The sequence below is a fragment of the Pithys albifrons genome, chromosome 1 (genome assembly GCF_047495875.1).
Source record: "Pithys albifrons albifrons isolate INPA30051 chromosome 1, PitAlb_v1, whole genome shotgun sequence".
Lineage (NCBI taxonomy): Eukaryota > Metazoa > Chordata > Aves > Passeriformes > Thamnophilidae > Pithys > Pithys albifrons.
In genome coordinates, this window is record NC_092458.1 from 43,680,510 (window position 1) to 43,824,688 (window position 144,179).

Here is a 144,179-nt window from a genome sequence, read left to right on the forward strand (position 1 = left end):
CGTCTTTCTCATAGAGATACCGCCATGCGCTAAGGTTAAAAGCATGAATGGTCAGACAACTTTATTGAGGGGGTAAACATCTTACATAGGGTTTTGAAGGGTACACGCGAACCGGGGAGGCTTTGGATAGGCTGAGGATCTTTGTTCACGCGGTGGAGGGGTTCTCCCATTGGCTGGGAGGCAGCTTGCATGCGGTGTTCACGTGGCGAGCATCAGACCCTGGCGCCAATGGGTCTGGTCCGCTTGCCTGCTCTGGGGTTGTTTACTACCTTGTTGGCTACCCCAAGGTCACCCTGACCTTGCCAGCCTCTCAGCTCCTGACGGGGGTCGAGCAATGCAGGGGCAGAGGCTAAACCTCTCCTTCACTTCAATGCCATCTATCTCTTGTTCTCCACAGGGGTTTGCCCTTTCTTCATCACCATGTTTTGTTTATTTTAACTTTGAAGTTTTTTCTTGTTCTGTTTTTCTTATCTGACACAACTAACTTCCTTGATACATCTCTGCATATATCCCAGCTTCAATATTGTTTTTTATGGGGTTTTGTGCATGTCATGTGCAACATATCATTTATTCTTTTTTACATCCGCATCATTTAGCCCTCATATCAGCTTTTACAATCACGGTGTCTTCAAATTCTTCTGTCTCCTAACTTGTCTTTGGATAGAGACAGAGTGATCATCCTCTTCCAGAAAAAGATTTTTAGCTCCAATGTGAAAGTATGACAGAGAGGTTGACATTTTGTTATTAACTTGCATGTTGTTCCCCATTCCAGGAGAAGGACCTTTCAGATGCAATCAAGACCTCAGAATATCAATGAAAAAATTCAGAATCCTGTGGAAGTAATTCAAAAGGAAATAAAGAGAGCTTGGATTGATAAAACAGAAAGGATTGTTAGCTTCAAGGAGGGAATATGAAAGTTGATAGTAGTCTAGATAAATTTACGGATGCAGCTAACCATTTTATTAAGCCTGAAGAATTTGTTTTAGTAGTTAAGCCAAAAAACAATCCTAAACAAACTAAACAAACCAAACAAAAACCCCAAAATAAATCACCAGAACAAAGCCCTCAACAACATAAATGCTTTAAATTTCAATTGTTACTACAAGATCTTATGAGCTCTTTTTCTTAAAATGATTGGAACTGATCACATTAATTTTTACTCACCTATAGAAAAAGGATTGGGTATGGATTACATTTTATCAAAATAGACTTAGATCAAAATAAATTTCAACCTGTTTATGCTTCCTAGATATGCAGGAAACAAAACATTTTTCTGGCCCTCACTAAAGTGACCCATACATTCATTCATATATATTAAATTGATACCTCTCTCATCCAAATTCACAATGGACTCCTTGTTAGATTAGAAAAAAAGTCTTGAATAAATCCAAGATAAGTCTTCATAAATATTAGAAATATTGTAAAGGGAAATTCTTTATCTTTTATCAGTATTATAGAATAACTGCAGAGTGAGTACATTTTGTGTCATAGGGAGAAGGATCACAACAGTATGAATGACTTGAATTACCTTGGGTATTTCCCTAGCTATAAAGCGATTTATTCCTTATTGCTGGAAGGTAATACTTGCACTGAAAAATGGGACACAATGCTTAATTGATTTTGATTTTTTTTTATGTACATAAAGGCTGCTTACATTTCTTAGAACTGAATGGCATAAGAATGCTGCAACACTGAAGTACACAGAGTGCTGTCACTTTTTGTTACTATGGGGGAAAGTATTGAAATAATTTTGCACATAATGAATGATCATGGGGATGTTCAAAAAGGCCGAGGGAAACAGAGATTTCAGTGAACATAATAGATGCATAGCTGTCGTCCCATATAGGGAAATTACATCCTCATATTGCAATTTTCAAAGTAATTTGAAAGACTTTTGATTATGAATCTGTAAATGTTATGTTCAAAGAATGTGTATCTCACTGTTCTTTCTCCCTAGAAACAGCCCCATTTCTGGAGACAGCAAGTTAAGCCACTTCTCTGATGGGGAAAATTAGGGAAGAAACCCAGATGGTAAAGAAATACAGGGATGCATATTTCTAATATTGGAAATACTGGATGAGGTGAACTCTGTGTCTTGTTTACCTTCACATTTACTTCACATTTGCCTGATTTGTGTTCCTAGTTTTTGCCGGACAGCTCCTCCCTCTGGAGGCCTCAGAAACTCCTATCTAGAAAGTCTAAAAGGACTAAGCATTAGTATTTATAATTAAGATTTTAAGTGCAGATATATTTGATCTCATCCTTTGTTACTGAATGCATCATGGATACACTCTGTGCAACAAGCAGAGTTAACAGATCCTCTGCCTCAAGAAGTGGGAACACTTTGGGTGCCCATTTTACCAAGAAAACTGTTCATTTAATTATCCAAGCTACAAAAGAGGAAAAAATCTAGTACAGTATCTGCTAAAAGGAGGGCAGAAGATCTTTGCTGTTTTCAAAATTAAAATGGCAAAATAAATATATATCAATATCTTTCCATATAGTATTGTCATTATGAAGGCTGCAAGAGGAACATTTTGAATTCTATAGCCTTAAAAGCTGCTATTTTTTCTAATACGGAACTGAATAACCATAATTAATAAGACTAAACCAGAAATATGTGATTGAATAACTACATTTTCTATCCCTAAACGAGTCGCAAATTAAAACAAAACCAGAGAAGTGCTCTAAATATATTTGGGTATCAAAAGAGATGGAGATTTATATACAAAGATATAATCCATTTAGCATTGCATTCTTTGGAAAGTATTTCTAAGTGTTATCTGATTTCCTGCTGATAGAAAAGAATATTTCACCATCTGTACTGTACATTTATTAATTTTTTTTACTCTTGTAAAAATTAAAAAGCACTGAGGTGTATGACCAGAGACTTTGCCATTGTCCTAGAAGTTTTTTAGTTTTACTGCTGGAAATTACCATAGGATACATAGATAGCTATAGCAATAAAATGGTAATAATAATAATAATGCCTGAGGAGCAATTTGATTGAATATATACAATGAAATACTCTTAGGATATTGCATTGAAATGCCTAGTCAGTAATATTCATGCTTGCACATATTTCCAATGTTGTTTGCATACTGACTGGTGAAGCTAAGAATGTATGTATTATAAACCAATACAGAGACAAAGCAAACAGGCAAGAATTGCTCTGTAACCTTCAGTCCAGGTAAGCACAGCATATGAGGAAAGAATGGTTTTCAAAGGTTATGGTGTTCTTGGCAAATGTAAGTGGGGAAATATTAAAATTCACCCATCAGACCACATTTTAAAAATTCTGATCAATCAATCATTGGGCTGAATGTGTTGTGAATGAAAAGTATTTTCTTTCTAATATACCTATTTAATGCTTGAATTGTAGAACCCAGAAACAATACATTTTTCAAAAAAAAAGTTGGTAAGATATTGTTAGTATGTTCACCTAGACAAAATATTCAGATTTACATAAGATTTACTTAACTTTTGTCCTCTTATCAAGGTTACAAAAACAATCTGAATACCTGGGAGGTGAGATTGTATATATTAATTTCAAAATACCTGTGACTAATGCTCACATGTGAAACTCAAAAGCGATGTACTTAAATCTGGAATTTGACCAATTTAAACCTTATTAGTACCAGTATTTCTACTGGTTCACTTTGAACATCAAACATGTTTCAAGAATTTTACAGTAGTTTAATGATGTGTTCAATCACAGATAATTTAATCCTATCATAGATTTAATTAAATGATATTCACTACTATTTTAATGTTAATGTTGTCATCACTAATTATGCCAAATAGTGCATTGAAGCAACATTTTGACTGTTGCCAGAGACAAAATAAAAGACTAAGTCTGTAACTTCATTCTCAGGAAGGCTGGATTCTTGCATCAGTGTGAGCAAAGACAATGGCAGTGTTCAGGCCATAGTAAAAGCATAACTTTGGCCTGAAGAAAGCACAGGCAGAAAAAAATTATTGCTGTAGCCATTTTATATTGCCCGATTTCTAAAGACAAAGAGTAGGATCGGATAGGACTGAATAGGATCGGACAAGATAGGATAGATACAGAAAGATGTTCTGTAGATGTCTGCACAGGGCTGTCAGACACCAGAGACTTGTACCTTCAGTAGCAGCCTTTGCAGGCTGCAGCATCTAAATTGATATTACACATGCAAGCTTATCAAAACATCACCAGAGTAAGGGTCTAGATAGCTCTTATGTTTGAATTCTTCAGTGTAGGTAGCTACCTAACATGATTGTTTGTCATATATGCAAGCTACATTAGGTATCCAGATGATCAGATTTAGGTGTCTTAGGTAAGGATGAATAGCTCCCAAAGCTCCTTTGACTAGGTTGAAGAAATCCAGGATTAACCATCTATTGCTTGTCTGTAGTATTCAAGACATCCCTAACAGAACCAGCATTGATGACACATTTAAAAAGGACGTACAAAACATTAGGAGCAGCAACTGATGTCTAGAGGTATATAATAACACTACATGTCTATGTTGATAAAGCTGAAACCTGTATAGATTTCCTCTGACTATGAGGAAGTTTAGATACCTATATCATGTACCAGTACCTATATTGCAGTCATATAAATTTAGGTGAGTTTTAAGATTAGGCAATTGCATCCTGAGAGGTTAATTTGGTGGCCTCTTCCTTTGGAGATGCACTGGAATCTAACATGATCATCTAACATGATCAACTCCAAGGTGTCAGTGGTTTTCCATTGTCAAGTATGAAAATGTTTGGGTAGCCTCGGGAATCTCATATAGCAATAGTTGTCTTTCAGTAAGCAAAGGAAGAAGCCAGCATTTCTCTTATTTTTCCACTCAGAGAAAAAGTCTGGCTCCAGTTACACCGCCTGCACCATTTCCATTAATTTTAAAGATGCTTAAGCATTAAAGATACATTAATGTCATGAAAGAAGACCCATCTTTTAAAAGTATGTGTTTAGTGCTGAAAAATGTAGAAAGCATTTTCAAGTGAACGCCCAATTTCCACTAATATCAATGGAAGTTACTACTGAGTTTGAAAATTTCAGTAGCCCTTATCTGCATCATTAGCAATCTAAAAAAAATACTCAAAATCTATTGAAAAGGTATTGTTCTAGAAAAAAAATCAAGGGATCAAACTCATTCTCAGTCAAATCACAAAGTAAACATATTGTTTTATAAAATGTAAATAGCTTAGGTTAGAATCTGATTAAAAATTTTGTAAATGCTGTAGTTTTCCTTTTTTTTTTAATCTGAGATACAGGGAAAAATGTCTAGAGTGTGTTAGATGAATTATTAGATGATATAAATGCCTAAGAAATAGGCAACCTTCAGAAAAACCTTTCCCTGCTTTCCACCCATCCATTCATTCTTATGAAGATGTGTTTAGTGTAATTGCTAAACTCAACCAGCTCTGGATGAAACCCTATATCCCAAGTTAAAGATGAAGAGACATTTTTTAATCTCTGAACTGTGTATAGATCCATAGTGGAAGCCCAAGACTCCATACAGCCCTAAATGTAATATCACGCATGTGATGTCCATACAAGTCAGGAGTATAACATTTATAAAGGGCAAATATTGCACTCAAATACTGGAACTCAAAAACTGGAACAATTTGTATTTTCTTGCTTGACTATAATGTTAGATGTGTACATTATTTATTAATGGAGGATGGATTTTTCTTTTTATTAAATGCAACTGTTACTTTAACAAACAGATATGAGATCCCCAAGCTCTTGATGTGCAGGGAATTTTGTCCATGCATGCCATGCCAATGGATTGTCAGTAATGGAAAGTGACGGAGTGTGGAGGGGAAGTGGCTTTGCTGAAATATCCTTACTTTCGTGGTAATCTACCAGATACAAATGGTTGTCTCAAAGGACTGCACCTTGCTGTAATTGCTACATTTTGTCTGAAACTATAAAACATTGTTCTCCTCACCAAAGCTGTTGAGAATAATGTCTAATATTTTCACATTAGAAGAAAAAAATATATTTAAATTTAGAATTCAGTAATAGAGAAATTATGCTTTGAATGAATAATATAATAGTGTTGGAGTATATTTTCAAATCTTTGATATTCTCCCAATGGATGAACTAGCTGTAAGTTACCTACTGTTGTAGCCAGATTGCTGTAAGATAACAGGGATAGGAAAGCAAACAAACCAAAGAAATCCCACAAGAACTCTGTCCACTCTATTTCATTCTGTACCATAATGATATTACAGTAACATATTGTTTTTACTTCTGAGCTGTGCACCTGAGCAATCTAGGTTTTGATGACCACCTTTCAGCTGCAGCTTCACTGGGACATGTTGAATACCTGACAATTTTTTCCATAGCCCAGTCTTGATGCTAGGGGTGAGATTCACCTCCCTTGATTTCAAATACATGAACGTCAAATATCTGTTTTTCTCTACAGTCACTGAAGACAGATAACTCTAGAAAGTGAGTAATCTGCTAAACTTTTTTGTCTTTGTATTAATTACCTTCTGGAGCTGTGTTTCTCCTTTATACCAGTTAGTGTTTATATAACTAGTTGGTTAAATTTTACAGATATTAATTTCAATCTCAGAGTCTACTGACTGTACATGAAAGCTCCTTTCATTAATGTATTTCAAAGCATAATTCCCAAATAATTGTCTTTTTTCATAAATCTACTACTTCCTGATGCTTATTGTTTAATATTTAAGGTATATTTAGTAAAACATAATTATCTTTCACAGAGGTATGAAATACTTTGCAGCCAGATAACTAAAAAGTCCTATATCTAATACATACTATGCAGACTCAAAAGTGTGAAAGGCCACAACAAAGAAGGTGGATGGCAACATCCTCACTGCTAGAGCAGGAAGGTTCATTATCACAACCAAGTTGTCTTCAAGAGGATACAAATAACAGCATATCAGACAAAGACATTCATGGTTGAATCTCTGAATATTCTGAAGTAGAATAAATTACACCTTTGGTTATGTAAGGGTGCTAGCAGGCTCAAAACAAGACTATTTGCATATAAAAAGTTACATGGAAACTAGCAGATAAAAGATTCAACAGAGGAGTACATTTGTTATAAGCTGAAAGTCAAATTTGTACTATAGTAAAAACAAAAGCAATAATAAACCAAAATTTACTGTATAACCACGCAAATTGTTGATGGGTAGACTTGCTACAGGTAATGTATGTCTGACTGCAGAATTGAAAGCAGCTAAAGCAAGCAAGAGAGTTCCAAAATACCAGGTGTCCAAAGTACATTGGTTTTTTTAACCCTTAAAACAACATTAGAATTCAGTAAGCAAATCTGTTCTAGTCACCTTATCTCTTTTTACAATATTAACAAGAGATGAATACTTAAACAGACAAGTCAGGGATAAAATGTGCTAGAGTTCTTCCAATATAATTTAATTAGTGAATGCACATAAGGAAACTTAATATTCATGGAAGAACAATAAAATGTTCTGAACTTCATACATGATTCTCTGTGTTCCATTCTTGTTGATCTGACCTTTTCTGAGTGTCTCCAACTTTGTATCTTTCATAGGCTTGGTTCTAGGATTATCTCTCTCTATTCTAGACAGCTCCAAACCAGACCCACCACAGGACACAGACATACTACTAGGGAAAATGTATTTGCAAAAAGGAAAAAGGGGCACTGCAGTTGTGAGAGACAGGAGTGAAAGGAAAAAAACCCAAAACCTGTGAGAAACAACCATTAAAACACTGAGGTCAGAGAAAGAAGAGGGGGAGGAGAGTGTTCCAAGAACCAGAGCAAAGATTCACCAGCAGCCCATGAAGACGATGGTGAAGCAGGTTGTCTCTCTGTAGACCATGGAGCTCCACCCCAGAGCAGATATACACCCTGCAGCCTATGATGGACCCCACATAGGAATGGGTCTTAAAGGATCTGTGGCCAATAGAAATGAGACCAAGCTGGAGCAGTTCTTGAAGGACAGCAGCCTGTGTAAAGCATTCACACAGGAGCAGGAATAAAGTGTGAGGAGGAGGAAGTGGCAGAAGGAAACTGTTATGGACTTACGATGACCCCCATTCCACCTTTGCTGCTCAAGGCAGGGCTGAGGAGGGACAGAGGGGAGAAGTGGGTAGTGTTGGGAAGATAGTAGATTTTTTAAATTTTGTTTTAGTGTTTCTCACTATCTGAATCTATTTTAAATAACAATAAATTAAATTTAGTTTCCCCAAGTTAAGTCTGCTTTGCAAGGGATGGTAAAAGCTGTTGCAATTTAGCCCCAGACATCAACCAAGCCCTACACATCTGCTGGATAACTCTGCCACCAGCAGAATGGGGGAGACAATTCAAAGCGTAAGAGCAAAAAACCTCATTGGTTGAGATAAGGCAAAAGCTGTGCACACAGGCAAAGCAAAACAAGGAATTAATTCACTGCTTCCCATGGGCAGGCAGATGTTCAGCCATCTGCAGGAGAGCAGGGCTCCCTCACATGTAGCAGATAGTTGAGAAGACAAACACCATCACTCAAAACGGCCCCCTCTTTCTCCTTTATATACTTTATATACTGAGCATGATGTCATATGGTCTGGAATATCCTTTGGTCAGTTGGGGTCATCTGTCTGAGCTGTATTTCCTCCCAGCCTCCGATGCACCCCCAAATTCCTTGCCAGCATGGCAGTATGAGAAGCAGAAAAGGCCTTGGCTCTGTGTAAGCGCCGGTCAGCAATTACAAAGACATCTCTATATTATCATCCCTATATTCAGCATAAATCCAAAACACAGTCCCATACTAGTCACTGTGAAGAAAATGAACTCTACCATGGCCAATTCATTGGTGAATTCCCTGTCAGCTTCACAATAGTGAGCTCATTATCTGATTGGATATAATTCTGTGGTGTTTTTCTTTCTATTTTCCATTTTAAGGGATTGAACTGGTTTTGACCTCCAGATCTAAAAAGTACTTCAACTATTGATGCTAAATGGGTGAAGGATTATGCACTCAGACCTAGTATGAGACACTTCCTTGCTCATTTTACTGCTTTCAATGTTTTGACTTCCCAATGTTGTACAGCCAACCTGAGCAAGCAGCTCTTGCTTTTGAATACAGAAAATGCCCAGAACTTTAGTTAGGTTGAAGAGATGTTCCTCCTGGAACCGATTCTTTCCTGTATCTTGCTATCTCTCATAACTCTTTGGGCAGCCCTGTGGTAGACCAGATTAAGTGTTCAGCACAATACCTACTCCAGTCAAAGCAACTATTCAGTCAAAACTAACTTATTTGTAAGAATACAAAGAGTAAGGAAAATACTGCTCAGTGTGGATATCAATTAACAAGGAAGCATTTTGCTAGGCAAGACCAAGACAATGAGGAAAGTTTCGTATTTTAATTATTCAATATATAATCACATCTCTTTGTTAAGTATCTGTTCTCAGGAAGTGATAAGGAACTTTCCTGAGTCATTATCTGAAAGAAGCAGCCTTTTAAAATCATCACCAGCAGTCCATATAGTTGAAAAGTAGTTCTACAGGATATTTTCTCCAGAGGCATTTCCAGATTAAGAGATTACCAAAGGCAGCATGTGCTTTTGCCGTCCTGGGGTACAAGTGAAAAGTGTGACTGAGCCTACGGAACAGGTAACCTTACCCCTGTTCTTTAGCTGCCTTTTCTTTCCTCCCTTGCTTCCAGTTGGGAAGTCTGTCCCTGAGACCTGTGGTTGCTCCAGCACTCACTGAGGTCATCTAGAAGAAACTGGGTTTTCTTTTGAGGTGATGTAAGTGCAGGGAAGACTAAGCAAACAGACTAACTTTTTACTTGGAGAGATGGATCAGTTCAGCAAGGTGTTCAATAAAATGCCAGAACTGACACAAGGGAAAATACCCAGCCATGAGTAGTGAAGGAAGGTGTGGGAAAGAGGAATGAAGTGGTCTCAGCTCTATTTTCTAACTGTACTTCAGCTTCTATTTCTCTTCTCAACAACAGGTATAAAGGTAGTGAGCTTTATGATTCCCCTAAAGAAAACTAATGGTCTGAGAATGATAGAGTTTGGCTCCGTTTACTTGCAATAAATCTTTAGGAGTTACAGGACTACATGGTTTTTTATGCCAACGGCATTTGAAGCCAGCCTTCCTAGTCATTAAATCAGTTGTGTTGTTTCAAAAAATAAATGGCTGAAGCCACCTTGAGGCTAGTTTGGGGGAATTCACATCCCTGGTAATCTGTGTAGAACCCCTTTTCTCTGTCATACTGTTTTGTGCTCATATGCCTAAATTGTGCCTAGTTTTTCACTATATATGAGAGCTGTCTTACTTAACTTTTAGATGTATGTGTCTACTACAGCCGACCTAATTCTGTTTTGCAACATCAGTTAAAGAAAAAGTAATTTTTAAGGCAGTTTCACATAACTAATCTAAACTATACCAGTGAAGGTCTCTTTCACATTACTGCCCACAGTGGAAACACACTGACAAATTTAGATGTAGTTTTTCTAGATACCAGTCTCCCTTTGTTCTGTAGAGAGAGGGTAAGCTCTAAAGCAAGTGGTGTGATGCAATCACACACAAGCAATTACTGTGGTGCAAGCTGTGATGATCTGTAAAGTGAAACCCTTGCAAGGCTACATGGCCCAAGAGAGGTGTTAAAGTGCATGAAGTGACTTCATACTACTAGACTTCTGATCTCTACAACTATTCCTAAGTGTTTGGAAAGCATTGACAGCATGGTTATCTCCAGTATTACTTAGAACCTTTTTCCCTCAAGCAATTGATTTTTTTCTGGTCGTCTGTGTGGCTGCACATGATATGTTTTGTTATATACAATAAGTTTCTAACTATAGACCTTCTTCATGTAAACAAATTTTTGTTGGTGATATATGGTACCAAGCAAATGAAAAACAACAAGTAAATCCAAGCTCAAAATAAAAGGTGGTCACTTGTAGAAAAAAAAAAGAGCTATAAATTGAATGGCAATTTTCAGGTCCTTCTGTATGAAATTTGAGGGTTGAACAATCACTAACCATATCAAGATTAACAAGGACAAGTACCATATTCTGCACCTGAGATGGAGCAAACTTGGGTGTTCTTACAGCCTGGGGAACAAGAGGCTGAAGAGCAACATCACAGAAATCGACCTGGGGGTCCTGGTCAATGGCAAGTTGAATATGAGTCAGCAGTGCCCTGGCAGCCAGGAAGGCCAACCATGTCCTGGGGGGCACCAGGCAAAGCATCGCCAGCCGGTCAAGGGATGGGATTGTCTCACTCTGCTCTTCACAGTGGCAGTTTCACCTTGAATATTGTGTGCAGTTTTGGGCACTGCAAGATAAGAAAGAAATTAAGCTCTTAGAGGAGGGCAGAAAAGATGGCAAAGGGCCTTGAGGGGTAGCTGTATGAGAAGTGGCTGAGGTCACTTAGTCTGTTCAGCCTGGAGAAGAGGAGACTGAGGGAAGACCTCAGTGCAGTTACAACTGCCTTGTGAGGGGAAGAGGAGGAGCAGGCACTGATCTCTTCTCTGGTGAGCAATGACAGCATTCAAGAAAATGGCATGAAGCTGGGTCAGGGGAGGTTTAGGGTGGATATTAGGAAAAGGTTCTTTACCCAGAGCGTAGTTGAGCACTGGAAGAGGCTCTGCAGGGAAGTGGTCACAGCACCAAGCCTGCCAGACTTCAAGAAGCATTTGGACAATACTCTCAGGCACATGTTGTGATTCTTGGGGTTGTCCTATGCAAGGCAGGAGTTCTGACTTTGATGATGCTAGTGTGTTCCTTCCAGATGTATCAGACATAGTCTATTCTCTTCAAAAGGCATAGGATACTGATATCTTTTATTATCTTGTACTAATTCTGGGTCACTTTGGAAGGATGAGCCCTAGAGTTTACCTGAGTTCTTGGTGAGCCTTCAAGTATATGTTTATGCACCAATCACACAGTAGTGATACAACAATCTGAACTGAAGCATTGGGTGTTACAGATGAGATAGGACAGAATTTGGCTGTCAAACCAAAGTCATCTTGTGCCATCTGAACGGTGCTTGTCTTCCAGTGGCCATTCAATAAAATATCTGTGTTCTTAATATTCTTTATCCTTTCTGTCAGCATCATGCAGAATATCTTGCTATGACTAAAATGCCTGCAGAACCAGAGAAACTGGATGCCGTGACCAGAATGTTTTCAAGGATTACATCCACTGCCCAGACATGATGGAACAATTCCATTATCAGCATTGGTTCCCAATGGAGAAATTATTTCAGATAGCAATCTTCTGTCATTCACTACAGCATTTCAAAGCAAATTTTTTGAGAAAATCAGCAACACAGAAGGACCTATAAGAATAAAACTGTTTACACACCACTAGAAGGGATCAAGGTCAGCCTACCACAGTCACCTGTGGATGTGACAACCTAATAGTGTTCATATAATATCACAATAGAATTATGTGATAATAGTTCGATAATTATTATCCCAATAATTCTATTGTGATATTCTTTGGACACTGTTAGATTGTCACCCCTAGAGATGACTGGCTGTCAGATGCCCACCCAGCTGCTCTCATGATCCCTTCCTCAATAGGACAAAGTACTCTCAAATTACCACCACAGGCACAACAGACTGGGGGGAAAATTCCTTTCAATTATGTCAAATTTAAAATAGAGTTTGATGATGAGAAACAGAGACAAAATCTAAACCACCTTCCACCCATTGCTTGTGGCACAAAGGAATAGGGAATGGGAGCTGTGGTCAGTCCATAATAGCTCTTCTCTGCTACACCTTTCTCTTCATACTTACCTGCTGCTACTACATGGCCTCTCCATAACTGCAACTTCCTTCAGGAATATCCACCTGCTCCAGTGTGGGGTCCTCCATGTGCTGGAGTGTAGATACCCACTCCACCATGGTCTCCTCTGAGGGCTGGCTGTCTCCTCTGGGGATTCCCTTCTTTGCTACCAAGAGAACCTCCTCCTCCTCCTCCTCTCATTTTGGTGAGGGGCTGTTTCTCACACTTTTTTTCCTCTCTCTTCTCTTGATCAGTTTTTTCCCCTTTCTTAAAACTTTTTTTCCTGAGGTGCCACCTGCTTGGCTACAGGGCTCAGCCATGCACCCTGCAGCCCCCAATGCCAGTACATGAGCATCTGCACGCAGTGCAGAGATGTTATCCTTCTTGTCAATTGATTTGTCAATTAAAGACTTTATATTCTAAGCTAGTTATATCTGTCCTATCATCAAATTAATGACTTTTCTGATTCTGAATATTTATTTTTAAATGAGGATTGCATTGGAAGAACTGAAGCTAAGCTCAGGGATTTTGAGGGAGTATATAACGAAGACAACAGTCTTGTTATCTTGTATCACATTGTATGTTATATATAGTGGAAAGTGCATAAATAGATGAGGCATAAATTATACAGGCTTCTTCGTGTATTCATCATGCAGTATATGCTCATAACAGGTCTAAATTATATATGAAAAATTGTAAAATGACTCTGAATAGGCTCTTGCATGTATATGATTGAAAGGGAAGACTAGTGCACAAACCCATACCCCCTTCAGCTGCATATATATGAAGCTGACAATGTCAAAGCGGGCTGCTAGTAACCCAGCTGAACAAAACCTCACTCCATAACTCAGTCTCTGTACTGCACTGTGGATACACTGCATAAGCTCCCTCCTCACTGCAAGTATCCAGTGAGCTATGCAGACTTCCGCCAGGCACTGCCAGAGAACTCCAACAGTTGGCAATGGCTGGATATTTCATTCCATTCAAATTACTGCTTTTCCCCATACAAACTGAAATGAACAGCAATATCTCTTGCTGTCTGTCCCACATATACGCTATTCAAGAGCTAATGAGCATATTCAGATCGTCATTTCCATGGTACTACAAACAAAATTCCATGCTATGGAACTAATAGGAACAAAGTGATCAGCTTTTAAGGGATAAGGTTGCCTTGAGAAGTGTGAAAAATTATCATATGTTTCTTAGAAGTACTTTAAGTTTTACAGGACCTGTGTGGAGCCACTTGAAAATGGAGTTGGAGAGTTTGACTACAAAATGGATTGAAAATAATGGAGATTAGATTGCCCATGGGAAGATCATTTCCAAAGGAACACATTGTAAGGTTGTGAAACATGAAGTACATGTTAACGTGCGTAAAATGTATTTGTTCATTTTACAGCTACTAGTTTCAATATGTGAACTATAACTGATATCTCAGTTGAGAGCACGTAACATTTACTTTTGTAAGTTACAAAAAATACCTATTCTTCTATGAGAGAAATGGCAGCTGGAGACATCCATTGCTAGAAATCTTCAGATCCTAATAGAAACTGATTTGCTAGAAGCTATTTTTTTTTTTGAAAGCTAGGGAATTTGGGATCAAAATAAACAGGTTGTGTAGCATTGGTTTTTTGCATGGCATGTTGCATAACATAATGCTTGAGACCTTGAAGCATGAAACAGGGTACCAAATAACAAACAGATACCAACATGGAACTAGAAGATTGAAAGTTTGGAAAGAATTGATAACAAAGTATTGCATATCCCCCATTACTTCCAGCACCTTTCTAGAAGGCCAAATGAATTTGGATTATTTATTAATGTGGTTTCTGCAGCAGCCTTAAGGACAGCTGTGTTGGCATATGAGAAATGAGCAGTCACATGCTGGTAGGGGACCTGGAAAGTTCTGCTGGAGTCACAGGACAGGTTGACTTCATTATATACAAAGGCAGAGAATTCTGAAACTGCGGACCAAGCCACAGTTCTTCAGCTCTGAGGTAAAGGGATAGCCCTGTGGAAAGTTAACTCATGCTTCATGTAAGTTATGGCAAGTCTGTTCCTGAGAGAGGTCTAAGAAAGTGCTCCACTGGAATCATTAAAACTGTGATAATTTGCCTGAAAACTTGTCCCAAGGATTCATAATCACCTCAGCTTGTTCTCGCCTCACTATTTTGTCTTTTTGTCGATATTTCCTTTCTTATTTTCAGATACTCCAGTGTATTATGGATCTAATGAGCAATCTGGGTGATAGCCAGAGACATTTAAGCAGAACACAGTAAGGGGAAAGAATTCCACATGATCCTAAGGAAGGAGCAACAGTTTTAAGGCTGGCTAAAGCCAGAAAACAGAAAAAAAATAAGATTTGTTTTCATGTGATCTGTGTTAGGGATAAATACATTCTTATATACTCAAAGATGATTTAGATATTCAACATTAAGTAGCTTGGTTTCATGCTACAAAGAGTGCATTCCTTCTTGCTGAAAATATCCCTGGAAATATTTTTGAATGTATATGTCACATCAGGTTGCATGGTGCTGTTTGAAGGTGAACCTCTCATCCTGTGACCTCACATCACTTCCCATGCAGTGCAGCTCACAAAAGTCTAATAGCAAAAAATATACTTCTCTTCACAGAATAAGGGAAGCAGGTCAAGAAGGTGGTGGGGGGAAGGGTGTAAGTAACTCAAATTGCTCTATGGATTTAGGCACTGATTGTCCAAGGCTGTAACCTGCTTGCTTGATGATTGCTTTTCAGGGATTTTATACCAGTGGATAAACTCATTGGGGAGAACACTGGTATGACAGTGTCAGATTTGCTGCCTTTTATCATGTTCCTTTCCAATTTCAGAAAGTGAGTTGGGGAGTGTAGGCAAGATAAACCAATAAAAGTAGCACAACCTAAATTTTTCACTATGCTTCCATGTACTGGGGGTACAGGGTTCCCTGATGCCAAACATGCATTTTAATGCTGTAAAAGACAGCTAACATTTCTCTCTTTTGCAAACAACTCTTATGAACACTCTATGGATCAGAAGAAATTACACTTACCTTGTAGCTTTAGGCCATTGCTTTAAGTCCAAGTTGACATTTGCAGCTCATTGAGTCCCTGGTTGACAGACATCCACCACACAAAAACCACTGTACATAACCTCGCAAACTAGGCAGTCATTGAATTACAGGGGTCTAAAAAGAATGCTGACACAGAATAAATTACCCAGAGCAACAGGGAAGGGTGTGAGAATGTGGTGGGTCAGAGGCGAAAGAGGGACAGAAAACTGAAAATTCTTATTTGGTCACCAGCTTATACTTTTGCCCTAAATTAATCCCTTTTGTCAAGCTTCTAAGGCACCAAAGAAAATTAGGAGAGAAACAGCTGCTGTTTCACAGTTTTTAAGGAAGGTCCGTTCATAAGACAGTATTGGTAAATGTGTTTAGAGAATGTAATAGGATCATCATTGGGAAATTTTTCACACACTTGTTAAATTGGAAGGAGTCTACTGCTACAGAAATTTGAACACTTTTTTGTTTACACAATGAAGTAAAAGAGAGCAGCACAGGGTGAAATAGATTCTTTGCAATGAAAAATAAAACATGACCATATTTATTCCTCCTTATGAAGTGAAAACACATGGAATCAGAGGCAGAATTGCTATACAGATATCCCATTATAGATGCAGACTCACTTATATACAGTATTGTTTCTCTTCTGAAAACTGGAGCACATTCAAATATTTAACATGCCCCACACAACGCTGCAGGGTAAGGAATCTAAGCTCCAAAGCTTATCTCTTCCATACAAAACTTGTGCAATTGTCAGTCATCTGTACATATTAACAAGTAGAACATATAAAAGTTTGGTGAGATCTAAGGATTTAAAATGCACTGCAATAGTTTTCCAGTACAGTTCACATCCAGATGCTTTTTGTTCTGAATTTTCATGTGAAATCCTAGGATACCCTGAGTTGGAAGGTCCACACTAGGATCATCAAAGTCCAGCTCCTGGCCCTGCTCAGGATGACCCTAAGAATCACACTGTGTGCCTGAGAGCATTGTCCAAACGTTTCTCAGACTCTGGTAGGCTTGGTGCTGTGACCACTTCCCTGGGGAGTCTGTCACAGTGCTCAACAAGAAGACCCTGGATGAAAAGCTTCATGCAATTCCAGTGAGTTCCATTAGTGGTCATCAAAGAGGAGATCAGTGCCTGCTTCTCTGCTTCCCCTTTTGAGGAAGTTGTAGTCTATTCTGAGGTCTCTTCTCCAGGCTGAACAAGCCAAGTGACCTCAGCCACTCCTCATATGGCTTCTTCACCCTTCACCATCTTCACAGGTTTTCTTTGTACACTCTCTAATAACTTTATATTTTTTTTGTATTGTGGTACCTCAAACTGGACACAGCAGCAGTTTTCCAGATAAGAGCTCTTACACATAGTTCTATAATCTTATTATCATCTCTGACTTTGGTAGTGATACTTATATGAGTAAGAATATTTGATCTTCAGATAGGTTTGTGGAAATGAGTCCTTAAATTGTTTTTGAACTTGCATCTGTCCATTTATGTGGGGGAAAAAAAAACAACCAAGGAAAAAAAAAAGAAAGCATGAGACTCAGAAAGAATTTGAGTCCTCCATAGGGAGACCTAGAGAGGCATGGGACTAGTTGCAGTCCATATGCTTCACGGACAGTGAAGTAGGAAGCATAGAGGCAAGATTTATAGGAAGAGGACATGCCATTTATTAAGAGATAATTTTCAGAAGTTAAAAAAAATGGACAAACAAACAAACTAGACTATTTATTCCATACTTGCTCAGGAACAAAAATGTACAGCTGACACTTAAGCTTGACGGGGATGGTTAAGTAGAAGTTAGATTAGCTAAAAAGCCTCAGAATTTTGAAACTAGGAGTAAGGGAATTTCTAAGCAAAAATATCACCCAAAACATGGCGGTCAAAAACCCCTTCACAGTAACCAAGAGAGGGAAAATTTCTAGCTTTAAATTTGTATCAGAGAGAAACTGGGATAACTAGTCCATAACAACCTGAAATTGAGGCAGTCTTGATTTACGGGACAGGAAGAGAGTAGTAGGTAATGGGGTAACAAATGCAATCATTCTGAAATTCATTTTTTCATTGTCTTCCTCACAGTATGTTCAAAAAGTGCTAGACCTTGCTTGATCTCAAGAATACCTTTTAGTCTCCTAATAACAAGGGAATCAATTAAGAAAAACAGAAAAGGAGTGGTCCCCAATGGATTTTCTCATTCTCTTCTTGGGTCACACTCAGATTTATGCAAGGCAAGAAGTGATATGAAAGAAGGAGAAGGAAATTCACTTCTTTTTCACAAAATTCCTTAGATGCTGAATTTATAATCAATAAACTCAAATGACATAGCATGGGTTCCTACTGACATCCTGAAAACCTCACACTAAATAAATGAACAGTTGCTTGCACTTACCAAAGGATTATCTCATTTACATTTTCAAAAGGGATTATAGTGCCTTTAAAGAACAAGCATCTTTTGGGCTAATTAATTTTCTCAGACTAACTTGCAATATATGGTGAGCACTTGATTAAATATTAATATGGGGTATGGGGGTCACACTTTTTGCGGGTTTTAGTGTATTGTCAGTGGGTTCAAAATGTATGTGCATGAATGTTTGGGGGGTTTTTCGTACATGTGTATATTTATGTGTTGTGAGAGAAGAGAGAAAATGAAGAGAATTAACAGACATTTGCATTATCTGTCTTCTGGGGAATACAGGAAAGTTTGAGATAAGTCAGCAGAACACCATACATTTAATCTCCATTGGTAGCATGATATGGTTTTAGAATCCAGGAATTTCTGAACATGATGCATAGATATATGTATAGATATGGGATATTTGGTGTAAGATTTTCATATAAGCATTCAAAAAACATTGGGCTGAAGAGTGTGGTACCTTAGATAAAGGAAAAATCCCACACTACCCCCTAGTGATCAAAGTTTGGTGACCTCCAAATAACAGAAAACAAAGTAAGTGGACTTTAGATCACAAGAACAAAAAAATGCCCAGGAGCGATGCAAGTCACTCCTGGTGTTCTTTACTTAGGATCCTTTTCATGATAGAAGAATAAAGCAATGGCTGTCGAAAGGCTGCAACTTCCAATTCCTTGGTCTGAAGCCTCAGTCTTAGTAACCAAATAAATATAAAAATGTATATATTCAGAAGGATAAAAAAACAAAACCTCAGGGGAGATATTTCAAGTGTTAGGATTTTTAAAAATAAAATAAAATAGAAGGTTTTATTGCCTTATAGTTGTGAAAAGATGTTGGGGTTTTTTCAGTTTTGTGAGCTATTTGATTGTTCAGATGTACAGATTTAACAGATACTATATATATATTATTTCTTAGTTTTATATGATCTTGAAATTAGACAAACCAAAATCCAGGACTATATGTATATATATGGTAAAACTGAAACTAATTAAGCACTGGTTTCTACATGAGAGACTAGACTATGAATCTTAAAAGAAAAGGGAATCACCAACAATAATTTCAGTACAACTTAGTAGACATTTTTGTCATGTTTCACTGAAGTAAATAAGAAAGGATAAGCAGGGTCAGGGCATATTTTAAACTCAAACAACGGAGCAACTCATATGTTGAGAAGTAACTAAACAAGGGTGGGGTGGGGTTTTTTTTTCTAATAAAGATGTCCCAAGATAAAACCGAAAATGTGTTCATTTCATCCTGAGATTTTTTTCTATGAGTGAGAAAGCAGTCAGTTCTATGGGATTCTCTAAGGAGTGAGAAATCACAAAGTTATTTAGAGAAACTCTAAGAGGTTCTGGTTTTGCTGACGTAGATTTTATGTCCTATCCACAGGCAGGTAAACTGCATTGGGTTCTCTCTCTTCCATATTACCTAAAATCAAATGCCTACAAAATTAAGATCTCTCAATACCATTTGCAGAAGGATTATTATATATCCTCACCAGACATCAATATGGTTGTTATTGCTTCTTTACACTCTAAATTTTGCATCAAGTTTATTAGCACAGCATCTCAGAACCTCTCAAGTTAGTGCATGAAGTCCCAAATTTAAGACTGTATTCCTCCCTCTTTTCCAGAGGACACCCCTTAAAATCATCTTTTTTATTCTTTATTTTCCTTTAGCAAGTTCTGTTGAGTGTGCATCCTCTTTTCTTCTGTTGCGATTATGGGAAGGTTTCATCCTTTCAGCTAGCAACTTCATAATATGTAGGAAAGGGAGATATTGAAAGACCTGACAGCTCTTAGATTAAAATCATCAGGGTCATGGGACACTAAATCTGGTATTCCATTTCATGATAGGACACTGATGTAAGACAGGCCTTGAAGGAAGCAGTCAATATTATGATGAAAAACACTGAGAGGAAAATAATGCTAATAGGAGGGGCAGAGGGGAAGTGAAATAAAATCGGGCATTAAGGATTTCTTCAAGAAGATGCACTTTTCATTGAGACCGAAAAATATTGTGTTACCATGAGAGCAATAGCTGAGACAAGCAGAAAAATCAAAATAATAAGAAAGATTGGAGGCATGAGAAGCAAAATCCACAGCATTCAAAAGGAGAAAAGGCTAAATGAAAATAAAATGCAAGGTTGTGCCACAGGTTGCACCACCTTGGCGCACTCTCAGACACATAAAAAATTCCAAAATCATTGCCTGTGTAAATACAGTTTAAAAAAAGAGTCAAATATAAATCTGAGGAAAAAAATCAAAGACCTTTGAAGAAAAGAAACATCTATTATAGCTCCCCCCCCATCTGAAGGCCTCTCCAGAGGTGCATCCTTACATACACTAAGTGCTACCCTTAATATTTGTTAATTAATATGAATTAATATGAAAGAAAATGAAAAATTCATGCTGGCCCTGTACCTGTATTCCAAAGATGAATATTTCATCCTATTTCTAGCATTATTAGTGGGGGAGAGTAGAGGACTGATCCTTGGCCCCAAGGCCAAATGGCGCAGACTAGATCACATCCAAAATGCTTAGGGCTGCCCCTGTCTAAAGAAGATGTGTTGGAAAAAATTAGCTGAAGCAGTCCTCAAAGGAGCTGGGAAATAAGTTGAAAATTAATCATATGGGCATTCAGGATTGTAGTGCTTGACTCCTCTGACTTATATTTATCTGTGTAGACATGTCTAGAAGTTCTGCAATAAGATAGAAAAGATGACAATAATTTTACCCAAGACAAAACAATTTAAAATGGGGAGGTATTTTTTTTCAATGCACTGACTGCATATTTGTACAGGCAATTTAAGATAGAGACTGTAAGAGTTTATGCATTTAAGTTTTGTGATAAACACAAATAGTTGATAGTTTCCTACTGCTGAGGCAGATCTTTTTTGGTTATTAAATTCTTTTTCAATCCCTCATGAAACTGACACAGCATCATAAAGTCTAAGGAATTCATACTTGTCATGCTCACAGGTACAACTCTAAGAATAAACAAGTAGTATACACATTTTAATAATTAATCCCTTTCCTGCTCACTTCCCTAGAGATTGATTTGTATCTGTTCCTATCTCCTTATATCTATATTTATTTTGTTTCTTACACACATGTTTAAATTTAATCTGATTGTGTCCTTAGGCCTGTTGTTGATAATTAAACCCACGTATTTTATTCCCTACAGCATGCATTGCAAACTCTGTCTCTAAAAATGAATCTAAAGCTTCCCCTTGATCTCAGTAAAATTATGATTTGGTTTCCCTTCTGATTAATTTTATATTGGGTGTACTTTTAGATTTTTCAGCTGGGGTAAATATGCATTCCTATCTTTAAGTCTAAAGCAGTTTTCCTGATTGATGTCAAGTGAGTATTTGACCCATAGTTCAAACCTGTTAGCAAAGATGGAAAGAGTAATCAAATGTCCGTTTTGTCTGGACCTGTTTGGTTTTTTTTTTTGGTTTTTTTTTTGGTTTTTTTTTTTTTTAGTATCTTGCTGAAACAACCAGAGATTTAAGTTTTCCAGAAAAAAAGTGCAGTGGAAGGGGGGAGCTGACCAGCAAATTCAGGTGTCTATTCAAATACATTGTACTAAAGAAAATATTTCACTACTATTAGAATTTCATACATTGTCCTAAACTTTAAAAATTGCAGGCTCAAAGGTCTTCTTAATGACAATATAAAAACAGACTGTAAACCCTATTTGCCCATTTCACAGACATGAAGACACAGAAACTGTTCAAATGAACAATGCTTCCAAAACACCAAGGAATTGCTGGTATTGGGCTTTCATTTTTAAATACAATTATAATTTCAGTTTTCTCCAGGTAATGCCATGTTAACCCATCATGACAGAAAAGACTGACTATTTAAACCATAGTCTTTGAATCTGAACGTATTTCTACATAGCAGATAAATGCCCAGGGAAGATTTCCAGACAAGCACAAAAATTATTTTAAATAAATACACCATTGAGCATGTCAGCTTGGCAGACACTTCTGAGAGGGCATAGGAACCAGAAATATATATTCTTCTTATTTCACTGGCTGTATTAAGTGAAAAACTCTTTTCCTATATATCTTTTTTTCCAGTACAATTAGATCTTCACAGAAAAACTACAATTTTAGCATGTATAAAGCTGTGTATATGGGTCAGTAAACAACATTTCAGGTTTACAATACAGGACATTGAACAGCTTCACTGAATAGCATCACTAAATGAAAATATTTTTATTTTTTTTTCTTTCCTCTTCCTGTACTCTGTGGCTCTGTTTTCTGATATGCTGTGCAAACGTGTATCACACTCATTGAGTCTGGACCTTCACCTTGCCATTTTTTGATCATGTGAATAGAATCTGACAGATTCTTTAGGTTGCCCTCTTCTACCTTTTTCTTCAGCTCATTATTCAATAGAATGTGAAAAAAGTCCATTAGAAACTTTGAGAAAGGTATGTAAAATAGGCCACTGCAGAAGACACCGCAATGAGGGGACCGTGGCTTCATGCAAATTCTCGGCAGTTTAACCATACACTTTGGTTGTAGACTTCTCTGTGTTTCAACATGAGTGCCTGCTCTATAACCAAAGAACACCCTGTGGCTGCCTTTGTCACCCCCTCTGGTACATACTGCTTGTAAGAGCTCATTGCTATGGAGATGTGTCAGAGTGTTAACACTATCAGTGAACCTTGATGTACCATGCAGAAAGTTCGGTATTGTGTGGGTAGAAGATTAGCTTTGCTTGCTTGAGAAAATCCTAGAAAAATGAGAACAAAAGTGATGTTGAACATCACCAGGGAGGTATTTTCCACCACCTGCCTTGATCAGCATAAAGGGGCTCATCTGGTGCTACATCACCCAGGGTTCCCAGTATCGGAAAGGATGTAAAATTGTGATTACCTTTTCTGTTACTGTTACAAAAAAATTAACCAGCTTTGAGTATCTGTGCCTTTCTTATGGCACAGATCCTAAAGGATCCGAAAGTAACCAGAATCTCCTTGGTGCAAATCAGTATTGAAGAATTAAAGGCAAGTGAGCCTCATACTGCAAAGAATACTATTCAGAAACATGTAGGCCTTTGTTTGAGTATTCTCCCTCAAATGTGAGTGCCCCTGAAGTCTTCATGTCATTGTCATTATTTGCTTCCTTTTGTGATTCTTTTAGCTGTTCCAAACAGTATTTTACGCTGGACATTTGTTGACTGATGAGATTATTGACCAAGTTGTAACTAGTGAGAAAAAATGCTCCCAAAGAGTCATACTAGTACTAAATACCAGAAATTCTGGACTTTGTGTTCCATCCATGGGTGTCATTCAGCACAATGCCACTGGAGCAAAAGATGTTATGTTACACTGATTTTCACAGATGTGCAAACTACGTAGTGGGGTTTTTTAATTATATTTAAGTGAAAAAGGACTGAATTTCAACAAGTTTAAAACATAATTAAACATAAGTGACTAAGGCCTTACTGCTTTTTTACCACTCTATGAGTAGCGGTAAATTCTACTGTCCTCTCCTCATGCATTAAACTTGTAATTCCATAGATGTAGTGCAATTCTGACAATAAAATTTCAGCAAGTATTTTAGAGGTTCAGATACATGAAAATTCATGAGTTTAAATTCAGAAGAGACTGGTGACTAAGCAGCCATTAGCCTTTTCTTTTAAAAATTATGCAGCGGCTTAGCATATTTCCTTACCCATGGTTTTGCAGTGTCTGTGTCACAGAAATCTTTAGAAAAGATTTCACATTGATTTCATGATCTTCTTGAAGATCATGAATAAACAAGTTTATACCACCTCAGCAATAAACACTATGGCTGGTTTTGAAGGCGATCATGAATATGAACATAGAGCTACCCTGTCTGCTCCATCTGGAGAGAAACAGTAGAGCTTTCCATTAAAGATGAAATTAATAGAAGGATTTCAGAAGGTAAAACAGGAACTAACTTACTTCTCAGCACTGAGCTGCAACACACAAATAGTAATTTAAAGATTAAGAGCAATGTTAGATAATGCATCACTACAAAATGATACATTAAGGTTGCTACAATTGTATATCCTCATCTTAAAGGCATTGGAGACAGAAAGAACAATTCTGAAATAAGTTTCTGACTGCCACCATCTCCCTGCTCCCTGTGCCTGCTGTACTGTAGGCAACGTGGTGTGTGGTCAGAGGAACGATGGTGAATGTAGCCAATGGTGAATGTAGACAACGATAGCTCAGGAAGGATGCAGTCCTCATACTCAGCACAATGATTAGGATTTAGGTCAGGCCTGGTCCTGGAAAGAAACCCCAGGGACAGCCTAGTTTTGAGGAGTTTTAATGCCATTGTTGTTGATATTGTTTTTAGTGCAGACAAACCTCAGGAAAGTCAAAATTAGAGAACTTCTCAGGTCTTGACATGGAGAGGTTATGGACTCAAGCATTGCATTACCACCTGCACAGGAGCATATTATTGATATGTGATTTTGTCTCAAGAGATGCACTTCTGAATTTTATTTGCCATGTATACGTCAGAGCTGGGGAGAAACAAAAGCCAGGTTTAGATAACTCAGCAAGAGGGGTTTAGGTCATGCTTTTGGCTGTGTTGCTTATGCAATAATTTCAGTGAACAAAACCTTGAGTTATACTTATGCCTCATTTACTCAAACAATGTTGAATTGAATTTGATGAGTATGAGCTATGTGTGTGAGCATAACTTCATAGAGGTTCTCAGAAGGTTGACCTGTTTGTGAAAAATGTCTGAATGCTGTCTGCGATTCTCTTTTGTTTCCCTTCTTGTGCAGTATTCCAAATTAAGATTTGAGATTTGCTGTGAGTTTAAGCATCAGAATAAAAAAGCATTTATTGTAAATCAATATTTAAAGCCAAATCTTGCTCTGATTTCTGCCACATGAAGTTACACTGTCTTCATGGCAACAGTATGAATTAAAAAATAGCAGCATCAGCTCTTTTTTTTTAAAAAGAAAAAAATTAGCATAATCTGCATCTGAACAATTTATTAATGTGATGCATCCAAAGGTATCCCTTTAGTCTAGTGTTTCAGTATTTGCCAAATGAATGCAATAAATATTGTACTTGTGTTCTATTTCAAAGAGTAAGATAATAGATAATAAGTATCTCTAATAATTCATTGATTTTACTCTCAAAATTTGCAGAAAGACACAGTGTGCCCCTATGTCTGGATATTTTGATTTTTGTACAGTAACAAAAAGTACCAAGAGTACAGCGCTAACTGCAAACATGTGATCTGTTGTAAGCTTTATTATGTAAAACCAAGGCTATTTCTTGTCTCTGACTGTAGTTCTACATACCAGACATTAGCAAGATATGCAGGAGGTACAGAGAACAGGACCAGCTAATCACCAACTTCAGTCCTAAGAATATTTTACTCTGGAACGTAGGTGATTGTGATTCAGCATAAAAGGCAGATGCAAGCCATTCAATACTCTCTTTCATTTGTAAAGAAAAAGAAATGGTCATCCAGCCTTCTAAATAACACACCTTCTTTCTAACTTCATCAAGATTCATTTCTGCTTTCCCTTTCAGTCTTTGTTAAAAAAAAAGAAATTTAATGATACTATTCTCATTATACAGCTATCAGTTACATAAAATATCTTTGTTTAGAGGCCTAATAAAATTGGTCATATAAAGAGGAAATGAGATTTTGAATGTAAAACGAAGCTGACAGTGCTCTTCTATTACTATGGTCTTATTAGGAAAAATTCTCTGACATCTGTTTATCCCCTGCAGCCAACCTTGTATTCAGAACACAGTAATTGATTCACAGCATCCACTGGGGATCTAACTGGCTCACTTTTCCACACCGCACTACACAGGTATCTCTGCAGCTAATTCTGAATGTACATCTACATCGTTATCTCCTGGTGAACTGTGACCCGAAACACTTTGGAGGCCCAGATGAAAGTGCTTCCTCACCCCTCCAGTGCTGGGGGTGCAGGCGTTTCTGCAGCGAGGCAATTCACCCAGGACACCCAATCACAACCAGCCCCTTTGAAGCCCCGCTCAGCTGGGAGACCATGAATGATTCATGACTTCTCTACACACACTAAAGGGGGAAGAGCAAAGCTTGTGTGTATTATTCAGGACTGCATCCTCAATAAGCCTCCGTGTTCAGCAAATTGCTACAACGTTTTCTGCTTAGTCCTCACCTGTACACAACATCTCTTTTTGTGCACAACTTTCTCATTTTAACAAAGATAGACTGATTATCTAGGAGGTCATGTTAATTAACACCAATACAAATAAGTAAGTCCAGTGTCAGTGCACAAAGCCAGTGTTCAAAGAATTATAAGGAAATTAGGGAAGACCAGAAAATCCTAATTTTACAGTGGTTGAAATACCTTTTGTTTATTACTTCTTACATTTCCACTACTTCACACAGGTTCATTTGGAATTCAGTTTAGTTTTGTTTTTCAGATTTCACACATACCTTGCCTGTTTGATGAAAGACTATTAACTCCAGTTCAATGCTTTAACAACCAAATGCCACAGAAGCTGATATTTGCAATTAATACCTGCAAAAGAACCTCCGAATTTCTGGAAATCCAGTTGGTATAGCCAGACAACAGTTCTGGAACATGTCTCCTGAAAATATCTTACAGGAAATGTGTCCCTTCAGTTGTCTTATATTCCTACTATCAGAAATATTTCCAGAACAAAAGATAATAAGGGTTCAAATAACAAACTGTATCTTCTCATTAAAATACTTCATTATACATCTGTGCTGATGGTGTCACAAGACTGCAAATTCCTACCAGTTTTTCCTCACCATTCACATAGGTTGCCTGGTCCCTGCTGAGGTTACAAGTTAAAAACTATTACTTAAAGGTAAAATTCAGAAACTTTCAAAGACAAATGGTAAGTCTGTTCCCATTGTCCTCCTCATTGCTGGCATACAGAGTGGGTAGTACAGCTAAAAATCACTTATGAGAGAATGACACTAGTGCCAAAAAAGGAGAGAATTAAATAAACTGGTTTTATAACTGCAATTTTAAAATTTCAACTTCTCAAGATACTTGTCTTAAGAGAGAATTTACAACTGCATGTCACCATTTTCACTTATTTTCAATTATTAGATTAGTGAAATAGGTGAATTCAAATATACAGGCAAAAAGCAACCCCAGTGGATCACTTGGCTTCAGAGACCTGAGGGTACAAGTCAACAGCCAGCTGAACATGAGCTAACAGTGTGCCCAGTTAGCCAATAAGGCCAATGGCATCTAGGCCTGTATCAAGAATACTGGAACCAGCAGGACTAGGGAAGTGATTCTGCTCCTGTACTCAGCACTGAGTCCGCACCTCCAGTACTCTGTCCAGTTCTGGGCTTCTCAGTTCAAGAAGGACATCGAGGTGCTGGAGCATGTTCAAAGAAGGACAAGAAAGATGGTTAAGAGGCTTGAACACAAGTCTTATGAGGAGAGGCTGAAGGAGCTGGGATTGTTTAACCTGGAGAAAAGGAAGCTCAGAGATGACCTTATTGCTCTCTACAATTGCCTGAAAGGAGTTTGCAGGCAGGTAAGGGGCAGCCTCTTCTCCTAGGCAAGTGTCAGCAGAATGAGAGGACTATGTCTTAAGCTGTGCCAGGGGACATTTAGGTTGAATATTAGGAATACTTTCTTCACATAAAGGGTGATTGGACTTTGGAATGGGCTTCCCAGGGAGACAGTGGTTTCACTGTCCCTTCACGTGTTTAAGGAAAGATTGGATGTGTCACTCAGTGCCATAGGCTAGTTGGCATGGTGGTGTTTGGACTTGATTATCTCTGAGGTCTTTTTCCACATAATTGATTCTGTGACTGCAGAAGACTTTATTGTAAGGCTTATGATGCATCTGATACAAGGTCCTTAAAACAGGACCCTTCACACAGGAAGTGTGTGTGTGTGTGTGTGTGTGTGTGTGTGTGTGTGTGTGTGTGTGTGGCTCAGCTTCGCGAACGAAGATTTGGGAAGGGCTGTCCCCACGTGGGTGTGGGGATTTTTAGTGGATTTTTAGGTGAGGCTCAGCCTGCGCAGAACTGGCCCCACCGTTTCAGTCCTGAGGTTCATCTGCCACGGACGAGCGAGCTTGGACAGTGACAGTGAAGTCCTCAGGACTAGAACCTACAGCACCTGGCATTTCCCAGGAGGTCTCCCATCCAAGTACTAATCCGGGGCTGACCCTGCTTAGCTTCCGAGATCTGATGGGATCGGATGTCAGGGAGGCATATAACTGCCTACACAGGAAGCACACTGATAGGATTGGACTTCCTACAGAAGAGGTAGTCACAGCTACTTTTCCTTCAAACATCAGAGAAAGAGGAAAAGAAGCCATTTATAGCCCCTAAGGAACAGCAAGTTTTTAAGGGAAACACTGTCTTGCCTGTGAAATACAGTCTCACTAGGCAATGGTGACTGGCTTCTTGCTTTTACTCCTTCTGGCTTTCTGAACTCTGTACCTTATACAGCAGTTCAAGTTCAATAGGAGTCAATAGCTCTTGGAAGACAGGATATGTGGATGGAAAGCAAATTTCTCTTTTACAGTCTGAAGAATTAGCCACAGAAATGAACCACATCATCTCTGCACTGTGAAATGAGGGAATCTCCTTAATCCTCCTGGATAAGCAGGAACAGCATTTAAAAGACTTGGCAGAGAGATAAGTACTGCCTTTGCTGTCCTGATACAGTTTACAAACTTGGGAAATGGACAGGCTGCCAGAGAGATCCTATTCCTTAGCACTTTTTATACGATAATTCAACATGTGGGGCTTAGCATCAAGACTTTTCTTACATCCTTAATTTACTTGTCTAGAATACAGTGAGGTTAGGCTTTCAGTTTAGGTGTGTATGTATTTCACACACAGGCTAGATATCACAATTTGTGACCTTGCAGGTCAATGAAAATTTTTCCAATAATGTTGTACAAAAAATATAAACTCTTTACTCAAATCTAAGCAGCTCCAACTAACATAATTAAGTTCATCTACTCAAAAACAGTTGATCTGAGCTTAGCATCACACTTGAGGGAGAAACATTAAAATGAAAGAGAGAATTTTCTACACCAATCCTTTGGAGTTTTTAAACATTTAGTAAAGCAAAAAGAGTGACTAAAGTACCATGACTAAACAGAGAAATTTGCTATATCAAAGCAAGGAATATCCAAGGCAGACTGTGATTCGGTAGGAACTGTACATACATACATATATGAATATACACACATGCGAACATATATATATGAAGTTACTATAGGTGTAATAGGCTTTTTATATCCAGAGCTAAAAGTACCAATGAAAAGGTAGTGACAGTCATCAAGGTTTTACTGGCTGGATGTCCTAAGTGCTGAGAGATACAGATTTGTTCCCTATGAATGTCTTCCTGGCTGCATGATACCTCTGATCCAAGACAGAAAGGCAAATCTCTCTCTCCTGATGGACTCATCTATATTTAGTGATTAGGGTACCCTAATACAAAAATGGGCATGGAAAAATATTCCTTCAATCCCCTTTATATTAACAGCTGTCTCAGAGAGATGTGTGATTAGATCAGGTTTGCAGTCCCTATACTGTTACATAAGTAACCTGCATGTTAAAACTTAGGTCTTCTGTGTAGACATAGTGTTAGAGTCAAGACAAGTTCTCGCAGTCTACTAATGGTCTTAAAGCCTATTGCAAGGTATTGTTTCTGTGCATTATTTAGAGAAATTGTGCCTAATTTAGGTATTTGAATTGTACCTAAGGGCTAGACAACTAAAGATTAGGCAAAGCAACACTTAGCTCTGAAGTGTCAAATCTCATTTTTAATATAGTTTTAAGACTTAAAGACTTGTATCTCTGTTGAACACAGAACAAGCCTTGCATCCAAGCAGTAGCTAGGGACTGAGCTGGGATTTAAACACATTGAGACTGGTCAAATGTTAGCCACTGGAAAAGATACCCTAATGTAAATTTCAACTCATCAGTTGAACATTGTATTGTTAAAACTGTTTCTAATTTTTTTTTAATGAATACACAGTTAATTTCAGTATATCCAGTTAGCTAAACATTCATTTTAGGAATACCTTCAATTCAGATTTCTATAATGTCTAAGCCCTAAATTAATAATTTCTTTTAGTCTATAATTTTACTTTATGTTAGGTCTCTAAGTTTAGTGGGACAAATTGCTAAACCTTAAGTTTAAAGAACTGAATTAGATACAGCTTTATTGATCAGTTTAATAATACTCATAAGAAAATATTTTACTTAAAAACACAATGAAACATTGCTCAAAGTTATAATTGCTTCATGAATCAAGCATTTTTGCAGTTCATACACAATAAATTTTTGACTGAGAAAAAACTGCTTTACTGATTCGCAAAATTATGCCTTCCCTCAGAAATGCTATATTTTAATTGCACTTTGTGACTAGCTGGATGTCCTTTCCAATGGCCATTTACATAATATAAAATTGTAACATTTTCTACAAAGTCAAATTGTTTTTCCCTGGTACTTCAGTAAGGTACAGAACACACAACATAATGCTGGTATATACTATATCTCCAGCAGTAAACCAGGAGAAATATAATGAGAGTAATATAGAAGACAAATAAGATTATTGAAAACACTCAACTATTTGTCAGATTATAGCACTCTATAAAATATTTTAAGGATCAAATTAAGGATATGGACACAATCCACCTCTTATTTATATCAGGCTTCCTCAGGTCTACTTTTCACCACCTCTGGCTTTCAACTGAGACAGTAAAAGAAATATCAAGCCCCTCTAACATACTATGGATGGGTGAGAAAGAAAAGGTAAAGACAAACTTTCCCCTTTTGGTATTTTTATTGGTTTATATTTGCATGTTTAACTAAAAAATGTCAATATTCCCTTAGATCTAAAACTTAGAAAGTAGTATTATGCGTGTACTCACATTTATTTAAATAACTAAGTACAGGACTTAGATAAAGTGTTGATACATATGCTGAGATTATTCTAGCATGAATTTGGTGTCTCCAGTATATAGGTCTATAGTGACATAATGACCCTGGGCTCCCTTTTACACCATTGCAAAGAAACGGATATTGCTAGCCTGCAATTCATCTGAATTATTTCACGCGTATCCCTCTGGTGAGATGTTCCTACTTCAAGTCACAGTGCCGGGAAGGGCAAGATTTAGGTCTGAGGACAGATACCTCTGTTCAGTTCCAAATCTGTGGTGTGGTCCATACATTTTCGGCTTCATACTGAGATGAAAAATGTTTTGAGAATGGCTCTAAAAAAAGACAGTAAGGGTTGCAAGTAAAAGGAGCCAGTAGGCAAGAAAGTACATACACAAGAAAAGGATTCCAAACTCATGGACAGTTGGAAGGAAGGTGAAAAGTTACTGCATCAAAGTGAGAAGTAGGTACCACATTAGCAAGAAGTGACATGAGATAGGCTATAAGATCTAAGGAGTTCAGAGCCATCAAGACAAAATCAAAAAGCTTCAATTTGATGGGAAAACTAAAGATGATCTAGTGAAAGAACTAGAAGAGTAAGAGCTCACTAGGGCACAAGAAAACAAGGAGTTTAGATTGCTGCAGTTGAGTGTCAAAAATTTAGAAACTCCATGGAGGAGGAACTAGCAAGCATAGGAGTAAACAATGTAAAACAGGGAGTATTATGGTATATCATGCATGTGCATCCTTTCTGAGGATACTGTGGCTCAAGATTCAAATATTCCATTATCTACAATCAGTTTTAGGAGAAGAAGGGGAGAGATCTTCACTAGAAGCATGAGCAAAAGTTGTTCAAATATATTTTGCTTCTTGTCTCTTTTGACCTTAATATTCACTTTTCTCTTTAAAAATTTTCAGGCCATTTGGCATGTATGATAGACTCCTGCCTCTAAGTAAATAAACAGCTTAACTAAGCACTGAACACTGAAATATTCTTATCTAAGCAAGCACAGTAGAGGATATTCTGTGACAGTAACTTGTTCTTTCAGGATGAGAAGTGGGCAAAGGACTAATGAAAAGAAACTTAGAATCGTACAAAAAATAATAACCCTTGTCTGACACACAAAGGGAAATTCCTTGACTGTAAAGAGGACAGAGAAAAGTGAAAGATACCTTAAAAGGTAAAAAAGAGCTTGTTATACATTCTTCCTGTTTCCCAAAATTTCTGAAACAGCTGCATAATTTTCTGAGTACTTAGCACATCAATCACCAAACTCTTGCAAAAAGACTTACAGGTACAGACAATTGCACAGGCCATCACAGTTGTTCTGTGGGTCTTTTCCTTCTCCTGCTGTTCCATGTGTATGAATGTATGTATGGCCAAACTTCACGAACGTGTGTGTGCCCTTAGAGCCTGCGCAGTGGATTTTTTAGGTGAGGCACAGCATGCGCAGAACTGGCCCCACCGTTTAAGTCCTAAGGTCCAGCTGCCACGTCCGAGCGAGCTTGGACAGTGACAGTGAAGTCCTCGGGAGTGTCACAGCACCCGCACCCGGTACTAACCAGGGCTGACCCTGCTGAGCATCTGAGATCTGACAGGATCAGATGGCAGGGAGGCATTGAACTGCCCGGTACGGTCTCCACTGAGACTCGAACTCATGACCTTGTGATCCAGAGTCCGGAGTGCTCACCATTACACCACGTGACCGCCCTTATATGTGTATGAATAATGAGTGTAAAATTCAGCTTTACACAATTCTGGTGTGGCTTCCTAAAACTGTAATACTATCTCAACAATGCAAACAGAACCATTTTAAATTCACCACTCCTGTGATGATATCTGCTTATAGACAAAAAGGCATTAGATATGTAATTTTCTAAGGAACACCACTTTTTTTTTTGTTAATATTTAGATGGTGGAATATTTTGTCACCTCAATGGCTACAGTTACAAAGTCAATTACATACATGAAAAATTATTTACAAATGTACAAGCAAATTGAATATTTACAAGATGCTAAATGCTGGTAGTGTAAAGAATGAAAAGAAACAAATTTCTTAGTTTAATGGAACATTTTATTTAATAAAATTTTATTAATGTTTATAAGTTCCTAACAAGAACATCTATCATCTAAACAATTAAATTGATAAACTTGTTAAAGTGCATATTTGTCTCATTCGGACAGAACAAAATTCCATTAAAATGAGAGCAATAAAATTTAAATGATCAGACATTGGAATAGTAAAGGCATAAAACCCTTCAATAAATATGTAGTGGACAAAATGGCAATACCGAATAGATATCATTGCTCACAATTAAATAAATTGCAAATTTAGCAGTCTGGTCAGAATGCCAAAGGAAGTTCAGTTTGGGTGTGCAAGTTCAGAGAAATCAAAAGCAGAAAACAATAAAAATTCCATCTAGAGCCTGCTCTTTAAGTCTAGAAAGCTATTCCATCATCACAACTAACATGGCAATTACAATGAATTATTTTTTTGTTTGTTTTCATAAAAGCAGTATCAGAATTCCAAGCTACAGCTAAAATGTATCTTGGACAATGTACTGAGCAATGTAGTGGACTCATAGTATAATGGACAATGCACATGCCTGTCTCATAGTTTACATGTTTCAATGCCATACAAGTATAGAAAGGCCACACAAGTTGTTAGAAAGTCAAGTCAGGTGTGGGCAAAATGCAACCTGCTCCTTCTCTTTAAACAAGTCTTACATTTTCACTTACTTTTTCTCTAAGCCTTTTCTGGGTGCACTTTCACATTTCAGTGGAATAAGAAATTATTTCACACAGCACAAGGTAAAAGTTCATCTTTGGGAAAGTATGTGAAGGAAACTTTAGAACATTTTGAAGTGTGGGAATTAATGCTCCTAACTCTGAACTAAGGTGCTAAAGTCAAAGAAGGGAAAAAAAAATTGATTTTTTTCTTCTGAGTAAAAAAGTGTATCTGTGTTGCTACTGATCCTCATCTGCTGAGCTCTCCCTTTCTGAGGCTATGCCTGTGCCTGCAAAATCTAAGCTGTGAGCTTTGTCAGGTCAAGCTATTAGGAATGGTGAGTTCACACAATGTTCAGGGACCTGTTTTTTGTACCTTTGCTAACAAACCATTCTCCTATAGAGGACTTTCCTTGTTATTAATTAATCTCATACCTAGCCTTGAAAAAACATCAGTGAAGATGATATTACTGGCTCTCTTCATCCATACACACATATTTTTAATTAGCTGTGCCTATGAACTGCAATAAAAAGACCCCTATCCAGCTGCAGGTGAGTTAACTCCAGAGCTAAGCCCAGGGAAACTGTGTCAGTTCACTGCCAGCTCACTGAGAGAGAGCTTTGGCCAATTGATTACACAGATATATATGTGTCCTGCCTTTGTGGCTCAACTTAGCCCCTCACACTGGTGCTTTGTCCCAAGTGTACTATCTCATTTAAAATTGACAGGAGTTTCGATGGAGAAACATCACTAGAAAACACTCTTAGGAGCACAAGCTGGTTATTTGGGTTCCCCTTACAAATTAGTGGTAGCTACAGTGAAAGGAATCAGATCACACATGTGGCTGCAGGGGAAGGTTGGTGAGGCCACAGCCTGGAGGAGGGACCTCATTCAGGAATAGAAACTAAAAAATTGTAGCACTTATAAATATTAAATCTGAGTTTAATATGTCTGTCACCTGTCAATTAAAACCAAGTAGGCAGTGAGGCATAATGTTGTATTTGCAATATTGATCACTTTAGAAATGTTTTGATAATCTGAATTCAAAACCAAGGGTTCAAATCCTGACCAATGAAACATGACTAAATTGTTCCAAAGAAAGTAAGGTTATCCTGAAGGCTAAGACCTTCAAAAACTGCATCACTAAAAGTCATTTAAACATAAGAAAATCATTTAGATAAAGCCCTTTAAGATTTTTTTCCTACTTCGGAAAGTATCTCTTTAAGAGAGCTACACTTAATTTTATTAATTTGGAGACATAAGAAAACAGGCAGATTCATAACACTGACATCTTTATAAAATATTTAACAAAGGTATCTGCCGAGGTTTTCTTTATTTTTCTTTTCACACCATAAGCTTCCATCTACTACTTGACATAAAAAACAAGCAAAGTATGAGCCAAATGGGAAGAGCATATCAGATCTCTAGAAATCAGTTCACTAAAGAGCACAATCCTTTTCTGATTTTCAGACTTGTGAGATAAGAAATGAATATTGTTAACTTCTCACAAGATAAATGGTAGAATTTTTAGCATTCTTGTGTCTTTTTTTCACTACACTTAATTCTTACCTGTGAAATCAAACAGGACTCAGCTGAAAATTCATTAATGTTAAGAATGGCCCTGATTCCACTGATAGGAAGCAATTTAGAACAAGTAGAGATAATTTTAAGTAGTCTTGATGGAGAAAAGATGGATGGGCCCATTTGAGTTTTCACTTCTAATATGCACAGATGTTTTAAAAACTGGCTATGTACATACATGAAATGAGTAGAGGCCAGAGAGTCTGTATAATTAGGGGGGAAAAGAAGATGACAGAGGGAGTGAAACAGATTAATCTATCAGTCTTCCCTAGCAAAATGTTCACTTGAAAGGAAAGAATGGACCTTTTCATGAGAAAAGCTTTAGAAATCAGTAATTTGAACTTATTAAAATATTCATATGGGAGATTTTACTATATTCAAGAATTACCCTGATATATCAAGACTATATTAAAAAGAAATATAAAATATACACTTACAAGGATACAACTGTACACATGTATTTATGTGCAAATATAAATTTTATTAACTCATATATATTGCTGGAAGATCAGTTATATATTTTCTTCACAAGTTCTTATTACCTCACATTAAATGTTTGTGACTCAGAGCCACATCAGAAAATGCAATCTATGCCAGAAAAACCCCGCAAAACCCAGTAGTTCAGATATGCATCCAAGTCTCTGTGTCTACTTATTTACCTGCATTAACTTTAAAGGTTGTCAAGCAAAATTTCACATGCTATAGAGTAAGTTTTTTAAATCTCTTGAGTTGATGCATCATTGATGTGTTACTTAAATCTAGAATGTCCCACTGTCAAAAGTCACACTCTGATTAAACAAACATCCCCACGATCTGAAAAGTCAAAGGCAATCCTGTAGTAATGGTTCTTAAGTAAAAAACCTATAATGCTTCCTAATCAATGGACCAGAGTCTGAGTAAAGGCAAAATTGAAGTATTCATTTTAACAGAGTGGATATTTTTTCCCTATCAGCAATGAATAGTTGCAGTGCTAGAGCCACTTTCCTAGGAGTAATTCCTCTGCCACATATAGATTAAATTCTGTGCCTTAATAGATCACATTTCAGTAGAAGAAATAAGTGCAGGCACCTTAGAGCAGAAGCTGCTTTTTTCTCCTCTTCACATACCATCCACCATTATCATCTGTTACACTATCATAAACATTTACCTTTGGAGTCTGTTGCATGTGTTATTTAATTATTTTGTCATTTACTAGAATTATCCTGTGCATAGAGAGTTTTCATCCTAACTACCTTATATTAATTTGAAGTCACTGGTCCTAAGTGTCACTGCAGGAAGGATTTCAGATAATAGAACATATTGAAGCAAGCAGTTCAAAAAGGCTATCAAATTTTCCAAAGGAAATATGGGTGCATTATGGATGTACTTGCTTTCTGTACATTCCTTTAAGAAACTTCTCCAAAGGTTTACTAGTGCCAGTGCAAGAATATTTCTGAATAAATCTGCTGTATTAAGATTAAATATGCATGTTATTTTAGCACTGTATATCATGGAAAACTCTTACAGAACTCTTTAATCAAATGCTAACAAAGGAAATCCCTTACTGCTTCATATAAAACATGCACCATGTTTATTCTTTATGTGATTTGTGCAAAAAACGAGGAAAGACCTGCATGGCTTTTACACAACTTGCAAGAATAAATTACAGTGAAATGCATATTATCTACTACAACCATCAATGCACGATATTCTATCCCACTCCCCTTGCAGAATTAATGCAGCCCAGCATGGGCTTAGTTTCTATCAAACCTATCACTAATCTGAGAAGAAAAAAAGTCTTATTCCCAATCAGTTTGTACTGTTGATAACTACAAGAAGTCCACATATCAGAAGATCATACAACTGGGCCAGTGTCTGTCTGAGCCTCATTAAAACTAAGAAGTCATTTTTATGTATGTTGAGCAATTAACTTTATGCAAAATTCCTACCGTAAGTACTTGCCTTGGGGCATTGTTTGTTATGAAAGACAAAATAAAAACTGGGGTCTTGATCTATCAAAGTGCTGAGAAACTCAAATACTGCTGAACTCAATGCATGTTCAGTACCTTTCACTCTTGTTTAATTCAATGCCAAGTTAAGGTACTCAGCCTACCCACAAGGTTCTCAGAGACCTGGGGTTGTTCTCCCTCTCTACAATGTCACTTCTTATACATCTCACATATACAAAGCTCTCCTTAAAAAAAGGGAAGTCTGACAATGCCAGCCATGCTGGATCAGACACTTTTAGAGGTTTTTCCCCCCATTGTTGTCATGAATTTTGAAATACTAAGAGCATTAAACTGTTTTAATGTTTGCAGTCTTTAGGCCAAGCCACAGGAACTTGCTGCCTTACAGAGATTCCTAGCACATTTTGAAGTGCCTTATAACAAGACTACTGAAACATATGAATCTTTTTTCTTAAACATTGTTAATAAAATATTAAAGTGTTTATTAAAATTTTCAGAATGACATTCTCATGTCTTGAATTTATTTATAGATGAAATAAAATTTTCCAAACATGCAGTGATTTAACCCTGCTTTATATTAATATAGAATATGTTGAATGGAAGGCAAACACATTTATGTTTATACAGTTCATATTTCCATTATCTGTATATCTTTACATAATTTAGAACCATGAATCACAGTAATTTTCCAGGCAATAAAACCTCTCTTATTTTTATTTTGTCTGCTTGCAATGTTATCTTGATTTTTCATGCTGACGTACCATCTGGTGATTTTTTTTTAATGATTTTGTTTTTCATCTTTTACTCTACTTTTCTCTGTTTTTACACAAATGTACACCCTAAAAGAACATCTCTAAAATGTGACAGTTTCAGATTTGGCCTGAAATTAAATCTGACTTATTACAAAGAGTTTCTTAATTTCTCTTTATTAAAATTTAAATAGGTATTTATCAACATAATTCATCTTCACGTGACCACTGAATAATAGCCACTAGAAAAATATGTTTGACCTTGCTTCTAGGGAAATGGATCACTAAATATTGGGAAAAAGATATAAAGCAAGGGAGAACAGTTCTTAAAACAATGAAATGTATGCACATAAGGTGCAAGTGTTTGAATTCAAATTCTAATCTTCAAGTTTGCAATCAAGTGGATATATTGCCATATTGGTCACTCTCTTACAAAGTGATGCTGTTTTACTGACTGACAGAATCCGAGCTTAATTTGACTGGTTTTGTTTTTCATTCTTATGAAGTGACTGTTCCTTTAATGCTTTTTAATATGAAAAGAGTTTGGCTTGGCATTATAGTGAATTTATATCAATCTGTCTTTTTGTATATGTTTTGCCCTTATTTGTCAGACAAACATAAATGAAGAATACTAACCTTCTGTCTGGTTTTCCTCTTTGCACTAGTTACACTATGGACCATTTTAAACATCATTCTAAAGGACTGATTCAAAGACTTGTTTTTAATACACTTATATTGCAGGTAGCTGGATCAAAATACAATTACTAGCAAAATAAAAAGCAAAGATGGCATTTTGATCTGAATGATGAGAGCAGAACCAAGCCAGGTGATTTTCTTTCAGGTTACATTTGTAGATGTTATCAAAAAATTTCCAAAATAATTGTAGTTCATCTAATGTGCTTCTTTGTTTTCATTTAATATTGTACCTCATTTTATTTCTTTTTCTTAGTAGAGAATATGTTTTGATATTGCCATCTATCAGATTTCTTTCTTTCTTCCTTTCTCTTTTTAAATGTGAGAGAACATGTTGTATGTCCATTTCTAGTGGTTTATTTTTCCTTAGAGAATTCCCAAGACTATGCACTGACAGATCCTGGTATCCAAGGGGGAGTCTACTCACAGGATTAAAGGCGAGAACCTCAATTAGACTATCACTGATTTCTTCAGATGTTTTTTCTAATCTTTTAATATGGGATTAAAGTCAGCTAGAACCTAGCTTTTTTTTTTTTTTTCTTAGCTGAGATCTTTGTTGTAATGCAAGTTAGAGAGTTTTTTTGTTTCTCTCTAAAAAAAAAAAAAAAGGAAATGGAAAAGGAAAGGGATAAAAAAAAAGGCTTATCGTTTTCCTAATTTGGAGTCATTCTAGTCCAGATGAGGATAATGAACTTTTGTCAGCTCTTATGTGATACTGCTTACAAAATAGCTTGATAAGCAATGTGAAGCATACACATGCTTCCCAATGATCTGCAGGAAAACTCCCTCAGAGACTGATTAGTCCATGCTTGTCACAAGTAGGGGAGATAATTATGGGGGCTTAACAGTCTATATGGTGGATCTTTTGAGAGGAGAAGGGTAGATCTAAGACTGTCTCGTGGATCAACCATAATTTTTAATATTACAGATAACATGTGTGGTTTTTTTAGTCTATCCCTGGAGCCTGGGTAGTGACTCGTCCCATAGAGTGACATCATATTACTTTTTGAGAAGATAAAAATTGTTCAAATTAGATTATCCCTAATTAGTATAATCTTATGAACCATTCTGAAAAGTTTATTGCACCCATGCTGGCCATCTCTGATTCCATATTGAGAGCTTCTTATTGCTAATCCTTAACCATGGAAATGAATTCATGGTACATAAAAGTAATGTTGTTGTATTTCTTTATTTAATAAACTCCACATTGTACTCTCATTCCAAAGTTAATAGCTACTTTTATGGATCTCTCTATATCAGACAAGAAACATTTCAACATTTTTATTTTCAGTAAAGACTAAGTTATTCTAACCGTAATTTACATTCATTAGAGTAATGTGTTTGTTAAGCAGAGCTGACAAGATTGGGGGAGGGGAACTTTAAAAATGTTCTTTACTCTTATTTATGAACATGGACATCCTGTGAACACTCACTCCTGTGTATAGATATTAATTCACTAAGCAGAACAGTGTGTAACATAACCACATTCCTTTTGTCTCATCTGCTGTCATTGATTACAATGATGTTTGGGGATGCTGTATCATCCAAAAATAAAGATACAATTTTCCCTTTGGACAGGTATAAGTATATTGCAGAAGTAGCTTTTCTTGTTAAAAGAGCACAGAGGTTTCAGAGCTTTGAACTACCACCTCAAAAAATCTTTTTGGCATTTGTCTCTAATGGTGCAACTCAGTACAGCTTTTGTCAAAGTGATTACACACATCATTTTAGCACCCTGTATTTCCTTTTAATCTCCTGTCTGAGTTTTCCCCAACTTTGCCCACCACATTTTGTGGATGAGTTGGTGGAGTAGTCAAACCACTCACTCAGACTGCAGTCGCTGTACTATTACTACGTGGTTGGAGTAAAGCAGCTGCTTGCACCTTCACAGTGTGCCAAACCAGAAGAACTCATAGGACATGCATCTTTCACTGGAGGCACAGGTTAGTCCTCACTGAACAGCAGACACAAACTTTGCTCTGGAACTCTCCAGCTGAAGGGAGTGCTCAACTGTATGCAGCCCTGCCATAAAAAATATACAGCAGATTAGATTAAGAAGAGTCATTTTCTTCCTCCACTTCACTTTCTGAAGGGTATTCAGGGTCTGTGGTTATTCACAACAAAGCTAAAGTCTCATAATGTATGCAGCCTTCTACAAGCAGCCCATCAGCAACATTCTGGAGAGATCCCAATTGGCAGTAAGTTGAAGTAGCTGTGTTAAATTTAGTGAAGGTTTCACTGACTTGCACTATCCAGAGATTTGACCCTCTATTGTACATGTGTGTTTCTCTTTCTCGTCAAGAAAACACCACCTCTGAATTTTCAAATTTTTTTTGGCTTCTTATCTGCCACAGGGGCTAAAATGGTACCTTGTCTTCCTTCCTCAGTGGATGACCTAAAGGGTGAAGTCTTATTTATTTGCGTGGTGGTATTGCTCTCACTGTGTCTTGTGCCTGTCCCTGAAGTTTCTTTACTTCAGAAGAGCAATAGGAGTGTAAAGTGTTTTAAAAGAGCAGAGAGAATCTCATTATTATTTCTGGGTCTAATCTTGTAACAGAGTAAGGCCAGGATAATGCACTCTGTAGTGACCCATGGATCAGTCAGATTTACTGAGACACATTTCATTGATTTCTGACTATGAATTGCAATTGATCTGGCTACTCTTAGCTGTCCTCACAAAGCTAACCAGTGACACTAATCCTCTTAAGCAGCAGTCAAGAGATGCAGATAAAAGCTGGTAATTCGCCTTGGCTCAAATATCAGAGCTCTTAAAAAGAAAATAGAGGGTTTATGCCTTGGATATAAAAATGTATAATCTGCGTGCTGACTGCATGTTGTGTCACAGTGGAGTGTATTTCAAGGCTATTAATTAAGACAATAAAAGATTGAGAGCTCAGAAAGAAACTGCTACTAAAAAAAAGAAATAACTCTTCTATCTTTACCTGTGAAAACAGCTGTAAAATCAAACATAAATGATTTTTTAAAATAGAATTCTTGTACTTAGATGAACCTGGGAGCACAGGAATCAGCTCTTTTTGCAGATATAACATTTTTATTTCAAGATAAAGGCAGGCAGTTTGAAGAGAACTACAGAACATCTAAGTGCAACATTTTGGCATTAGTCACAGCATATGAAGCAGGATACTATATTCAGAGGAAATACTAAAATCAGACAAACATCAGAATGAAAACACTGCACAATAGCATGAAGACAACCTAAACAAATGTGGAAAAAGCCAGATTCAGCCTACAAATATTCTCTAATAGTATTCATAGTTTTTCATTGTGATTCATATGAGGATATTTAAGCACTATTAAGCTTTACTAAGAAATAGAAATTAGGTGAAAGACAGATGATGTTCTCTCATGAGCATGTCCACATAAGGGCTTTATTGGAAGTGTTCAATTCCCTTTCACCTCCTGAAAAAATCTTTGATATCTCATAAAACCGTAAAAACAATATAGTGAAAATTTGATGCTCAAAACACACATCATGAAAGGCAAAGAGTGATGAGTTATGAGCACAGTTAAAGCAGGGTTATTTGTCCAATCCACATGATGAAATATGTTGCGTTGTCAAACACCAACAAACAGCAACCAAGCTGTGTGGGATTATTGATTATTAAATGGGACTTGACTCATCAAATAAATTATGTGCTGGAAATAGTTCATCTCATTCTAGTCAAGAAGTGATACTGTGATTATTTTTTATCTCCTCAAAAGTGCATTCCCTTTTTGTTGCAGTCCTAGGAAGGAATGGATAGCTCTTGTTTTCCTTGTCTCACTTCTGTTCCCTCTGCAGTAGCAGTGGACAGCCCTGTCACCTTCCCACCATGCAGGGCTGTTCCCAATTCCAACTCCTCACTCGTCTTCCTCAATGCAGGTGGTGTGATTTTTTCCTAGAGGTTCTATATCTTCATGGGAAAAATACCTCTTTATCCCATTAAGGGACCAAAAAGCTCGATTTTCTGCCTGTGCAGGGTTAGCTCTGACAATAAAAACTTGTTTTCAACTTATCAACTTGAGCAAAAAGATACAGAAGGAAAGTGTGAAAATCATTTACTTTTGACTTCTGTTAAGTGACACCTTATTATTTAGAACTGCCCATATGTTCTTTAGTTTTTGGTTTTACAATTGCATATACAAATTTTCACGATCCCTGAGCATTCATGTATCCACATATACCTCTAAGGAACTGTCAGAACTCACTGCCTATGAGAACTGTAAACACTCTCAAGCTGAATGTGAATTTTTTAATAAATAATTTTTTTATTACTTCTGAACTTTTAGACCATTCTATTACTTCCAGCATTCTGGCCTCATCATGATCAGTACCTGCAAGACAACATGAAGAAGGAAGGAATTAACTGAAACATTGATGAAGAAATAGTCCAATCTTTTTGTTTCTACATGTTGAATTCTGGTTTTGGAATTTCGCTGTGAATGTGGTGATTCCTCAGAGCTCCCTGAATTAATGTTTGTGAGGTATCAGCTGATGATTACTATTCCTCAAAAGATAATTCTGTAAATCCTTATTGGCTCATAAATCAGAATTTTCAATTTCAAAATCTTTTCTTTCAATGTTTTTGTTGCAGACAGCACAACTGGTATTGATAAATGCTGCCATGTGAAGGAGACATCAATATTTTGTTATTGTAATACATTTCAAATCATCAATTTTTTACTTTCATCTCCATGTTTTGAACTATTAATGATTAATTTTTATAGCTGCAATGTACTGCCTAAAAACACACAGTTGGACTTAGATTTAGGCAGATATGGAAAAATGTTTGTTGGAGCTATTTTGTTCCCCCAGAAAACATTAAGACTGTTGTAAATTTAAACAAAATATTGCAAAATCACAGAAAAAAAATTGACTGCAGTGAAAAGTTGTGTGGAAATCATGAAAGAAAAAACAAGTTTAGATATTACTATCAAATCTCTTCAGCTATGTCAGTGCTGTTAAGGAAAAACAATGTGTAGCTGTGCACCAAGGTGATACCTTGAGAGATCCCAGCAAAGCAGGACTCTGAGCCAAGTTAGTGTGGGACAAGATAAAAAGTGAAAGTCCTTTAATATCAGGCCTATGGCCCACAGGTATACATAGCTACGCGCGTGTTCAAACACTGATTTCCATGGGTTTTATATACTGTCCACCCAATCCCTATTTTACACCTCTCTCAGTCCAGCCCTGTCCTGGTCCAGGTCCATCACCTCCGATTTTAGTCTGGGGAACCGTAGGACCCTTTCTTCCTCATCTTCGTCTTCCTCAGCACACATAGAGTGGGTGCTTGGAGCTTTTCCATTGTTCTGGTTTAGAGGTAGCTCTACCCCTGTTTATGTCTCATGCAGCAGGCCTTTTGATATTCTTCAGCCTTCTACCTTGCAAATGAGACTAAATAACTATAAGAATTTAAGGCATTGATATGGGATAGGGGTTATAATCCATAAACACTGAACTTAAGCTGTTAGAAATGCTACCACACTTAAATCTATGCTTTACTACAGTTACAGTACTTCTAAAATCTATAAAAATGTAAAAATCAGAAAAAATCAAAACCCCTCTAAGGCATCAAAGGCCAAATGACAGGAACTGATTAGCATCTCTTCTTCTTAGGAACAGTCCCCTTTCAAGCAGGTTGGTCTTTGAAATAGCCCTAAAGGCAGGAAGCTAGCAAGGAATACTTGTGAACGATCAGAGATTTGGTCTTCAGATTCACGACTTGGACCTAGTACTACCTCTCAAGTAACCTATGTTTTAGTATCTCTGCTCCCTCAGGACATGGCTTGAAGACACTTTGGCCCCTCTTCAGAAGATCTACTAGCTTTTCTGACTATGGAAATGGTCACTGTATGCTTGAGGTTTGATCCAGAAACTGAGACTTCTGGCATGCATATGTGGTATTCAGCAAACTCCTGGGTTCAGCTGTGTAGACATACATAGTGCAATCAGTCTGACTTCATTTGCTGAGATGGTTGTATATGATTATTTGTGTTTTTTAAAAAATAAGAATTTAGCACCTTAGTAGGATATAATTTACCTATTACTTCAGTTTAAAATACTCCTGTTTAGTCGCCAATAAAATACCTTGTAAAGTTCAAACACATTAAGATAGCAGTGGGGTGCAACTGCAATCCACCTTTTGACAGACAGCTCCCACAGCTAAAAAGATCAAACTAAGTGTGACTTTAAGATGTGCCCACCACAGATTTTGGAAACACCATGATCTTTGAACACATAGTGTTATATTGACTCCTGGAAGTTAAACAGAAGTAAAGCTACAAAGAGTTTATTAACATCTGGCCAAAGAAACCTTTTGCAGTAAGGTTTTTTCCCCATGGGTGGGAAAGCATAGCATGAGTTTAGAAAGGATAATTAAGAGCTTTACCTAGAGAAAATCACCACGTTAATCCTCAGATGCCTCTATGAACAGCACTGGAATTGAGCAGCAAATGGGCTCAATAGGCTACTAAATAGGACTGAGTGTAAAACAACTATTTGCAGTTATCCACCTTTTGCTTCTCATGGAATGCAAAATAGACTTTTAGAGTGTTCTGGGGGAAACAAAGTAAAACAAAAAACTGAGTGAGAAGTATGCTATCTACAAAAGAGACAGCATTGCTAGTTTGAGAACTGCAGAAAAGATACAGAAACAGCTCCAAAACTTCATTTTATCTTTTCTAGAGCAGAGATTTCCAAATTATAAGAAAATCTTTCAGCCGCTGGCATAAAGCATCAGCCTGACTTCTTAGGTAAATAAGGATGAATAAGTCCAACAGTAAACCTTGAGATATTTCCTCTGTTGGCAAAGTATGTTGTGAAATTATCACAAAAAAAATAGTTGTACTATTATATTAAAATCAGTTTTGCATCACTAAAGATGCTCATCTGTTCTATTCTGAGCTCACGAATCACTGCTGGCTTTTTAGGATCTGATGATGCAATTGGAAAAACCCTGTGAGCAGTTTTTTTCATCACTCACCTCCCTTTGAACCAAGAAATACAGGTGAAGTTCACTTCAGTTATTAATGTGTAACATTTAGATATAGAACTCTTGGCTAATCTAATTTTAGATACCTGTTGTTTGTCGCAGACCACAAGTGTTTTTTTTTTTAAATATATTCTTAACGTGGCTTTTGAACATCAGTAGCAGCTGCTACTAATAAGCATCCCTCAGGTCTCTGCAGGAAAATGATGACAGAGTAATTTCTAGGAGCAAGTATGCAAGAGTGGGTTTCTTGTATCCTTGTGATGCTGTGTGCTGAAGGAATTCTGCAATGATATGGTGTTTCTCCTGGTCCTGGGTTTGTTAGTCCATTAACCTAGGAGAAATGTGTTCTCTGCTTTTACCCCGACCACGTGGTCACTGAGAGCCCCTGAGAAAGGACACACAGACCACCGGCGAGGACAGGAACAAAGAGGAAGTTTATTCAGGGGAACAGGTTTATATGGGCTTTGGAGGGATACAAACTCACCAATAAGGGACAAGAGGGGAATCTGGCTTTGGGCCAATAAGAGTAAGGGGATTTACATTCAATGGGAAAGGGTTTCAGGTAACATGAGGTCACAATCTTCCCCCAGCCCCCTAGCCTGTCAGAGGACTCTAGGAAGAAGAAACAGTGACATTGCAGTTTTTACATTCAGTACATTCAAACCACATTAAAAACATCAGTTGTTAAAGCATTATCAGTGGCTGGTTGATTTTCTTCATCAGCCCATTTCTGGCAGGACATTCTCCATGCCATATATTGAGAATGCACTGCTACACAAGTATAGGTGGGATCCAATTGTATAGTTGGCTTGTAATTATCTTTTTCAGTATGATAATTTTATACACTAATGAGAAAAAAAAATATTAAGCATAATTTTTTAGAGAAAGACTCTGCAGCAATTATCATGAATTAGAAGAAATTAAGCAGAATCTCACTAAAAAACCAAAACACAAAACCAACAACAACAAAACCACAAACAAATAAACAAAACCACTCGAAAATCTGCAAGAATCTCTTCCATAGCATTCTGTTGAATCCCATAGCAGGGCTATTAAACTACACTTACCAAACATCTAGCATCAGAACAAAGAGACAAACAAAGCATTTCAAAAGGCTCTTGTTGCCATAAAAGTCTGTAAAAAAGACTCCAAGCCAAGTTTTGTAGGAGATAAGATAATGGGCAGGCACTTTAATGAGCAACCTCGCTCATCCAGGAATACATCGACGCGCGCGCATGCAAGCTCTAAGTTCTATAGCTTTTATAATATAACCTATCCAATCACTACTGTCCACATGTCCAGTTCCACCTCTGTCCCCTCCCAGTTCCCACCCCTGTTGAATTGGGGCTGGGGTCATTGGGACCCTCTGTCTTCATCCACCTCCTCTTCTTCAGCACACAAAGGTTCTCTGGATGCTCTCCAGGGCTTCGGGTCACACTGCTCCATGTTTATGTTCTCTTCTGATATGCTCTAATCTGGTACCTTGAGAATAAGACTAAATAGCTGGCAGATCTTAGCTGCCTGTTCTGGGGCAGGGGTAGAGATAGAAGGACTTTATGCTACAAGCTGCTGAATATTAATTTACTAAAATCTACAGCATTACATCTACTGTGTTCCTAAAATCTACAAAATATGAAAATTGAAAAATTAAAAAAAACTCTTTCAGCATCACTCTTATTTTTTAAGTTTTATAGCATTGCTTCATAATGGACAAAGCAACAATTCTTTATTGTCACAGAAATGGATAAAATTTTATTATTTCTGTCCATTTTAGCCCATGCTCCAACACTTAAGAGATGAGCTATTTAGAATAGCTGGTTACACAACTAGCAGACGTGAATCTATGGGCATAACATTTTATTTGGAAAAGCATCTTTTGTGTTGTCCCACTTTTGACCAATCAAAATTCAGTATGATGTCACTGTTCCAGAAGGGAAGATAAACAGACGATGGAATCAGTTTTCTTCTGTGTGTTTCTCTAAGCAGATAAAAAGTCCTGTTTTGGAGAGCACAAAAGAAATCAAGCAGAGACTGTTTCTTTGCTTGCTGCTCTAATTCTCTTTCAGTCAACACTTTATGGCCTCACACAATTGTCTCCCAGATTCATAGCCAAGAGTAGATAAGGCTTTCTTCAAGTTACACTTTTGCCTTTGGGCTTAAATATGAACTCCACTGCCTCTTTTAGCAAGACACTTGAAATAAAGCAGTTTATTTAAACAAGTTTCATCTTGCAATGTTTATTATTATCATCATTGTCATAATTTATAAAGGGAGTTTGTATTATCAGACTGCCAGTAAAAGAGCAGTGTAAAAGAGCTCACATTCAAAGTGTAAAATGAGAGACAACAGGTGGAAGAAGCCATCAGCTGGAAAGGAGCGCAAGGGAACAATGAAGTAATTATGAACAGTTGATGAAGCAGCAGTCAGAGAACACCAGCTGCTTAACTATTGTGGGAGCTCTAATTACAATTCTTCTTGGGAGAGTGAATTACTCTTGAAGCGCTTTGCCCAGAATCCTCCCAGAGGAAGGAGTATGCGATTCTGTGAAGAAGGAAAATGAAGTAGGGAGAGGTGCAAGGTGTCTATCCTCCTTTCTCATCAAGGCAAAGCAAACCAGGTTCACATATGTGCAATGTGCTCCTCTTTACATACTCAAAGCAATACAGTACACATAGTGTCCTTGAGCTGTTAACATATGGATATCTAACATGATAAAATGTGTTATTTCATACAGATATCAAGCTATTAAGATATATCATGTCAAAAATCATAGTGTTAATGGCTCCATGCTACACATTAACATGACCCATCTTAATGGCTTTTCCTTTACAGCTGCTATGATTATGTCACAGCACAATATTGAACCTTTCATTTGAAGTGCTATATCATATAAAACCTTTTGCAGTTATTCAAATGTATAATGTCAGCGCATAGTATGGAGTTCATAAGTGAACCTTTGACAAGATGAATCATGACAATACATGGTAATGATTGTTATGACACCAAGTAGTGCTTCGTAAGTATGAAACAGTTCCCGTGTGTAAGCACATTAAATAAAATTCAAAAGGTTTGGATTTTGCTTTGTATTTAATACAGAGGGAATTAATTGAATCCAAATATGGGCTAACCTGGAAGGATCCTTCCTGCATATTAATGGAACATCTTTCTTCTCTTTATGAATGTGTAGCCTTTCTGATTATAAGTGAATCATTTCCAGCAAGGTTAAAAGGAATGTGATCAGCTTATTCCTATGTGCAATGCACAGGAAAGAGAGACCTTTCAATGGGTCATTGTTAAACTATTTTTTTTTCCTGTCAAATCTTACTGGAGTTATTTGAAGTTAAAACTGCAGTGGGCCAGGTTTGACACTACTTCCATCAAGGGAGTCTTCCACACTGAACCAAAAGGATTTGCATGGAAAATTTGGTTCAAAGCACTTTTGCCCTTAGTGCAACTAAGAAGACTTCTTCAGACTACTGTCTCTATCCCACATCCACTACAAGTACTGAAAATATGAAACTCTCTTTTGTCTTATGCTTTCTCAGTATATATTTTACACTGATGCATGTAGCTGCATATATAGAGATGTGTTCTAATAGCAGAGGTTGAATTCATTATGTGGAACTGAATAAAGACCTTTACTATTCCAGAATTTCAGGATTTGCAACAACTAATGTTGAATTGTTCATATGAAACACAATGGTTTTGCCTGGAAAAAAAATAACAAGAGGCACGAGGACACAGACTCTCATCAGAAACAGAAGCAGCAATTTGTTGCAAGCTTCCATATAGGGTTCAGAAGGATCATGGGTTACAATCATCCTAGAACAAAGTGAGAAGAATCTACTTTCTGGACCTTCTCTTCCTTAACAGCCTAAACAAAAACGTGAGAGTGAAACAAAGAAGAGAAAAGAAATGTCACTACATGTGCATACTGAGGCAACTGAATCAAGCCCCTGAATTATATTTTTGCAGTGTGCTGCCTAACCTCACCATTTTGATTCATATGTCCAGTGACTAAGAAATGTGCTAATATTTGTTCATTCTATATTTTCCTTAATCAGTAAGCTATATATCTTGCTAATTGGACTGCAGAACTAAAGGCACTGGCCTCTGAGGTGAAATTAATACAAATAACTCTAGGGATTTCAGTCTTTTACCTTCATATCTGATATTGTATCCTACAGTATATGAAATGGCACTGGGCACCTATTTGTGCGGCATAAACTGAACCAAGGTCTAGAAGTCCAAATTTTTACCATAAGAAGCTTTAAGTGCTCTTTTTACTTGTCATTGACATTGGATTCAATTACTTATACAGTCGTCACCTATAATCTCTGTATCAGGTCTCAGGAAACAGAAACAGGTACATCTACCAGCTGTCTTCCTCTAAACTGAGTGAACTCTTATGTAAACATTGTCCACGCATAATGAATCAACAAAAAGGTGTCATAGATGAAAATTATATGATATATCACACAGGGTAATGATGCATAGTGGTGAATTTAAATTCATAAATTATTACATAGAGCTGAAACCCCCAAATAGTCAGCATTTCCTTTATGAAGGAAAGTTTATGACGTTTATGAAGACAAACAGTTAGTCATGATCTAAAATAAAAATTAGGAATAAAAATGCATGAATATGTACCTGAGGAATTATTTCTCTAAAACTGAAATAATATCAGTCAGTAAGATAATATACTCCATTAATCTATATCTCTAATTTGAGGACAAATTGGTTAGAAATGTATAATTTTGATTGACTAAATATAGTGTTACACTGATTTATTTTTACAGCCAAATAACTGAAACATTTAAATCTTTATCCAAAATACCCAGATGTAGGTGGATCTTCTTCAGAGAATTTTGGTTTTTTGAGGAGGTATTTCTTCTGTTTTTAAAAACAGCCATCTATATATTTATAAAACACTTCTACATAGACACATGAAATGTTCATCTCCTTTTATGTATTTTGTATCATCGCAATAAAAATGACAGGACCACCTAAAAGATGTCCAAAAATTCAAGTTGTTTGTTTCTGACAAGGCTATATCACACCTGCATAGCTGAAATTGAAATGGTGTGTCTGGGAGGAAAGTTCCCATACCAAGTGCAGATGAAAGCAGAAGGGACAACTTGAAGAGTCCCACACCTGCTGTGTACCATGCTGAAAGAGCAATACCAGTCACAGTGTTATTTTTAATGTACACTGTACATTATTCATTCATCTCAAACATACCTAACAGATTATATCACACTTTCCACACAGGCTCTATTTAAGATATGAGTTAAAAAGACCCTAATTCCATTCAGAAAAGTCTGTCTGTTTCAACAAATTCTCTACAGGCAGGGACACCTTGCACTAGACCACGTTGCTCAAAAGCCCATCCAACCTGGCCTTGTACTATGCTGGGGATAGGGCATCCACACCTTCTGCAAGCAACCTGTTCTAATGTCTCACCTCCCTCACAGTAAAAAATTTCTTCCTAATATCTAATGCAAAACCTACCATCTTCCAGTTCAAAGACATTACCCCTTGTGCTATCACTACATGCCCTTCTAAAATGTCACTCTGGCTTTCTTGTAGGCTCCCTTCAGGTACTGGAAGGCTGCTATAAGGTCTTCCCTTCTCCATGCTAAACAGCCCCAACTCTCTCACCTTGTCTTCATACAAGAGGTGCACCAGGCCTCTAATAATCTGTGTGATGCTCCTCTGAACCTGCTACAGCAGGTCCACATGCTGGACTGCCTTTGTCTTGCCCTCAGGACCCCTGTCCTCAGCATAGAAACAAGAGGAATTCCCCATTTCTGGTTAGGGTTTTGCTCCACATGTGAAACATGCACTACACACTGCTGAGAATAGGCACCTAGTGTAGCAATTTCTTATATGTACTTGTCTAATTACACTTTCTTATAAATGCTCCAAATTTCTAGGCTTTTTGGAATGATGTCTGTTTTTTTCTTATTGACTTTTGACTTTCTGGTGTTAAATCAAGAAGCAATTTACTTATGGCAAGTGGAAGTAAATCCCCAATATTTAAGACACTTCAAACTCCCCCTTAAATTTTGAAACAAAATTCATCACGATACAATATTCCAGGGCTTAATAATAAAAAAATTTACAAGAATTAATTTTTTCAGTGTCATTTTTGAAATATCGAAAACCCTGTAGAAAAAGTGTGAGTACACAGACACTAAAAGTTTGTTCTAAGAAGGTATAAATATGTCAATGTGACAAATAATTGTTACAAGAGAACCTCTCCAGGGAATCAATTCATTTAAAGGTGGAGTAAGTTTAGGGGAACATGCAACTGGAAGTACAATAGGTGATTAAAATATCACAGCTGAGTATTCCTTAATTTTCATACATAATAGATATTTTTATAGAAAGTTCTCAATCGACAAATGCTTCTCTTTTTATTGTGTCTTCTATTGCGATTCCTGTACGTCATAATACACAATACATACTTTGTTGCTATATTGCCTTGAGATAAAAAAACCCCAGAGCTTCAGGAACACACTTGGTGAAGAGGTGTCATACTTCAATGCACAGGAAGGATGGATGCTGGAGGAATGAAGTGAATGATTATATATCTCAAGATTAGTGTTTATGGAGTACTAAAGCAAGCAAGATGCAATAAAATTATGAGGCAGCTAATATAGAAGTGGAATTTGCAAGATATTGAAAGCAAGAAGAGACAGTATGACTAAACAGGATATTCTTCTGTTCTGATGATTTTTAAGTACTTCCCTATATTCTACAAATAAGTAAATGTAGGCCGTATCTTACATAAAATTTTATGTTTAACTATATAATTTCTTGTTCAATTGAAGTATCATGTTTGATTTTTTTTTAAGCAACAGTTATAGAAATTCCTGTGTATTTCCCTCCTTTCATTTTCCACTTTTATAATTTCCGCTCCCCTTCTTACATATGATGGAAACATAGAATAACAGAATATCCTGAACTAGAAGGGACCAGCAAGAATTATCAAGTCCAACTCTTAGCCCTATGAAAGACCATCCTGAAGAGTCATAATATTTGCTTGAGAGTATCATCCAAGTTCTTCTTCAAGACTGGCAGTATTGATGTTGTGGCCACTTCCTTGGGGAGCCTGTTCATGTGCCCAACCACCCTCTGGGTGAAGAACCTTTTCCTAATGTCCACCTTAAACCTCCCCTGACACAATTTCATGCCATTGTCTTGGATACTGTCACTGGTGAACACAGAGAAGAGATCAGTGCCTGCCCCTCCTCTTCCCCTCATGAGGAAGTTGTGGACTACAATGAGGTCTCTCCTCAGTCTTCTCTTCTTCAGGCTGAACAGACCAAGTGACCTCAGCCACTCCTCATACAGCTTCCCCTCAAGGCCCTTTTCCATCTTCGCTACCCTCCTTTGGATGCCAAAACTGCACATATGAGGCCACCCCAGTGCAGAGTAGAGCAGGACAATCCCCTCCCTCAACCAGCTGGCAATGCTTTGCCTCATGCCCCCCAGGACCCAGTTGGCCCTCCTCGCTACCAGGGCACTGCTGACTCATGTTCAACTTGCCATTGACCAGGACCCAGATCTCTTTCCATGACACTGCTTTCCAGCATCTCATTCCTCAGTCTGTATGAACATCTGGGGTTGCCCCATCCCAGGTACAAAATTCAGCACTTTTACTTGTTGAAATTCATATAGTTGGTGATTGTCCATCTCTCTAATTTGTAGAGGTCTCTCTACAGGGCCTCCCTGCCTTCCAGAGAGTCAACAGTTCTTTCCAGTTTTGTGTTGTCTGCAAACTTGTATCCCCTCCAGACCTGAGCCCAAGTCATATATGAAGATGTCAAAGAGCACTGGGCCTAAGATGGAGCCCGGTGGAACCCCATCAGTGACAGGTCATCAGTCTGATGTTGCTGCATTCACTATTACCCTCTATGCTTGATCCTTGAGCCAATTGCTCACCCACTACATGTGTTTGTCCAGCTGTGTGCTGCATATTTTGTCCAGAGGTTCCTGTGAAAGACAGTATCAAAAACTTTACTGAAATCCAAAAGATTACATCAATGGGCTTCCCTTGATCAACTAGGTGGGTTACTTTTTCAAAGGAAATCAGGTTTGCTAAGCACAGCTTTCCTCTCATGAAGCTGTGCTGGCTGTGACTGATGACCGTGTTGTCTTTCAAGTGTTTTTTAACACTTCCCAGAAAAATATTCTCCTCCATAGAGGAGGCATACCATAGCAGGCACTGAAGTGAGACTGATATATGTAGAAAATCGGCATGGCTACAGTACTGACTCCTAACCATAGCCATTAAAAGTTTTGTTATCCTGCAGAAGCACTTCTTGAGATTACAGTAGAGCAGATAACAACAAATGCCTCGGTGAGAAATTGTGACATAAACCCCATTCCTGTTTGGGATATTTATTTTCAAAATAGAAAATATTAGAACACATGATTTATTTTCATGATCCTCCAGAGATACATAGCAAATATTGATCATCCAGCCTACATAAATTCTTTTCTAATTTAAGCTTCCATCTATGCTGTTTTCAGCAAGGCAAAGTTTAGCAAGTATGTTTCGAGACCACAGTCAAGTTACTTCATTTCCAGCTGCTGCCCCCTTGCTCAGGAAAATAAAATACCAAAATGACATTGTAGTGATCTTTAAATACTCACCTACAAGTTCAATTCCACACAGCTATTTAAGGCAGAACCTAGATACAAAAGCCGGTATCTAAATATTAGCATTGCATTTCTTCCTCAGAAAAAAGTAGAGGAACTTTTTCAAAGAACTTTATGAGATCTTGTGGGATATGTGCACATGGTGTTTGACATTCCATATTTAAATGATTGTCTAAATAAGAGTAAGTCAAAATTACTGGGAGCTGATCATATAAAATGAAAGTGAAGTGAAGTCTTGTGTGACAGTTTCTTTGAAAACTATTAGCAGTTGGGCAAACCTATCATCAGTTTACTTCAATGATACATTTTAAAATTTAAAAAGTTGTGTGTCAAAGTCTAGATGAGTCTTATTTAATTATGATTTCTCTGAGCATATCACCTTTCATGGAAGATCAGATGAAGTGGATATTAATTTCTAGTTTCCTTTGGGTTCTGTTTTTGACATATGCATTTGATTTGCAGATCCATTAACTAAAAATCTCTGGACTAAACCTTGCCTTATTTGGCATATTAAATGTGCAGCCAAGAGTAAGGTAACATGCCTGAAGGCATTGCTGTTCAGAAAACAAAAATAATAAAGCTGCAAAAAGTACTGTGGAAAAATATGAAAATATGTTTCTCAGTAAAACAAACAAAAAAAAAGCACTAGTACATTTTCACATTTTCAGAGAAATTTCTTATGTAAAAAATCTCAACTGCAATCTGAGTACTTATATGAACTTTCAAACATGCATTTATATGCTTACTAACAGACATACATGTATTCAACGTTTTGAAGTGCTGTCATCATATTTCGCAACTTGTTCTTAGCCTATATCAGAGAATTGTAGAGTGGCTTGAGTTGGAAGAACCTTAAAGATCACCCAGTTCCAGCCTCCCCACGATGGGCAGGGACACTTTCCGCTAGACCAGGTTGCTCAGAGCCCCATTCACCCTGGCCTTGAACACTTCCGAGGCTGGAGTATCCACAACTTTTCAGGGCACCCTGTGCCAGTATCTCACCACCCTCACAGTAAAGAATTTCTTTCTAACATCTAAGCTGAATATAATCTCAGTTTGAAGCCATTCTGCCTCATTCTATCACTACATGCCCTTGTAAATAGTCTTTCTCCCTCTTACTTGCGGGCTCCCTTCAGGTTCTGGAAGACCACAGGTCACTTTGAAGCCTTTTCTTCTCTGTCTAAATGGTCCAAATTCTCAGTCTTTTCTCATAGGAGAGGTGCTACATTCCTCTAATCATCTTGGTGGTCCTCTCTGGACTCTCTCCAACAGATTATTCTCCTTCCTGTGGTGGGAACCCCAGAGCTGGATGCAGCACTCCAGTTGGGATCTCACCAGAGCAGAGTAAAGGGGCAGCATCTCCCTCATCCACAGCTGGTAATGTTGCTTTTGAAGCAGTCCAGGACACAGTTGGCTTTCTGGGCTGCAAGTGCATATTTCCAGCTCATGTTCAGCCTCTCATCCACTGGCAACTCCTTCTCAGCAGGGCTGCCCTCGATCTGTTCATCCCCCACCTGCACTGATACCTGGGATTGGCCCAATCCAGGAGTAGAACCTTGCACTTGGTTTTATTGAACTGTGTGAGATTCTCATGAGCCAGTTCTCAAGCTCTTTCAAGTCCCTCTGGTAGTTTTGGCTTTAGTTTTAACAAGCATCACCTGACTTAAGCAAAGAGATATTTCATATCATCTGACATCACAGCAAGCATAAAAACATGTGTAGGAGAGACCTCAGTCAGTCTCCTTCATGGCCAAAGCTGAGTGAACATGTTATCACCACGCCGGTAGAGTTGGGCCTTGCCACCACTTCACAGCCGTTTAGTTTGGGAAGTAAACATTTTTTTTGTCATTCGTTTTTCTCGTCTCTTGTTGGGTGTCCTTTGCGGGGAGTCTGTTGGGGGTTTTTTGTGGGCCGAGGTGGTGGAGGTCTGTTTTGTTTGGGTGGGCAACTCGGTGGTTGTCGTTGTTGGGGCTTTTTTCCACATTTATATACATATGTGCTATATCATATTCTGTTTTTAATTGTCTCTCTTCTATATAAAAATAAGAAACTTCTTGTTTTGGGTTTTGGGGTTGAGGGTTTTTTTTCTCCTCTGTGTTTTATTTTTCCCCTCCCTCCTTTTCCCTTGGTGGGTGTGTGTGTGTGGATTCTCTCTCTCTCTGTTGGGCAGTTGGCATTTTGCCAGCTCAACCTAACACTGTCATCCACACCACTCAACTTGGTGTCATCTGCAAATTTGCTGAAGGTGCCCTTGATGCTTTGTCTATGTCATTAATGTAAATATTAAATAACAGTGGTCCTAGTACAGATACCATGAGGGATACACTTGTCACTGATGTCCATCAGGACTCTGAGCCATTGACCACTGCCCTTTGGATGCTACGATCCATCCAATTTCTTACCCACCTAACAGTCCACTGATCGAATTCACCTCTCTCCAATTTGGAGAGGATGTTGTGAGGGAGACCACATCAAAGGCTTTATAGAAGTCTAGGCACATGGCATGTGTAGCTCTTCCCTTGCCCACTGATGTAGTCAGAACACCATAGAAGACCACCAGGTTGGTCAGACACAACTTGCCCCTGGTGAAGCTGTGCTGGCTGTCCCGAATCACCTCCCTGTCCTCCATGTTGCTTAGCACCACTTCTAGAAGGATCTGTTCCATGATCTTCCCAGGCACAGAGGTGAGGCTGACAGGTTGGTAATTGCCAGGGTCATCTTTCCCACTCTTTTTAAAGATGGGTACAATGTTTGCCTTATTCCAGTCACCTGGGATTTCACCTGACTGCTATGACTTTTCAAGTGTCATGGAGAGTTACTTGGCAACTACACATGCCAATTCCCTCAGAATTCTGGAATGAATCTACTCGGGTCCCATAGTCTTATGTATGCTCAGGTTCCTCAAGTGGTCATGAACCTTGATCTTCTCTTCCAGTGGGAGGGACTTCCCCAGTTCCCATCCTGCTATCCATCCACTTAAGAGATGGGGGAAGAGAGATTGCCATTGAAGACTGAGGCAAAAAAAGGTGAGTACCTCAGCCCCTCATCCACTGTTACCAGTTTTCCAGCATTGTTTATTGAGAGGGGTATATCTTCTTTAGCCTTGTCTTTCTGGTTAATATGCCTGAAGAAGCCCTTTTTGTTATTCTTTGTGTCCCTTGCGAAGTCTAGTTCCAGCTTCTCCTTGACCTTCCTCACCTCCTCCCTACATAACCTAACTTCATCTCTACACCCCTCCCAGTACACATGTACTTGTTTTCCACTGCCTGTGCATTTGCTTCTTTCCCTTTTGTCTTGCCAGCAGTTTCCTACTCAGCCATGCTAGTTTCTTGTCTTCCTTGCCCAGTTTCATGCTCCGGGGGATTGCTAGCTCTTGTGCCTTGTGGTTCTGCTGTCTTGTCCCTGTGGGCAGTTTCCCTGGTGATCCTGTTGACTATCTTCTTGAAGAGCTGGACTTTTGCTTCCAGGGTCCTAACTTTACTCCTTACCTGACCCGTATCCCTTAGGACTATGAGTTCCACCAATGCCTCCAGTCTTGATGTCCCCATTAAGCTCACTGACATTGATGACCATCAAATCCAATATTGCATGTTGACTCACAGGATGTAGCAGAAAATTGTCATTGTATCAGTGTGCATATGTTTCTACAGTTTCAAAAGCTAGAAAAGATTTAAACAACCAGGAAGAAATACACTGGCAATGATGATACTTGGCTGTTTACAAAAGTTAGACCTGTTCTAGGCAGGTGTCTCCATGAGTGATGCTGCGTACACTGAGATCCTTTGGGGCACAGCACTGCATTCATCTGTCATGCTTTGGAAAATGGATGGGAGACAGGAAAAAGTTTTAATGTATTGTCACCCTAAAAATTCTTTGGGAAATACATTATAGTTAAATTCAAAAATGAAATATTTCATATTTATTAAAAATTTAGTTACCCAGCAATAATACACATCTGTATTTGTGGTGACTTAGCAACAAGAAGAGCAAGTGATACCTTTATATGGAAGGAAATTGCTCCCATCCTCTGTCCAGTAAGGTGGCAGAAAATGGGAGATCCCAGAAGCTCCTCAGGTGTGTCTCTCTTTTCCAAAGACAACAAAGAATCTAAGGGAAATCAGTTGATAACTAACCTACACCTCATTCACGTCCCATTTTACTGGACATAGCTGATTTCAAGTAATATCTTAAACACCTGTCTTGGGTTGAGCTGGCAAAATGCCAACTGCCCAATAACAATATCCTCCCCTCAGCCAAGAAAAAGGAAGAAAGGGAAAAAAAAAACTTCAGACTAGGTTTATGCTTAAACTAACTATATATATTTATACAGAAAAGAGAAAAATTAAAAGAAACTACAATACACACACAAGTTAGAAATAACAAGAAATAACTTTCCACTCTCCAGTAAACACAAATTCTACCATTCTAACTACAAATCACTTCAGAGACTCAATCCCCTGAAAGACAGACTTAAGCAGAGAGAAAGTCTAAGAACAAACATTTTACTTCCCTAAGATAACATGATGGTAAGCCGGTGCTGGGCCTGGGCCTCCCCATCCCTCCTGGGACAACATGGTGCATCCTCCTAGGGCCACAGCTGTGAGGCAACTGACCAAGCAACTTCCACACCAGCTCTTACCCCCTTTTGAGATGATGTCGCAATATGGTATGGAATACAATACAATTGGCTAGAAGAGGTCAGCCATTGGCTAGCTCAGCCTAGCTCAAATCAGCTGACATTCCCAGGCCTACCTTGAAATCTAAAACCTAAATTTAGGCCTACCTGGCTAAACCCATAACAACACCATTCTAAGAACATATATTACTCTAAATTATATTTTCTTTAAATGCAAAATTTTCAAACTTCCTTTACTTGACCTCATATCAGGTACTTAATAGCTTGGAGTCCATTGTATGATGAGTAACTAGGGTCTTTGCCCTGCCTTTACAGAGAAGCAGGCACCTAACAAGGGTAACTCAACTCACCTAAAAATTTATATCAGGCTTCTCATTTTAAGTTAGCCAGCATTGCATTCAGCTCCAGATTCAGACATCCACATTTAAACATCTTCATCTCCTCACTCACATCTGAGTTCAGTGTCTAAGTTCCCATAATAGTCTATGGAGCATTGTATTGTGGTAGGATGGAGATGCTTAACCATGGGCTCCTTGTAACACATGAGGTGCTCTGAGATGTCCAAAACAGCAGCAGCTCTTTCTGGGATATTTTAGGCTGTCTCACTAGTACTAGACTCATATGTCTAAGCAACTGAACTCAATCATTAGTGACAGGTCAGCTGAAAAACCCTAAAGACTTGGATGCCAGTACTAATGAGCTCAGCTGACTATGATGGGAGTTAGGCATTTAGCTCCCCTGTTGGCAAGTACATCTAAATTTGGGTGAAGCTGAAATCTACTCTGAGATTTGCAGAATGTAAATCCAGATCTTACAAAATGACCTAACTTTAACTCAGTCACAATAATTCCAAAACCTCATGCCTAGTGATGCTTTCTGTTCTATGGAGCATCCATTTGGCCTCAAGCTGTTTCTGGGGCAAGCCTCTCATAATACCTATACGATATCAATCAGCCTGTGTGAATGTCTTAGACACCTTTTCAACTGGCCCTAGGGTTCTGCAGTTATGGACATTAATTATAATGGCAACTTCCATGCTTAGCTCAGAGTAGGTATGTAGCCACTGGTCTTTGGAAAAGGTATCAGTCTAATACTCTATGTTTTATCTACTTTTAGAAATTCTGGCAGACTCCATGGAAATTCTTTCATGTAGTCTCCTGTTACTCTGCCCTGTGCATACCAGGTAGACAGCCAAATCTGCCACTGCGAGTTGACTGGACCTACTCACTTTATTAAATTTATGCAAAACTTTAAACATTTCTTTTGTGCTGTTGTTCTATCAGAGCTAATAAACTACTGGGTTTAGAAGCTGAAGTCATAGATTCAGTCCAAGTAATTAATATTTCCTTTTATATCTAGTTCACTGGGTTAATGTGTATTCACCTCAATATATGGACATTGAACTGAATAAATCTTTTGCAGACATCCTATAACACTGAATGGAAATGCTCTTGAGGTCAATGAGTAAATATGAAACCAAATTAATTTGGTTCAGCAATTCTAAAATGCATCATATTTTTCATTGTCCTGCAAATACTAGTTTGTGAAAAATCAGGACATTTTCTCCTTCATAAATATAAAACATAGCCATGTTAACCAGGAGATTTAGAACTAGATTTCTAATTGTGTAATATGGTGGCATGTTCTTATTACCTCACTTTATTATGACACCTAACTTCACCAAAGTGTATTTCAATCCCTTCAGTGCCTTAGGGTATCGGACATATGTTCTATAAAGAGGTATTTGCATGATTCCACGAGCGTGTATCAAAGTTCTGACAGTGCACTGAAAATAATTAAAATGCATTTGAAAGGTCTGGCCCTGGGCATTAGCTCCCTTTTTATAACATGCATCTTGCTGCAAAATGCAAAATCTCTGGTTTTACAGACCACACTATTGGAAGGATAATAAGCAGAAGTGTTACCAACCTCCACCAAGTAATACTCTTAACTGGATTTTTGAGGTGTGGTAACTAGACTTTTTTAAATAAACTACCAAATTTTTTACAAAATTAATTACTTGTATGATAAAGATTCAACCACAGTCATTCCTTATTCTATTTTTGAGACAAATATTTTCTCTTTCAGCTGGACTAGCATAATCCATGAAATTTTAAAGCCTTGTTTATATAGAAATATAAAATTATGCTTATATTTGAAGTGAATGGGAGGAGATTCTATGCCAATATTTTGGTCCAGTAAACATGCACAGTAGGAGGTATTTTTTCCCTTGCCATTTTGATTAATAACAATAATTTTCATTTACTAAATTATCTGCTTTATTACAGTATATGTAATTTTCTGAATGCTCTTCTGTAAGAAAACTGTATTTTCAGCTCTAATTACCCATACTTCTCCATTCTCATTTCTCCTTGCACATCTGTCATTGAATTTATATCCTATTGTTATCTTTTTCCTCTCTCAGCATCCACTTTTTTGTACACCCCAAAGAAACAATTGATATTGTATTATGGTTGTTTTTCCTAGAGAGAAATGTGCCTGCAAATGGGTCTATTGACTGCTTCATTTTCAGGCAAGTTATCTTATAAAAAATTATCTGTGAGAACTGGTGCATTCATTACGGCTGACCTGCTGGGATATCAGCAATGTGGTAAAGCAGATTTTTTGCTTATTTTAAGCTCTGGATAAAGCTGGAAACATATTTTGTTTATATTGATAATAACCAGGATTCATCTGGCATCCTTCCAAGGGAAGCACACTGACATAAGTTTATTTTATATCTCAGAACATATGCTATGGGTTTTTTTATACTCTTTCTTCAATACAATTTCAAGAGATCATTGCATCACACATATAGAATTTGCAAGTTTGAAAATATTATGATAAGGGAAAACTTCCAATCCTTCTCATTCAATTACTGCTAATTGTTGTTGTATTCTGCTTGTCTATGTGAAGCCTTGGTACCATAGTGAGACAGAGAAGGCTATTTCATGCATAGAACAAATTTGTGAAATGCAGAAACATTTAAAAATAAATAAGAAGAGATTTGGTACTGCATAAGGGGGAAGCTTTTTGTGTGTAATATAATTTTGTTTGGGCATTAACCAGACAAGTCCAGGCACTGTGAGTTCATGTCTTACAGAGCATATCAGTGACTGAGACAGCTGTCTCCCAGTAGCACGTATCTCAAAGGTGATATATTCTCATCTCCCCCCTTCATAACTCTGACAATAAACCCCTCAGTTCAGTAGGATCAGATAGTAATAAATTCACATAATCACATACTTGTTAAGGAGGTTAAGGTTATTTTGTTTGGATAATGTGACTATAATTTATTTTGTCTGTAAGGTTTGAGGTTAAACAATATTAATGGTTAGTTAATGGCCTAATGAGTCAGCTACAAGCCATTTAGGCATGCAATGAACCTTTGCTTTTCAGTGACTCCTCTAATGAAAGATCTATATGAGCACCTGTCTACTGTCACAATAGAGATAGCAGGAGAGTCGTCTAATCAGTTGTGATGGTAAATCAATTGATCTGTAACCCTGTTTTCATACAGTGAAAAAGATATGGAGGAAACATTTTACCATTCCCTTACTTCCAGTTGAATATCTATAAATAAAAGAGACAGTTCCCTATTTGAAAATATTCCCTTTATAACTGTGATTCAAAAGTAGGGAGAATCTGATTGATGTCCTATTTTATAGATGTGTCGGTTACTTTTGTCATTTCCAGGAGATTTAAAGTTCTTAGAAATTAAATATATGATGCAGAACATCAGAGAGGCTTGTACTTCACTGTCATGTGTAAGGTTAGGGATTAAGATAAAGCTGATATGTGCTCTACTTGTTCCTACCTCTGAACAGCATCCAAAAATGCAGCAGGATAATATAGAAATTTGGAAATGCCATTTATATAAAAAAAAAGTCTTTGAACCTTCTTTCAAATAAAAACTGAGTTAAAGAATGTTTTAAGACAGCACTCTATGATACTGATGCTGCTTTTATAGCCTGATTTCATGCTATCGTCTGGGTTTCACTACATATTTTCCTTTTCTGTTTTGTCCTTAGAATACACAGATATTTTTATTCCTGTTATAATCACAAACCACCAGAAACACCATCTATCATGAATGCTATGTTACACCTATATATTTATTCTTTCTAAATGCCTAATAGGATTTCATGGTGCTTTTTTCTTTTTTTTTTTTTCAACTAACTTGGTTACCTGATTCTTCTTCTAACTTGATATACCTCTAAAAAGACCAGTTTTGAGAAGCGTTAGTCAATGTGTTTCTTTCCCCTTCAGAAAAATCAGAGATCTTTATTTAAGGCACCCCAAACTGGGCACAAAACAGCAATACACTTAAGCAATCTTTTTAAATGTGAGCCTATCATCTTCTAAACAATTCAGTTCAAGGATTTTTGATACTGTGGTTGACATGAAGTATTCTTTTGCTACTCCATGCAACCTTGCAACACGGGAGTTGCTGCCACTCATTGCTTCAGTATCAGTGTCTCTTGAAAGAGTGACTATGATATATATTGAAAACGTCCAGTAAGAAGGAAGACAAATTCAGATTCCCTTTCTTAGTAGCCATGAAACTTTTCTTTGTTAAACAGCTGACATTTGATGGGGAGCTGTTACATGCACAATAGATGGGCAGATGTTAAATGTTTTCTGAATATACAGAACAGAGTAAAATGAGTGTGAGTTTGTAACCTGAGGCAATGTCTGTACTACAGAAGGTACCTGCAACTGTCCAGCTGACATGGAGCTGCCTCTCTTCACACACATAAACCTCTTTTGCCATGCAAACAGTATGGTTGTGATCAGTTTGCCTGCTAGGAATGGTCCCTATCCACACTAGCTGTCAAGGCAGGAAGTGTTTTGGAAAAATGGTACTTAGCCCAGGTGAAAGCTCATCTGGGACCACTTCAATGCCTCAGCAGTATAGACAGTCAAGTTCCAGGAGCAGGAGTAATCTTGGACACTGTTTAATTTGCTAGGGGTAGGCAGAACCTTAATAACTAAAATCAGACACAAGAACATGCATTTGTTTGCCTCACATCACTTTTATAAATGCATTTAATAGTCAGATTTTCAAATGATTGCACCACATAATCCAAACCCAATATTCCTTCCAGATGTTTGAGCATGCCAAACTTTATTTTGTCCTCACTTACAAGTGAAAATCCTGTCTGACCATATGACAATTCACTGACAATATACAGTAACAGCTTGTCCAGCAGAACACACTAAATATCAGTAGCTGATAGATTTGATACCTCATCCGAAAACCTATGATGCCTCTGCGTCCTCTATTTCAAATCACGACGTGGAGATATTTATCATCTCCGACAATGACAGCACTGTATCATCACTCAAATGGCTAGAAGAGAGATTTAATATCCAAACCCAAACTTAAGTTAGTAGCTGTTGCTGGAAGGGTTAGTATGGATTATTTTGGTTATTTGTTTGCCTGACAGTTGAACTAACTACAGACTGGAGATGATGACAACATAAGCACCAGCTTGGTAACAGAAAGCCAAGTACTTCAACCCACAGAACTGTCACCCAAGGTTATTCCTTCAGCATTTCTGCTGATGCAGTCATTGCTGTAGATCATGCAAACAAATGCACAATCCCATTTCAAATATTTGTTCCCTTACACTGTGTGATATGAAGACTGTTGGGAAAGAATGAGCACAAAACTTTTCTTAGATGAAAGCACTGGAAAGCCAAAACTATTCCCATGCCTTTTTTTTATTATTTCCCTCCCCTCCAAAAGCTCTCTACTGTTCTGCTGAGGATAAAAAAATTTATGTCAGACTATTTGGTATAACATCCAGCACAGCATACCTCAAGATTTATAGTTCCCTTTCCTTGGCTTTTAAAATGTGCTTTAGCTGTTTTCCATATGGTCTTATCTCCCACATAGGATAAATTTGAATGGTATGATAAATTATATCCACTGGTGTATCATGGAGAATGTTTCTTCATGGATGAAAAGAGCACTTTTTAGTCAGGGAAAACACAGGCACAAATAGTGGTTTGTTTTTTTTTCAAAGACATCATCTTCCTCCTACTGATAATATAGAACTTGGAGAGGACTAGTGGCTTTATTTTGTTTTCAAGTCCATTATTAGACTAGGGTCAGACCCTTAGATTCAGCTCAAGGCTTGGTTGTCTAAGCATAGACATCCGACCGCATTTCATTTCCAAGGCATAGGATCTGTAGACAGATCCACTGAATAAAACTACAGAACCATACAGACATGGGATTTCTCAAATTTCATGTATATACATGTAAAATGAGATATCTACATATGTGTGTGTACTGGGTTGATCATGGCTGGATGCCTGGTACCCACTCAAGCTGCTCTGTCACTGCCCTCTGCAATTGGACAGAGTGAAAATACAAAGGAGGATTCATGAGTTAAGAGCTGGAAGAGGTCACTTACTGATCACCACCACAGGCAAAACAGACTCAGAGTGGGGATATTAATTAAATTTATTACTAACAGGATCACAGCAAGAGTGAGAAGTAAAATAACCTAAAAACACCCTCCCCCAACCCCTCCTTCCTTCCAAGATCTGCCTCCTCCCCCAGTGGTGCAGGGAGATGAGGAATTGGGGTTACGGTCAGTTGTTTCTGCTGCTATCAGGAAGAGGAATCATAGAATCATAGAATCGATTGGGTTGGAAAAGACCTCTGGGATCATCAGGTCCAACCCTTGGTCCAACTCTAGTCCATTTACTAGATCATGGCACTCAGCGCCACGTCCAATCTGTGTTTAAAAATCTCTAGGGATGGTGAATCCACCACCTCTCTGGGCAGCCCATTCCAATGCCTGATTACTCTCTCTGGAAAGAATTTTTTTCTGATCTCCAACTTAAATTTCCCCTGGCAGAGCTTAAGCCCGTGCCCCCTTGTCCTATTGCTGAGTGCCTGGGAGAAGAGACCAGCCCCCACCTGGCTAGAACTTCCCTTCAGGTAGTTATAGACAGTGATGAGGTCACCTCTGAGCCTCCTCTTCTCCAGGCTAAACAACCCCAGCTCCCTCAGCCTCTCCCCATAGGACTTGTGCTCCAGTCCCTTCACCAGCCTTGTTGCTCTTCTCTGGACCCGCTCCAGCACCTCAATATCCTTTCTGAACTGAAGGGCCCAGATCTGAACACAGTACTCAAGGTGTGGCCTCACCAATGCAGAGTACAGGGGAAGGATCACTTCCCTGGTCCTGCTGGCCATGCTATTTTTGATACAGGACAGGATCCCATTGGCCTTCCCTTGCTTCCTATGGGGTCCCTCACGTGGTAGGCAGTCCTTCATGAACTTCTCCAATGTCAGTCCATCCCATGGGCAACAGTTCTTCACAAACTGCTGTCATGTGGGTCACTTCTCCATGGGGTACAGCCCTTCAAGCATAGGCTGCTCCAGGGTGGGTCCCCCACAAGGCCGCAAGTCCTACCATGAAAACCTAATCCAGCCTATGCTCCTCTGTCCAAAGGTCAGCAGGTGCCTGCCAGAACCCTGTTCCATCATGGGCATCCCATGGGGTCACAGCCTCCTTCAGGCATCCAACCACTCTGGCATGGGCTCCTCTCAGGGCTACCAGTAGATTTCTGCACTCCTGTGGTCCTCCACTGACTGCAGGGGCACAGCTGCCTCACCATGGTCTGCACATGAGGCTTCAGGGGAACCTTAGCTCTGGTGTCTGGAGCACCTCCTGCCCCTTCTTCTGCACTGACTTGGTGTCTGTAGATTTGTTCACATGTTCCTACTCTGCTCTTCCCTGGCTGCAATTTACTTCTGTACAATAACTTCTTTTCCTTTTAAAATATGTTATCACACCTGATTGGCTTGGCCTTGGCCAGTGGTGGGCCTGTCCTGAAGCCAGTTGGCATTGGCTGTGCAGGACATGGGGCAAAGCTTCTAGCAGTTTTTAGGACAAGCCACCCCTATAGTCCCTCCATTACCAAGACCTGACCAGAGAAGCCCACACAGTGTCCACATGTGAACCAGCCACATGGATCAATGAAGATCAGAATTGCATGTCAGTAGCCTGACATTCCCTCTGCAGCTCCAGAGGACATGAATTTCTTACTATGGATCATTTCTTTCAGACCCTTCTGAAAATCTTGGACTACATGTGGACAACTACGTGAAGTGTAATGATGTGAACAAGTAATAGGGGCAGAACTCAGTTATGACATAAATATCTAATGACACATTAGACACTATATTATGAGACATTAGATATCCTAGTTAGCATCAAATTGCTGTCCCAGAAGGACAGAGATCTCCCATGAGTCCTATGTCATATGACTAAACTAGCTCATATGTAATGGCTGGTTCAGATGTAGAAATTTAGGACTTGAATCATTACATGCAGGCTTTGGGCTAATTTGGGCATCCTAGGGGAGATGTATGGGGCTTAGTGATCTGATATAAAACCATGACCCCTGAAGAGATTTGAGGTTATAAACATTGGTCATTGCAAGGTATTCATGTGCTTCAGTGGGAAGTTGGTGCTAAAGAACCTTTGATGGCTCTTCGTTACACTGGTACCCTTTGTAGTAGTCTATGTTTGAACTAATTCATTAAACAATGTGGGCCTCACAGTGGCCTTTATATTACATGTGAGCCTGCAGCTACAGGCACAGTACACAGTAAACAGTATAATGTCTTCTTCCTTTTCCACAAATGTAAATAATTTGGGGGGACAAGGACTATTTTTCTGCCTAATCCAATAGGCCATCAGCTTCCAAATATAAATATTTCTGTCTTCTGAATTCCATAAGGGGATATTAGGAAATCTTATATTAGTAATTGGGACACAGTACACAATAATTTGGTGACAAAATCTTGCATATGCAGTGCCAGTGATGTCCTAATGCATCTTACTTCTACTCTTGGCAACTGGCTTCTGTGTGCCACTGTGGGAAAACCAACAGGAAACATGGCACTGCACAATATCCTACACAGTGTTTGGCATTATCTGCTGAAATCTAGCCCTTTACAGTACATACCCCTTTTTGTTCCTGATGATGTATTCCATTTGAGTTTACTGCCCTTCACACATTTCCGTTAATTAGACCAGTGTGTGCATTAAAGAGCAGCGGACTTGGTTATCACAAATATCAGTCAATATATTTCCCTTTTCTTAAGTCATCAGGTGAATATTCAGTCTACTGTCACAGAAAATGTGTACTGTTTCTGCAGAAAACACAGCTTTGGAAATGACAAAGCAATCACCAATGAAAAGTGGAAAATCCTTTTCCTGTCCTCTCGGCTTTTATGTGGATGGTTGGCACACACACACAAAAAGGAACATCCTGTTTCTTGGTACACTCGAAGTTCAGTTGTACCCGGTTACATACAGGTGTATCTGCATGAACAGAGAAAGCCTCGTTAGATGGTAATACGTAATGGAAAGACAACATCATCAATTTATGCCTCAGATAGTATAAGACCCCAGGCTATGAGCTACAAGCTCATTGAATGGGTTGTACTTTAAAAATATGCAAGGCTCCAAAAATTTGCCCATCTAGTTTTTCAAGAGGGCCTTCAGTTCTTTTAATACCTTAAGAAAGGGAGCAAAGGAAAAGCTGCACACATTTCTCAGGAGGTTAAAAATAACACGCTTTTACAGGTAAACTTTAGAAAATAAGGGAACTTTGCAAAAGTTTAAAGGGCAACATTCAACTAAAACAAAGCATTCCATTTCACAAAGCATTCACTTAGCACATGCTAACCCATACAGCTTAGCAAAATACAACCAATTCAGCTTTAAGTTACCCAAAATATATAAAAAGGAAGTAAAGAAAGAGAAAGAAAAAGAGAGTCACAGCTATCACTCAGAGTCCCGTGCAAGTCCAGCTCCCACGTGTCCAGAAGGTAAAGTCCAAACGCATGGAGACCACATGTCTTTGGCTTTATCTACTTAAATCCCCTGTGGCCACCCCCTGCCACACGTGACTTCCAGCCCACTGGCCACTCTGGGACTCCGGGGTAGAATGAGGGTCAGTGCACCCAGTATGCCAGCCATTCTGGAACCAGGTTAGGGGCCCCAGGGGGTGTGGTGTGGGACAGAGCTCCGGTGTGCCAATGACTGACAGCTGCTTCAAGTTGCCCAAGGAGAATCCAAGGGGCTGGGGTATGGGACAGGGCTTCATGAAATTCAATCTGTCTTTCCCCTGCCACATACATACACTTGACTTGGTCCAAGACAATAATTAATATAATAATACAGTGTCTCACAGAAGGTTACACAAAATAATTTTAATCCATAAATATTTGCTGATTTTCCTTATAGTTAATGATTGTATGAATTTAGCCTTTTGAATTTAAAGTTTTCTATCCAATTAACATGGCCAATGAAGTTTCCAACAAATGAATTTATTCTTCTTATATCAAAAAAGAGCAGGCTTAGCTAATTCACCAGCCTTTTATATAAAAGCATAGTTCAAAAAACTGATCCAATTATTCCCACTCATGGATCTCTCCCTCACCTTATTCTCCCCCCAGTGCTCCACTTCATCCTTTTGTTTTTGACGAAAGGGCAATGACATGTAAGAAGAAATAGTAGCTCATCTGTTATTGATGAAGAAGCAGTACGTAAAGATAACCTGTGATCTCCCAGAAGACCACACTGAAGTCAGATGGCACTTTCTGATTTGTATTCTCATTTTTTACTTATCCTCAAGGAGTCAGGGCTTCATCTCACAGAGAAAAGTTTTTCATATTTACTAAGTTTTATTCAAGTTGTTCTATACCTTTTTTTATTTCCAGAATTTCACTCTCATCTACCAGCACAGACTTCCTTTTTTAGGGCAAAAGTGTTACAAGAGATGTTAATTTGAAATATCACTAAGACATTACAGAGGCAAAACCCATCAGTTCAGTCTCACTAGTAAAATCAGTGTGGCTTTTGTCACTGTGATGGGTTGACCTTTGCCAGCTTCCATATGGCCACAAAGCTACTCTATCGCTCCCCTTCCTCAAGATGGCAGGGAGGCACAAGAAATTACAAGAAGCCTGTGGGTTGAGATAAGGACAGGGAGATCATTTAGCAATTACCATCACGGGCACAACAGACTCAGCTCAGGGAAATTAATTGAATTTATTGCCAATCATATCAGAGTAGCATAATGAAAAACGAGAAAAAATGCAAAAATAATTTCACCCCACCCTCTGTCTTTCCCAGGCTCAACTTCACTCCTGACTCCTATGCTTCCTCCCCATGAGCAGCACAGAGTGATGGAGAATGGAGGTTGCAGTCAGTTCATTATTTGTTCTCTCTGACTCTCTTATCTCCTCCAGCATGAGGTCCAATCCACAGCATACAGTCCTCCACAAACCTCTCCAATGTGAGTCCTTCCCACACGCTGCAGTTCTTGCAGAACTGCTCCACCAGGGGTAACTTCCATAGAGTGCAGTCCTGCATGAATAAATTGTTCCAGTTCGGTTCTTCCACAGGATTGCAGGTCTTGCCAGAGAACTTGCTCCAGCATAGGCTCTCCCCCAGAGGCTGCAGAACCTGCTCTGGCATGGGTTCTCTCACAGGTTGCAGCTTCTTTCAGAGTACATCCACATGTTCCCATGTGAGGTCCTCCATGGGCTACAGGTGGATACCTTCTGCATCGTGGACCTACATGGGCTTTAGTGGGACAGACTGTCTCACCATGGTCTTCACCATGGACTGCAAGTGAAACTCTGCTCCAATCCCTAGAGCTTCTCCTACCCCTCCTTCTGTACCTTGGTGTCTGCAGAGCTGATTCTCTCATATAGTCTCAGTCTTCTCTTCCAGCTGCTGTTGTGCAGCAGTTTTTCCCCTTTTTAAATACAGTATCATGGAGGTGCTGTTTTACACACACTAACCACTATACCTGAGTCCAACCTGATTAATGGACTATAACAGGGCCCATGTTGATTAATATAATAGCAGCAAGCTGGCTGCTACTGCAAAGAGACCCCTTCTACAGATTGTGCTCAGTGATATCCATACCTCCCTTCAGCCTATCCCAAGTCCAATCAAATAATTCTGGTTGGTGGTCTATTGGTTTCTTACTGGGTTTTGCTGCCACTGGACTGAAGTTCAGAGAAGAATACAATTAAACAAATTTCTCTATAACAATACTCCCTTTTATGCTTTTTTAGGGGCATTCCTGCCCATACATTTTTTTTATGAGGACTCTTTAATACCTTTGTATAGAATTCCTAAGCATATTACTGTTTTGAGAATAACTGTCAGAGAATGGGTTTGTGTCTTGGGTTGAGGTGGCAAAATGCCAGCTGCCCAATACAGAATGGCAGAGCCTCCCTCTCTCTGCCAAGAAAAGGGAGAAAACTAAGAAAAAAACCTGGAAACTCAGAACAGGTTTAAACCTAAACTAATTATAAATATTTATACAGAAAAGAGAAAATTAAAAGAAAACTACAATACAACACACACTTACACAAGTTAGAAATAACAAAAAATAACTCCCCGCTGAATACAAATCCCACCATTCTAACTACAAATCACTCTGGAGAACTCAATTCCCCAGAGACAGACTTAAGCAGAGAGAAAGACTAAGAACAAACATTTTACTTCCCTAAGATAACATGGTGGTAAGATGGTGCCGGGCCTGGTCCTCCCATCCCTCCTGGGACAGCACAGGGATGCTTGTCCCCTCTAATCTATGTCACATCCTTTGGGCCTGCTGAGGCCTAGCTGAAACTAAAGCCAAAACTACCACAGTTTGTCAATGCATGGTTGAGCCCATTTTGGCAATGCTTTGGAAATGTGTAAGACTACAAAACACCTCTATGAAGAAGGATTAATACCAGAAGTAGGGTAACCCTCTCTAGTTTAAGAAGACATAGAAGATCATCTTAATTTAATAATAAAACATTAAGTTTCACAGTCAACTCTTCTGCACTGAGCTGTTGGTGCCATGTGCATGCACAGCACCAGTCTGTGTATCTGGCTGCGCCTTTTCTGGTTATATTTTCCCAGCCCCAATGCTGACGATGGTTTTCCCAGTAACCATTTATTAATACACCTCCCAGGATGACACAGGCCACAATTATTGCAGGATAACCAAAGCCAACTGCCCTGATACTATCTCAAATCTTCCCATCTTGGAAATGAATCTGGAAGGATTGCTACTCTATAACAATGGTGAATACACAGAATAGGACACTGTGCTTGATTTATGGTCTCTCTCCATAGCACTATTTTTGAAACTTCAAGTCATTTCAAGCCTAAGCACTTTTATTTCTGAGAGTCCTATTCATTCTTTCCAAGAGTCCTGAACACTGTGGATGAAATGGAATATGTAGCTGTCTCTGTTTTTCTAAACTTTTATAGATATTGTTTAGGATTCCTGTTGAAAAATGAGGGCCTCCTATCTGATCCTATGGTTTCAGATATTCCATATCTGGTAATGATTTCCCATAAATGGGCTTTGACAACTCCTGAAGTTCTGCTTTTGCTGCTGGGAAAAGCTTCTAATCATCCTGAGAGTTAATCTGCCATTACCAGCAGTTGTTTACATTTGCTCATGGAAGTATATCAACATAATCAATTTGCAGTCTTTGAAGTGGGAAGTATTCCCTTGGTCATCTTCCAACCTCCTGTTTCGGTTTTGCATCAGGAAACTTCCAACATATGGGGCAATCACAATCCTTTTTATTGCCATATGTATTCTGGGGGGTGTCCACTTTTTCTTAATCTGGGTAGCAACTGATGTCACCCTCCACGTGTTTTATCATTAAACCACGTAGCCAAAGTCAAATTCCAGTTTCATCTTTCACAGCCTTTCATGGAGTCTGTTCTTCCTGAGTAGTCTCTGCATATGTTTCAGCCAATCATTATCAGAGAGAGATGTTATGGTGGTACACTCATGTATGTATGGCTCGGCTCCGTGAACAAAGATTTGGGAAGGGCTCTCCCAACATAGGTGTGTTCTTCGAGCCTGCGTAGTGGATTTGTTAGGTGAGGCACAGCGTGCGCAGAACTGGCCCCACCCTTTAACTGCTAAGGTTCATCTGCCACAGCTGAGTGAGCTTGGATGGTGACAGTGAAGTCCTCAGGGCTAGAACCTCCAGCACCCAGTATTCACAGGAGGTCTCCCATCCAAGTACTAACCAGGGCTGACCCTGCTTAGCTTCTGAGATCTGATGGGATCGGGTGTCAGGGAGGCATTTAACTGCCTATGGTACACTCATGTATAGGTTAGCAGAAAACAACTTTAGCCACTTTAGCTGCCAATCCATTATTTCTATCAATTTACCTGGATCATTTGGTATGAGCTGAACAGTGTAGTACAACAATTCCCCTTCAAAGCTTAATAGCTTACAATGGCATTTGGATTTCTGTTCCATTAGAAATATTGTTTCCTGCTGAGGTGAGGAATCCTTGTTCTTTCCATAGCATATGTGTTCATGACACACTCCAAAAGTATATTTAAAATTGGTATAGATAGTTGCACACTGATTACATCCCCACTAGACAGTTCTAGCTAATGAAGTTAATTCAGCCCTGTGGGCATTAACTGAGAGTTGTAGAGGTTCTGCTTCAAGTACCTCTAAGTTTCTCACCACTACATAGTCTGTGTGTCATTTTCCATTTGCATGCTACAAAGGTCCATCAATGAAAAGGATTAGTTAGACCTGAGTTCTCTACAGGTTGTCTCACATATCTTCCCGTAGGTGGCTAAAATGAAACACTATATTACCACAATCGTGATATGGCTTATCACTGGAGGGAGAAGGCAGTAAAGTTGCTGGATTCAAAGCATTACATCTTTTTAAAGTAATATTATCCACATCTAAAAATACTAATCCTTAATGATGTTCTCTTTGTGGGGACAATGCTTGTGTGGAAGAAATGCTTTATGATGAGGATGGTAAGGCTCTGGAACTGGTTGTCCTGGTTTTGAGGATGTCCCATCATTGGAAGTGTTCAAGGTCAGGCTGGGTGGGGCTTTGAGCAATCTCGTTTAGGGAAAGCTGTTCCTGACTATAGCAGGTGTGTTGGACTAGATGATCTTTAAATTTCCCTTCCAAAACAAATAATTTTATAATTCTGTGATTCTATGATGTGACTAGAGAAGTGAGTTGTAAATAAAGAAAGGCAAAGGCTTGGCACTGGAGACACAGTGCTTGTAAGTAGTTCACTACTGTTGAAACAAAAAATACAGACCTGGAGATACAGAAAACAGACTTTAAGGGTAACAAATAGAACAAAGTATATATAAAAGGCAATATATATATATAATAAATGCAGAAGTAATGTGGAGTTGTAAACTAATTAATAAAGGTTAAGTTGTAAAAGTTTCTTAGCAAACACAAAAATGTGTCCTAGCAGATACTAATGTGAGGAAGAAGAAAGGATCATATCAGCATCACACTCCTTGCAGCATAGCACTTCAGATGCTGCTGATCATTCCCAATAGCTAATCCAAGATCCAGAAGGAAACTGTCAATGTTAGGACCCTGAGAGGCAGCAGTAGGCCAAGCAAAACCACAAAGAAAGTGGTAGACATTAGAAAGTATGTTCATAAAATATTTACCATAGTTACATTTTAAACATAGAACAGAATCACAGAATATATTGAGTTGGAAGGGTTTTCCGAATCATCAGATCATCAATTCAGAATCATTGAATCTAACTCCTGGCACTGCACAAGACATCTCAAGAATCAAACCATTTGCCTGAGACCATTGTCCAGTAATATATATTACTGGGGGGTTTTTCTCCTGAAAAATAGTATTCTTTCCTTTATTTCTTCTCCTTTAGCCATTAAATCTAGAATAATTATTATACTGTCAAGATTTCAGTAATACTAATAACAAATTCTTGGTCTCATGTACAAAGCAGGTCTCCTTTTTGCCCACAGCAGAATTTTGAAGCATAACATTTTCTTCCATTAGACAGTTGTAGATGGCATTAAGATTGTTCCTTAGGTCTCCCCTTCTTCAGGATGAACAGATGCTCTCTCTGACTCTTCTTTCCTATGATAGCCTCCAGTTTCTGACCAACTTTGTGGTGTTCACAGAACTCATTTCATTATGTCAGGGTCTTCCTTATGCTGGGGAGCCCAGGAATAAATAACAGGCATCAAATGTGGACTCTGACATGTGCTGAATGAAGGACAATCATCACTCGTTAATACAGCCCTGAATATGAGGTTGGCTTCCTGCACCACAAAGGCACAGGTCTGATCCATGTCTAATTTGTTATCCAGGTGGTCCTCACTTTTACTTAACACAACAGTGTCAAGCCCATGTGGTACAGGTCTTTACATTCACCTTTACTGAAGTGTAAGATGTTCCCACCAGCCTTTTACTCCAGACTGCTGAGGTACCTCTGAAGAGCAGCTCTGCCCCACACAGTATTGACCACTCCCCCAGACAATTTCATAACATCTGAGAAATGGCTGAGAGTGCTTCCTATTCTATCATTAATATACGGGATTGGAGAGCATTAAGATCATTAATAAACGTGTTAAACACTATTTGCACTATTGTTAATCCCCAAGGGATACCAGTCAGCTGGGAGTTGTACCACTGATCACAACCAGCATCAACATCTAAACTATGGGTGAGAACTAGAAGTATTGTGAAGGAAGGAGCAGTAGTTATACGGTAGCTGTTAAAGTTCCTCATTGAAGCCTCTTGCTGGTCCATGGCTCAACAGCTTGAATGTAACTATGAAGATTGTCTCAGATTGATACAGGATTGCATTATGGACTGTGCAATGCAAGTGGCAGCTGGTAGTATTAGCATAAATTGGACAGAAATTTATTATTTTGCTTATAATCAATCATGAAAGTAAGCAGCATAGTAATAAAAAGAAGAATCATATCCACTAATGAACTGGAAATCCCTTCAGAGACATTCTTAAAAAACGTGAATCAGCAATTACCCTGAACACCAAGGCACAAAATTCACAATCCTGTACATAGATATGCTGTCATTGAATCTTCTAGGTACCTTAGGTATCACAATTATCACTGTTACAGCTTGCTGGCACTCAGCATCCCCAGAGAACAGTTACTACACTTGCAGCATTAATATATGCTGGGGTTAGAAATATGAATTGCAGGATCAGCTATTTTCTATCTTGGATTATATCCCATTTGGTGACCCTTTCTAACAATGTTTTTGATGAAGCACTCAATACAGAAGTATGGGGTTTGGCCACACTGTTTAGGGGATGAACTTATCTGTATTTCCTAAATAGAGAGGTAAATATCAGCAAGTGCCACAGAAGTGCTATGTCTCTCTATGACAGAAAAAATAACCAGTATATAGCAAACTTCATATACTCTGACTTTGTTAAAACTAGTTGCTTACTTTGTAAAAATACAATCCAGTAATGTCTTAGGAACCTGTAACTGTTCACAGTGAATAGATTTTAAAAATTACAAACAAGGTCTGTGTCGTGGGTTGAGCTGGCAAAATGCCAAGTGCCCAAGACAGAGAGAAAGGGTTCCTCCTCCCCCCAACCAGCTAAGGGAAAAAAGAAGAGCGAGGGGAAAAAAAACCCTCCAAACCAGGTTTATGCTGAAACTAACTACATGTATTTATACAGAAAAGAGAAAATTAAGAGGAAACTACAATATAACACACACTTACACAAGTTATGTATAACAAGAAATAACTTCCCACTTCCCAGTAAACACAAAGTGTATTATTCTAGATTCATAAGCACTCTAAAAGATACTCTGTAAGAAAGAGAAGGTATAACAACAAAATATTTCTACTTCCCTGAAACTAAAACAAAATATGATGCAGCGGCAGCAGGGGCAGGGCCTAACAGAAGAGAACAACTGTAGCACGTCTTCTCTGTACTCCAGCCATGGTGGAACTGACTAAGCCACACCCACACACCGGCTCTCACTCCTTCTGAGATGATGTCATAATATGGTATGGAATACAACATTACTGGCTAGAAGAAGTCAGTTGTTAGCTCGCCCAGCCCAGCTCAAGTCAGCTGACAATTCCAGGCCTAGTCTGAACTTTAAAGCCTAAATTTTTGTCCTACTTGGCTGAACCCATAACAGTCTGGATACATTTAGATGTATAGAACTCCAGAACATTAAAAGCAGTGAAGATTCTTAAAATTTGTAATGGAAATAAAGCTCTTAAGCAGACAAATACTCTGCAATCATGAATGAAAAAGAAAAGAAAACAAAACACACACACACAGAAACTTGCCATTACATTCTCTACAATAATGTCTATCTGCGTGGTTGGTTAATGCCAGTATCTCTAGTCTGACACATTCCGTAAAATTCAAAGGAATTTTAAGCAGCCCAAAACAAGCTAAAGGGTTTTTTTCTGAGTCCATGTTCATCTAGATGCATTTCTTGTTGAAGGTCAATAATATTCTCTCATTGTCTTTTTTAACTTCACATATGGCTACCTAAAGCCATGAACTAAACTGAGTGGTCCTATGCTGTCCTTAGGCTGCAAAATGTTGAGAGCAGAAAGCATTACTCTATTTATTTCAACAAGAAACATATTACTGACAACTGTAAACATCTATGGAGCTGAATAGAAGCAGAAGTTAGTAAGAATACTGAGAATAGCATAGTCGAAACATAGCAGAGCAAAATAATTGGATTAAGCCCTACAGATCACCTGCTCTACGTGACTTAAAAGCATTGAAATTACTAACTCATTTTAGGTTTGTCTATATGAATATCACCTATCAATAAGGAAATTAAATGGGGGTTGGGTTTTAACTGTTGATACAAACATCTACTGGAGATGCTTTCTCACTGGATTTTTAGAGACTCACTGGACATTCACTGCTCCCTTTGAAGCAGTCCATTATCATACATACAGAGTGCCAGCCAGAAATACTTCTGATGTTTCTTCGAAACTGCCTGCAACACATTTATGCATCCCAGCTTATCTGTTGCATCAGCCTAGTAGATATATGACAAGTAAAGTATCTCACAATGGATGTATAAAGTAAACTAAAAATAAACGGCAGAGGAACTGGACTTCACACCAATCTATGAGATTCATAGTGAAGACATTTTATTACACAAAGCACACAGTTTATATAGGGTTAGGACTACAGCTTATTGGCTAAAAGAGTTACACACCACCACGCTAGATACTTCAATTGGTTAGGACCTATCTCTCACAAGTCCCATGTTTATATTATTTATCCTGGCTATTTTTGTGCACCTGCAGAGTCTTGTGAATTCCTACTATGTGAATTCTTGGGGAGTAAACCACCTCGCTATCAAGCCAGCAGCAGCTGAGCTCTTTGCTGTTTCTGGCTGATAGCTAAGTCTCACAGGGTTTTCTGTAGATCTGAATTGCTCACTTTTGATTTTACTGTAACAACAGATGTACATTGTTGGCAGCTGTTGACTGTCTAGAAAACCAACAAGTACCATAATTAAGTGAAGAACTAGGATTCTACATACAGAAGAAATCTTGGAAATTCATCATGTGCTGACTCACTGTGTATAGCAAGAAATAGCAGAAGGAATACTGTAAAATTAAGCTTTAAAAATCAGTTTGTATCTTCTCTATAACAAATTGCTTCTTTGTGGTTATTAAAACCAAGCACAAAAAAACCCCACAGAAAACCAAAAAATAGATCCATCCCTGAGTTATTCAAAACTCTCAGGAATGAGGGTTGTAAAGAAAGAGTTTGAAGTGGTAACAGAATTTGCTAGGATGGCTATTCCATTCTCACAGTTGCTAAATTTATAGTGTTGCTATCATTCACACTAAAGTAAATTTCAAGATAAAGTGTTCCTTCAAATATATCAAAGCTAATTAAATAAGTAGACTTCTAGCTATTTATTTTATTGCTTGTTTCAGCTTAAAACTTAGGCTAGCAGAGTTGATCAAACCATTTATTCAGTGAAGGAAAAATCAGATCACTGTATGGCCAAATAAAAAATAAATTCTATGAAACCACTTGTACAATTTCATACAACCATTTGTATCATTCTTATGTGTTGCAATTTAATTTTAATACTTTTGGTATATTACTTATACTTTTTCAGTTAATTGATATGATTTTCCCACCACTCTTTCTTAATATAAATACATATTAGCAACCTGATGAGCATACTCTACAAGTGTGGTTTTGTCACATTTAAAGATATCCTGTTGTTGAACTGTGCCCCTCATTGTTTATTTCAGTGTAGCAAAACAGATATTGTTACACAACATACTGTTCTTGTCCAAAGCAGCAGCAGAATATTGCAGTCTTGATTCCAAGACCTTAGATTCAGCATGGGATTCACCTGACCAAATGTCAAGACTGGGAATTTTTATCTCAGCTAAGTCCCCCCAGGCTCCTGTTATAGTCACTGGAGAGCAATCATAATTTCTAGAGCAGAGTCATCCTAAAGCATACATCTAAAATAGATGGGATGAATTGCCTCTAGAGGTGGCTATTGCTTTCCACTGACTGTAAAGGGATCCCAGGTGACAAGTTCAGAGGTAGATGGCTAATATTAGGAGGTATCAATCCCAATACACTTGTAAGGAAGAAATTGTCATGTTGTAAAATGAAGATCAGTTTATTAGGAGAGTAAGGGAAAAACAGGTAGTAAAAGAAAGATAACAAACACCAGACTTGAAATTTTGAAAGTAAAGGATTAGTGTCCCACTTTGAATTTGGGATAAAGAGCTAAAATCCTTTATGTTTCTTTAGGTCCTAAATATGTACATGGGTGAATTATATTTAAGCATCTGTATGAACAATCAGTTAGGGTCATACCTGTCAATGTTATTTCTGCACATAAAATTGATAGTTTTAGCTGTAAATTATCAAAATTCTGTTTAAGTTCCTTTCACTGTGTTTTTTCTTAATGCGACTAACAAATATGAAATACTACCTTTAGGCACTAATAAAGAACATAAAATACTTTAGTCTGGAGGTGGAGGTGTGTGTAGTTTGGGAACTGCAACAGACTACAGGGAATGTTAATGGAAAGTGAAATACTAGTAAAGGTAATACAAAAATAATTTACTTGAGTCAGCAGGTTGATTAGAAATAATACAATTTTGTTTTCATGTGGGCTTGGGGTTGTTAGATTTGGTAGTACTGTGCTTCTTTATCTGAAGACATTGACATTACAAGGATGAGGAATGCTTAAAATTTGAGAGATTAACTCCCATAGAATTTAACTAGTAATGAACTGCTATTGGCAAGTAGTTTCATGAAGTTGCCTGATGCTCAAAGAAATTAACTGCAATTAAAAACTGGCTGAGCAGATTAACTTCAGAAGAGATACCTCTTCAAGTAATGGTATTTAGGGAAACACAAGTGGATTGTACCTGTGCTGTTGTCAAAAATGTATATCCAGACAGTGTCATGACGGTCAATATTTACACAGGTACAGGTCTTTCAAAAGCAGATGCCTAGAAATGATCTAACAATGCTCGTTGATTGATGCTCTGATCCCCAGTCCCTGAAGTGCTGCTTCTGGAAATGATGTACAAATACTGTGGTGTCTACTAGCTCAAAGTGCCTGCAGGTAAGCCAGGTACAGTATTTCAGGGATATATGCAAGCACCAGATGCTACTTGGTATCTATTCTTTAAACCATCTGGTTTGGGGCATAGACTACACGCACAAAGATCAGGTTATTGCTTGATCAATTCTGCCATCTAATGACTGCATTCAAACAGCACTTTCCACTACTGGTAAATGCTAGCTCTTATCTGAATCAGACTTTCTGCTATCTGGCATATATTTCCAGTCCATCTCAGGTTCTACAGCAAGGATTGTTTTGGTCCCACAAGAGATATAACCATCCTGCAAAAATACATTTTTTCCTGTGGCTTCTTTACTCCAGAAAGTGAAGTAGGTATGTTCCCTGCAGTGCTGTGTGACTGCAGCTCAGGGGAGACACTGCTATGAGTCAAGACCACCTGGTAAGTGAAAATCCAAAAAACTTCAAAGACCCTCCAATACTGAAACCCCAGGAGGAGACTCCCTCTGGACCTAGCGTGGCTTTGAAGGCAGACCCCAGCTTTAATCCTTGCCTCTTCCTTATTGCAAAGCTGAAGAAATACCTCCCACTGTGCCTGAGGCTGATTAAAAAAATACACAGGATTAAAATGATGTGATTATTTGTACTCACACAGAAACTACATGAAACTACTGGATTATTCCAATTTTTATACTTTTTTCATATGTGTATTTTTAACATATATTTGACATGCCGTCATTTTAATTGCATCAAGCATCTTTGTTGATGGTCTGCTTGATGTGCTGATGGATTTGCAGTAATAAAATATGGTCACTCGGCTGTAAATACCATCCTTCACTTCTCATACAATTGTTCCTGGGGACAGATGTGCTTAACTGTGCTGAAAATGGTGGATATCAGTTCATGTATGAGATTTCCTAAGAATGAGACAAGTAATTTTTTTTTTTTTAATTAAGAGATAGAACTCAAACCTCAATAAAATTTTATTTCTGCTTGGAAGATTTACCTCAAAAGTCAGAGTTTTCTATGTTTGTATAGTTGACTATACTGGTTTCATAGAATCTTTAAGGTAAAAAAAAAAAGGAAAAAATCTATATGAGAGATTTTCTATTAGAACAGGGCATTACTTGCTGAATTGTTTTTGAACCTGTTTTCCAACAAGCATTATTCCTCCCACAAAAGCTAGGCTTTGTAAATCACGATGATGAGGCAAAATAGCAGGCAACAAAGTAATATTTTTTCACATTTCCTCATAGTTTCTGACCTCTACTTGAGTTATATACTGTTGATTAGAGAAGCAGCAGCATCTGACCAGGGTAGCACAGGGTTTCATATGTCCTAAGCTACCAGCCCAATATGATTTCTCAAATTAGAGGCCACCTAAAAGACTTGGAAGACCTGGAAATCTCCCACAAGAGCAATTCAAAACATATAAAATGAGAACATTTCTTGGGCAAAATGGTAATTTGAGGGTGAACAAAGAGAAAATGCATTGTCTGAGCTCACCAAACTTATTGTACACATCTGGAGGTGCAGCTGATCAAAGAGCCTAAGTAGAAACTGAGCAACTGTTTTTAAAATGATATTGGAATTGGCAAACATAGAAATTCAAAGTGGGTGGATAATATCTCAGTCTTTCTTGTGTAGCTCCTGAGATATGTGCTACCAGTAAATCAGGGCCTTTTACTTAAATTCCTTCCCTTTTCTCACACTCCTCAGTGCAAAATAGAGTCCTAACATGTGCTGTTTCTTGACGTGGAAGGAAAAACTTACATGCCAAGAAGTAAGACAAAGAAACACTGAGAAAAAGGACAAATCTTTAGTGAAAAGCAAAACAAGGAAACAAATCCTGATTTACTTCTCTTTTCAGACCACTTACTAGATATTAGCTTGTTGACAGTTAGTCTTCCAGTATTTTGTGAATTCTACAATGAAGCATATTCAATGCATTCAGTCACTAAATCTAAATAAGCTTTTTATGTACATACAAAGCTGACACCAAGTATGATTATCATATATGATCAGGCCAAATTTTAAAATTGCAGGCCAAATTGCCATATTTCAGACAATGAACCTCCCTGATGTGGTAAAATCTGTTGTATTTCTTTATCCCAGGTGAAAAGTTGTCCAATTGCCTTTCAAAGAACAGAAAAGAAAAAAAAAAAATTTAAAATTTCGTCCTTCACCAAAAATGACAAAACTCCAATTGCCTTTCAAAGAACAGAAAAGGAAAAAAAAAAAATTTAAAATTTCGTCCTTCACCAAAAATGACAAAACTCCCCGACCTGCCACTGACAGCATATTACATGGCAGAGACACATCATGGATCTTTTCCAGAGCTAAGTCACAGCTCTGCAACTGACACTGTAAACCAGAATTCAGGTGTCCTCAAATCACAACCATATTCACCATGTGTTCACCCATTGCTTGCTGGAATAATACCCCTCCCTTGTCCCAGGGCTTTGTAGGAAAAAAAAACGGCAAATGGGTGTCAATGGCCACTCTTAAAAACAGATGACTGAAGGATTCAGTGCATTGCTTCATCAGTGCTTATGAAATAGACACAAAAATATCCAAGAAAAGGCCAGGAAGAAAACAATACAGGACTTGACTAGGCTAACAAATTAGAGAAATAAACAAGCCTGTTGTCAAAAGATTCTTTTTATCTTGTAGGTTTTTTTCCAAATTTGTAACTGCAGTGCCTGTTCTAGTTTACAATTACTGCAGAACTATCTCGCTCAGGATGCAGGTCTACATGATAGTTTGACAATGACAAAAACAAGGTTTCCAGTGTCAGTGCCTGGTACTTTTCAATCCCCTCAGCTTTGTTGATCCAGCTGACTTGTGCCGTATTTTAACAACAGATCTATCTACACCTAGTTTAAAAAAAGCACCTCTCCATGAAGGGATTTTACATGTAGAATGGGTGGAATCACAATCTCTATGGACTCTAGTAATTTCTGACGTGGTATTATACCTAATTTCAATAATGTCTCATTTAGTCTAGTACACTAGGAGTGATTTGCATCAACCTTTCCACCTTCATCAGTCCACTGGCTAATTTTTCCCACCTTCATGAGTCCACTAACCTATTTTTCAATCCTATGCACAGCTGACATTTTACTTTAGTGGTCGTAATCATTTCATGTTATATAAAGCACATTTATGGAAGGTTTAAATTCAATGTAAGTACAGGGAATAATTGAAAACAAAAGAATATGTTATATCTATATGTTAATCCATGAGAACGCAAGTTTCCAAAATAGTCTCAAGGTAGAAATAAAGTTTGTTCTTTTATTTTTTAATGCTGGAATTCTAAGGTTGGGGGCTTTTTCAAAATAAAAATGCAGGTTTTTTTTTCCTTTATAAACATTGAGATTTTTTTATTTTATATCCATTCTGGTTTTGACAAGATTAGAAAAGTTATCAGTTGAAATACTACATAGATCATATGAAAATATAATATTACATTGCATGATAGAATATATAAGACATAAAAAAGTAAATTAGGAAGCTGAAAGAATTTATCATTATTTAAATAAAATATCTAACCAAGGTAAATACTTTTAAACTATTGAGACAAAGTGAGAGGGGAAATAATCCACTTATTCTTTACTCTATAGAAATGTCATCAGGAGACATTTTTTCCTGCAGTATTTCAACTGCAGCAAAAAGATATTTCTTAAAGAAAACCCTTAGTTTGGGGAGGAGGGGTGTGGGGTGTCTTTGGAATTCCCCTCAAGAACACATCCTTTGACCACTCTTGTTTACTGCCAGTATCCATTATTTAGGAGGCATTCATATGTAAGAAGTCCACATGCAGGCTAAGGATCCTGTTGCATTGAGGACACACACTGAAATAGCCCCTAAGAATTCATAGGTTTTTGTTTTCCAGGTAGAAAGCATAAGCCAGAATACAGAAGTCCAGAGCAGTAACAGTCAAGACCATCTGACATATCAGTGGTGGAGTCAGAGGGAAGAGTCACGATACATGACTTCCATGGATCACCTTCAGCTCGAGTGAAAACTGGTTCTCTTACTCAGAAGACTTTGTTGACTATTCCAGAGAAAACTGCTGATTTTTTCACTCTTGCATGTTCTAGTATGACAGAAAAAAAATCAGTTTTCATGCTGGTCTTATTTATTTTATAAGCATTGTAGAAGTAGAGCCTGATGCTTAAACGGTCTAGGGCTCTCCACAAACTTTACAGTGTCCCTCATAGGTAATGCCTACTTTGTCGGTTAGGCCCTTTCATTTCTGTTTCTCCCTTTCACTTTATTGACCTCTTTGATATTTCTTAATCTTTGTTGACCTTTCGAATGCTCCCCTGAGGACTGACGATTCATCTTAGGACCTAATAATTACTTTCTGATGGCTCTCCAGCCTTCTTAAATGTCCTCTAACTGCTATCAGCTCAACCATGCACACTTTAAAGCTCTTTCCTGCTCATCTCCTTTCCTTCTTCACAGTCATTTCCCTGCTTATCCTTTACCTTCCATCTGCCTGTATATGTACGCATAGAAGATGTCTGTAAATTGCTGAAGAACCTGAAGAGATTTTTTGTAAATTGGCTAGTATTCAGGAGTCAAGGTTTTGGCAGGCAGAAGCCCATGACAATGGACAGGTAGAAGAAACAGGGGGAGAATGTAATTCATTTAAAACAAATAAACAAATGAACATGAAAAAGGAAAGTATATATTTATATATCTACAAAAACCAAATCAAGATGGGAGAACAGCAATGAAACATAAACAATGAAATCTCCTCACTATTCAGCCAAGTTAAACTGTAACATTTCAACCCAAATTAAAAAAAAAAACCACAAAAAAACACAAAACAAACCCCCTAAAATAATACCACATAAATAACACTGTTGAACTACTTTCTACAGGACAGCCCAAACAGATCATTGGCAAAGGCTATTTGTGTCTTCTTCCACAATTCCATAAATTTCTTTCAAAGACCAGCAACCATCAGACCATACTGGGCAACTCACTTTCCTCCACAGGATTTTAATTCACATATAAAACGGAAACAGAGATCAAACCCAGAATAAACCAAAAATTCAATATATGTGGAACAAGCTCTTGTATTCAATTTGAAGAGGCTGAAAAGACTAACACACAAATGTAACTTACAACCATGAAAGGAAAGATAAAACACAGAAAGATAATTTGCACCTAATAAATCATGATCCTAAGGAGTCTCACTTCCACAAGGAAAAGTGAGTATCTTACGCTTAAGCACCGTCCTATGACATGGCATATCTCCAGCAGTATATGCTGTGTAGAAATAAAGCCATATTTCTCTTGAAACGTGTTTGCCTTTGTCCTGATAGAGATGTGCCTTTAGGGGTAGGGTTTGCCTAAGAAACACAGAATTGTAGTTTACCTAATATTGCCATCTAGTGGCACAACGATCAATTCCAAACCATCGTTTTTAAAAAGAAGGTACTCTTTCAGGGTTTATACATTATTGTAAAGAAAGAGTTAACCAAAATACAGTGTTAATAAGAGCACACAAGAAAATGGATCTCAGACTGCAAGACAACACATGCCCCAAACCGTGAGTGCATGAACACAAGCCAACAGAACACAGAAGCACTGAATAAAGTCACAGACAGGATATGCCACTGGTAGGCAAGACAAACTAACAGCTTCTAGGTGACTTAAAACAAGGAAAATAATAAACATCCTACCAAATACAGGATGTGATATGACATGAATCACCACTTCCACTAAGCTTAACACAGAATGCACATTGATCTTCATGATTAGGATGTTCAATCAGAAACATTTGTCTCTTAGCCCAATAACCTGATAAATGGCTTAAGGAGGGAAAGCTTAAAACCAACATAAATGTTCCTCAGATCTAGCTGAGGTGTGTCACAGTCTGACTTTATCGTTCTCAATTCCCTTTTCAGTCATCAAGGAAAAATAATTACTGTCACAGGTGATTTATCCTACCCTAAATCTGCAGCCAAGGTAGGCCTGAAGACACCCATTTGTCTTCAATAGCTATAAAAGGAGCCTAAGGAGATGAGCTTATAGTAACACCAGCCTAAGCTGATCCCACTGCAGGAAATCTTGATCCAGCTCAGGAAAAACTCAAGGGCAAAATTTACTGACTAGAATTCTACAGTTGCCTGAACACATAGCCTGAACTCACAAGCATTGAGCTTAATATTTGTTCTCATTAGTTAACACCTCTCCCTGGATTTTCTCATTTTCAAAAATTAAAATATGCTTTGTAACACAAGGGTGATGCCAAAACAGGAAGATAACAAAAAGATAATGAAACGTGATAGGTAGTCACAGGGTATCTGGGGCACGCTGTGGGGCTCCTTATGTAAATTACATCTTGGAGATTTTCATATGCCTGATGTACCCATAAGTTTGGTGGTCAGCAGAGAAACAAAAAATTTAGTGGCATTGAATGTGGACGCCTCCACTAAAATGAACTGAAACACTGATAGGAGGTCCTCAGTTCTCTTCAGTGACTAGAAGGAGAATGCCTGGTGAGAGCACCAGGTATAGACATCTAGGCATGTTTCATTCAGTGCTACCTGGACACCCTTAAGTGCTCTCATTTGCCTCCAGCTTCCACTTAAGCTACAGACAAGCATTTAAAGATGGAACCTTTGGCCATCAGAAAAACTGAGTGAGAAGACAATACAGTGATCAAAAAACCAAGCATGATTAGTGGTTATATTGAAAGATATGAAGACTGAAAAGTCTGAAGTTAGCTTGGTAAGAAAAAGAGTCTGATTTGGTTTAAATAAGGGGAATGTGAAAAAGCTGTAATATTGAGACACTTTCAAAACCTGTTGTTTAGCTTTGGGTTATAAGTCCATACATATTGTACAGTTTGAAATGTCAGCTAACAAAGCATGTGTAAATTGGTTATTAGTCAGTAGTTTATATTTTAAGTCTGTTCTCAATCAAAAGCCCTCAGACTAATTTTTGAATGATAATATGTTCCTGAAAGATTTTTATAAGCCCTGCAAGGAAGTCTGTAGGTAGAAAAGGTGTTTGGCATACCAAAAACTGCTTGGAATCTGACAGAAAGAGGACTGTAAAATTCTTTATATATCCACTTCAAAAGGTCACAAGAGAAGATAAATGTTAGCAATACTTCATGTCAAATGTCCCTGTAGACCAGAATCTCTTTACAACAATGGGAAAAAGAATGGGTATATGTCAAAGAGTTCAGAAAGGAGAAGCAATACATCTTTCAGAGTACTCAGTCACCTTCCAGAGATCTGCAGCTTTGGGCCGTCGTGATTCACAGTTATCTGATAGACTCTTCCGGATTTCTCTTCTACAAAGCACAGGATGAAGAGGCATCAGACTCCTGTTACAGGAGAACTTGTGATACACAATTCCAATTACAAACCCTAATCTACCTACCTCTAAAATAACAACCCAGTGAAAGAATGCTTTGTAATCATAGAACTTGATACAACTGGAATAGCACAATTTTTCACTAGTTTGGTGCTTTTTTTACCACTTTATGTCTTCATAGATTATAATAGTGTGGTGGATTCGCACAGAATCAGTGTCTTGATTTTTCTGCCCTCTACAATACTTTGGGAAAATTTTTCCACAAAAAAAACCTTACAAAAATTTTTGTTACCTTTTGTTATATGGCTTTTAACAGGTTTTTTGCATCTTGAGAAAGATTTCATGTGAATTTTTTTTCTTGACTTAGAATTGTATGCAAGCCACAGCTGGAATTGCTTGAATCATATCTCACTTCTATCTCTGTACTCAAGAAAAATATTTTTTCCTCAGACAAATTTTCAAAAATATTTACAATAAGCATAATGAAAAATTCTGTGTTAATAGTTGCACATGATAGCACAAGTTCAGCCTAGAGTCAAAAATAGAGGAAAGTGCTAAGTTTGAGGATTTGGATATCTGTTTTGAGGTTATGGATTACAAAAAGGCACTGGGCTGCGGATTAGAGATAGGATTGAGGACTTTGCTAACACTGTGGGATTGTGCTTGGGCTTAGGGCGAGGGCCTAACAAAGGTGATGCCTTCGTCTCTGTTCCACACACATCATCCTTTCTTCCCACTGCTCTGTTGGTTGAGTTCCCACCTGCCCAGCCTCCATCTCATGGACACTCAACTGCTGAAATAGAGGGGCTCTCATAGTCAGCAATGAAGGGCTTTGCCTCTAAGATGCATCTGCTATCTTGTGACCTCCCTGCATCCCTGATTCCATAAGGGGCTTTGGTAAAGTTTGTGAACTGTTGAAAAGATTTACTGTAGCATTACTGAAAGCAGAATCCGGGACGCGTTGCCTGTGAAGGTAATTAAAAACTAATACAGCAAACGGAACTAGCAATTGTGCGCAGAAAATTGCACCTCTTGCTTGTGGCCAGCAAAGGGAGCTGTTAAGCCCTCCAAACGCTACATCCCAGTGACTAAAGGATAACTAAAGGAAACTTGAACTTGAGTCTTACCACTACAATGATTGTGTCCAATTAAATTGCTTATTGCCTGGGCTTCTCGTGGTGTTTATACATAAAATGTCACATTGTGACTGAGTATCTGTTGTCATCCTTCTGTGACACATTTGCATTGTGACTGATAAACTGATCTTTTGCTTTTCAGTAATATCCTATTTAGGCTGCACTTTACCTCCTTGAGGTAGTGATGAAATTCTTCTGCTTTCAAAAGATAACTACAAAGCCCACTCTGTAACTCTCTAGTTGTATGAAGATTAGAGTTTATAGACCATTAAATTTTCTTTTTTGGTCTCTCATCAACTCACTGTAGATTTAAACATAATCAAGAATACAAGATTCCCTTTTAACTCCCCAGAGAAAATCCAAAAGAGAGGAAAATAGAAGCGCATGGCTATAAAATGTAAATGTGCTCCTTTCCTCTGTTCACTCTTCAGTTAAACTTGAACCATCTGTCTTAATATTGCCAAGATTAAGGAAAAATAAACTTTGCTGTGTAATGCTATCCATTGGCACATATTAATACCATTACAGATGATCTAGTATTTACTCAGTATATGTTCTAAGTGTAACTGAGCATTATAAAAATACACTGAAAAACTTTGTTCATTCTGTAAAATAGCTATGACAAACAGACTACACTTGTATGACAGAAACAAAAATCTGTAAAGCTATTTGAATGATAAACCAGAAAAGTACATGTTATCAAATGGTAATGGAGCTGCAAAAGAAGTACCACACCTCTGAAACACAGGCAAATTGGTTGTAGCTTAAGTACCTGTGGTGCAAGCTGGATGCCAAGGCCTGGAAGGCATAACAGTGATTAGTGCCCCAGAGTTATTTCATGAAAACCTGTCAAAAGCCCTGGGACACATAGAACTAGAATAATTCAGGCATGTTGCTTTGTTGAGTGGTTACCATTTTTCCAGCTGAAGCTATAAATTACAATTTCAGCTGATTTAACATTCCACTGTAAATTAGATGAAAGAAAGAATTATCCACTCTTTCCATTAACACTTCAGCACCTGACTTTGCCCTCCGTCCTTGTTTAGAGCTCACTCCAACCCTCACTGGATTTCACAGAGACAATCCAATTTGCTAAACTTTCCGAAAACTTCATTTCCCTTTTTCATCCCTCTCCCTGAAACCCACAAAAAAAGTGAACTGTTTCATGCCATAAAGCTATTTTAACCTATTGAGCCAGTCCCAGAGATGCCTCTAGAGGTAGGATCATTCAACTTAAACTAGGGTGAGAAAAGATTGGTGATAACTGCTCCATGTAGCTTGACTCTCAGCTCCTGGTGTAAGTGTGAAACAGATTGTTTATAGGAACCTGCTTCCACAGAAATCAACATAGGATTTTATTTCTTACAGTTAGGATCTGCTGTTGAAAGAAAAATTAGATATCATAGCAGGAACATTTTGAAAAAGTGTATTCAGCTACTAGATTGAATCTACTTAGCTAACTCAGAATTTATCACATTCCTCTCCTTCAGTTCATTACTCTACTGTTCTCTCTTCTTTCAGCTGCAGCATACCAAGCTCCTCAGTTTTATATCGTTTGAATGATTTTATATGTTTTATGGTTGGACTTGATCTTAAGGGTCTATTCCAACATAAATTATTATACGATACTATGATTATATGAGTATTGCTTTTTAAGTGTGCCTTTCTCAAACTTCCTTAATCATTTCCTCTTTTGTTAAATATTTATACTCCTATACAACCTGCCTACATGTCTCAATATGCCTCTAGCAATGTAAACATGGAAACAACATACAATAATGTAGAAAACCCATGACTAATCTACTTGTGTCTTGTTTCAGTCAACTGCAATGAAGAGAAGTGTGTCATGACAATACTTCAGCTGGCCCATGGCTACTCTTCTTGAAAAAGGATCTCCTTACTCATAACACAAATGCCTCAAGAACACATTTTTCTTCCCTCTCACAGATTGTTAGATATATGCACCATTTATATTTCTCACAATATTTCATCAAAAGAAATAGCACAGTGTGACTCTGGGGCACCACAACCTGAAAAAAAACAGGAACCTGGACATCCTGAAACCTGACCAGCAGCGCTTGGTGGTACAGTTTTCCAAAAACAAACATCCTTTCAATCACAAAAAGATCTAGGGGTTATTGGCCTCTGTTGATATGAAAATCTTTAAGAGGAAGAAAAAGCCCTTTTGATGAGATAGAAGTCTTTGAGAAAGGTCCTCCACCCTAAGAGAGCAGATATGGATTTTATCAGCTTTCCAGAAAATCTCTGGTTTATAAATTAGACAAGTAAAAATTATATTTGCAAATATGTTGGTTTCTGAGGTCTAGTACAGAAGAAATAATAAAGCACAAAGTAGTACACAAAAGACCTTTGATTATCAATATTGAACCGCTTATTATAGAGATCAAGTGAATACATTTCATCTTCAGTATCAGCACACTTCAAAAACATCTCTAAAACTTTGGCCTCATTTAAATCAAGTGAATCCACTGAAGACAAAGTTGCTTTCATTAGAAAATGAAATTTATGCATAGAGCTGAAGAGAAATGTTTGGATTCTGTCTTTCCTCACAATAGGCAAAAATTAAAGCAGGAAAGGTAATATACCACAATGGAAAATCACGGGTTGTTACTTAATTATGGCCACGAATGTGATACCTGCATTCTTACTATCCAATCTAAATAAACAGATATATTCATAGAACAATCGATCATCAATAAAATTATGCAAAGCTCACTTTTGTGACTTGCTAGACAGTGGAAAATCTGTCCAATGAGTTCCTGAGAAAATTTGAAGCCTTAAAAGGATGATGAAAAATAATGATAGGAATATGAATGATATTTCTAGATAATTTAATCTTTTCCTGTCCTATCATAAGAAGCAAGATTGTTATTTATTTTCTATAAATGTAGCACCTTCCATCTTCAAGCCACTTGGATTTCCTAATTATTTTTATTTTTGACAAATAATCTCTTTCCTGGTTGGAGAAAAATCTTCTAATTTCTAGTTCTAATTTACTCTTTGACATTCTACATTTATTTATTGAACTTGCATGACAGGCATGTAAGTATTTTTTCCCCTCGCTTCACATTTACTATCAGAACTATTATTTCCTCTCAGCTCTCAGTTCATTAAGCAAAAAGAACTATGTCTTGCTGATCCCTCTCTGCCGGAGAGGTTCTCCGTCTTCCATCCTGAACCAACACACTATATTTGCACTTCTGGCATGATTTAATTTTTCTTGAATATGTATGGTCCAAACGATATGCAATATTTCAGTCACTGATAAAATTTCAAATCAGTGTTATCTCCTCTATGTCTTCCACTTAGGCTCTGCAGTGCTTAATAGAGTTCTCAAGGTAATCCAGATTCTGCAAGACCGGCAGGATGGTTCAGAAGACTTACACTAGGCATATGGACTCTATAAACCATTAGGAAATAATCATTTTGAAAGATGAAGTGAACTGCCTGCATCTCTCACTGTGAACAGTGTGGTATCTTGGTCCGTCAGAGATGAGAACAGAGACCTCTCATGCAGAAAGACCCCACAGAGTCTCTGAGTGCTCCATTTTCTTTTTAGAAACTATAAATTTTTCACCTTTTACCAATTTTTTTTTCTGTGAAAGGAACATGGTACTGTTACTAGGTCTTGACTCCACTGTACAAGAAAGACACATGCATACAGAGAACCACCGAGGTGTTGAAGGGCCTGGACCATCTCTTCTGTGAGGACAAGATGAGAGAGCCTGGGCAGTTCAGCCTGAAGAGGAGAAGTCTCAGGGTTGATATCATCAATGTTCATAAATATCTGAAGGGAAGGTACAAGGTGAATGAAGCCAGGTGCTTCTTAGTAGTGCCCAGTGACACAATCAGATGAAGTGGGCACAAATCAAAACGCAGAAAAGTCTGGCTGAACAGAAAGCACTTTCTTTATTGTGAAAGTGATTGAGCATTGGAGCAGGATGGTCACGTGTTGTCCTGGACAGGGGTAGTTGGATCAGATGATTCCTAGAGGTCACTTTCCGGCCTCAATTATTCTGTGATTCTGTGCCCAAAGGAGGCCAAACCACCTGTTTTCAGGTGCTGGAACTCATCCCCAAAACTGAGATGAGGGTTCCGGGTCAGCACAAAAATGAAATTGCTCCATATTCCATTTGCAAGGATAACATTACCAACAAATTACAATGTTTTGGTTTTTTGTGTGAACCACTTCTTTGAGAGCATTTCTAGAAGTAGCATGTGTGTGTAGGTATTATTTTTCCTAAAATATCAGCATATCTAAGAAACTACATTATTTTTTTCCATGCAGGCATGTGTCTTTTCTTCTTCCCAGAACGTTAGATCTTGTTAACAGTTTTCTGTTCCTATTCTTATAAAGGAATTTAAATGTTTTCAATTAATGATTTGGGGTTTTGTCTGTTTGTTTTCAACAGAACACACTTCTTGCTTCTTCTGTGCAAAAGCATCTTCCCCCCCATTTTGATTAGAAGTGGATTACCTTTTCCATGAACTCCAGTGAGTATCAGAGTCTTCCTGTTTTGAAATGAGCAGTCCTTTTCAGTGCGACAAAATTTCAAATAACAGATCTGGACTAATATTACTCCCCAGAGCTACACTGATTTACTCCAGCTGAGTCCTCCAGACTCAGATATTTTAATGCTGTACTTTCATATTAAATATGTGAAGGACAGGTTTTTTAATTAAATAAAACCAGCAACTTTAGGCACCAACAAGCCATAGATCTGAATTTTGTCTTCTCCTTTTGTCCCAGATGTCTCACAAAAAAACCCCAAACAAACTAAAACAAAAACAAACCAAAAAAACCCCCAACCAAACAAAAAAAACCCAAACAAAACCCATCAAGCAAATAAAACTCAAAACCAAGAATCATTCTTCAATCTGATGTTAAGAATCAGTTTTCTCATAATTTTTCATACCAGTCAGCCTAGGTTTTGTAGCAGTAAGACATGAGAAATTATTTCTATGCTCCTTGGGCATTGTGACTTAGAGTAACGCCATTCATTATTATATTTTCCCTCCACTTGGGGACATTTCTTCCTCACTGGTGTGTAGAGAGAGTGCTGATCAATGAAGCTAAGTTTCTAAACATAATATCAAAAGCCTGGTGAAGAAAATAATCATGCAACAAAAAACAACAACCATATCAAAAGGGACAAATGAACTTGAAACATACAGGTTGCTCTGAAAGCCAGTTATATCTTTTCATTTCCCACATCTACAGCAATTGGAAAGATTGTTCCTGAGTTTAACATTGAGATAAATGTCACTGTCACCACACATTTCACATTGGTAGGTTGTTTATAATGACATTTTCAACAGGAAATTAATTTCAATGCATTTCAGGGAAGGTACAGAGATTATGCTTTTGCTTTAGCAATATTTTTATAGTTAAGAGTTTCCAGGACTCAAGTAAGCTGGATTTTTAGGCTCTGATGTACTCCAAACCATCCTTAAAAAGGCATATTAGAGAAGACAGAGAACATTTTCATGTTTAGTCAGTCCAGCAGATTAGTCATATATGGGAATTTGTATATACAGTCATTTTTGTCATGAAAATGCTACATTTATAACAAGCAAAGTTTTAATTCAGTTTTACTGATAACAAGGAAATCTAGTTACAGTAAGACTCTGCTTGCTACCATATTGGACCATACTGTCTTCCCAACATGGCTCGTTCCCATTCCAGCAGATATGCAGGAGCAAGAGCAACACGACCAGTTGAACCGCTCTGGTCTCTCCAATTTTATGGATTAGAACTCCTCCAACTAGTGTAAACCTAGACTCTTATCTTACCTCTAGTTCCTGCTGTGGTCCTAGTTATAGTGTGGCAAGACTAACATCACCTGCAGATCTCCAATGGATTATTTTAGCTTTGACTTTATGTTGCAAAGACCTACCTCAAAATAAAGCCTACATAGCAAGGAGAGTTGTTGATGTCAGATTTTTAATGTTGTGTATACCCAAACTGCAGTAGAACCAAAACTATTCCAAAGGGAAGAATTATTGCAAGAATAATTTAAATAGAAGTTGAAATGCTATACAACTCATTTACATTCTAAATTCAGCTCCTGCTCAAACTTGTGTCTCAAAATACTTGAAAAGTGGATTTTTTATAATACTCACATCATATGGCTCCAAGTAGAAAAATTAAGTCTGCTATCATCAATAAAAAATACAGTAAGTCTGGTAGGAAAAAACCAGTTTTTAAAAATAACTACCTAAGTTTTTACACAATGTTCACAATATTTTTCTTTAATCAGAAAAGAGAATGAGGATGTACTTGATTCAGAAAGTCTGTATACTAATCACCTGTCCACACAAAAATGTGTGGTTCAAGTTTACAGTGGTATTGGGAACACTTGCAATTTTTTAAAATTGCATATAAAATAGAGGCACTCAAAAATTGTACCATTTTGGTGACATTTTTTCCCATTTCTTATTAAGAAGTCCAATTAAATATAATGGATTTTTTTCTTATATTATGCCAGTTTATAGTTGATTTCCCAGCCTGAGAGGGTTTTGGCTGTGGTTTCCAGTTCAGGAAACTCCAAAAAAAGATTATAGAAAATTGGCCAATGTCATCTCATAGAATATAAAATATGGAACACTTCATAAAATCCACTTTAGATACAATAGATGACTCAGGTTTAGGATAAGTGGTAGCAGAGATAAGAATAGTAATGGATGGTAACACATTGTTCAGAATAATCACTCAAGCAGTTCCAGGAAGAGTCTTCCCAAAATACACAGCACATGGGCCTGGCAGCTTCATCCTCTTATCAGCTTAAACTCAGACCTAACTCCCAGGTTCTACATTTGTTTTAACTCTCAAGAGCACCATGACTATTGGTATAACCCCTGAGTTATAGCAACTTCAGTACAAAGTATCCCAGCTCTGACGCAGACTCTGTGCAGAACCCTGGGCATGCTGCCCAAAAGTCTGCTCTGAAGTTCCTGACTAACCAAATGAGGATTGTCATGTCTCTGTGACAGGGAGCGGCACTGAGGATAAACATGCTGTGCTCTGAAGAACACTTACACTGTTTGATGCTCAAGGTATGATCAAGAAAATTCATTCAGTCATTTCCAATTTAACCTTCGTCCAGTATAAAAGCAAGGGAGCCAGACTGTGGAAGACTAGTCAGAAAAGAGAGCTAGGAACATCCTGCACAGCTGATGGGGATAGTTAACAACATTACACAGCCAGCCATGAGTTTGATTTTTTTGTAAGAAAATCTGAGAAAGTTGCTAATCTCTTGAGCTGATCTGCATGAGACACTGTTGAGTCCTCCAGATGTCAACTGAAAACGCTTTTCAGAGCACAGGCACTGGAGCAAACAGGATATACAATTCAAAAGTACACCTGTTTGTTGCAGTAGCACCCACATTTGCACAAAAGCACTCATCCAGAGAACAGTTTTAGGAAGATTATGGCCTGTAATAAATAGCTTAGACTAAAATTCGGTCTATCCCAACTGACAGGGACCAATGTAAGTTCTGACACTGGCCAATGCAAGTTCCTCCCTGGATACTTTGACAGAGAGCAACAATTTCTGACTCATGATTTTTAAGCCAAAGGTGTTGTCCTTCATACATTTTTCGACAAACACTTATGTAACCCTTCCAAACTTTTAGCATGTACAGCATCCTCGTGAAAGGATTGTGATGAACACTGTGAAGAACCAGCGACTATTTTCTTTCCTGTTTTAAATCAGGCACTTGGTGTAATTCAATGCTGTCTATTCTGTAGACATAGTGTAATGTACATAAACAGTGCTAGGCTCAGGGAAGAAAGTACTCATGTTGGAAGTAAAGGAGACAAGGGAGAATGGGCCAGTTTTGGACTGTATTAATATTAAAAGTTTTCGAGGGCTGCCATAGAAGAAATGAGCATAGAATAATGAATTAGTAAGCTCTCATTTAAAAATTATCTATTTTTTTCTAATTTTAAGAACCTTTAGTTGTAAAAAAGATACAAAAAAATACCAGGAGATAATCACTGTCTTGTATTCTCAGTATTTACAAACACTACAACACCATCTGGAAGTTGACACAGTACAGGTAGATACAGTTCCTAGTAAAGCAATCTTTGTGTAGTCCCTCAAAATTAAATATAAACTATCTCCAAGCAACAGTACCCTGACAGAAGACACAATATTGAACAGACTTTTTCTATATGTATTAACTTTAACATTTGCTTCATTGTCTTTAAACATCCACCTATAAAGAAAGCTGATAACACAGCCAGTTAATGCTGAGCTGAAATTTTAATTTGATTTTTTCAAATAATAGAAGCATGGAATAAGCTGCATAGTTTTATTCAGTTGTTTCCTGCATACATAACTGTCCAGAATTAAAATATTTTACATAAATTAGCATCATTTTAGAACCACAGCTATTAAAAAAAATTAAAAATAAAAAAAATATCTTCCTTCCTTAGAAAGTTTTAACTCTCAGCATTTCAAGAAAGGTGATTAACAAAAAGAGGATGCAGTACTGATTAATTTTAAATTAACAACACAATATCTACACTCATTTTTCATGAACTTCTCAGGAATTTCCAACAGTGTATGGTCCATGGAATGTATGCTTTTTCCACACAAAGCAAACCATAAGTTTCTGGCTTAAGCCACACGGTAATTAGATGATAGCTACAGGTAACAGCAGCTAAATTTAAGCTAAGAAAAGATACATAGATAAAATATCTCTTTTGGGCTCCTTTAGTGTGGTTGTGCATAAAAATAAAAACAGAGTTATTTTTAAAGAAAAATATATTAACCAGAAAGTAGATAAAATTATGCTATGGCCATTTTTGCTCAGTTGATAGTGATTGCAATGGCTACAGAAGTTTACCTCAATATGATGAGTAAAGCAGGATGAAGAAAATATATGAAGTTTCTTGCCTTACTTTTTTTTTTAACATTCTAAAATGAATTTTTTTACTTTGTACACACATGCAAGATTAACCCAAACTCTGGCATCTCTTATGTCCTTTAAGCTTTGAAAAAAGATTTGCTAAGGATACAGGACAATATGCATATCATCATCATGGCTAGGTTCGCAAATGAAGATTTGGGGAACGGCTCTACCCGCGTGGGTTGAGCCTTATCTGTGCTGCTTGCGAATACTCTTTTAAGGTCCCATGATTATATTTATTATATATAGTATAGTATATTTATTATATTATACTTATTTTAGTATGTTTATTATAAGTGAAAGCTGCATGAACAAGTTCCTATTAACATAGTATTTCTCCATATGTTATTTTTAAACATGAAGATGCTTTCACCAGGCTGGTTTCCACACATCATCGCACTGATTCAGCTGAGATCCCACATGGCCCTCCAGTTGCCACTACAGAAAACCATGTGTTCCCATAAGCTTCACATCATATTTGCCATCCCTATGGTGATATCCCTAGCACCTTTGGAGGAGATTTACAAAGGCACTTGGTGACTCTGATTTGGCAAGCAAACCAAGCAGTAAGTGTTAACAGTCTTAGGCTAAGCCTGCCTCAGTTATGGCCCGTGGAAACAATCCAGTGGGCAGCTGAACTGACTTTGAATAGCACAAGAAAAAGTTTGAGGATCATTTTACTCCTCATAAGACTCCAAGACCAGCTCAAATTTAGAATGTAACTTTCTTGAACCAAAGTTAGGACAAACATTTAAATCTCATCCTTCACTCCAGTACCAAAATCTCACTCTTCTAATGTGAGTACAAATAAGGCTTCTTAATGGTCTTTTTAATGCTCTGATAAACATGTGCTTCATTTGAAACTTGCAACCTCACAGAGCAAGCAAGAGAAAAATAAAATAACTACAAAAAGTTCTAATTCTCACTCTTTCCTTTTAATTGATAGTAGCACACACAGGAACTCATAGGGTCACTGAAATCAGAACCGGTTTTGGAGTTACAGAGGAATAATTAACAAAATGAAGCAGTCACTAAAAGATGGCTGCAGCAATTTGACTGCCAGAAGGTGTAGCCAGAGTACTTTTGGTTGAGACAGCCAGTAAAGAACCATTACCTATAACCAATTTTATTGATAAATGGGAATGTGATGGGGATGTTAATCCTTTCAGAGTAAAATATCAGTACATGCTTATCTTCTTGTAATATTCTGACAAATATGGAAAGGTATTTGTTAAGCCACACACTAAACAGCACCTAAACAGCACCATAGCTCCAGATTTTTTGCTTCACTCTGTGAGTAAGGCAGCATAAAACAAAATAGTGCAAGGATATCTCACAACAATAATTTCCAAATTTAACAAAGATTGAAACACACAAGCTCAGATAGAAAAGAAATTCAAAAGGTGTCAAAAAAAGTAAAGAGAAGTCTTGCTGTGGTTTGAGCAATTAATTTTGGTCAGTAAACTCTCAAAAACTCTGTTCTCCTGTCCAATTTAACATTGTTCAGTTGTCAGACTAGATCAAGTCTAATTAGAATTCACTACTTTTCCTAAAGTTGTTCGTGATCAGTCATGCTAAAAATATTCCAATTTTTGTTCAGGCAAAAATCAGCAGTGAAAAGGTGCTCTGCTCTCAATTGCTAGAGTTGAAGACATATTTTTGCAAAACTAAACCATGTCAACTATTTGTTATCCTTCCTCTGCTTAACATCTCTTGGCCTGAAAGGTTATGGCAACTTGTTGATTAGTTTTTTGTCATTGAGAATGATCCCAAAAACATTCTTCAAACTTGTTTTTTTTTTATAATCATATCTGTTTAGCTGCATATTCTTTGAAATTTGACAGGGTCATAAGGCCCACAAAGTAATGAAGCTGTTTTTTGCCCTTCTTAAATACTGTTTTGTTAATGTTTACATTAAGTACAATTGACATATCGTTAATGTCCTTGTCCATATCCTATCAAAGTGATCAGCCTCAAAATAACCCAGCATCCCCAAGATTCCATTAGAGCACCTCCTTCATCCAAAAGTAAGAACATCCTTTGTTTTAAAAAAAATCTCATGAGTGTCAGAGGCAATTTCTTTCTAACTTCCCAGTTCTATTATAGCAATTAACAAACCTTCAAATCAACCAGGCTTCTAGAGTACAATTGTTTTCTAATCAGGCCACTAGAATTACTTTGAATAGTCAGGGTACAGCACTCCATGTAGCATATTTCCCCAATTCCTACACTAAAATATATTCTGTATTCATGCACAAATAATACTTCCAGCATGTATATTCCCTAGAAATGCTCTACCACAGTTGAGTGCACCTCTGAAGTCATGGTTCTGCACTTGCTTGAAAGTTCTCTATGTCTGCTCATTGTCAGTGCTTAGAATAGAGGAGCAGTGTGTTCTGTTATGACTACACTCATTCAATCACTTGGAAGGCTGGTGTATTAGGAATCTGATATAGCATGACCCTTCCCTGCAAATTTCTTGTGGGGTTTTTTCAGCCCTGATACAAGAATGTTAGATTCCCAAAGCCAGCTCAGTATCTCTTATCCTCTGCTAATTCCTCAGATGAGCCTTATAAATCAAGCTAAAGCAGCACTACACTTGTTTCACAGAAGGTGTCCTGATCACAGCTTCATGATTTTACTATTTCAAACAAACAACATCCTCCCTGCCCCAAGCACATTAAAATAAAAATCCTAAAAGAAGACCCAAACCCCCATAAAATAAGCATACAAGGCTTTTTCTTTGGATAATAGACTTTATCTCCATTCTTATCTTGTCAAATTAGTGCAAAATAGGAAATGCTGCTAAGGCACAAACATTATTTATCACCTTAATTCATTCACTGTCTTTAAATATGTGTGTACCAGCAACTAGAATTATGTGAGCTGACTCCATTCATATATCTGAGGTCTGCAGATGGATAAAACCCTGAGTAATGCTGATGAGGAATTTAAATAAGTACCTCATGAGAATTGTTTGATTATTTTTCTCATGTTTATCCAGGAGATTTTTTCATCTTTTTTTTTAATCTTTCTGTAACCTTGTCATATTTTGCATTCCTTTCTCATAAATTCAAATGCCAGAAAATTCAATTGAAGAATTACCTCATGGTCATCGCCTACAAAATGCAGGTTTTTCACCTTTTTTAACAAATAATTGGATCCAAAACATATGTCTAGACAACCAGTTGATTTATTTTGAAATTTGCAATTATAATCTATAACATCAGTATGGAACAGAGGCCCATCAAGTGCTTTTTCCAAGGCTTGTTTTGTTTTTAATGTGGCTTGTTCAAATCTGTCTTTACTGTTAAATGTGGACTGGTGTTAACCAGGTATAATGGTAGCAAGAGATCAGAACCAAAATTTAAAGTGTAATGACACCCCTTCCTAATTTCAGGTTTCTTATCAGGTTTACATCTAGAGTTTCCTAAACTCTAGGAAACAAAGCGAATTAGCAGAAGTAAATAGATTAACATAAACAGCCAATTCTATATACCACCACAGATGTAGTAAACAAGCATACTACAATTTTAATTAGTACACAATGAACTGTGGTTTAGCATGTGATGAACTCTGATTTAAATTGAAGGCCTTAAAATCACCACAAATTTTAAAAAACCAACCAAACCAACCAACCAAACAGAAAAAACCAACCAAGAGAAACAACAACAGCAGTAACAAGAAGGGAGTAGAGTCTCTCTTATAAATAAAGCTATATTGCCAAGGGGGAAAAGGGGCAGGAAAGGCTTGCTACTAGTTTGCAAAGTTAAGCATGGACTGCGGTAAGCAAAGGCTAAATTTCAGAGCTGCATGGTCCTTTAAATGACAGCCACATCTTTGACCCCACCTGAAGTTCTGTGATTTAGAAAAATAGATTATACACACAGCCAAATTCCCTAAATATCTCAGGTTTACAAGAAAAACACCCTCTTAGGTGTCCACTAGACTGGTTACTAAAAGCTATTTGACACTGTGTTTTGCCTAATAGGTATCCCTTAAATGCTGTTTAATGATGAAGCATTACTGAACTCTGCAGCGACTTCAGCTTCAATTAACCAGAAGGTGTTTCACAATGTCATCCACCTTATGGCAAAATTAGACACACAAATGCAATCTGCCACTAAAATGTTCACACTGGAAATGAAAGGCTGCCCATTCCTCATCAGCCAAAGAAAATGATGGAGAAAAAAAGGAAATGAATGGAAAATAACAAGGAAGCACAATAAAAATGGGGCATTTTATTGGTTTTGGCTTGGTTTTTTTCAGGAAAAAATCCATTATAATTCCAAATTTAATTGTTCTTTGAGAAAAAGAGCTAATTTTGTATATCCACTCAAAATCACTGTCATTAACCAAATAAAAAAATCCTCACAAGTTACATTTTAGTTATGTGATCCCATTTGTTTAGATAATGGATATGTACAACTTGTGTAACTTTAAGTCTCACTTTTGAAGGCTTGATTATAAATTACAAAGTATTTTGCAAAGTAGGGATCAAGATCTTTCTTTTGTTATCCGAAATAAGTTATTCTTAGTGCTCCAAACTCTACAGCAGTAGTTAAGTGTGTCATTCTAAAAGCAGTAGAATAGCACACTATGCTTCTTCACTGCTCCCAAGTGTCCTGCACAGAATTTCTCTGTGGATGGGCTTGAGAAGTGAGGTGTATCACCTCAGCCCAGCATCAAGGAAGACAAGATGCACAATTCCTCAGTAAAGTAACCTCAAATTTTCTTAATCCTCTTAGAAACATTGGGCAGCATATCAGACAATATTTATCACTACTCTCTGTGACTGTTCACCCTTGCTCCTCTAATAAATCCCCATTCCCCTTGGTCCCAGACTGTTGCTGGCACCCAGCCATCCTTTACCCCATGATGATCAGGTGATGTTTTGTGACAGATTTCTGCCAGCACACATGGTCAGCTTGGTCACAGCACAGGTAGAAAGCTCAGTGCCCAGTAATAGGGAATCATAGCTGCAGTCCTATGTATACTTTACTGTTACCCCTTCCCAGTTCCAAACTGATGTGAACAAAGCAAGCTACAACAATCTGTTCAATCTTTTTTTTTTGGAGAAGAAAATGTGGTAGAAAAAAAAATGTAACCTCTATAAGATGTTAAAGCCCTTTCAATAGCATTACCATCTTAGTTGGATCTGCTTGTGTTCTATATTGTCATGTAATGAAGGAATTGAACTTCATTTTCCCTAAAGATATTGTATCTTCTAGAGTTTCAAAATGAGTTGACACTGAAAGATACAGCAATGAGAATCTTTCACTAAAATTAAGCATAACCTAGTGGCTGTTGAACTGTATTTCCAGCATTTCCAAAAGCACATTGCTTTTCAAGCCAGGGATCTGACATATCTCAAATTCCAATGTTATTTATGATGGATGATTTCAATTAAGACATACTGTCAAACACTTGTTTTCCAGAAGCCAGGGACTGCTGAAAATGGAATAAAATTCCAATTTTTATCAGACTTGCCTGTCTGATAAAAATTAATCCCTTAAACTGAAATGCTTTAACAGTGATGGATATACACAAGTTAGAAGGTGAAGGGTCATGAAAAAAATCACAATTTGATTCTAGAAATTGGAGGCTCTTCTGTTAACATGTGCGTGCTCGAAGTCATAAGTTTTAGTTCACCACCATATACTATATGTTTGCTCTATAGTAACTGTTGATGTGGCAATCAGTTTAGATTTAATAGCTAGTTTTGTTTTGAAATTTTGGTTTAGATGGACATATATAAGTCTTGATTTTTTTCATTCTGGTTAATTCCAATTTTCATAACTCAAATTCTGCTTTTAGGCAATGAGTAAAAGTCTAGAGCAAAGCTTAGCCAAGATTATCAAGTTTTGCTTCCATAGAAGTCAGAACTAAGTTCTTAGGGGTTTGGTCTAAGACATGAGCAACATTGGAAATCTGGCTTTACTTCTTTCGACAAATGAAAGGCCAGACATAAAAGCTGATCTACACATCATTATGACAGGTGTCCTTCAGACTACATAGTTAATAAGAAGTCTGTCTCAACACCAATACTTGATAATGTATCACTCTTCCTTGTAGATGTTTGTAAGGAGGACATGCAAACCGTACTATGCTTTTAATTCTGGTGGAATACTCCTGTATTGTGCATTATACAGAGGAAGAGCACATGAGTGCTTTATAATTCACACAAAATTAAGAGGTGTAAAATGTTTTGTTTTGAAATAAAACTAGATTAGGGTCTTCCTTTTGAATATAAATAGGAACTCAGTGCATTAATGGTTATTTAAATCACTTTGATTCTCTTTGGGGAATCTTATGCTAATAAAATGTCTTCTCTTTGCATCATCAGCATAACAAAGCAAAATATGCATAAATTTGCACATCTCTTCCACACTGAAAATCTGCTTCCTCCACCCTTGTTTTCTTAAAGCCTGCACTGACACCACCTAATCTGCCTATCATTACGTTCTCCATCTTTTTTGTTTTTGTTTTTTGTAGGTGACTATATAGTCTATTCCTCTAAGGTCCATCTATTAAACAAATTCCCTGTTTGGGAGGATTGGTTTTACTTGCTTTTCACACCAAGGGACTCCTTGGCTCCAAGCTTCTCATTACTATTTAACTCTGCTCTTTTCTTGCTGCCACTTGAAGTCCACTGAAGGGATTCCTTAAACTAAGGACCCTCAGCTTCTTGTCAATTAACCCAAACATAAAGTGGTCTACTGAGGTTGTTTCTGATAAAAGGATCCATGCATATTTGCTAATTTAGGAAGTTAGGCAGGTAGCATTTAGGGCTTTTGTTATCCAAATCCATTATGTATGAAGTGATCCAAAGACCACACTCCAAGAGAACTCTATTTTGCATAGCATCTTCTGTGAAACAGATGCTTTACCAGACCAAAAGGAAAGGTATATTAAAAGTTTAGAAAATGCCTTTAAAATTGCAAAAACATTTCACTTCACCTCTCACTGACAGAGTTGCACTCATACTTGGCTGCAGGTGGTATTTAGCCATGGCAAATAACCTGAAAGATGTAACAATGTTTTTGGGTGACTAGAATATTGCTTTCAACTCACTGCTAGAATAAATGTACCCGCACACATTCTGCAGGTGAGAATTTTCTTACATAGATGCCCAAGGGTGAAAGAGTAATGGAAATGGCAAAAGCAACAGAATCAACACTAGCAAACAGAAGAAAGAAGGTGATGGATCTGTAAAAGTTAAGAATCAGTCAAACTGCATTAAACACTGATATACTTCTGTGCGACCCCGAAACAGATGCTTTACTTATGACAGTGGCAATAAAACATCTGCATATTGCCTTATTCACAACTGGGGCCACTAAAACAGAATGCTCCCAAACCACATGAGCTGCACATCTGCTTGGTTGTTTATTTGAGACACATTCGTTCAAAAAAGGATTTCCAAGGCTGAAGTCAGAGGCGATCTCAGGAAATTATTTTATTTAAACACTAGGTTGCCATTAATTCACAAGAAACAATGAATATTAAACTACATTCAGACCTTGATGGAGAGAACTGACATTCAATTTTATGTCAAAGCAACAAAGTATAAACCTAAACCAAATTCTATTAGTTAAAATAGAAAATGGGATGAACATTGAACATATTCTTTTTTTACTTTTTAATCATTTTCATGAGCAAAAATTATTCTTCATATTTTGAATACGCACTTAAAGGAAGCTTCCTGCTGTTTTACAGTAGTAAAGCTGCAACACAAAACAGAATTTCCCCTAAATTATGCAAATATGCAAATCAGGAGAACTTCTGGAATTGCAGTAGCAAGTACTGGTAAACTTTGAACTAGAATACTTTTTTAAGCAAGGGCAGAGGAGTCAGATCTTCAGGATGGAAATTAAAAGCTGCTTTAAATGGACATGAGGATGTTGTTTTAATGAGACTCAAGCATGTGTGCCTGAAAGGTTGTTTTAATTCTGTTAAGACTTGCATGACTTTGCTAAGTCAAATGTTTTTTTACACGTTCAGCCCAAATTGTCAAATCTCAAGGTTTCTAGACTCTTCACTTTAAGAAATGAGTTTACCAGCCTAAAATCTGCAATCACTTATTAAAATTTAAAAATTCCTAAACAAACAAACAAAAAACACCACCAAGCAGACCACCTGTTACAGAAGAAAAAATAGACACTAGATATGGGTTGAGAATCTTTATATGCATGAAATATTAAATGTGAAGTGGAGTGACCGAACACAGACCTTCCAATATTCATTAGCTGTCAAGGAATTTTAAACAGTACATACTAGAAACTTATCCTTAGGAAGTGTCTCCAGAACACTAAGAGTCTCAGAGGTCTTGGATTTGGGTTTTTTTTTAGTAGTTGTATCTGCACAAGGACAGAAAGGTTTTTATTTAAAAAAACCTGTGAAATATATTTACGATTGGGAACAGTTTTATAAGGACCATTTAGATCACTCTGTAGCACGACAGACATTCTCAATTCACAGGACCCATAAGCAACGACAGATTCAGAAGTTTTGACTTCAGATCTTTTTTCCCATGTGATCATACGATGATCTAGACTAAAAAGCTGAGGATTGGGGGGGGGCGGGAGGGGGGGCGGAAAGAAAAAAAAACCTAAACAACTGGTTTTATGCAGCTATGTAAGATTGTTTTTGCAGCCTTTTCCTCAGTCCAGCTGAACATCTGTGTCCCAGGGCAGGGGCTGCCTGTGTTAATGCAGTGGCACTGCTGCTGAATGCCGAAGTGTTGACTCAGTGAAGAGTACAAACTTTTCTGAAAGCTATATACTCGTACCACTCTCTTTTTGGATGCAGATATGTCACAGTAAGAGGTTAAAGGAGGGTCATCTCCTTCTTCTTGTCTTACTGAATACTATCACCTCTTCCAATCTGCAATTTAAACTGCTTGTGTGAGCTCTCACTGCTCCCTTTAAAGCAAAATGCACTAGGTTAGCTTACAGTATTAAGAGAAGGACTCGATTTGAAGGGGAAAAAAGGCTAGGAATTTCTTACAAATTCAAATTAGATGGCAGATCCAGCCTCCCAAGAAGTGGCAGTGGATTGTTGTCACTGTAGAAAAAAGTACTCTTCTGTGTACGTTTATATGCATACATCTTTAATTACACATATAGATTTCTAATTATACTGTTAAGGAAGGTAAAGCTAGACAATACATACAAAATTAATACTGAAAAACTGTCTTTCTTTTCCATCTCACCCTCTCTGTTCTTGGAATTATACTCTTGTTCTCATTCCTGCCCAGCTCTGTGATCTGATCCCTAACGAGTTGATGGCTTTTTTTCTTCCTTTTCGCTTGAGCTGGTTTCCTACTAGGTCACTAAGAGGAATCAGCTCTCTGAGTTACAGCAATGATAATATATTAAACAGTACCAGGAAACACTCCAAGGCCCTGGAACTGGGTTGTTTATGCTGTCTACAGTAAATTATTTTAATGACCTCTGTGTGGTATTGGCGCAGGTTAACTACCTCTCTTCCAATAATTCCTAGGAACAGCTGCAAAATCACCATGGACCAGAAACCATGCCACATAGGCAGCTTGTATATGGCCACCAACCACTGGAAGTTTTAAGAGTGTGATGGATGGGGAAGGTGCTGCTGCTTTCCAGCTGATCTCAGTGCCAGACTATGGTCCTGGGTACATATAATTTGCTAGAAAACACAGAGCCCAAGGGACAGATGTGCCTGAGAGCTGGTGCAAGAGGAGGGAAGGAGTCAGCAGATGAGAATGGAAAATAAGTGAAAAAGCTATTGAAGAGGAAACAAGACAGTTCCTCCCAGCAGCAGTAAACTGTTACACAGGTTCAGCCTGTCTCATATAACTGCATCCCTGTAGATTCACAGTCTTGTTTTTCAGTGAAATATTGGTACCAGTTGCTGCTGACTGCAACAAAGTCAGCTGCAGAGCTATTATGGAGACAGTTCATGGAGGTGAAGAAGCTGTTTTTCTCTCCTTCCTTCCAAAGCTGTGGCATTGTGTCATCACAAAATGACTCCTGGCTTGACACAATAGCCATGTAAACTTTTGTTAAATGTGATGTAAATGGGCATTGTAAGTATTACAGTTTAAAACATTTTGGATCCATCAATGCCCCTTGAAGCAGGGAATAGATAACTTGTATGTACCAGACCATATGTTAACTGTTTAAGTATTTTCAATTCTGTTTTCACAAGTAGTTATAGAGATAATTAAAAAAAATCACACAAAGAAACAAAAGTAATTTGACACAGTAGCTGCCATTAACCCCTCAGCCTTCTTGGTGTATTAATGGAGCTTAATAGATTGAGATTATAACTGGAGGAATTCAAAGATGAATCCCACAAGAAACTGAAGGTCTTTCTTGCATCCATTTCCTGAGTTTTAGAATTAAAGGTAAAAAGAAACAAGGGAAACTGCTGACTGTTAATCGGATCAGGGTCAAAAAGATCAACAGTGATTTCTAGGAAAGGGTTTTTTTTCCTAATTGTTGCTTTTAACTCTAATTACCTCACAGTACATGATCTCCTTCTCCCCCTCCCTCCCTCTGTCTCTCTCCATAAAATGTTCCAGCCCAGCTGAAGGTGAAAGAACCTAAAGTAGAGGGGTCTAAAACAAGAGTGCCATGAGACATATTAATATATGTGTATCTGTGGGTGGTAGATGACAGAAGATTGCGTCCTGTCTTTCTTTTATGATATATTTGTCTTCATCATACTTCTCTGGGTGAATCGTAATCCCATAAGTCATAACTGTGCAACTAAATAAATAATTTACAGAGCCCAACCCCTTGCTCTGCTGCTGAGTGGCATCAATTGACACACATCCCTTGCTTAGGAGCAGACCCCAGTAGAACCAATTCCATTTGGAAAGTTGGGAAGATCTACCTTGCTTTGTGCAGAGCAGGGTGCAGCCTACCAGATGCACAGTGGGGTAAAGTGCTTGAACTCACTTCCTGGTACTCTTTTATTTAGTACTGCAGATGCAGTCAGAGCAAACACCACAGAACATCTGGAAAGAAAAGATGGGGTCAAAGAAACCTAACAAGATGAAAACTTTCCATGGCAGTTTCTTAGCTAATTGCTCAAAGAAACATTTTCCAAAGTTTCATGCTCTTTCCAGACTCTCAGTACTGCAGTTTTGTTTGATGATTAGGATTAGCTCAGAACTTCCTGGTAGGGGAATTACCTCACAAGGACCTTGGCTTGAACATCTGATTCTAGAATGGAAGTTTAAAAAAACTAGCTAAATAAATAGCAAGCATTTAAACTAAGATGTTTGCAACTTATTCAATAAAACAACAAAACCAGTTATTTCTAAAGGGCAGTTACTTTAATTACTTTCTTCTATGTGCTCCATACACTCTGATGATAATTCTGTAGATAAAATCTTGCCTAAAGCTGTCCTTTACTCAATATTTACTTTATAAAATAATGCATCTTTAATTGTTCTAAAAATGTTCATATTTCCCTCCTCTCTCAGTTGAAGTCTGTGGTAATTAGGTGAAAGACAGTTAAAAAATGAAATAAACAAACAAAAAAAAGTCAACCATTTACAATTTTACAAACCTACTTTTGGTTTTTTCTGGATGGTAACATCAAAGCTTGGATGGTTTATGCTGTCCCCAAAAGTCATGTGGAGGAAGTAGAAGCCTAGTGCTGATCTGCACCAGTGACACAAAGGTGCTCTAAACCTGTCATAACCAGCTGTTCCAAATAAAGGTCCATCTGCTTTGCATTAGTGATGTGGAGAGAAGCGGGTGGAGAATCTTAGTGGATCTGTCCCTAATTATCCATAACAGGCCTACTTTCTCTTTACACTGTTACACTGTATGAAGTTCTGTGGCACAATTCCCACCTGTCCCAGGCACCTTAGAAGTGCCATCAGCTCTCCCCTGCAATCACTGTTATCTTTATTTAACTTGTACTTTCACAGCTGTTGTTCTTTATGTCCCTTCTCTCACCCCCAACTTTCTCTTTTCTGGGATAGGTCTCAATTCTTTCCTCTTCTTTCCGTTTGATTGTATAAGAACCCCCATAAAAGAACAACCAGCCATTCATTTGCTTTTATTCAATGGAGAACACTGTGTTTTCCACCACTTCTACTGCTTCTACCTGTGTCCTTTTCAAGGGTCTGAAGTACAATCATCTAAGACTGCATTAGACCCAGCTGCAGCAAATCTGGGAAAGTTGTGTTGGATTAGATCTGAAAGAGCTAAGTGCTTTTCCACAGATTTTTGTAAACTTCAGTAAGCAAAATACATCACACTCTTGTGTGATAAGAGACTTATCCAAAGAAAGGTGATGGATGAACAGCTTTGGTAAAAAAATGTAACAGAAAATAAATGAAGGGTAATGAAAAGGAGGGGAAAAAAAAAGAAAAACAGGATTAGGTCTTTCTGACTTTACATGAGATGTCTGAGCCTAAACTTGACTAGCTGTCATACACCCATATGAAGCAGAAAATACCCCTTGTGAGCTCTGGGTGGTTGTCTCAAGTAGCCATAGGACTAACCGGACTTTTTGATGTTCTATCCGTGTGGGTCAGGCGTGCATCTGCTTTACTCTTCTAGTGCCTTAAAACTCTTCCAGTCAGGCATCCTAGGAAAGTAGAGTCAATACAAAGTGCAGAATCAAGGAGAATCTAGTCCTTCATAAACATTTTGTATTTTACTATTTGATTTTGTCTTTTTTGGGATGAGAATCGTACACACTAGTTCCAGAAGCCGATGAGTGGCATCAGCAGCAAAAGTGAGACAAGAATGACTTATGTCAACTGCGCAGCTTCTATTTGCCTCTGAGTCAGCAGGTTTTTGTGTTATTGCACTCATTTTTGTTGTTAACATTGCTTCCATGGATTAATTGGACACTCATGTTCATGGTACTTTATTGAAGAATAAATCCTCTGTTTGGACAGGACTTCTGGGAAGTCCCCAGATATTGATTTTCCTTACTTAACATTTAAAGCCTTAAGATCCTTTTATGTAATGACAACCAAATACTATTGATAAGACTTATCTATAAAGAATATTCAAACTATCACTGAAATTCAGATTTTACTAGAAAAAAAGTCAACACTGTGTCAGAACTAATCTCAGTGTATGGAGTCCCTTTTCTTACAGTAGAATTCCTTTCCCTCTTCTCATCCCCTGACAATATACTATCTTGGGCTTCACCAAAACCAGAAAGACAAAAAAATAACAGGTGTAAGTGTTATTGACTCCTGAGATCAGCTTTTAAAATCTTGGGTTACTTGTCTCTTCATAGCACACTGACAGATCTTTTTCTTGAGTCAAAACTACAAAAGGCAGTAAACTGAGAATGCTCTCTCTCCACAGATCTTTAAAACACATTCGGAACTGAAATAAGATTATAGTCACATTCAGCCTCTCATCCACCAGCACCCCCAAGTCCTTCTTGGTGGGGCTGTTCTCAATCTGTTCATCCCCTGGACTGTGTTTATACCGGGGATTGTCCCCACCCAGCTGCAGTACCTTACACTTAGTCTTGTTAAACCTCATGAGATTCCCACGTATGGAAATCTTCTCCTCCTTCCCCTTAATCTTTGTATAAAATGAATTTTAATCAATTCTAGAAAGGGATTACACAGCGCAAGAACACACAGCTAGAGAAGAATGACATTTTCCTGTGATGCTATTCCACTGAACTGGTGAAGTGTTAGCCAGAGGTCAGTCTTCAGATTCGTGTATAATCTTAGTACACAAGCAGAGTATCTTCTTGGATCACACAAGTGAGGTATATAAACCACAACATAGGCAATTACTCTGAGGTTAATATTCTGACCCCAAAATCAGAGACTTGTTCATTTACATAAACCAGGAGCTATGCAGATTAGTTTGCAGAATTAGCAAAGAATTAGTAAAAAAAATAACTGATATATTGGTGAACACAACATATTCTGGGGGGATTTTATGCATTATTATGATACTATAACACTTAAAGGGGCCTAAATTGGGAATCGAGAAATTTGATTCCTAGATGCCCTTTCAGACAAGACTGATTTGGGGCAGGTTCCACTCAACCAGCTCAAAATACATCATAGTTAGACTGACCTCCTTTACAATTGAGTAGAAAGAACCTCATGAGAGCAATCAATCATATCCTAAAATAAGAATCTAGGGTCTGACAAATCACTTTAAAAGCACTTACTTCCAACACCTATAAAAAAAAAGAGGAAACAAAATATTCATGGTGATCAGTTCATTATTGAACATCCCATGACAGTGAAACAAATCCCACACTTTCAGTTTTTCATTAGTTTTCTTTAAGAGCTGAATGAGGATCCTTCTGGATGTTTTGTGATAGGATTTCACAGAACTCATATCTTTATTCTTCAGCAGAGAATGCCAAAAGTTGTGGCTGATACAATTTGTTTAATGATGTTTCATAGGGCAAGCCATTTACAAAGATCTGGATAGCAGTTGTAGCTGAATAAGCTCACAAAATTGCAGATGCTAGTAATTCTGATGGTTTACATTACTTTCTGTATTTATAGAGAATTTTCAAACCTCATGTACCCCCAAGGTTAAGTATTATAAATGTATTATTAGATCTTTTTCACCTTTAAGGCTTCTATGAATAGCAACTGATTGCCAAACAAGAAGCAGGACAATTATCTTCTGGTGCATTTATTTCTAGCAGTTGTTTTTCCTCCAACCATGCTTACCTTTCAAATGACTGATCACATATTAAGTACAGGAAATAACTTTCCTTGTCTGACTGTATCCATGACACGAACAGCAGCAGATTCCAACCAGGACTTGGCTACATCCACAGGCTGCGTGTCACTCCTAATTACCTCGCTCATCCAACTGGCAACTCAGACAAAAACAATGTAAGAGAAAGGAAAGACAGGAAAAGAGCCTGACAGCCCTCAAAGCAAATAGTGCCTTGTTCCTTTCTTGTTTCAGACTTCCATATGTGTTTTCCCTACAGTCTTTAAACAGACAGTGCCTTGGTCTCCACTTCTTAGAAGAAGTCATTTATTGACCTTAGTTGCTTCATACGTTGGTATGTTACCACACAGACCAAATCAGTACTCCTATATAGGAACCAAAGCTCTGTCTCTGCTGAAACAACTCAAATTCATCTGAAAGTCAAATGCTGCAGAAGCAGAACATATGAACAAGCTTATTAAGTAGTGGAAATCCTTTACAATAAAACCAGTGTTCTTAAAATTAACATTATGTTTGCCTTTTCATAATTTCATTTTTCTGACTCACCGTGTTGACTTGTCTGGGTATGTTTCACTACACTGTGCACATTGTGAGCTAGGGGTCGTATCTGCTTTCCCTGAGGGACCACACAATTCATGGGCCACTTAGAACCACTGTGCCAAAGAAAATTCATAGTGAGGGCTTCAGCTGGTATTGCAAGAGTATTCTCATTTACTAGACTGTATCTAACATGTAAGGAAAAACAGAACTAACTGCATGGATCTAGAGAAACTGATAGACGAGACAATACCTTTTCATAAGACATAGTTAAAAGATTTTAAGAATAGTTGAGTATTTGTTTTCAAAGGCAGCTGAATAAGATTACAAAAGAAGTCTTTTTAAGTCTTTTCTCTCTCTTTCCCTTTTGTCTTCCTTTTTCTTATGCACATAAACACAGGAATATAGATGTACAATGCTGTTTCTCAACATGACTCGATATATATATATATATATATAAGTCTTATAGCTTATATGTGTTACTTCATTCAGCCTGTACTTCAAAGGTCAGCAGCTGCTAAGCTTTGAACAGTTCTTCCACAATTGTTGGAAGGTTTTACTTATCTTTTCTTTTCCTTTTCCTATCCCTTTTTTTGGTTCTTGATCTTGAAAGCCAGACTGGAATTAGTATCAATATTTTGACACTGTCCACATTTTCTGGAAACACGTAAAAGTGTTGTTGTAGTTTGGGATTATTATGTAAATTCTCTCCCCTGCCACTTAACTGCCCAGGCCAGCGGTTAACAAAAGAAGCAGTTAACTGTCGATCGCTCGGGTGGGGGCAGGTTTGTCTCTTTTGGGTTTTTTTTGGATATTCTTCCCAGTCTTGGCTCGGCAGAACGCGGGAGTGGGGGCTCCAAGGAGGCAGGCTGCCCTGCTGGTTACTGCTGGGGTTTTTCCTGGCTGTCTCGCTGCTGCCTACCCCGGACTACTTTTTCGTGCCGCACTGCTGCTGCTGCCTGCCTTGGATTTGCTTCTGGTTGCTCGTACCTTTCTGCTTCTTGGACGGGGAACACAGGAGGAAGAGACTGAGTCCATCTGAAAGCTCACTGCTGGTCTGTTTCGCTGGAGAGGGACTGAAACTCACTCTGCAGCCAGCCGGGCTGTGACATGGACACTTGAGTATAACCTTTTCTCCCGGAGGAAAACCTGCTGGGTTTTGTTGTTGTTTTGTTTTTTTTTCTTTCTCTTGTGGTGTTGGGGAAGTGGGTTGCACTAGTCTGTTTACATATATATATATATATATATATAGCAGTTATCCTTCTTGTATTAAAATTCCTTTTCTTAAATTTGATAAAGAGTGGTGTGATTATCGTGGAGGAGGCCCCTCCCCTGCTTGTGGGTAAAACATTTTGGTTTTTTTTCCCCTCAAACCGAGACAAGTATTTATTTTCCAACTACATTTTTACCCAGACTTCTGTCTCAACAATTTTTATACTATTTTGGTACTTGTATAGTAGTGGAAATATTACTTTGGTCAACTTATTCTCTTCCTAGCTATAAGAAGCACATTGTTTTTAACAGCAACACTCTAGGTTTTTTTTCTGTGAGGAGACTTGCACACTCTTAGAGAACTCTGAATGATGATTTAGCTTTGGTACAGCTGCTACAGGGACAGATTTACCTGTGGACAGACAGGAAGAAGAATGGTGGTAGTACCCTGTGACAGAGACATGACCTTTGCCATTGCTGTTAATCCATTAATAAGAAGACTGGAGTTTAGCATGCACTGTAGAAATATGTAGTCATAGAATTGACATCTCCTGAAGAATCCATAGTCTAAGTGCCTGATTTTTCAATAATCTGTTAATTTAGTTTCTGATAAACTGTGAAATAAATTCCACTTCCCACACTGAGTCATTAGCAACCAAAGCAACCTTGAGCCACTCAGAGGACAAATAAAGTTAGCATGAAAATCATGTAGGTAATATGTCAATATTGTGAAAACAAGGCACTCAAAGTGTAGGGAATTTATTTTCCAAACAGGGGTTTTCATTAACTCGTTTTCAAAACAATTTCCAAGCTAATCTGGTTGCAGTACTGGGAAGGTACATCAATGGTATAGTTCATCTTTCAGAAATTTCCATGCTTACCACCTGTCTCCCATTCACAACTGTCTATTCCAAGGAAAGCCACTCATTTTTCTCATAACACAATCCCCTCACAGATTTGGTGTATCTTTGATAATTTATTCCCAAAATGAATCAACTGAAAGTAATGAATGCACTGCACTGCAGACATAGGAAGCAAGATGGGCATTATACTAAATAATCTTAGTAATTTCTTGAACCAATCTTATCTTGGAAACTTTACACAATGTTTGTCAAATCCAACCTTCATAAATAATTGGATAATGAGGAAGCTACTATTAAATTCAGACAAGGTGTTTGGTTACAAGTAGCAATAATGTTTTAATACTTATGCTATCAAACATTTCCAATGCTGCTGAGCTGTTCCAAATGACATGCAACAAATGTTGCCTCAAATCACTTTACAGAGCTAATCTGCTCTCAAACATCACAGGTAAAGTCTACATTACACTTGTGTTTCAAATTGTTTATATTTGATTGTATTCCATTATCTCTAAATGAGGTGAGTTACTCTAGGGTTATGATCTGTTTCTTGTTATTTGATGACATGTTCCACTGTGTATACAAGATAAAGTGTATTTGATATTCTTTTTGTTTAAATTAACTGAGGTTGAAAGATAACCAAAACTGATTTTTCTTTCATTCTAAGGGCTATTATATCAAAATCTTTGAGAAATGTTAAGATTCCTTGATGTTTTCTTTATGTAATATTCACATCTGAAGAAGTACAGATTTTAAATGCCATATATTCTGCTGATTCGGTCTTTGACATTTAGAGCACCTGCAGATATAGCCTCTAAGGACAGGAAAACAAAAAAAAGGCTTTTTTTTTTCCTTTCTACTGCAGAGAATCATCATCTCTGTTGTAATCTTTTTGTCCTCATTGTAGAAGCAAAAGCCTTTACATAAGGGAATATGTTTGGTGAAAGCCAGTCTTTTGCATACTCTGTCACTCCAAAAGTGCATCCCTTCCTTTTTCACCCTTACAGCCCAAATGATTAAATAACCATTTGGCATCTGGATAGGGAAGCTGACCTGGTTGAAAACTGACAAAGCCAAATCAGGGAGCTATCTTCTGTCCATGAAGCCACACAGTTGCTGGCATAGACGACTGATAACATGTGATCAGTGTTAAAGGTAAGGCAGTGCTATTCATCATAGCTACAAAGTAGGCATGTATTAACTTAAACTGATTGTAAAATTATGCACTATAGTCAGCTGTTTGGAGGCAGAAGAGGCATTAATCATTTCCCGTTAAAATATTACAGCTGTAATACAAAAGGCCTCATTAAGCATGTAATTACTATAGGGCATCTAGTAGTTGCTCTGACACTTTTTTTTTCTGACAAAATACTAACAACTACTGTCTGCAAGATTGCAGCAGCACCTACAAATACCAAACCAGACCGCACTTGGAGCTCCTGCCATGGTGCCTTAAAAATGTATGTTCAAAACCTCTCTGAGGATAGCCCTGGGAAATGGGACTACAGCATTTTCCAGCTTCTAATCATGCAGGAGCCGTGTCCTGGAAGGACTGCAGCCCCCATATTCTAGGCATCTTGTTGCTTAGCACAATCCACGTCTCTAATGTCCACCTAGGTTTTCTGTAAAATAGATGATGATATTCCAGAGATGGCAGCAATCTAAGTTGTCATATTGGCCAGTATTGAATACCGTGGTGAAAGGCAAAATAGATTCTACAACTCTTATTAAGTAAAACAACTACTTGTATTTCGGATGTTCTGTTGTGAAGCCGTTCCAAGACATACGCCAGATATGGCCCCATTTTACACATCTATTCAGCAACGTAGAAAGAATTTATGGTGCCTTCACCTATTCTACCAAAAGCCTAGGGTTCATTAGGTATGTGTGAAGATTGTGATATGTGAAGAAATACAAATGAAATCTTCTTTTGTGCTTCCTTCCAGATCTGATATCTCTCACAAAAGGTTGATCAGTGGTTGTCAGAGAGCCAGGATCAAGGTTTTCGCATTTTCAGCTGTTGAACATATTCCACTTAGTAAAAACTGCCTCACTGGGGTAAGTACTCTTAAGCAGATCCTTCCACTGCCAGTTGAGATTCTCCATCATTATGCTCCAAAGTGATTCTCAGTGTTTATTTGGTCCAATGTATTTTTAATATTGCTGCGCAAAGAAAAACAGATTCAGCAGGAAAACTAAAGAGACCTTGTTTCTCTCTCCACTCATCAGCATTCAAAGCCTGGTGTTTTTATGTACAAATTTCAAAAATACTGTGTCCAGATTGACTCATGTGCAAGTTAGAAGGAATAGCACCTCTTACAGCTGGTTAAATACTCTAAGGAGTCAATTATTAGGTAAAGAAGTGAATGATGATAGGATCCTTTTGCACAAACTGGTTTCTGTACTAAGCATGATATATGAGCAGCTAGTAGGTGATACCTACCCATCAAAGACAGCTGGAGGACACATACTCTGGGTATGCCTGGCACACAGGGAGGAGGTGTGTCCTGATGCCTACCATTCCCAAGACAAAGACATTCCAGCAGGCTCAGAATGGCACATATATAACAGAATAGTGAGATAACTGCTGAGATATGAAAATTGAGAATCTTGAATCTGAAACAGTTGTAAGGACTGAACCTTCTTGTGGATCTGTTTTTGCATTATAGTACAATGAAGCTACTAGGTACAATGATTTGGGTTTTCTTCACTCTAGTTGAAGTGGGTTTAATTTTAGAGATGCAACTCACCACATAGGTACCCTTCACTTCAGCATTTCTCTGGAAGTTTTATTTCTACTTCCATCTCACATCTGTTCAGAAACATCTTTTAGAGGAACTCCAGAGTAATGGACGGATATCTGTTGAATTTTTAACCTTGGTTCCTTTTTGGCAAATTTCTTCCTAACTTCCTTTGGAAACAATATCCTCACGGAAGAACTCCCTGTTCACAAAATGAACTTTAATAAATTATGTGGCCTGATGACCTAATGGCTTATTTGGGAGACAGAGTAGACTTTACAAGACCTATAAATGATGAACTTATTTAAAAAAAGCAACTGGGTCAGGACATATATTAAACCTATTGCATAGAGCTGGATGTTCTTAACAGTTAAGAACTGTTATCATCCAATATACTGGCTATGTGGCTTTTCCTATGGTCAAAAGTATCATTTGCCACCAGTGGATAAAGAGACGTGTGTCAAATTACAGAACCAAGGAACTAGTCTCAAACCCAGTTCTGCTGTCACTTATATCCATTTTACATAGCTTAATTTCTCTGGGTTCTATGTTAACGGTAGGACAAATGAGGATAGAATTAATTTCAAAAACCAGCTTTTACTGAATCTGCAAAAAGTAGCATGAAAATCCTATGTTACTTAGTTATAAGGGAATTAATCATTCCCACCACATAAAGCCTTACAGATTTTTTTTAATTATTATTTTCTTAAAAGGAAAGTAAGTGGAGGTTATACCAACCTGAGTCTTCTGCCACTGAATCTGTTCTCAGTTGAGTGGTCATGATTTTTTGTGGGACTTGCAACACCTTAAATGAATTTGTGTAACTTCTTATGCACAGTTTCCCACACAAAATGTGCTTATATGATACCACAATAATCCCTATTATACAATCGAGCTGAAATATAAAGAGATTAAATATGATACTATGATACTTCAAGTTTAGGAACATAAATAAATGGAACATGTGTAAGTCAAAGTACTTAGTCCAAGTTGCTCAAGTTAGTGAGCAGAAACAGACAATTCCAGAGTCGTACTCTTTAAACTTATTTTGATGCATATTAGAAGAAATAAACCCAATGCTAAGAGTTAGTCATAGTTAAAATTAGTTCAGAACCAGAGTTCTTTGTTCTTAATCTGGAAAATTAGATTTTCTCTCATGTTATTTCATGTTGTAGAGATCAATGGAGATATTCTCAAAGTACAGCTAGCCAGAGCAAATTCAAATTATGAGGAGGAGAATCTTTCCTTCACTTAACCACTTTGCTTTTCTACTTAGACTTGTAGATGTAATGAAAGGGCTAACCATTTTTCCTACTTCTTTCCTATTTCACTCTATTTTTCAAATGGAATTTAAAATTACATTATAGTCCCCACAGCAATTTTGCCTCTTCAGAACTGAGGACCGTAGTCAAAATTGTCCATGCTTCCAAGAATAGCAAACAACCATTTCAAAGCAAGCTGCCAATATATAAATAATAAACAGTGCAAATTACTTCAATGAAGCTTCTGATGCAGTGACACATGCTCTGGTGTTCTACATTTTTATGAGACAAAACGTAACAAGGCTACAGAAATGACACAAGAGATTGTTGAGTTCTCACAAAAGTATTTTGCCTTCCAAAAGGAAAAAAACTATGATAAAGAGATAGATAGATAGATAGATAGATAGATAGATAGATAGATAGATAGATAGATAGATAGATAGATAAAAACTGTAATATCCTTTTAATTTACTCAGTTTTGATTAATTATGAGAACAGCACTTCTGACAGATGTTGAGCAGAGTTTTCCAGCTGCTAGCAGAAATTATGTCAGATCATCGCGTAATCCCTTGTGTTGGTAAATGGTTGGAATAAACAGTCTCATCATTAGGTCAATTAGTATCTAAATTCCTTCCAAAGCTTCTGTGTTACAGCACAGCACTGTGTATCTTATAGCTCATTTCAGTGACCTTGTAATTATTTGGGTTTGGGGCATGTGTTTTATTTAGAATTGTTTGTCTTAACAGGGTATATAACGTGAGACTGTATAGGTAGCAAGTTAACCCTTTACTTTTATCTATGCATGATAAACCAAAATTATCTTCTGAAGGTCTGATCCTGAAATGCTCCTATCAGCCAAAGGCGAAGTTACAACATCAGACTTACAGATTTGTTTCTTCATAAAGTTTCATGTTTCAGAAGCTGTTTCATAAGATAATTTCCTAAGAACATAATGAGTGAGCATGTTCTCCCACAGCCTCTGACCTCTGAAATGTAAAGCCTGAAAGCCAAATTACAGTTTGTGAACAGCATCCTTAACACCTTATGTCTCTTCTATGACCCTTCAAATTCTTCTTCATTACTCCACCATCCTACAGTTCATCTATCTTGGAATCTGTTACAAAGCATTTTATGTATTTTATAAATTATCAAGGAAATACTTACTATTAAGGAAACGTGTTGACTGGAATGAGGAACAATAGTACTTGATGTTTGGTTTAGATAAAGCAAAAGTGGCAAAAACACCCTCTAACCAGGTGGCCCAGTTACATTGCTGTGAGTCTTAAGAGTAAGGAATCAGAAGACAATACCCGTTGCCCCAGCCAGAATTTTCATGCTGTGAAAGGAACTCATCTCTTTCAGATTATTTGAAACTCAATGGGAAGTTGCTGACTCCACAGGCAGAGCACTTAGATCTCTTAAGAAGTGCAAAGCCATTTTTGTTTACTGACCCTTCCCACATGGAAACTTATAGAACAAAAGGGCATTGTAAAGGCAAAGATCAGGAGGCTGCGGTTTAATTCATTCATTTTTTCATTTGTAGCTCAGTCACCAGCCTTCATGTAGATGTTAACCTACATTTGAGAAAGGACTATTTCATCATGGGTTTAAAACACATCTGCACTGAACAGCAAATCAGTTCTGAAGAGGTTACTGTGGGTGAAGCAAAAGGAAAATCACTTATCCAGTCTGGTAACAAATAGAAAAAACAAAATAAGCAGAAAAAGGGACAAGATGGAATAAGTCTGTCTGATCAGATATTCAGTAATAATTTCATCAAAGCAATGTTACGATATGTATATGTATTTGTATAGATAGAATAGTAATCATTTATCTTGAATTATTTTCTCAGAGTTTCTGAGAACTGAAAGCTAAGACATAAAGGAACTGTTGCTTATATTTACTCACACACCCTCCCTAAATACAGTATATTTTCCTAACAATTAGTGTTCACTAATCAAAGACTAGGTCAAAACTAAAACTTTCATCTATTCTACAATATCCTGATTAAATGACATTTTGTCATAGTCTTCAAATAATATGTAAGACCCTAAAATGCACAGCATACCTTCTAGTGTATAGTTCACAACAGTCTCAAGGACTTCTTTGCCTGCCAGGTCTGAGAGCAATTCTAAAAGGGATTGGTTCCTGTTAGATGTTTCTCTGTAGCATATCCATTAACTGAATTCAATGCAACAAAAGCGAAATGATAACCTATCATCATTCTTCCAGGCCATGATACTGGGGCAGAGACCTCTCCCGTGACTTCTTGTCCTCAGAGCAGCTTACTGAATCAATCATTCTTTGGAGACAATGAGGGAGCTTTCGCTGAGGAAGAAGCCACAAACCTCAAACAAGTTGCTCATGGGTGGATCATGGGAAACAAGTTGTGAGATTATATTTATCTCTACCTACATTACGATTGTGTTTGTTCTGTTGACAAGTTTTCAAAGTTTTACAATACATATTGATAAGTATGGGTCAAATGTTAGATGATAAAGGAAACCTAGAGAAGACAAAGGAAAGACTTGCTAAAGTTGAAGGCTGTTAATATCCTTTCTTGATAAAAATTTAAAGCTATTTTGAGAATTGAGTTTCTACTCCTTCAAAACCCAGCAGCGCATGTCTTCAAGGGAAAAATTAATTTTAAATTGAGTGCTTACAATGTATATAAAATCTTCTCTGAACTAATGAGAAGACAAATTAATCTCAAATTAATTTTAAACTGAGACTTCGCAACCTATATCACTTCTTCTCTGAACTAATGAAATCACACAGTTTTGCTAGAGGTTTAAAAATTATGCATCTGAATTATAGCTCATTTTGAATTTGTTTACAGCATATGTAAAGGGACCAACTTCAAAATACTTTTCATGCACATCAGAAAGATAAAATACCTTCATTACCACACAGAGTATTGAAAAAGAACAGCCAAATTTCTTCTCACTTGGACTAAATATCTTAGTGCCCAGAATACCCATTTTCATCCATTTTTATCTGTGAAATGAGTTGTCATATTTTAGTATGTGCCAGCACCTTATTAATTCAGTTCCACTGACTTCATTGTCCTAGATAGCCATTGAAGATGACCAAAGAAATGGATACTGAAGTCAGAAATTTTCTGAAAATTAGGCAACAGGAATTCTTTGGTATAAGTTTCTTTAACTGTACATACAGGTAACAGCAATAAAGGGGGTAAATCACCTGGCATAAGGTCATGATTCCCAAAAAATGTGCTGGGGTGGCCTTTGGTTGCAGATCCCAAAGGTCATGCTTTCTGCAAGGTCTATAAAAGGACTGATACTTAGGTTATACCAATGAGAAGATGGAAAAAAAGAATGATTCCCTTAAGGAAGTCAGGGCTTATGAAAATCCCATTTTCTTGGTTTTAACTTTGCCTATTAAAGCCTATTAAATCCTGTTTTCTCATTATGGTTTTCAAAGTGCTAAAAATAGGGGCATAAATGCCTCCATAATTTCTGACATAAATATTTGGCCTGAAATTTCCTTATTTACCTAAAAAAATCAAATGCTGTACTATAATAGATCTCAGCTACCGGGTGCAAGTATTTATATGAGAGATGAGCTAATAGCCTTTTCTATCCCATACAAAGAAATTCACTGACTCCCAAATATTTCAAACTTCCTTTGAATATGTATTCCTGAGCTATGTTACATTTAAACTGTTTACTGTACATGATATATTGTCATGAGAACATGCTAATTTCTCTTCTGCCTAAGAAATTACAGGTGTATTTCAACCACCCCCTGACACTCTGGCAACAATATTGTTGCAGGAAGAAAACACTTACAGAAGAAGAAGAAGAAAGTACTTAAAGCAAACCTATAAGAAAGCTTGAGAGAGACTTCTGACAAAGGCACATAGTGATCCGACACAAGGTAATGACTTTAAATTGAAAGAAAGTAGATTTAGATTAGATATTATTGGTAAAGCACTGGAACAGGTTGTCCAGAGAAGTTGTGGATGCTCCATCCTTGGCAGTGTTCGACAGGTTGGATGGGGCCCTGAGCAACCTGGTCTAGTGGAAGATGTCCCTGCCCGTGGCAAGGGGGTTGAAACCAAATGATTTTTAAAGTCCCTTCCAACCCAAACTGTTCTATGGTTCTATAAACATTTCAGACCATGGTCCAGGACTTAGCAATTCATCAGTTAGACTTTCTGCTTCTTCACAAGCATCCAGTGTGACATCAGATCTTGACTTAGGCACATATTGTTGCTGCTGTTTGGGTACAAAACTTCCTGTCACTGGAACTGAGAAGCCATATTCAACAAAAAATTTGGGCACTAGATCTCACAGCCGGATGCATCATGCTAAGTGCTTTCCTTGAGTCAAAAAAAAGGTTAGGCTCTTAGGCCGTGTTTCATGATAAATTTTGTTCTAAAATAATTGGTTGAAAACACCAAAATAGATGTGCATCAGAAATCTCTTTTTTCCAGATACATCATGCCTGAGTTAGTATAGAGAACACCATGAAACTGGGCTTCACAGCCTTGAAAACCTTCCTTGGACTTAGATTCTGTATTCTTCCTTTTAAGCCCAAGGGACTAGATGACACATTATTTTTTCCTAAAATAATGACAAACTTTGATATGAAACTTTTCTACCTGATGTATTCATCGGGAAGAAAGAATTGGAGGTACATCTCTCCTGTCTTGGAGACAAAAATAGTTCCTCCTGTTTGTCATGTTTACAAATGTTGCAGCATAAGCACCAAACTACAGAACAACCCATTAGAGGGACCATTTCTTCCTGTGCACTCTGAATGACTGAAAAACCAAGAATACCAAATTCTTGTGTCTGTGAGGGTAGTAAGCATATCAGATATTACTAGAAGTAGAGTTAGTTTCATCTAACTTAAAACATCTATGGTCTAGACAACTAAAGCAGAACTTGCCACATTAAGCTTCTCTCAAGACAGCAAGAGAAATACCCAAGTGTGATTCATGTGGCCTGTTTATGGCAGCACTGCAGATACCTCATTTGGTTACATGCATCCCACCGTGTTGCCCTCTTCCATAACTAAAGACACAGGTTAGACACTAAAATAAAGTCTCTAAGGACATGATTCCTAGGGGTTTTTTGAAAATATCACTTTAATATATTGTGTAGGCTGCTAATGTCACCCTCAGAGGTTAAAATTTTAAACTTATTAATCAATTAATTGTTGATTTTTTTCATTAGTTTTCTACATCCAGTGCATTCTGGTGGTGAACAGGTTTTTAAAAGCAGTCACTAAGAAGGAATGAGAAATGCAACCCAGTGGAAAATTATAGGTGTAGGCAACATATCAGCAACAACATAACAAACATCTTGTAAGACAATGTTTACGAAAGCCTCTGTTCATAGTTTGTCTCTGATAAACAGACCTTTACTAAAGCTGACACAGTTGCGTCAATCTTTCAGTTTATGACTTGATGCTGAAAGTTGCAGGTCCCACAGAATAACTAAAAGTAGCATAAATCAGATGTTACATATTTGAGGTAGAACAGAATAATTGTAACATTTTTTGAAACCTGAAATTTATATATATGTAAGTATATGGTCTTGCATACTGACAGGTTCACTTGAATTTCTCACCTTTCTCTGGGTAAAAATCTTGAAGTAATACCCATTTAAAAAAATGTTTTAAAGACCTTTTAGCCTATGCCAATATAGCAGCTGTAGAGGTTAAAGTAGAATAATTTTAAAAAATGTATAAAACCTGTATGTTGCATATAGCATAATTCTACTGACGACTAAGTAGTTCAACTAACTACTACATAGAAGATTTTATCTATATTTTTACCCATGGATGACATGACTAAAATCTAAAATCTCGAGATAATTTGATTGGCTGACTGATTACGTTCTTATGGTAAAATTTTGCAAAGAATCAGAATTATTTTTCTTAAGGGTAAACCTATAAGATCGGAATCTGCACACAAGTGGTACACTTCAAAATTTTTTCATTCTCCAGTATTCACAATAGTTTTTCATATTAATCCCCAAAAAGGGAAAACAGAAAAAGAACATACCTGCCTTAGCAGATCATGTAGTTGTGGCAGGATCACCAGGAAGCTTTCAAGGGACTTTGCTTTTCTTGTTGATTTTATGCTTCAGGCATTTAGATAATTGGGCAGCAGTACAAAAGTGTAAGGTAGATATTTACTTTTGCTTAGTTCTTGACTTTGGTTTTTTTTTCTCTTTGACATTATATCAACATTTGTTCTCTTCTAATTCCATGCTACTTTTGACATGTCTTTTTCTGGGATAGATTATTACATGTAAACGCAAACTTCTTTCATACACAGGAAAAAATAGCTTCCTTTTGAAAAGCACTTGTGGAAACATATGTAATATAGCTATTGTCTTGTCTACAAGAATAACTTTACAGACAAATGTTGACCAGCTGCTGATGATTTACTCAGTATCATTTATCTGTGAGAACAAATCAGGTAGTTCTGGCTCACATGTCTATAAAAGGTTCGTTTAAAACTGAATATATCTGTTTACAGCTATTAATTCTGTTGCTATGACATTTATACCTGTGCTGTCATTTTCTTTTGATATGATGTTAGATGTTGGTGTCCCTCCCCAGCCATGTCTTAATTGTTTTAAATAACAAGTTATGTTCTGAGTCCTGGTGAAGCCTTGGCATGCAGCTGAATGTTCAAACTCATGCTTTCTAAACGTTTGATTACCTCTTCTAACAGAGTTTAAAGGAAAGGATTTCAGAGGAAGCAGCTGTTCAAGTATAGATAATACAGTAAATTTGCTCACCTTTTCATACAAATTACTTGTCTATATTTAAATTGATTCTAAACACTCTAATTGAGACTATTGTAAGGAAATGATCCAGCTCAAATGTAGAGTTCTTCATTTGTTAGTTCCAATAAGATATCACCTTTTGCTTTCATCTTAGTTCTTACAAAGATAGTAAGTCTGTGCAGTTGAGGAGAATTTTACAATTAGTTACAAACCCCTGGATTTTAACAGCTAAGTAAGAAAGGTTTTCAACTTGTAGAAAATTATTTGGGCAATGTAGGAGATTTTCTTCAGATCAAAATTCAAAATTCTTATCATGAAATAATCAAGGAAGCCAGTCATGACCAATATAGCAGTGACCAAAAGATCTTAGGTTACAGTTAAAAATTTAAAAGCATAAACACAAATACAGGAGTACAGTCTTACTGCAGGTATATAGGCATTGCAAGTGAGAAGCAGTTGTGCATTAGGTGTACTTTAGAAGATACTCCAGAAATTAATTAAGGTTTTAGATGGCTCAAGAGAGTTCCATTTCTCTTAATTTTGACCATCTGAAACTGGCCTCCCCTAACAAATCTGTTTGTCCAGTATCCAACTAATATATAGAGACAGTTATCTACAAGGTGATTTATCGGACTTGTTTCAGAATGGGAGAGTTATACTGAGGGACAGTCTAATTCTTTTCAGTGGCTCTATCTCAGGAACATGCCTGAGCCTGAAGAATATGAATTTGTGCTTTTGCTGGTAAAGATAAAAGAAAAAAATTATGTTACTTCATTATAATGACTTTTTAAAATTCTCTGGTACAGACCACTAGGTAAGTGGGTTCGGGCTAGAAACTGCTATAGTATAGGCCCAAAAAAATCTGAGGTCACCGTAAAAAAACAATCTAAGTGTACTCTTGATTTTAATTTAATGTTCATTTCAGAGTACTAATTTGTTGCCAGTAACCAGTTTTTGTCCCCAAACCCTTTATCTTTTATAATATTTGAAAAATTATGTGATTTTAAATTACTCAAATGATAATTATGGTATTTCTTTTGGATAATCTCACTGAAATACTTTTACATAGGAAAAAACAGTTTTGTACATTATATTGAGAAAAGGAAGAATACAATTTAAATCCAAATTTTTGGCAATATAATGAATACTTGAGACAGTCTCTAACCTGCAGTACTTAAACAGTGATCTTTTTTTTTTTATTAACGTCTTTCAAACATTAAATATGTGATTGTCAATGTACAAAATTAATTTTGTTCTTTCATTAGCCAAACACTTGATAAAATCCTTTTCTTTACAATTTCATTATCTGTATAGTCTGCTCTTGTATTTATCTAATATATCATTTGCCTATTAAGATATGTTCCATATGCCAAAATGTGCCAAAAGGTGTCAAAAAAGCACCTTCCATATTGAATTTATTATCACTTTTGAAACTCTATAAAATAGTGGAGTTGAAGGATATATTTAGCTGAACAGTAATTTACAAAAGTCTTCTAATACACAGAACAACTGTGACTGAACAATTCAACTCCAATAAAGGAAAAAATATGTTCACACCTCTGAATGCAGATATTCAAATGCTATGCTAAACTGGGGCCATAACCTTCCATTAAAAGCAATATTTAAAACATGATACAGGGTAAATTCTTCATGTCAATCAGTGAAAACACATCAGAATTGTTTTTAGAATGTTCTTCTTTACTGTCTCATGCTTACTTCATATACAAGTGATTCATATACAATGTGATTGACCTCACATTTTTTCAGGGATTTGAGACTCACTGTGTAGTCTGCAACCTGGTCACATAGAAATACCCACAATCTGAGCAAAATTATTAGAGGACTGCTTGGGGGAAAATTCCCCAGCCCATGACAAATAGCCCAAACAAAGAGGTTTCTTCTCTTCTGTCTCCATTTGCACAGGGTTTTACCATGAATAACAGCTTTATGAATCTCATAACTACTTTTCAATAGAAGAAATAAAGCCCTTTCTCTGTGTGCAGCACTGAATCCTAATGGCACAAGGAGCTGATTATCATACCTGAAAATACAAAAATTATGTCATAAAAACAATTCTATGAATAAAGCATTTACTTGGAATGAGGCATAAAAATTTTGATATTTAATATGTTTGTTCAAAACTGAACACTGGACAAAAGCAACACGGGCACTGTGATAGATAATCAACATTAAGGGGTGGATAGCAAGGAGATAGTTTGACTGAATCACACCAGACTGGAAAATCTGGCTAAGGATACTGAGTGAAACCCTGCCTCAGGAAAGTTATCCTGGAACCTTTATAGCATGATACTGAAAAATAAATTCTAGTTCTGCTTTGAAATCCCATAATGAGAATGCAATAAAACAAACAAGGATAAATGAGACATTACAACAAACAAAGCTATCCAACCTGCAGAATCTATTTTTAAGATCTAAAGGAGTTATACATAAAAAACTCTAGAGAGTTCAGGTTTACTGTATTAAAGGATAAAGGGCAAAACTTCTTCATATTTAAGGATTCTATTTCAAATTAATGCTTAAACCAGGAAGCTAGTTTTTCTAGAAACTTCAGCTTTGAAGCTCTACTGACTACTTTTTTAAAATTTGTTTTATATACTAGATGCAAAAGACAGATAGAAATCCTTTTTTTTTTTTTTGTGGTATATGGTACTTATTTTTACTGCAATGAAAATGCCCTTTTTTTCCTTTGTAGTACATACCAATCACTTTGGCATTTGCAAAAGGATATTAAATTTTAGCCAAAAATTGAAAATCTACTTCTGCCCATTCTTTTTTTCTTCAGTTATATTAATTTGGTACAGCCCTGTCTAGTATCAATGGCTTTCATCATCTCAAAAGGAAGGAAGGAAAGACCTAGTTTACAAAGCTATGCTGCTGCTGGCACTAATATTTTAACAGTCAAGAGTGAGCAAAGAAGGAAAATGTGAACTAACATGCGCTAAAATGTATGCACAAAAACAAAAAAAAAAGCTCAATACTAAAACTGGATTCTCACAAGAAAATTATGCTCTCTATTATAAATATCTTGACCTATAACAATTAATTTAATCAATGTTAGAATTAATAAAAAATGCAATGTAAGGAACTATGAATACTTAAGTACACAAATTATCAGAATGGTTACTTCGTAATCTTATTTTTGAAAGTATTCCATTTTGATGCTCAATTTCTTGCTGTTTTGAGTGGAAAACAAACAAAAAAAATAAAAAATGACTGTTTGTTGGAAGTTTTGACTCAGCAAAGGCAAAACTCTGAACATTTGGTTTTGGGTAGTAACACAGATTTTGAGTAACCATTCTGGTTACCCTTGTTCAGTATTTTTTTGTGCAGATCCAGTTACTCAGAGTTGGATCACAAAGTTCCTCAGATGTAAGACACAGAAAGACAAAGTTTGAGAAGGCATGAAGTGAACTTCAGTCATCTACAGCAAATTACTCAAATATAACCAGGGAAGTTTGGCATATTTCTATCAATAACTGGATAATTTTCAGTGCTTAATAACTCATAAAGGTAATGAAAATAAGCATTCTGGGTTTTGGTAGGAAGTTATTACCTCATGGTTAGAGTGAATATCTTATATGCATTTGGAACTGTGTCTTGAGAAGAATGGTGAAAGTTTAATGACTAGAATAGCAGAATGCGATAAGACAAAGTTCTGGAAAAGTTGCAGCAAAAGACAATCTCAACATGTGCCACTGATGATTTAACATAATTTTTCCATCTCTGATGTATTCTATAGGTCCTTTATTTGTGCAGAATTCTGTACTTGAGGCATTTTGCTGGGAATGACTAGACAATTCACAATTATTGACTGCATGTTATACAGAAGACACTCTTTGCACAGTGATGCTTTATTGCTTGTTCTCTCATGGTGCCCTAAAGAAGTATGACAGGATAATTGAATCTTTACAATGATCTCTCAGACCCGATTTCTCTTATATGCATTTGAAGGAAAACAGAGTCTTTCAGTGGAGGGTTTAGCAACAGTAATGTTTCTTTGATTTCCTAACTACACATAAAAACTTTAACATATGCTTAAATGTCTTCTTATACCAGCTTAAATCCTTAAAAAGAAAAAAGAAAAAAGAAAGAAACACTTGTTACACAGAAGCAGAAACTCCAGGAATAGCTATAATATAACTGGATTTTTGTCTTTTGTCCAGAACAGTTACAACAGAAGAGGCCCACCAACAGCTGCAAAGTCTGCCATGTTCTCAGAGAAGCTTCCAGCAGAATAAATTATGAAGCTGCAGTAAACTCTCTATGGGGTAGTGGTTAATCTTTGACTGTGCTGACAGCCAGAACTCTTATCATCTTGCTCAGCAACAAGGCAAATTGGGCTTTAATTCCTGTCCAGAGAACAGTACTCGATTAAACATACATGACACAGAAAGTCATACAGGGCAGAAGGGAACAAGAGATGTCAAGGAGTCATGAGACAGACCTTTTTTTTGATACTTTGTTCTAAAGACAACGTGAGCTGTGTAAGTAAAATGAAGCACTCAGAAATGTTCCCTAACTATGAGGCACTGTCTTGAATCTTTGTGCTTAATAACTGGTTTCTTATGAGGTACCTTGAAATGTGGCAGTTAAATGCCACCCTGACACCTGATCCCATCAGATCTCGGAAGTTAAGCAGGGTCAGCCCTGGTTAGTACTTGGATGGGGAGACCTCCTGGGAATACCGGGGGCTGTAGGTTCTAGTCCCGAGGACTTCACTGGCACCGTTGAAGCTCGCTCGGCCATGGCAAATGAACCTTAGGACTTAATGCGGGACCAGTTCTGCGCACGCTGTGCCTCACATAAACAATCCACTGCGCAGGCTCAAAGGGCACACCCACATGGGTAGAGCCCTTCCCAAATCTTCATTCGTGAAGACTAACCATCTCCTTGAAAAGTATTTGGGTCAAATCTGTACTAAAGAGTTCTGCACTAAACCAACCTGTCAGGATCCATTTCTTGTCCACATTTCATAAATTCACTTTCTTAGTAGTTGGCCACTGAAAGACTTACAAGTCAGTTCAAATGAAAAAGTTTAAAGGCACAATATACTGCACTCAAGGGAATTCAGGGGTTTTTGTGGATATTCTAATTCAGGTGTAAAATGGCCTTGATTCCTTGTCATTTAAGACTCACTTCACTAAGTGCTAATGTCTGACTATTGTCTCTTGTACAACATACCATTAAAAAGCCACCCATTTTCCTCACCTCAGTAGTTACATACTTGCCAAGAAATTACAACTAAAAGCTATTTTTTCAGATATTTTGGTAACAACTGTCCAGTAATATGTGTTTTCTCAGGCGGGGCTAAGAACAGTGGCAGATTTTGCAACATGTCTACATTAATAATCCTTGCCAGATAAAATTTGTAGGCATAGGTACCTAGTACAAATCTGTCTATTCAATAAACAGAGACAAGTCCAAGCATATTTGATATGTTAAACTTCTGTAAAATGAGCTATAAAGGGCCAGAAAACTGTAAAATCACAATAGCCAATCAATTTCAGACACAGGCCAATGCAATCAAAGCTGGAATTTAAAGGTAGAAACCAAATCATTCTGCCATAACTAGCCCTGGAAAACTGAGGGCTTTTCCAGGAAAAAGCAAAGCCTTGTATGACAGCCCAATTCACCAAGTTCACCTTTATAGGTGCTAAGAATTTGAATCAGACTGACAGCAAAAGACACAGGACCATGAAGCCAGTCACCTCCAGGCATCTTCATGAAACCATGGAGTAGTCAGTGGCATTCTGCAGCTCTTCTTGTAACCAAGAAAGGGAATATACTTAACCCTGTGCAAGAGCTGCCCAGATATCAATGCCTTCAGTATGGTATTTTCATGCAAATTCTTTCAAATTCAAGAAACATGTACATTTCTTGTGTTAGGGGGAAGGGTGTGCATTTTTTGGTTTTTACTTAATAACATTTTTAAATAACAAATTGCCTTTAATTATATTTCATTTTAGCACAATTTTAATTATTCCTTTGAAAAAGAAAAGGTTTTGATATCCAAAAATTTTGAGCTTGCAAGACCTTTTTGCTCTCCTCTCCTGTACAGTCATGGAGAGGTTTAGAAAAAATACATTTTTAAGTCTAAGAAAGGTGCACAAATAAAGGTACCCATCCAAATATAAGCCATGGATTAAGTTGTCATCAGTGTAGCTGTAAGCCTCTATTTTTACTGATTTTGGGTGTGGCTTCAGCTCAGACACCTTGCTCTGAATGTATTTCTTAAGCCGGAAGCATTTGATTTCTTTTGTTGGTATTTATTCTCCATATTTACATAAGTGTAAAAGTCCCTTGTGTCACATAACACAACAATCTACATCTACACTTTCGTAGTTACAAAACTTCTGTTGGAAATCCTGCATAAAGTCATAGACAAATACCACAAATATCATAAACACCAGGCTAATAGATTACTTAATTTATCCCAGAAATTCCATAATAGGTAGATATTTTTCATCAGTTTCATTAAAAAAATTCTTCTCTTTTTTATTTCTTTTGATAAATTATCATTTTAAATGGAAAAGATTCCAGATGAGTTCTTCTACTTCTTCCTGTTTCAATCACATTTTCTTTGTCTGGACTTTCAGATCTATGATAAAGTGCATGAGGTCCATTCTGCTAACTAATTCTTTTATTTTCACAATTGATTTCTTTTTAAGGAAATATGATTCTCATTAAGCTGTGTTTGTAGTTAATCATGACAGTGATTCTTTTCAAACCACATTCAACTGAAAATAAGTAAAAAGTACTAAATGCAGAACACTGGATGCCATGACCCAGAAGTTTTCTAAATAAAGGAACATGCATTTGAAAACATATGAGCTATTAAAAAAAAAGAATATTTATGAATAGTTACATGAAATTTTTACAATGTTTATCTTACATTTTTAAAGAACAAAACAATTTAAATACCTATCCAGAATACGATTTCAGGCATGAGGGTGGTAATTAGTCCTTTTCAAGAGATTATAATTTTTTTATCAGAAAAATAAATTGGTGAAGAAAGTATCACTCTGACAGGTGGTTAGAGCTCGAAGTTGCAAATAAATGTAAACATTCAAGTGCTGAAGTGTCCAGTTTTTCCCATGGCTTTATTGTACATTCATAGCATATTAGACAATATACACAGGAATGCAGAACACAATTCTTCTGTGGTCCTTGGACATCTAGAAGTCCATTCAGTTTTCCAAATATAGTTGTTCAGTGCCCTTTGAAGTTCCTTGGAGAATCTAAGACACCTTAATGCAGATAAGAGGTCTGCCAGAGGACATATGGGAGACCTGCACTGCTGACTGGCAGCTGAAGGCTGGTAAATGAGTAAAAAGCTAATCTGCTCAGTCAGTGCAGTTTGAGAGCTATTCAGCTCATCCTGATATTAATGGTATCCCGAAAGGAGTTGAATTCAACTCTTCTAAGAATTCTGACTGTATGTGTTAGATCTCTGTCACTTATAAAGACTATCTCATAGAATCATAAAATTGTTTGGGCTGGAAAAGACCTCTATGATCATCAAGTCCAATCATTATCCAAGCGCTTCCATGTGCATTGCTAAATCATGTCCCCAAATGCTATATCTACATGGTTTTTCAACACTTTCGGGAATGGTGATTCCATCAGGCTTGTTCCAAAGTTTGAACACATTTTCATTGAAGAAATTTTTCCTAGTATGCAGTAGAAACATCCCCTGATGTAACTGAGGCCATATCCTCTTCTGTCAAACAAATATAAAGTTTTCCTTTTGCTGACTACAACCTGGACTCCATATAAATATGGACACTTTCAATACAGACCTGAGTGGCATCCATAGGGGTCAAAAGAGTTCCTGAAACCTAGAGGTCACTAGTCAAGCAGTCCAGCTATGGCTGCATATCCAACCACCAGCTCATAAAGGCAAGTCCTGTGTTACATCCATCAGCCATGTTAACCATGTCTAGTATTTACACACCAAATAGCAGTAAATGCTCTGGTTTATGCAAGTGAGTCGAGCTCTCACTTTCAGAGATGGAACCAGTGGCTTTTGCTCCTGACTGCTGCCTTTCTGTTGCAATGCAAGAACTCATAGCAACTTTCTTCCTTTAAAAGAGGCTTCTGACAGCTGTGAATATCTTCATCTTCCCACCATGTATGCAAATGACCATTTCCTTGGTTAGATTGCATCTTTCAACAGTTCAACAGGATAATTTATGTCAGTAGTATGACATATGAGTTTTTAGTGGAGCAAATCTGGTCCAGTGCCTCCTAAAATACTTTGCTGAGCTCTAAATCTTGGATTGATCATTGTGACACATTTCTATGAGTAAAGCATTTCATTGGAATGAGGCATAATAATTTTCATACTGATATGTTTGTTCAACACTGAACACTGGACAAAAGCAACACAGGCACTGTGATAGATAATCAACATAAAGGGGTGGATAGCAAGGAGATAGATAGTTTGACTGAATCACACCAGACTGGAAAATCTGCCTAAGGATCCTGAGTGAAACCCTACCCAAGGAAAGTTATTCTGGAACCTTTATAGCATGATACTGAAAAATAAATTCTAGTTCTTTAAAATTTTTCTCTGAAATGTAACAGTGCACTGATTTTAAAGTCCTTCAGTAGGGCTATGGAAAAATGTCTTATGCACCTGGCAAAAATAAGGCATTTAAAAAACAGGGTCAGGCAACAGCAAATATGAAGAAGATATAATAGCTTTCAACTGGTTAGCTCTATAACTATACTGATGTTATGGGTTCACCTAGGTGGGCCTAAATTTGGGCTCTGAAGTCTGGACTAGGCCGAAACTGTCAGCTGACTTGAGCTGGGCTGAGCTAACAGCTGACCTCTTCTAGCCAGTAATTTTGTATTCCATACCACATTCTGACATCATCTCCAGGGAAGTAGGAACCAGTGTGGGAGTGGTTAAGGCAGTCGCTTCTCAGCCCTCCTCTTGGGAGGACGCATGATGCTGTCCCAGGGGGGATGGAGAGGACCAGGCCCACCACTGGCTAACAGGGTATCTCAGGAAAGTAAATTGTGTTGTTCTGGGTCTCTCCTTTCTGCTTGAGTTTGTCTCCCTGAGGAATAAGTATTTTCTTAAGTAATGTGTAGTTAAGACAGTAGAATTTGTGTGTTCGTTAAGAAGTTGAGGTGGGGAACTTGTTGTTGCAGGCTTGTGTGAGTGTATATTTGTACTCTCTTCTAATTGTCTCTTTCTGTGAAAAATATATGTAGTTTTAGTATAAATGCCATTTGAAGTGTGGGGTTTTTTCCCCTCTCTTTTCCTCCCTTTCCCTGGTGTTAGGAGGGAGGCTTTTCTCTCTGTGCTTGGGGGGGTTGGCAGTTGCTTATCTCAAACCAAGACAACTGAGAATACAGATTAAAATCTTCTGAAATTGGATGAAAAAGTAAGAGCCTGAAAAAATGATGATGGTGTAAAATGACCTACCTTGTGCTTTGGGGCAGCCCCACAAAATTTATGTTTTATTTTATTACTATAGAGAAAAATGAGACTATTTATAAGTTAATTTTCTCTTAAATGTAGTTGTCTACTATAACAGATTTGGAGATAAAAACTACTATACAGACAACGCCTGTCCACAGCACAGGGGCTGCAGCCACATGGCCATGGGAACCACATGGCTGGGCTGGCAGTCAAGGAAGCCTGGTAACTTGCCCACAGAACACTTTCTGGAACCTCTGGTTGGCTGTGGCACCCCTCACTTTGGCTAAGGGGACAGGGAGTGGTCAGTGAACCAAAGGTCATGCCTGGAGGGAGTGGTCACAGTGACCAGAGGAGATAAGGAGGCAGCATGAGGTCTCCATTTTGGGAGCCCTGGCCTGTTCTCCTTGAAGCTCTTGACATGTGATCTTCTAAGTAGTAATTATGTTTTTCCCTCCTCTTTTTCCCTCTTTATTCTTTCTTCTCTTCATCTCTCTTCCTTTATTCTTTTCTTCTTGTTATAGGGAACTTCAACACTTATTTTCTGTGATGTGTCAGTACCTAACTTAAGTTGCATGGAGTTTTTGTTTGCTGGGTGTAACAAAGGTTTCTTACTATAGCAATGTTTGTTAGTTCTGGTATTCTTGTAATGCTTTTGTTTATCTCTGTAAAACTCTTTTAGCAAAAACACTTATGTTCTCACCAAATAAAAGAAATCTCTTAGAGAAAAATGTGTAGTTATTTTCTGGACATGAACTCAAGGTACAAAAGAACCAATGGCTTTACAAGAATTTGTATGAACAAAATCACTTGGAGCCTAAAATTAAAGCGTAACACCCAGCTGAGCCTTCAGGACCAGGGTGTAACAGGATCCTATTAAAATAAGTAGGATAAAGTTATTGCATGACCATGAATTAGACGCGTGACTGGAAGCAGGTAATTTAATGTTGTGCTGTTTCCTAGTTGTTTTTAATGCAAAATGATAAATGTGTTAGCGTGTTTTATTTCTTTGACTTTGCCTCAGGCTTGAAGACTAATGGTATGCAAGGGTGATGATAGATACCATCATTGTATTCAATAAAGTATCCCATACCAAAGGAAGAATTGGCAAACAAAGAAACAAATGCAATTCCTTTGACAAGCTCTAATCTACTTTTATTCCCTGAATAAATTTCTTTTAAAATGCTGAATGAAAAAATATGCAACTACAAATTAAATTGTAAAACCAGCTTTTCTCATAGGCCAACCAAGATCCAGAGAAGAATTAAATGAAGCAATGGGGTTTTTCACTCATCAAACAAACATAGTGGCTGATGACTGCTAAACACTTACTAAACAAATCCCCACTATCGCATACCAGGCTGGTAGTTTGAATGCAAACAGGAGCCTGAAGCAGACTTTTCAAAAGCATGATCTTAGCTTAGATATACTTTGGTGGAAAACTCTTGAAGAATGTTTCAAATAGATGAAGCGATGATCAAAATGTGTCTTTTCTTTAACTTGGGGAAAAAAATAACACTGTTTAACAATTCATTAACATTCAAAGTTATAAAAATTGAAATATTGAAATCTATGTGTAATTAGTCCCACTCCTGAAATTGGTTGCTTTCCTCAGGAATTCCTATGTCAACCCTTCGAACAAAAGCAAATCTCTAAATGAATGCTTTCAGAATATCTGAGTAGCGTAATTTGGAGTAACTGACATAAAAGTTGTGCATTATCTAGATCGCAGTTCAAGCCCTTCTCTTTTGTATTCTTTCATATTGTTTCAGTGTTGCCAGACCTGTCACAAGAGAACAAGCTTTCCTTACTGCATGACAAGTTCAGAGGCACAAATTGTCACACAGAAAAACAGATATTCATGCTGTGCATGGTATAAAACCTTTCTCCAAAACTAACCTAGATTTTTGGGAAGTGGCTTTACTGTAGTGCTTTATTAGGATAATCTCAAACGTTGTGGGAATAGAGTAAGCTGCTTGAATCCCCTGATACGGTAAAATGTTTAATCTGCTTTATCTCTCCATGAAATCATTATACATTTAATCCAGTTTAACATCCATGCAGTGTCTTGGCATTGTTCTAGAATGCTGAGAATGGCAAAAGAATTGTGTGCTAATTCATTGCCTGCCAGTTCCCAGGTATGTTCTTTAAACAACTCTCTTGGCTTTGGATATTTCCTGCAAAATGGACCAACAGGAGAATATAATCTCTTGACATAAGCAGGAATTTAGCATGTTCTTCATATTTAATTATCAATGGATGAAAATGCTCCTAAAACAGGAACGCGGGTCTTCTGCTTCGAGAGGCACGATGGCCGTCAGCTAGCAGCTCTTTTTGGCCATCTCTTGAAGCCTGGGATGGCTCCCTCCGCACCCAGCCCGGCGCAGCCTCCCCAAGGAAGGACCACACTTGAGGCCAGGTGGCGACAGAAGAAGCAAGATTTATTGGGGTGCCCGGCTTATAAAGGATTTGGGGGATAGTTCCAGAAAATGGGAGGAGGAAGGGGAAGGGTCAAGCATCCTATTGGTCAAAACATGAGCAAAGGGGAGAAACAGGGAAAGGACCAATAGGGAACAATGAGCCATAAAAGGAGAACTACTGCAATGCACCAAACTGGGGCCAATCAGGGTAGGGTTGGTGGGAAAAACCTAAGGGGGTTCTGGGAAGAAGAACTTGGATAGGGACTCCTATAGGGAAACATTATGGGTAGACCTGATGACCAGCGCCATTAACAGGGGAGAAATCAATATATGAAAAGCTCGAGCCCACAGCCTCAGGCTCTCCGATTTCTGCATCTTCGTCGACCCATCGTTTGTAGTACTTCTGCCACTTGATAAAGTCCTGGTCTATCCCGACATTTAATTGCTAAATTTGTGATTGCACATCTGAAGATCTCTCAAGCAGAAGAACTGACAGGGAATTAGGAAGGGAAGGCAGTGCACAGAACTCGAAACAAGAAGGCTCATAAATAGCATTTGCACTACTAAACTGTAGCTTCCAGACTGATTCTGACCTTTATTACACAGATGTTGATCAAGTAAATTAAAGTTCAGATGGCACTTTTAGCAAAAGTCTTATGCTCCTACCTATGATTTAAAACATGTAGGTATCTCTCTATAGCAATGAATTTTGGGTAACTATATGTCTATGTAATATCTTTCAGAAAATATTTTTTACCATGTTCAGCAATAATATAACAAATGGTGCAAACCACATGTCGTACAGCTAAGGAACAAATTTGTCAGAGGATTCATGGTGAACCAGGCAAGCAGTGGGCAGGAAAGCACAGTATTATTTAAGAGATCAGAGAATAAAGTCGGGGAAGAGAAAAAATGGCTAATAAAAGTCTTCTGAATGGATGGGAAGAGTCTCCTTATCTTCTACACTCTTGATTGTTACTTTTTCCCCATATATTTTGCTTGTAAATTGTGTTCTTTTTGCACTCAGCTGAATGAAAAAAGAATTGAAGTTTGTCTGCACTTTATCACAGGCATCTGTTTTTTGACCAGATTATAAGTGCGTTAAGTCCTGTCTCATACTCAAGTCAAAATATTTGTTATTTATTTCAGTTGAGTTAGTACCCAGAATATTTAATTTATGTGTTTACATCATTTCTGAAATAGACCTGGATTTTCCATGTTGTTTAATTTTCTTATTTTTTGTTGAATTTGATGCAAGATTTAGGGTCTCCTCATCACTCACAGGAACAACTTTCTGTAAGAAAGCATTCCCTAAAGAGATTAAGATTCATAGATTAGTTAAATAACCAAGTCAAAAGCTGATCATATAACCTCTGAAAGCCTTTGTCTGACAAGATCAATATGTTTTGATAGTAGTTCACTTTTAGAAAAAGCTAGCCTTCCCCAAACCTTAAATTGGAAAGAGATGGCACAATATAAGCTCACCTTGCCTAACCCGCACTGCCTATTTAGGTAGCATGGAATAAGACCTGATAGAGTTCTGAGAAGTGGACCATATAACTTTGCATTCTAGCTGTGAAAAACCTAGTAGCCTTAAGAACTAAATCAAGACAAGCTAATAACAGAGGTTTCTGTGAAAGCTGTAATCAGAGGCTGAAAATCCAGCACTGAAACCCTGTCATAAATAAGCAAAGAAACACATGTTCAGATTGGTGTCCCTAAGAGAATTTTGGTGAAACATTATGAAGACAGTGTCTTTAAGGAGTATCAGAACCACAGTGCTGCAGCCTATACCAGTTCCTTCAAGTGTTTGACTTCTGCCTGCTCTTCAGTTTGATGTAGGTTAAATTGCATGTAGAAACCCTTCTACTCAGTTTAGTAATATTTAATTGAAATTGTAGATTCCCAGCTTCAGAGAATGACCCAGGTCATCTAACACACCTGTCCAAATTTCCTACAATAGTATTTGGAGATTAAAAAGTAGATATGAAGATCAGAATAAAGGAAACCTGTCTTCCCAATAGAGGTATTTTTCTTTTTTCACTGAGCACAGGTGCTTCCAGGCAATGATATTGCCCTCACCTCAGTTAAAGTTCTGCTTTTGTCAGAAGGCTGTACTATCCAATGTGCCTCTTTCTCATTCTTATTCTCCTCAGGTAACAGCAGCTCACCAGAGAAAGGTAATTTCCATTATTTTTCTGTCTGGTGAATATGTCTGAAACTCTTCCTGGGGACAGGAACATTCACCATGTTCCAAGACAGTACACAAAACACCAAACAAAGAAATGTGAATGAGGATACTTTCTTCTCTTAGCACTAGGCTACCAAACAACATAGATTTACCGAAGTAACATAATGAACTTCAAGAAAGGATCACCTGCTATACGTTATAGCCTGTTAATCAGGACATTCTCCAGCATTTTGGAGATGAGTATTCAATACCCTGCTCAGACTAAATCAAGTCAAAGGTTATCTAATTCCTTTATTACTGTTCAGACTTCTTAACTATTCCACTACCATTTCTGAAAAACAGTGCCAGCATTTTAGAACATTTGTTGAAGTTCAGCTACCTGTATACTTAGTCGTGGATCCCAATTCATTTGTTGGCAGGATTTAAAGGGCATCCCTCAAGAACTTCTAAGCAGTCAACACTGATTTTCTTTACACATCCTAGAAATATTCCAGCTCAGTAGGGAGGCACCTAATGAAAATTGCCAAGTAAAGAGTTAAGCAGTCTTTGAGAACTGTTTACTTTAGCTGGAATGGGCATCAGGTGCCTGTGTACTCCAGTTCTGTTTAAACCAACTAGATACCATATATAGTTGTTTTGCATTCCAGTGGCTTTTACAATTTGAGAAAGATTTTTGGTGTTTTTTTTCCCCTGAGAATCATGCATCCTTTAAACATATTTGATTATTCCTGTTTGGAAAAAAACTGTTAAAATGCAAGATATATTTATACACAGTAAAAATACATCCAAACAAGTAACAAACATTACACATCTGTAAAATGTGTATAGTGCTATCCTACCCTGTCTTGCTAGCTATCTAAATCTGATTATGTAAGTATCATCTGTGATTTCTGGACTTTCATGAGCTACTATTAGCTATGAGCTATTACTATGACCCAAATTTAAATTTAACAGTCTCTTGAACATTTGAATTTTAAGTAAATATTTAAATCATGGTGGCTTATCAGGACCTGTCCTTTCAACTCAGACTTGTGTCGTGGCTTTGATAATTGACTCCATACTTGTTTATAGAGATTCTTCTTCCTGTGTTTTGACATTTTCGACCCACTACTAAACCTGCAAGCAATTCAAGAAAACATATCATTTCTCCTGTCAATTTTTTTTTTCTGTGCTGACACTATTTTGGCATTTCCTTTTCCAAGGTTTATTGCCAGCGTGTTCATTCAGTCTTTGGCCTTTACTTGTCCCCCTCACCACTGCACCTTCATTCAAGTGCTGGCAAAGCAAGGAAAAAACAAAAAAAGTTTTAAAATTCAGATTTTTTTATGAATGTTGCCTTTGTAAGAGCAAGTGCAGAGGGTAAAAAAAAAAAAGGAATTTGATACTCATACATCTATAGTTCACATTTTTATCAAATCCTCTAGCCACTAAATAATCTAAGCTCTTATCAGGTTACTTGGCAAAAGTATATCTTGAAACCCTGAAAGAATGAAAGACAAAGTAAAAGATTGTACAAGCTTAATTCATCACATAAAAGAACAAAAAATATCATCAATCATATTTCTGGACCATGTCTCATCAGTTTCCTCAGTTCTGAGGGAATGAGATCTTTAATGAAGTAAATCATTCCAGTCATGCTTACCAGAGATTTAAGAAAAAAAAAAGGGGGGGGGGAAATAAAGATTTTTAGTGTTCTTAAATGATTTACATACACTATGTTATGGCCTGTAGAGTGCTACATACTTTGTACAATATTTGGCATAAAATTCAGAGCACCAGATTGTCTTACTAACAAGAATAACAATCATGACAAAAAGTCCTGAGGGAGAGTTTTATATTGTGCAAACTCACACCAAGAAATGTCAGGACCGAAAACACCATGACCTGTGCCAGCCAGATGATCTGCAGACATAATTAACAGCAGAGTTCACAGCTTTGGCTACCCTAGGGCCAATGTCATGCAAACTGCTTCCAGGATCTGAGCTACCAGCTTTCTTTTGAACTGGGCTGTTGGAGAGTCCTACCAACACATTCAGAACGAAAGCAGACATCCCTGTGTGGTCGTCATGCAGTCTAGACATGCCTCAAATGGTCAGCAGCATTATTATCATCTACATATATTAAAAAAAAATTCAGACTTATCATTTAAAGTTTTCCATATGTTTCATAACAGGGCCTCTTATAATAGGAGAAGGGGCAAGGGTTTTAAACCATTAAGGAGGATCAATTTAGATTAGATTTAAGAAAGAATTTTTTACAATTAAAAAAGAAAGTGGTGAAACACTGGAACAGGTTGCACAGAGAGGTTGTAGATTTCCCATTCCTCAAGACATTCAAGGTCAAGGTTGGATGGGACAAGATGTAATTTCAAATTAGACAAATATTTCATAGCTTACTGTTAAAATAGCCACATATTTTGTGAAAGGCTAGACCCCAGATTCCTACACCTGTGTGTTTTTCTCTTCTGCTGTGATACCTATTTTATTTTAATTTCATATTTCCTCCTTCATTTTCCTACTAAATGAGTCATAGGTTACCTAGTGATATTCCTATAATTTTTCTACTGAATTGCATCAAAATACTGACCAGTTTCAATCTACATCTATGGTAGATAGGTCTGTGGTATAATATCTACATCTATGGATATTAGAAGCAATGCATTATGGCAATTCCAGTTTTCACACTGAGATCTTAAACTGAGTTTGGGAAGACAAAGATATCTAGGCTGAATAAAGCACCAGCATTTGGTAAAGACTTACTCTTTCCTTCATGAGGGTTCCAATGAGTCTCCCAGCTTCCTTATGCCAACAGACTTCAGGAATCTGCTTGACTAGATTCTAAGTACAATTGAGATTTTTTTACTAGATTCACTAAAACCAGTCTCTGAAATATTTAGTACAAAATTCAATGCCTCATTATCATATAATATTGTATTACATAGCATTAGGGGAGATCCCTCAGGGAGGTCCCGTGGTGTAATGGTGAGCACTTCAGACTCTGGATCACAAGGTCGTGAGTTTGAGTCTCAGTGGAGACCGTGCCAGGCAGTTCAATGCCTCCCTGCCATCCGATCCCATCTGATCCCGTCAGATCTCGGATGCTCAGCAGGGTCAGCCCCGGTCAGTACCAGGTGCTGTGACAGTCCCAAGGACTTCACTGTCACTGTCCAAGCTCGCTCGGCCATGGCAAATGAACCTCAGGACTTAAACGGTGGGGCCAGTTCTGTGCACACTGTGCCTCACCTAAAAAGTCCACTGCTCAGGCTCCACGCGGGGAGACCCATTCCCAAATCTTCGTTCACAAAGTTTGGCCATACATACATACATAGCATTATAATGTAATGTAATTATATAACATAATACAGCTTTTGCTTATAAATGCTACTATAGGTCTGAAGGTACTATATTAGTAATAATCAATATCCTCTATTTCTTAGGCAAAAAATGGTTCCGCTAATGATTTTCAGTGCAGAATGTAAACTATCACTTCACAGAATTATAGTCACAGAATCAGAGTCACAGAATGACTGAGATTGGAAAGGACCTCTGGAGGTCATCTGGTCCAAACCCTCAGCCCCTGCATCTGGATGGCAGTGACCAAGAGCTGTCCTCGCTGAAGAGTTTGTATGGAGCTGGTTCACCTTCACTTCCTAGGACTGAGCTGAGATGTTTTGAGAACTGAATCCATTCCAGTAGATGATTGGAGAAAACCATCTGCTTAATGTTAACTTCCTTCAAGTCAATACTTGGTGTGTGAAAATTAAATAATTTTAACTATGTTTGCATCAGTGAGATGACTACAAATATATATACAAATATATAAATATACAACCACATACAAACAAATTTATTTTAGACTGTGTTTTTAGATGAATAACATTTATGCAGCACTAATGATTATTACCTTCACATTAACCATCAATGATTTTCCTGAAAATGGGCCTAATAAGAGGATGAAAAAGGATGGTGTGGAAGATTTACACTGACCAGCTCTGCTATGTGCTACCATCCTAATGATAATGCTAACATTATCATTTTTGTCTCTATACTTCTCATCATATTTACATTCTTAAAACATTGATGGTT